Source organism: Chionomys nivalis, chromosome 21 (assembly GCF_950005125.1).
Source record: "Chionomys nivalis chromosome 21, mChiNiv1.1, whole genome shotgun sequence".
In the NCBI taxonomy this organism is placed as follows: Eukaryota; Metazoa; Chordata; class Mammalia; order Rodentia; family Cricetidae; genus Chionomys; species Chionomys nivalis.
In genome coordinates, this window is record NC_080106.1 from 7719145 (window position 1) to 7842764 (window position 123620).

Consider the following 123620-nt stretch of genomic DNA (forward strand, 5'->3'; position numbering starts at 1 on the left):
TTCTCTGCCACCACTTCGTTAGTCTGCCCACAAGGGTGCTACTTTGCTCTTCCCATGTCTGGCACCCTGCTCCTTCTGTCACGGGAGCCCCTGCAGTACAGAGATGTTGGCAAACAGCTTCTGTCCTGTATGTCTGGTAGCACACCAAAAGAGAGTGTGGCACTGCCAGGTGTAGTCTGTGGTGCTCCTCCTACCGGCAATGACTGCAGTTAATACAACAGCGAGGCCATATTGTCTCAGTCCACGCTACACGTGACAATCCAGCTTGTCAGCGACTGCAGGGAGCTACCTGCTCCTCCTCTCTGCCCGAGTCTCCTAGGGCACTGTCATCTCTGTCTGAAGGTGATCAGTCACCGGCTGGGGAAGAGTCATCCCTGTGCCAGCAGAGCTCTGGGCTCTGACCCTGCCCTCCCTAGGAATCACTAGTCCGCCCTCTACGGAGACTGAATAAGCCATCCGGCTTTCCTCCGGCTTTCCGTCTCACCTGGCTACTCAGTGCTAATTAACCCTGCCGTTATGCAGAGTAACCAAGGTTTTGGGCATCTTCATCTGCCACATGGCAAAGCTTTCCAAATCCAAGTTCAGGGGCTATTTGTCACCGGTTTCTTATGGATGCCTTTAATCAGATCAGCTGCAAATTTGCTGAAAGTGTCTGTAACCATTAACAAGTGAATTTTACACAGCATTTTCTGCTTAAAATAACCATATGGTTATATTACCATTGAAACAATGTATCAAGCAGCCATGTGTGAACCCAACTCAATCTGGGGTGGGGTGGCACATCACTTAATGCCACTGTTCATGCTTGTGGGTCGCTCAGACCCTCACAAGCAACACTCTTCTCCTTCCTTCTTCTCTCCTACCTCACCCCAGTCTAGTGCCAAGGTCTTAGATGCCATCCCATCTGTCCTTTCCCAATCCATCGATACAGTTCTGAAACTGCCTCATTTCCCAGTGCTTGTGGACACCCCCAGAGACGACTAGGTCGTTTTTGGCTGATTATACCAGGAGCTTATCAACTGTTTCAACATGTGTACAAATGGAATCCTCTAAGTACAATCTTCCCACAGCACCGAACACAGACTCAATTCTCCACCCCAAGTTTGTCTTTAGATTTTTCTCAGCAGGCCTGATAAATATTCCACATGTTTTGACATCTCAATCTGGCATTCAGTGAAGACTATCTTCACGAGTCCATTGTTATTTACTTGACCTGTGGGATTTTTTTTTCCTTGTTAAAATGTACCTTAGCTCCATTTGGCCAGAGAACACACAACATGGCTCAGAGTCTGTGACAGGTTGAGTTCTTCAGCAACTCCAGAGTACACCTGAGAATACACCTTTCTCAAGCTGCTGGCTGATGTTCTACAAGGTCAAGACCAGAGCTATAAGCCACCCGAGCAGGCTCTCTAGTCTTTACAATTAACTATGCATCAGGCTTCTATGTGGTTTTCAGATACTGGAGGATTACAATTGCAATGCCTCTCGTAGTCTTTCTTCAAGTCAGTAAAGTACTTTTAAATAATTCACTCTCTTCTTGCCTGTCCTCAGTCACATTTGATCTCTTTAATATCAGAGTCAACTGTATACAGATCACTTCAGATCCATTTCTAGTCCATGTGGTTCGGTGCTCTCTCGCTCAGAGAACCCCATCAGTGTCCATTTTTCTAGTCTTGAAAATCCCCTAGAACTGCCTTTCCGGGGGCCATCTCCAGCACATAGCCTCAAATTTTATGTTTTTGCCAAATGTGATCCATTTATCAAAAATAATCTTGAGCTATAAGGAACACCAAACATTTCACTTGAGTGACTAATCCAGTGACCTGGTGTACAGGACAAAACAACTGTCACCCAATGCAGGTCATTTTCACCACCCTGTTAGAGCACACTGTCCTCATGTGGGACTCCCACCAGCCCTCTCTTCAGATCCCGACAATGTGTTTCTATCAATCTGTCCATCCACGTCATCTTCCAGTAAGTACTCTTTTACCTCTGGCTTCTTTCACTCACTAATGTTTTCAAAGTGTGGGCCAGAGTGCCAATCCCGTGGCGGCTGAGAAGCCCACTGTATCCAGAGGTATGCCTTTGCCCATGTGTTCACATACCAGACCTCTAGGCTATTTCCACTTCAGGCTGTCATGAACAGGGCCATCGTGAACGTGCACACATAGGTGTATGTAAACACAGGGTACTATTCCTGGGATTACAATTGTGGGGTCATGTGGAACACTGTCACTAGTTTTCAGAACATGTTTTCTGGCTATCTGACTCTGCTGAAAGCAATTACCTCCCAGCACTCTGGCTTCAAGGATTCAAGTCTGCTGCCATCTTACATTCTGCATGTCTGGGTGTATAGCACGCTTCTCACAGCAGGTGTTTTCCTCTCTGGATCCTTCTGGAGGCATTCTTCTGTTCTCCATTCTTGTCTGGGATCCTGCCCAGATGTGTTACATAGGTGTATAACCTCCAGCCTCCACGCCTTTACCTATATTCCCCACACAGGGCCATCTTCAGCAGTGGCCAGTCTCCTATGAGGATGGTCACAAACCACATCAAATTGTCTATTCCAGAGAGCTGCTCACCTCTGTTACCTCAGCATGATTAACCAGCCCAAGAATTCAGAATGCGGTGGTTTGAGACAGAGGCATGGTCATTTGGGACAGAAATTTTGGAGTCTTCCCAGGAACGGCGCGAGTGTGGCACTGTCAGTCAGTAAGGACAACTCAACTGGCGTTCACAAGCCACTGGTGTGACTCTTTGGAACTGCTTTCTCTGCAGAGGCATGGCCTTTTCCACGGGGCATTCTCCCAGGACCCCTGGGGTTGCACCGTATGGAGCCTAAGCATTCAAAGAGGACAGGCTGGAGTGACCTTGCCTTAGACAGCTCCACCAAGATAAAATGGGAGCCAGCTGCCCCAAGGGGTACCCACAGGTCTTGCTCCCTAGCAGTGAGGCCAGAGCAGGAATTCCCTGGTAGCACGGACCTAGAAATGAGTAAGCTTCCCAGTACCCATCCTGGGAATGGGCAACCTGCAGACATCCTCTCATGGTGCAAGCACACTGAGCCTCTGTGGCCATAAATACACTTTATTTCATTAGAAATGCATAACTACACTGTGGAGCACTCCCCTAGCAGCGGCCCACAGGGCTCCAGCATTGGCAGCTGGCTCCAACACCTACGTCGGGACCCTGGAGGGAGCACACGGTCAAGGCTCCTTCTACTCCACAGTTGTGTTTCTGTTGTGTGTGGTTTGGGTTTTTTTTTTTTCCATTTTCTTTTTTGTTATAAACACCATAGTAAATTAAAAAAAGCTGTTTAAACAAAATATTATAGTTCTTGTTTTTCTGAATGTACTCAACACGTTCTGCACTAGGCTTCTCCTCCAGAGACCAGCAGTGGGACTCAATCCTGAGGCGCCTTCCAGCAGGGGGTGGCCAGGACCCTTCCCCAGGAGGAGGAGCTCTCTTGTGCCCTGCAGGATCCGCAGTTACCCTGCTGTCGCAGGAGAGCAGGGCACAGGGAGGATCCGTGAGCAGCTGTGGGGCGGGGCTCCTACAGCGCCTGGTCTCACTGGATCTGGATGGCTCCATGCTCAAGCTGCACTTCGGGCTGCAGAGTAGGCTGCAACGCTTCAGTCGTCTGCAAGGCGGGGGACAAAAGAAAGCTGTTCTAGAAAAACACAGCAGCACATTGTGAAGCAAGCTACTTGTGTGTTAGCAGCACCACAACTTCACATACAAGCAGAAAACACACGCGTGTCAGAAGCTCCATGTGTGCCAGTTGACCCCTGGCCTGATGGGAAACAAGCAGACCTCACACCTGCCCAGGAGAACGTGGGCTACTGGGGCCAGACTGCTGCCAACTTTCCACCCTTACCTCAAGGTGCCCAGAGAAACAACTCGGATTAGCCATGCCATGTTCCTAACCCAACATATTTGCCTAGAATGTCAGGGTCACGCTGACTTCCTACAGAAACTGCCCCAGTGTTCTAAAGGGGCATCTTGGGACAGCTTAAAGACATGGCACCGGTCAGTGATGTACATTAGAAAAACTATGCAGTCACCCTTTCAAGGCGCGAACTTGAACCCTGGAATGAGTCACTGATCTTCCATCTCAGTCGAACTGCAGGGGCACGGTGCCGAAGGGTAAGTTCCCTGGGCTTTGACGCTAAGTCAGAAACGGGGTCTGCACCACATGAGTCTCACAGCTACATCCCCACAGCACTGGCATCCGACAGCTCTTACTGTACATCTTAAGTCTCTGGTTTGTAAAGACAAAAGACTTAACATACTGTCTCCTTTAAGAAGGGAGGAGAGGAGCTGGGTGCAGTGGCGCACACCTTTAATTCCTGCACTAAGGAGGCAGAGGCAGGCGGATCTCTGTGAGTTGAAGGCCAGCCTGGTCTACATAGTGAGACCTTGTCTCGGAAGGAAAAAAGATGGTTTGTTTCCTCTCCCCAATGGGGACGGCATGGCTGAGACTGTGTTCAGCTCACTTCTTTTAAAAAACTAAATAAATAAACAGAAAAGGGAGGAGAGGAAGAGGATTACAGTCCGAGAGGAAGGCTCTGGACTGCAGGAGCCTTCTATGAAGCTCTGTGCTCAGGAGGCAGAAGAGACCCTGCAGCTTTATCAGAAGTTTGCACAAGTGAGATCAAGTGGGAATCTGTGTATCGGGCTGAAGGGACCAGTCTCTTGAGGCTTGACGGGGATTATGGCTGAGGCCTGCAGACTGGGAGGCCTTCACCTTGGCCCAAGTTCCTTCTCTGAGAACCTGGAAGAGTCATTCCTAGGCTTTCAGAGAAGAAACCCCACAGTGCCCTCTCCTAGGATGCCTGGTCTGGCAGCTCCATAAGCCCTACCAATTCCTGAGGCAGACAGGCCTCAACAGCTCCTGGAAGAAGTAAAATCATGATCGACCTACGACCAAGGCCTGTCTCTCAGGCTTGGGGGACCAGAAACTTCTGTGAAAGACTACACCAGGCCCATAGCACACCAAGGAAGAAGGCCCTGCCAGAGCCAGCTGGAGGTAGACAGAGGAAGGTAGGAGACCTGGGCACATGACGCAGACTCAGACTGTGTGAGTCTTCTGCCCCTACCACTGGCACCTATCCCGGCTGGACTGAGATCCCATGAACTCATAGCTTCTGGCCTGTGGGATGATCTGCCTGGCAGAGGACTGTGACCTTCAACAGAAGGGGCAATGAGCTCACAGGAAACAGAAGCCCTGACTCTCGGAGGAGGCTCTGCAGAAAGGGGGGAGGCCAGGGCAAGGCAGAGCAGGGCTCTGGTCTAGTTTTAGATCTAGATAAACATTTCCAGACAGGTATCTCAGGTAAGGCTCACACTGCAAACTGCCTTCACATCATGATTTCAGGAGTTTAGAGTTAACAGAAGACCCACACCTGAGCTGGACCTGTGTGCCTCCCTTCAAGGAAGGGTTCCTACCTAGAGGAATAACAGACACAGCCAAGGGCAGCTTATGGAACTGTGCCTAGGAGGGACAGAGGACTCACCTGTGCTGCAGTTGTGTGGTCGCTCACAGGTGCCAGCTGGACGTACTGAACCTGAATGTCACTGCCCTGGAGAGGCGACCCATCTACTCCTGTAGCAGCAGGGTCCGAAGAGGCCACGGCTATGAGCTGAGCACCCTGCAATACCTGGGGTGGGGGACAAAGCCAGGCTGGTCAGTACAGCTTGGGTCAGCAGACCCCCATTCTCTTCTGGTCCAGAAGCAGCAGGAGGCCCCAGGCCCACAGCATGGATTTAAGTGCAATGTAGCCTCACTGCCCACTGCAGAGAGACACCTGGTTAAGTGAGTGTTGAGTTTTTGACTGCCATGAAATCTGCCACATCCACATATAGCCTTCTCGAAACATCCTTGTTACACACAGACATTAGTCTTTTAAAGCCTGTGTAAAAACAAAGAAGCTAGAACTTGAAAAGAGCTGCCCAGAAAAAACTGCACAGTCTCTGAAGACAGCAGGAGCACTTAGCAAACCCCCGGGTGGTGCTTTAAATAGAAAACAAAGGGAGAAGGGAGGGCTGCAGACAGGGCTCAATGGTGCACTGCTTGTGTGCAAGCACGAGGACTTGAGTTTGGACCATCAGCATCCACGCACAAGTCATGAATAGCTGCATATGTCTGTAACCCCCAGCAGGAAGACCGCTGGAGCTAACTCATCAGCCAGCCTAGTCAATACAGTGGGCTCCAGGTTCAGTGAGAAACCTCATCTTAGAGAAAAGCTGAATATAGATGAGGACACCAACATCCACCTCTGCACATGCAAGCCCAGGCACACACACCCACGCATGCACGCAAAGAAAAGAAAGAAGATTAGAGCTACACTATGGCAGGGAGACTGGAAGAGTGACCAGGCTCCTAGGGGGGGTGTGTGACCCAAGAGGACAAGACACCCAGGAGCAAGTCACTACAGAACATAACCTTCCATCCTTTTAGCTATATGCTTCCATCATTCTGACCCTGGCTGACCAAGGACCCTGCCTCAGAATGGATCTGGAGGAGGGGACAGGTCTGGGGTGACTCCATTTATGGCTACCCTTCCTACTGGCTTACTTCCCACAAAGTCCACTTGGTGCTCACACAACTGGTCAGGTGGCACTAGTGAGGCAATGCAGAGCCTCTGTCTGGTCATTCATAGTTGCCAGGAACCAAGGAGTCCTTCATCGGGGCTGTGTACTATTCTAGGAGGGAAGGCCAGAAGTCCCAGACATGAAACTCCAACAAGAAACAGAACTGTCTATAGCAGAGACACCTTTGGCAAGATGGCACACCCATTCTGAAGAACAAAGAAGACAGTATGAGACATGGTTCCCTACAACCAGAGACAACAGGACAAACTCTCCCAGTGAACATCTAAGAAGAGCTGTACTTGTAGACAGTGCTGGCTTGTCTGTCAGGTAACATGTGCCTTTTTAAAGGACACGTGCCAGCCACGTAAGACCAGGGTGTTTTATGCTAATGAGGGTCTGCCACACCAAAATCAACTCAGCTGTCCCCTCAGAAACCCATGCTGGGTGCCACAGTGGCAGTGTCAGGAAGTGGGTATTTCATAAGGGCCTGGCACCTAGTACTCCTCTGGGAGGCGGCCCACCTTCTCCTTGGAGAATACAGTGGCTGCTGGGCCCATCTCACTTCCAGTTTGATTCTGTTCACCTACAGAGGCCCTGAATGACTCTGCTCGGGGGAGCCAAGAGACAACGCAAACAGTGACAGCCTACTGGTCTCTGCACAGATCTGGCCCTCAGGACCCACCTCTCTGGACCCGCCTTTATGTCAACATTTGGGGACAGGAGGACAGTTTGCTTGGCCTCACAGGAGCCATACATCCTGGTTAGCCACTCCGTGGGCCATGGTAACAGGCAGCAGGATGTGCAAAATGAGGGAAAAGCAGGCCTTCAGCCCTCTCCAGATGCTCAAGGTCAGGCTAATTAAAAGGAAAAGGAGTGTGCAAACACAAATCTGTATAACTGGTTTCCAGGCAAGTTCAAACTTCAACATAAACACTTGCTTGGTACTTTAACCAAAAATACCTCAGTGCTGGCACATCTCACATGACTGCCCTGGCACAACTCCTGCACAATGCTACTGCACTCCTGCCCTCTTCAGAGCGAAGCAGGGCAACAGGTGCTCAGTGCCCAACAGCGAGCTGACGGTAAACATACCTTCTTTTAGACAAAGCTTGGCCCCTTTCAGGGGGAAGCCTGAATAGAGTAAAATGATCTGGTTTCTCCAGTCACTGACAGAAACCTCGGGCTTCCTCCTTCCACTCCAACTTACGGTCGGGCTCATTATTCCTGCTCAGAACTACGTTTTTCCAGCACTGTGCTTTGCTTCACTGGACCAAGCAGGTGAACTTTAAACAAAAGCAAGAACTTTATATTTAGGGGAAGAGCAGATGGAGCTCAGGTTCTGGGGACAGCCTTTGGTGGTAGACCCCCCACTGTGTGAGCTGTCCTTGACCTCTCATGGGCAGCCAGGGTAGCTCGGGACCTCACTTCCTCTGCATTTACTCACCCACAGTATCTCCTGTCCTCCCCACTCAGCAGCTCTTGTGGATCTCAGTGGGTCCCGCATGCTCCTGTGCCAACCCTGTACCCCAACAAAACCATGCTCTGCAGAGGGGTGGACTATCCCCACGCACATCTGGTCACAGGAGCTTCCTGCTCTGACTGCAGGAGCATGGGGCCAGACAAAGAGGACAATATCTATGGCCCACTTGTGCCTGGCTGTCTCCCCTGCACTGGCCTAGGTCATCCAGTAGGGTACCAGCTAGAGGCAAGGGGTGGCTCCCGATGTGACCCTTGCACAGCAGAAGCACCAGGCCTCAGAAGGAAGAAAGGGACACTGACAACAGAACTGCTGCAACAGCAGCACGACCTGCTCTGTGGGCTGAGGGCTCCGGGCTCATCAGATGGCCTCTTACTGGCCATTAATCAGTCTATAAGCTTTTATGTCCCATCAATAGTTTCAAGTGTACCTCTACACATGTCTTCATACACATGTGGTCATACATGTGTGCACCTGTTCAGACACCTCATCAGCTCTGCTAAACCCCTAACATGCCCCTCCCCTATGGTGTCTCTGGCTACCAAAGCAAGTTCTTATCCTCAGGTCTCTGTAGGCATGGGCAATAACAGTTATGCGGCAGCCTCTGCAAACCCGGGCTCATAGTGTGTGGCACTGTCTAATTTGCTGTAGGTTCTCAAAGGGCCAGATACCTGTGGTAAGCAGGCCCCGCCTGCTCTCCAGGGTTCTAACCTGACCCTTCTTTTCATGGTCCCTGGAAAACATTGGTCAGGCCACCCACATCTCCCAACAAGAAACACTTACAAACCTGGATCATCTCATTTCCAGCAGGCAGATCAAGTGTGTCTCCTCCCAGAGGCCAAAGCTGGGAGGGATTAGCCTGGGCCACTGAGTCACCGCTGACAGGAATGGGATTCTGGCACAGGCCCCACGACTGGAAGAGATCAGAATGGGGGCTATAGGCTTGGCAGTGACTTGTCAAGCCACAGACCCCACCTTGTGGGGAAGAGGTAGGAAAAGGGGAAGGTGCTAGCACACTGTGGCTGCCTGGTTTGCTATCTCCTGGGAACTCACAAGCCAGGCCACCCTTGAAATCCCAAGTCAGGAGTTATAACATAACCAGTTTCCCCGTCATGTTACACTTTTACAAATTCCTCCATAGTGAGTCTAAGGTAACTGTAGCTGCTTTTAATTATGGAACCTGTTTCCAGAAGGCTCTGCCTGTGTTCACTGCAACAAAGCAGCACCTTCCCTGCTCAGCACCCCAACAGTGCTGTCCTGCCAGCACTGCCAATAAAACCACCTTCTATATGAAACAAGAAGCTGGTCAAATCTGAGGTGCTGTACTGTAAGAAAACATGAATTCACAATATTAAGACAAAGGTGTAACTTCATCAATCAACCAATTAACGGAAGCAAGATTCTCATCTGGAAAAAGTTTAGAAAGTTATGGCTTTCAAAGACTAGAGCTACCAGGCCTGACTTGCAAACTGTCTCCCAGTGAGAAGCCGTGGGACTGGACCCTGGCTATGGGAGCTGACCGTGTCTGTTTCAATTGTGGGGAAGAACTGGTGAGCTGTCACCTTGGCTGGCTGCTGTGAAGAAGAAACTTGAAGATCAAGATCATGTCAAGGGTGCCATCACCATGCTCACAGGGAGGGCACTTGCCTGGGAAGGCCTGGTCATAACTGAACTGTCCAGTTCTGGCCATGTTTCTTAGGCCTGCTCCTGTGTGTCTCTGGTTCACACTCAGGACTTATCATTCTAGTGACCAGTTCTCGTTCAGCAACAGGAGCAGACATGCATCTGCCTCCAGCACCAGAAGAGGGAAAGCTCCAAGGCACATTCCGGGCAGTTACCAAAACAAGCACCTTTCAGCATTATTAGCATGATGGCTAATAATCCTAGCACTCAACAGGGAGAAGCAGGAGATCAGGAGTTTAAAGCCAGTCTTGGCTACTTTAAGGGAGTTTGATGTCAGTCAGAGAGCTACGAGACCACAACAACCCAAGTATGGTTTCACTGGAAATGCTACTCCGGGTGAAGGGTGACAGCCACGAGAACTGACAGGGCAGGGAAAACGACATCTGGCATCTCTCCTTACAAAGGAGGCTGAGGAAGGTCCTAACAACAGCAGAACCCTTGCTCTGTGCCCGACACAGTAATGGTGACTCGAGCACCCAGCAGGTACCTACTACAGTGTTGGAAATGCGTGGTGCCATGTGTTCAGCCCTGTTTAGAGCCCCCCCTCCGCCCCATCACAGCGCTGTGCAGAGTAGCACGGGTGTACTGCAGTGAGCACAGGAAGGCCTGCTGCGCCCCTGATCAACAAGCGACCTGGTCTCTGGCATGTCCTGGCAGTGCTTCAAGAGGACAGTGCAGCTGGAGGTTTGGCTTTAAAGTTAAAGGTTAATTTAATGATGAATGAGAACCGTAAGTCAACTCCCAGCTGCAGGATAGCAAAGATGAGCTTTTGTTGGGTGCCCAGGGTACATTTTGGCTGCCCAAGAAGACTGACGACTCAGTCTGTTCTGGGGAATCCTTGCTGGGGTAGGAAAGAGTCTGACAGGCAGCAAGGCAGGCCACCACAGCATGGCACACGGCACGTTTCCACTCTTCTCCCAATAATGAACTTTCAGGTCCTTCACTCTTCCTGCTCACTTTGCTGGACCAGAGCCCTGATCTGCAGGTTCTCCGAACAGGCTCTGGAATGTGGAGGTGTCTGACTGCAACGAAGTCAGAGCTGGCACCCAGGCCAACAGACAGACCCATCACTTCCATGCAGCCAACCTCCAGTGGACTTCCCAAGGGACAGCACAGACAGGCCAGAGACAGGATAGGGAGCAGGCATGTGCTATACTCTCTGCTTCACTGGTAGCGGCTCCCCTAACACATTTTTGAAGCAGTAACTTTTCAGACATATGGAAATGTGGCAGAGAGCACGAGTTCAGAGCAGGGCACTCAGAGCAGGGAGCATTGTCCTTTGGAGCACACAGCATCTGGTTTTCCTCCATCCACTGCCAATACTGAAGTTCTACTTAAAACCCAACTGAGATAATGCTAAAATCATGCAAGAAGCCCCAGGACCTTTCAGCAATATCTACATACGAAACTGAGTCCCACCAAGAATCTACTAGGAGGCAAAACCAAACTAAAACAAAAGGAAACACTTGTGCCAGGGTCAGACACTCACTCGTGTTGATTAGTGTGTGGCCAGCCTGCCCACAACTGCAGAAAAAGCCCAAGAAGCCTCAACTTGTTTCTCTTACTCACTTTCTCCATCCAGACAAGGGTCTTTCCCCACCTCAAAGGGTGGTTTTCTCCAGAAGAACAATGAGGCGCTAAAGGACAACTATCCAATCACTGACTGCCCAGACTGCAACCATCCACAAACTTTCCAGATATATGAGACATTCCTATGACAAAAGTCAACTTATTCTGCATTGCTGCCCGTCTTCCGTGTGTGTGTGTGTGTGTTGTGTGAGCATGTTGTATGTTGTGTGCCCACGCATGTGCATACAAGTGCACACATGCTTGCCTACAGTCGCACACATTTACCAGCCAAAGATCAATGTGACTTATTTTCCACCTTACTATACTGAGGTGAGATCTCTCATTGAGTCTGGGAACTGTTAATTCAGCAAGCCCAACTGGCCAGTAAGCTCCAGTTATCTGCCTCCCCAGGGCTGGAATCACAGATGTACACTGCCACACCAGGCTTTTTTATGTGGGTGCCGAGGATTGGAACCTAGGTCCTCATGTTTGTGTGGCAAGCACTTTATCAAGTGAGCCATCCCCCCAGCTAATAATAATTTTCTGGTCTCTGTTCTAGTTAAGGGTACTATTGCTATGATGAAACACCACAACCAAAAACAAGTTGGGGAGGAAGGGTTTACTTGGCTTACACTTCCACACTGCAGTCCATTACTGAAGGAAATCAGGACAGGAACTCAAACAGGAATGGAACCTGGATGCAGGAGCTGATGCAGAGGCCATGGAGGGGTGCTGCTACTGGTTTGCTTCCTCTGGCTTGCTCAGCCTGATTTCTTATAGAACTCAGGACTACTAGTCCAAGGGCAGCACCACCCACAATGGGCTGGTCCCTCCCCCAAAAATCACTAATTAAGAAAATGCCTTACAGGCTTGTCTACAGTCTGATCTTATGGTGATTCTAGCTAGCATCAAGTTGACATAAACTTAGTAGCACAGTCATGTAGGCCTGCCTGGTCTTGAGACATGGACAAGAGGGTGCTAGGATTAAAGGCATTCGTACATGCTCAGCTACGGATCCTTTAAGTCCTCTAGGGGAATTCTACCAAACACATGTCCTTGAGTTCGTGTGTGTGTGTTTGTGTGTGTGCGTGCGTGTGTACTGCACGCATGTGTTTGCATGGGAGAGGGTGGTGGCACACACGGTGAGGCCAGAGGAAAGCATCACATGTCCTCCTCCATGGCTCTGTCTCGCGTCACTGAGATAGGGTCTCTCATCAGATGTGAATCTTGCTGCCTTCCTCCCTGGATTTGCACACGACAGAAATGACCCATTCCAGAGACAAGAGTTCAAGTTATAGAGTCACCCACTGAGGAAGCCATGTGCACTCTTCCTTCCTGTCCAAGGCTGGCAGATAAAAGTGCCAAAAGAGTGGACGAGAGGAATGGGCGCCTCTGTGAATAGGGGTCTTGGAGCTGGAGGGAGCTGCATGAAAACACACAGGAAGAGCGCCCTGCTGTGGGAGCAAGTCAAAGCCTAAGACAATATATAGTGGCTTTTTCTGAAGTGTATGTGGAGTATCTCAAATGTCAGAGGATCTCACAGCCCTCCCTGTCCTTCAGCCTAACAAAAACAAAAGAATCAAGATGCCTGGGACAGGAAAGACACTAGAACAGGACTGTGTGAGAAGCAGTCGGGGAGCTTGGGGCCCCAGCTCAGTAACACCTGGGGCTACCTAGGTTGGCGCCACCCAGGACTCTGGGTGCTTAGCACAGATGTTGCCTTGTTTGTCATTCCGAGCTGCATTCTGCATGTTAGGAAACACAGCCCTACGCAGACTCATTTGCCCAAGTTCACAGGGCCAATAAAACCAAATGAACAAAGGAGGCCTTTAAGGCAGTGTCCCAGCCTGCTGTGCTCCATGGCTGGAACCACCACTTGCCTGTGACAGATTCATTAGAAAAGAGCAAGGGGAATGATGGCACAGCAGATGGCGGCCACCCCCAAAGTGGGAAACATTCATACCGAATTCCCTCTCTTTCAGCATTTGTTATGAAAGAAAACAGCCTTAGGGCTAGGACACCTACTGATGGCTAGCCTTTCCCCACAGCATGCTCCCCAGCTCTCTGGAGTGGCCCTTTGAGAGCTCAGATTAGGGACCTCTCTGAATCACCCCCAAATGAGATGGTACTGCAAGAACCAGTGTTTGGGAGCTGACCTGCTCCAGCTCACCATATGGCATGCAGGTACCAGGCCAGCCCAGCGGTCCCTGGCTCCACCCCTTGCCCCGTGGGAATTCAGTACTCATTGCTTTTGTGAAACTGCTACCTCTCTTCCCTCTAGAGGACCCCATGCTCTCATTAGGCACATCACTATGACCTCCGTTTTCAACTGGAGATCCATGGATGACCACACTTTCTGGTGCAGGCATACACACACACACACACACACACACACACACACACACACACACACATATAACCCCAACTACTCAAGAGATTGGGCGAGGAAGGTCTTCCTGGACTACATGTTAAATCAAGTCCTGGGCTAGAGAATGAATTCAGGGCCAGCCTATGCAACTTAGTGAGATCCTGTCTCAAAATGAAAAACAAAATTAATCCTAACATTTGAGAGGCAGGGGTAGACGGATCTCTATGAGTTTCAGGCCAACCAGAATTACATATTGAGACCTTGTCTCAAATAAACAAAACAAAACCAAAACTCAAAAAGAGCCAGTTGCATACTTCAAAGTATATAACTCAGTGGTAGAGCACTTTCCTAACAAGGGCAATACTGCAGTGTCCAGTTTCTTCCTCCTTCCCTCCCCCTCTTTCTTTCTTTCTTTCTTTCTTTCTTTCTTTCTTTCTTTCTTTCTTTCTTGTTTTCTTCTTTTTTTTGGTTTTTTGAGACAGGGTTTCACTGTTTAGCTCTGGCTGTCCTGGAACTCACTCTGTAGACCAGGCTGGCCTCCAACTCAGAGATCCACCTACCTTTGCCTCCTGAGTGCTGGGACTAAAGGTGTATGTCACCGCTGCCCGGCCCCAGTTTCTAGATAGATAGATAGATAGATAGATAGATAGATAGATAGATAGATAGATAGATAGATAGATAGATAGATAGATAGATAGATAGAATTCATTTATACAGAGAGGCCCTGGCTTGTGGACTGTCAGCTTTAGGGTGGAATGAAAGCGTGCCCGCATTACCACTGTTTTCCCCTTTGAGGCTGTCACTCTGTGGGTAGGGAGGTACCACGCCCTAGGATCAAACAAGATTTTTTTCTCCTTTTTGGAGATGACCTAAATGTTCTAAATCGGAATTAGAGAAGAAGTGAGCACCTGCGCGTGTGTAAACGCTAACCTGCAACACTAGTGCAGGCCGCACTCCTCACAAGGAAAAGGCTGAAAAGAACGGAGCGGAGCCTGTTTCCAGTGCTACCAACAGCACCACTGCTAACATCCTGAAAGTGTGTTGTCCGGGCGGTGGTGGCGCACAGCTTTAATCCCAGCACTCGGAGGCAGAGGCAGACTGATCTGTCAGTTTGAGGCCAGCCTGGTCTACAAGCGCTAGTTCCAGGACAGCAGGAGCTATATGCACAGAGAAACTCTGTTTTATAAAAAGCCAAAACCTTTTCAAAAACAGAAAAAGCAAGAACTGTACTAAAAATGATAAAAATCAATCAAAAGTGATGCTGTGATTCCAGAGTCTGCCCTTCGCCTTGGCTGACTGGAGTCCCTTAAGAGAATGGAATGTGGGATGGAGGTGGGAACAGGGGCAGCAGCAGTGTGGCCTGCCCTTGGGTATCTTTGGGATTGTTACGAATCCACACCACCTTATACAAATAACATAGCCCCTTGAAAGCCTCGGCTCTGGTGACCAGAGGCTGAGACCATAAATATGAGTGAGCATTCCTCCAAGCTATCTTTTCAAACATGCCACAACATACTTCCCAGCCACAGACTGTGCCCAATTTCTCATGGGACTCTGCCCGACTTCAAAGGCTCTTTGGTGTCACAAGCTGTAGGACACAGTGCCAAGAAAGTTGCCAGGGGCGAAAATAAGAGCCCAAAGTAACATCCGAGCCTGAAACTTCCTTTTCCCTGCCCAGGTATAGCTCAACAACAGGTCTCCGGCACACTTGGCCAAAAGTCTGTCTGTTGTGGGATGTTTCTACTCTGTGTGAGGATGTATTGCTGTGATTGGTGTAATAAAAAGCTGAATGGCCAATAGCTAGGCGGGAGGTAGAGGCGGGGCATCCAACCAGAGAAAGAGAGACAAAGAGAAGAGGGACCTAGGCCCTGGGAGAAGCCAGGAGACATGAAGAGGAAACAGGAGGTGCAAGATGGAAGACAGGTAACGTCACATGATAGAAGGTAGATCGGCATAAATGGGTTAATTTAAGTTATAAGCTCTAGTGGGGCAAACCTAAGCTAAGGTTGAGCTTTCGTAATAACAAGTCTCCATGTCATTATTTGTGAGATGGCGGCCCAAAGAAAACTCTGATTACATCTGTCTGTCCAATTTACACAGCAAGCTTCTGTCTGGAAGCATCCAGCCACCCCCATACTGCTAGGAATGCTCAGCTCCAGAGGACATGGAGTTTGCTCAGCTGGAGGTGGGCACTTCAGAGATGTTCACAAGTTTGAGGATCACCTAGAACGAAGCCACCAGCAGTACTCCTGACTACCTGTAATCAGAGAGGCCTGTGCCACCAGGCCTGGAACACAAGTTTGAGGGGTTTTGTTTTGTTTTTTAAAGATTTATTTTTTAAGAATGCAAGTGGTCTATCTGCATGTATGCCTACACACCAGAAGAGGATCTGATAGATCTCACTAGAGATGGTTGTGAGTCACCATGTGGTTGCTGGGAACTGAACTCAAGACCTCTGGAAGAACAGCTAAGTCCTCTTAACTGCTGAGCCATCTCTCTAGACCCACATATGCAAGTTTTTATAAAGTTCCTTTTTAGTCTTTAAAAATTATGTGTAGGCCTGTGTATGTGTACGTGAGTATAAACATATGAATACAGGTGCCCAGAGGTCAGAAGTGGACATCAGATCCCCTAGTGACGCAATTACTGGTAATTATGAGCCAGCCACATGACACAGAAGCTTGGGAATACTGCAAAGCAGCAAGTGCTCTTAGCCAGCCCCAATAATGTTTAAACAGGGTTCTAATATAATTCAAGAATTATCTTCTGACTTATCAAAATGAAGAAAATATATTGATATTACAGCACAAATGTTATTTGTCTGAAAAACTGGACTATCTTAGACGACTAGGCTAAGCTGACAACAGGAGTCATCTATCACACAGTGGTTCATAGAGTGAGATGTGTCAGGACCAGTATCCAGGAGCCAATGTGGAGAGGGTAGAGAAGAAAGCTATAGTGGAGCCCATGTTGCCTTGAGGAGCTAGTCGGTAGTACAGCCAGGGTTAAAAGAAGAAACCTTGTCTCAACAACAACAACAACAAATTAAATAAATAAATGAAATAAGTAAGTAAATAAAAAGTCATAAAATGTCTTCCAGAGCTTTCACAACTGAGGACAATGTCCTAGCCAACACCCTTCCCACACACCTACAGGCAGCGCATGCAGTCAGGTTTCAGGAAAACATTCCAGCATTCACACCAGGATGAAGGAAAACCTAAGACCAACTTGGAATAAAGGATCCAAGAGCCACAGGCTCAGTCCTCTTGTGGGCCCAGGAAGAGGGCAGGTGACAGAGCTCTGTCCCAAGCACAGGTCTGCTGACCTTAGCTCCACTGAGGGTATCAAGGTGAATGGAGCATTTGTGCCTTCTGAACCATAACTGAAGCCATTCTGAGTAAGGTTACTGAACAAACTCGAGAACCGGCCAGATGATGAAACGAGGACAGAATCTCGGCAAGTGGGAAGCAAAGACCACGCGAATGGGCCTGCAGAAGACAGCTGCTTCATGAGCACAGCTGTGGGTTCCCACCAGAAGGCAAGTTGTCTCCAGGAGAGAGGATGCCAGCAGTGCCCTCTGATGTGTGGTCCCGGATACAGTGACACTGGGAAGCAGGGAACGGGAAGAAAGTATGGGGTTCACACGTGGAAAGAATCAGATGTACAAGTTATTTCTCAGTGTGAGAAGTGATCAACATTGCAGCTTCTTGCTGGGAGGTTGCTTAGAGCAGAGTGGGAAGTGAATCATGGCTGGCAGCAGTGACTGGTTTTTGCGACACTGAGGACGGAGGCAGAACCAGGTGTCTGCCTTGGAAGGTCATGCAGTGGCTCCTTCACAGCCTCACTGCCCCTGACTAGAAGCCTGTGGCTGTGGTCTAAGCTGCCATGCCTGGGGTTAGACACTGGGCTGTCTGCCCTCAGGTTAGATGGAGAGGCCAAGGATCAGGCAGGCACCTCTGCCTACCATCAGGCACAAGCATCATACGCTGTATTTTTTTTCAATTCCAGGTGGAACTTTACTCATGATAGAAACAGTGAGAAACTGAGGTAACAGGCTTTTCTTTCCTTGTCTATGAAAAGGTAAGATCTTCCCATGGGGAACCACCAACAAAACAAACACAAAGCACAACATCATAAAGAGCAGAGAGAGGAACCAACTACAAGGCTGAAAACTCCTCAAGAGGAAGGCTATGAGAACCAGTTTCTGCCATTGCTCCCAACTGCACAAGCTTGGCAGAAATGAACAGGGTTCTCTTTAGCACAGGGAAGACGCATGGGTCTTCCAGCACAGACAATGCTAGTCTTACAAAACAAGGAGCAGAGCCTTGTATGACAAGTGAGTTTTGTGTGTCTCCACAACTTCTTAAGCTGGACTATACAAACAGGAACGTGTCCTGACTATTCATAGGACCCAGAGTGGAAACTAACCTTCCCCAAAACCCCCCAAAAACCCCACAGAAGTACAAATCCCCACTGCCACCACCAGCTTCCCTGTAGCACTTCCTCCCTGGGCACCCACAGCCTGGGACATTTCACTAAGCACAGAAGTCCTTCCAGGTATAGCCAATAAAGAACTGCTTTTCTTATTCTCAAAAGAACCAAGCCTACCTTGTCCTACCTGTGCAAATGTCATCAGACTTTCATGGAAAGTTGCAGAAAGCAATGAACTTGGCGGGAGTTTCTTCTCTGGTGCAAAAGCTAATGTGAGAGCCCACAAAGCACAAGTGCAGGCCAGAGTCCACCTGCACGCACTCCTGGACACTTCACTGCAGCTGCCTCCTGCTGGACGCAACCCTCTCCCACCCTCACACCAGTGTCTCATGCTGAGGAACACAGACTGTGTGCAGGACATGGTGAGAAGGTGTGGATGGGTGGATGGGGACAGGTGAGCACTTACCTGTCCATCCTGGCCAACGTGATGAATCTGCAGATTGCCCTGCAAAGTAAAAAAAGGAGACAGAGTGAGAACTTCCCTTCACTATTTAGAAATAACAAGGAAGCCACTAAGTCTACAAAATCCCAACCCCTTTTAGCAATAAAACCCACGAAAATAAACCAAGTATTATAAGCTGAATCTTTTTTTTTCCTGTATTAAAAGCACAAAAGTTTAAGTCTGTTCCCAACTCTGACTCACAAATAAAAATGTCTTTATTTTTCCTTTTTATTTTAAACAACTGTAGATTCACAAGGCATGTACACAGGAGTGCAGCATGGCCCACAAAAGGCGGGAAGCTATTCCCACCACTCTGGGCCTCCAGAGTCTCTTACAGATCGCATTTCACACCAACATCAATTGTAAAAGACATCCCAGTCACCCCACTGAGGCAGACAGACTCTCTCCTAGAGCGCTCCCCAGGCTCTGCTGGAATGGCACTGGGTCCACACACTGAGCACATGATTGTGTGGCCTTCTGACCTCACAGGGTGACACCTGACTCACCTCACTGTCCTGTGTGATCTGCACCTGCTCTCCTTGAGGCACCTGGGCAATGTGGAGGTGACCCTGTGGGATCCGCAGCAAGAGAAGACACCAAGAAGCATCAGAGAAAAACAAACCAAAGGAAACAACAAGCACCCTCTGCCGACTTCATGCCTATCTGCTCTCAGCCCAAGAGAGGGCAGGGCTGGCCAGCTTGGTGCAATGTGTGCACAGCCTGAACTCATCCCACAGTCTCTTAGGGAAATGTTCATCACATGATTTATGTGATCTGCTGAACTTTAAATGTTACTTAAAAACTAAGAATGTGGGGGGGTCACTGGGGGAAAGCTGGTAAGGATGGCAGGTGGGAGGGGTCACTTGTGGAAACCTTCGTGGAAACAGTAACACATGTTGCCCCAAGTCTAGGGTCTGACTTCTATCAAAATCCTATGTGGAGCTGGAGAGACAGCTGAAGTCAAGAGCACTTGCTCTTGCAGAAAGCCTGAGTTTAGCTCCCAGCACCTGTGGGGTGGCTCACAATACCCCACAACTCCAGCTCCAGGGCATCTGAAGCCCTCTTCTGGCCTCCGTTGACACTCACATGCACAAATCCCCCCCCCACACACACACGCATGCATACACATTAACTAAAACTAACTCTTTTTATTTTTTAAATCCTCTTTTAGCTCAATCAAGGTCTTGCAGCAAAGAACCTGCTGCAGGTATTGAGCTGCTTCTGCTTCACTGTGCACACAGCCCTGTGCCAAAGGGATCTATTCCCAGTGCTCTCCCAGACTTCCCCACTGACCAGATGGCAGTTCCTGTTGATATCTAGTCAGTTACACAGATCAACAAGCCCATGAAACCCACCATTTACAGTCATTACGTTTCCTATAAAATAGCCCCACAGCGAATGGGCAAAAACACCAGAGTGACCCCAAAGCTGCCCCCAGAGCTCCTTGCTCTCCAGCAGTTTCTGAGGTGCACACTTCCTGTTCTGCCGCTTCCTACTGTGTGCTCAGAGTATGCAGAAGACTCTGCCTAGCCTTTGTGCTGCCTATGGCTCAGAACACAGCACCCTGGCTGAGGCCTGCCTCTTCACTGAGATGAACCACAGGAGCTAGCGAATGTCCTGCAGGGATTTCTGTCACTAGATTGCTCCGCAACAGCCAACAGCCACGTGCAAGGTTGTCAGGCTACTTCTCTAAATGAAGCGCTTTCACCTCAAACTATCTGCCTGCTTTCTCCCCGTGCCAACAACACTCCCTTGGCCCCCTCCCGCCACCGCCCCAGACACCTGAGTGAGAAGGTACATACTACTTGCACCTGTCCATCCTCTCCAATCTGGTGGATCTGCACTTGTTGTGCATTGGCCAGCGTGTAGTGTAGAGCCTGGGGCTGGGACTGCTGCAGCTCACTGGCAGGTGGAGGGGTACCCATCATGGTCTCTGTGGAACACAGGATCAGGTGTTAGTTAGGACCCTTAGGTACCACATACAGAGTGACATGCAGTCATCTTGGCTCCCGAATATCTCCCTCCCTCAGTTCCTGAAGAGGGAATGGACCTTGTTCCTAGTCTCAGGTCAGCACATCTCTGCTCTGCAGAGATGTCAACAGCAAGTCAGGGGGAACTGAGGTTTGTAGCCGAGGCAAGCATTGCTAAGATTCAATGACACTGTTGTAACAAACTCTTTTTCCTGCAAACACCTAGACAAACTACTGACCTACTGCAGGTCTGTCCACAGATATGACCACAGGACTATGCTTCAATCAAATTGCATCTACAACACATTTTATTTCTTATGTTTAATTAAAGTAAAACACATTTGGTTTGATATATGGTGTGCTTTTTTAATTGTAATAAAAACTATAATGACTTTTCTTCCAGTACTGGAGACTGAGTGTAAGACGTCCAGCATGCTACACGTGTGTTCAGACACTGAGCACACCTCAGCTCCAACTTACTGTAATGACACCAAAAGCAGAATTTCCTAAAACAGGATATTAGGGCTTAGATTTTTTTTTCAATGTATATTATGCAGTTCCACGGCAGAGGTTTGTGGTAACTGGTCAGAACAAGCCTGTTGGGTAAACAGTGTAATGCCCTGAGCTTTAAGAAAGTGGACTGACATTACAAAGGATGCGAAGAAGACTCTAAAGAAAACCTCAGCGTCCTTTCCACAGCAGCATCAGACCACAATGTGGTTTTAAAAGCACCATGACACCAATTAAACCTGTGGATTCACACACATGTACAGGCAGAAGATGGAAGAGCTGGTCCTCTGCCACTCTAACCTACTGGCTACTACACAGATGCTGCTTTGCGTGTCCAGCACAGTGAAGTTCACACCATGCTGACTTTCAGAAACTTACATGAAACTGACTCTGTGGTTTGTATCCAAACTGACAGGGCCTAACCCATCATCAAATAAACTAGCTTTTAAATTAAATAAACTGGGCATCTGGCATAACCATGACCCCAGCACTCGAGAGGCTGAGGAGGAGGGTCACAAGCTGGAAGTCAACCTGGACTATGCTGCAAGGCCTCGTCTCAAAAATAAATAAATAAATAAATAAATAAATAAATAAATAAATAAATAAATAAGGGATGAAGACACAGCTCAATGGTAGCACACCAGCCTGGCATGCATGAGATCCAGGGGCTCATCCCTAGCACTACCAAACAAACTAGCTAGCTAGCTTGGTTACTTTTCTATTGCTGAAGAGCCACCATAACTAAAGCAACTAGTAAGAGAAAACATTTAATTGGGGGCTTGCTTGCAGTTTCAGAAGATGAGTCTATGACCATCGGGGAGCAAGGCAAGCAGGCAAGCAAGATATTGGAGCAGTAGATAAGAGCTTACATCTGATCCACAAACACAAGGCAGAGAGAAAGAGACTGAGCCTGGCATGAGCTTTAAAAACCTCAAAGCCCACCCCAACTGACCCATCTCCTCCAATAAGGCCACGGACTTTTAATCCTTCCCAAAACAGTAGACCAACTAGGAACCAAGCATTCAAATATAGGCGCCTATGGGGGCCGTTCTCATTCTAACGACCACACTATCCTTGGCACAAAACTCACACAGGGCCAGTGAGATGGCTCAGTAGGCACCTGCCACCAAGACTGCTAACCTGAGTTTGATCCTCAAAATCCAAACAGAAGGAGCAAACCTATTCTGGCAAGATGTTCTCTGCCCTCCGCTCTGTGCTCTCGTTACCATACCTACCCGACACATACACACACACACACACACACACACACACACACACACACACACACGGGGCATGCACGTGAAAATACACATACAAAGTAAACAAAATGAAATAAAAGATGAAAACTTATCTACATAAATATTTTAAGAAAAAAAAAAGAAATTATTTTGCAGTATTGTGTGGTGGTCCCTTGTCTCTCCACTAACAAGTCTAAGGTAACAAGGCAACCCAGCTGGAATCAATACCAATTCCAAATTAACAGGATTCTGGCTTAATTACATTTTACCATCACCAAAATAGCCTTGAAGACCAGAATAGCTTTGCTAAGCCAACAGCAGATGCAGACAGAACAATGACGAAGATTCCAGAAGTCCCTTTCCTAACCACCCACCCTGTTTAATCAGATCTAGCCAAGAATGTGGCGTGTAAGTAAGGACAGACAGATGTCTCATCAGTTTACAAAGCAGGGCACTGTCACAAGACCCCATGGATGTGGAGTGGCCAGAAGAGCCGAAACCCAGGCTCTCTTCTGAAAGCAATGGCCAAACCAGCCATGGCCTGAAACTATATCTACTATATCAGAGGCAGCTCTGAGCTTGCCCCAAAGCCACGGGAAGAAGGTTACAATTAACCATGCCTCACACACCCCCATCCCCATGAACAGCATCCTCCGAGCCACAGGTTCTTTTCTGCTCCAAACACAAAGAGCACAGAACAGGGCTGGCACTGCTCTCACTCTAACGATGTCCACTGGCAGGAGGACAGAGACCACAGGTCAAGCAGAACAAAGAACAGCCACCTGGCAGAGCCTTCTGGGAATGATGCCTTGGTCAGACCAGCACACATACTACAGGGCATGTGCATTCCCCAACAGTCACCCTGGGAGGGGGGCACTGACAGCTGCCAGGGCTTCTCAAACATGACATTCCTGGGGACCTGCCCAGATTTGGGGCACTTAATACACTACACAGTGGCTGGCTGCCCACACAAGAAGCCAGCATTCATAGCATCTTAGAGAAACGCTAATATGTTCATAAACGGAGCAGCAATAAATAGGTAGTAAAATAACTACCAGTGAAAAAGAAAAAAATTAAAAATTAGAAAAAAGGAATATAAATATCATCATGCTAAGCCACTGTCGTGCAGTAGAAAGAAATACAAGTAACCAGAAGAGCTCAACCACTAACAAGTAAGTAAGCCTGACAGTGACTAGGGCAGAAGCCACAGAAACAGGCACATGCACTGAGTCTCAATCTGCAAAGTTGCTGTCTGTCGGCTTAAAGATCGGGGGCCCCACTGCTTGAAGGGTAGGCTTGCCAGGAAAGTGGGTGCCGGTGGCTACGGGTTAGAAATGTGGAGCTTCAGACCACTCCACTCTACCTGAATTAGCATATGATTCCAAAATAGCACACCTCCACCTGACAACCTGAGCACCCGTGGAGGGAAAGGTCTAATGGCTGGGATACGAATGGAGCCCCGACCTGTTTTTTCTATGCCAATCTCTTGGTGCCCACACCTCTGAAGGCAGTCCAAATCACCAATGCCACCACTCCTCAGCTCCTTCATGTACACTATCAAAACGCTGTATGGTTGGAGTGTCTTATCCTTTTGCTCAAGTTCCACTGTCACCACAAACACTGATTCCTGACAGCCCTCACACTGCCCTGTGGCCATGGGTCAGGCCATCACTGTGGTGGCTGAGGCAATGCGGACAGTGCCCTGTACAGGTACCAGGGCTCAGCATGCATCTGAATGCAGCCGTGGGGCCCCCAGCTTTTCTGGACTGCACATGTACCTGGCAGGCTCTCTGAGCGTATGTACTGCCACAGAACTGTCTCTTTCCACCCACCCTGTGCTCGTCGCTACGTAGGCAATACAGGCCATGACATCACACTGTGTCAGATGCGGGGTGAGACCTGGCTCACTGGGAACCTATCTAATAAGCTCTACTTGACTGTAATTCCTTTCAAGTCCTAACTAAACAGCCAGTTTCAACGGCATGAATACCTAGCAACTGCTCCTTCATGTTTCCTCTCTAACTCTGCTTGACAATTTTTTGAAACTCATTTCTTTCCTTGCTGCTACATTTCTATTCCTCTTTGAAGCCCTTGAGCACATCTTTAACAACATTTTAGTGACGTGGGCTGTTAATTCCAGACTGGGCCTCCTTAGACACTAGGTTTTTTGTTGGTTGGTTGGTTTGGTTGGTTGGTTGGTTAGCTGGATCTGGGTTTTGTTTGCTTTCTGTTTTGGTCATAGGTCACATTTTCCTGTTTCTTGGTACCGTATCCGAGATCTTGTAAATGTTACTGGATTAGGTGTCTGGATTTTGTCTTCCTATTAAAGTGCTGATACCTGTGGGCTCAGTGAAATCTTCTCAGGTTGTCTTTAAGTTCTGGCTTTACATGGTTGGAGGGATGGCTCAGCGGCTAAAAGTGCTGGCTGCTCTTTCAGAGGACCTGGGTTCAGTTCCCGCACCCACATGGTAGCTCCTAACCATCCATAATTCCCAGTTCCAGGGGATCTGATGCCATGGGGAAGTGGTCTTGTATTGTTTTAAAAGAATGCTGATTGGCCAGTAGCCAGGCAGAAAGTATAGGTGGGGTAATGAGAACAGGAGAATTCTGGGAAGAGCAAAGAGTCAGCCTGCAGTCATCATCCAGACACAGATAAAGCAAGATGAGAATGCCTTGCTGATAAGAGGTACCAAGCCATGTGGCTAACACAGACAAGAATTATGGGTTAACGTAAGGTGTAAGAGTTAATAAGAAGCCTGGGCTAACAGGCCAACTGGTTTATAATTAATGTAAACCTCTGTGTGTTTCTCTGGGGCTGATGGCTGCAGGACCAGGTGGGGCAGAAACCTCTGGCAACAATCTGATGTGCTCTTCTGACCTCCTCCCTCTAGCACCAGACATGCATATGCTGCATAGACTTATATGCAGGCAAGAGACAATACACACACACACACATACAAATAAACAAACAAACAAATCTTTTTTAAAAAAAAGTTTTGTCTTTACTCTGGGGAGAGCCCAGCCACGGCCCTCTAGCTCTCTCAAAAGTTGGACCTGTATCCACGGCTTTTTGCTCTGGCTGGTGGGCATGTGGACACCTGTTCCACCCAATGGCAGCTTGGGTACATTGGCTAAGATGTCCAGCTGCTATACACGGCAGGCATGGGAAACCAGCAAGAATCCGAGGGGACTCTGTGTGACTTGGAACCTCACTTCTAGTTTCACCAGATTCACTCCTTGGGCTCTCCCAGCACGAGTCTGCCTCCTCAACTCCTAATTCAGCTGTGCACTACCCAAAAGCCCCTTGCTGCTCCACATTCCAAACTGTGCCTTGGGAGGCATGCTGACTGAGGACAGGCATGCCAGCTTCCTGCTCTTGGGGGCACAGACCTCGGCTTTCTTGTCTGCACAGCAACTTTCTATAACAAGGTTCACCCAGTGCCCAATTCTGCAACCTGATGAAAGCAGAGTCTCCTAAACTTTAAACTATCACACGGATGCAGAGCTCATGGACAATAACACGGGAGCCACAGTAAGACAGATAGAACTGATAAGCCACTGCCAGAGCTGCCACCATGAAGGTGCCATTGTTCAAGTAAGAAAGGAGCAAACCACAACCAATGTGGGTTGACAGCAATCAACAGTTAGTCATAAGATGCGTTTGACCCATTCAACAACTGCGTGATACATACACATGCACACGCACACACCCTCAGCCAGCTATAACTTCACCAAGCACATTCCACCCATGCCTAGAGGCTCCCCCAGGTTCCCAGGATAGAACTCAAAACTCCTCATTCTACATGGGAACAATGTGTGTGGCCCACACAGCTGCCACCTTAGGAACCTTGGCAACAGCTAGAGCCGAGTATCTGATAACCACCAAAATAAGGGAGGAAGAGCACTTTCTGGAAGGTGTCCAGGGTTCCAGGTAAGCAGCTTTGTAGCTTCCAAAACAAAGTCCCTGGACAAAGCCTGTACTGAGAGGGAGCCCTGCCAGCCCCTGCCCACTGCTGCTCTGGGTCCTGAGCCAACCCCAACCAGGACTTAGCTTTCAGGAGCACTGCTATCGCCAAGAAAGCTGTGAAAAAGAGGCTAAAAGACTGTTTAGGTGAGGACAGAGCTCAGTGCAAACTACCAGAGCCAAGACTGCCCGAGGCCCTTGGGCACAGCCCTAGCACTAGAGAGAAGAGAGGAGGACAGGCCCATGGGCAGAGCTTGGAGAATCTGTCTCGGGGATCTTGAGGACAAGCCTGAGTCTACAACCTCAGATAAGACTCAAGAGCATAATGTGGGCCTCCACCCTCACCTACAGACACTCGGCAAGCAACAGTAACTACTACTAAGGTTGCAAGACACTCAGGAGATGAGTAGCCAGACAACACAAGGAAGGTCACACACAAATTCTTCCTGCTGGACCTACAGGGGAAAATAAGCAAGCCTCACACTGAGTGGGGCCAGAGCTGTCGAGCTCCTGCGTGAGAACAAAGGCTTCAGGGCAGCCTTCTTCTGAGCATACCTGAGGCACTGTATGAGGATGAGGACGGTGTCCTCCGGGAGAAGCTCTTGACCGCCAGGCTCTGGCCTCGCTGTTTCCGTCGCCATGCTGTACGGCACTTGGAGTCAATGCTCTGCTTGATCCGATACCAGTCAGATTCTGTGATTCCAAATTTATAGAAGAGGTGACCTGAAAGAACATGTCCCAGATAAAAGCTATCAGATGCAGGCTTGACCTGGGCTCCCCTCTTGAAAGCTGAGTGCTGCAAAGAGACCCAGCTGATCTGCTGGTCTACTCCTGGAAGGCTGATTTTCTTCCAGAATTCAAGCCAGAAAATCTAACTGCATCAGGGAAGAGTCACTCAGGTCACTGGGTCTGCAGGGCCAGATGCAAATACTTGTCACTATTCTTATTATGTAACTACGAAATAACCCAACTTCACCCCAACACTAAGGGGACTCCATTTCTCCAGGCTCCAGGCTCCGCGGCCTCCAACTTCTCTTCCCCTAAACTCACAAGACAGCACACACCACCCGACTGCCTAGGGATCAAATGGAGACTTCGCACCGTGCACACACCACCCAACTGCCTAGGGATCAAATGGAGACTTCGCACCGTGCACACACCACTCGACTGCCTAGGGATCAAATGGAGACTTCGCACCGTGCACACACCACCCGACTGCCTAGGGATCAAATGGAGACTTCGCACATTACTCCTGCTGGAGCTATAGTTCCACCCACGCACCTCTGCCCCAGACCAGTCAACAGTACTCTGTCCTCCCTCCTCATCCAAACCTCCCCTCAGCACAGCGTGCCTGCTTTCTAGAATACCCATCACTTCCCTGGATTGTAATACATAAACATGTTGTAACTCCTCCTTCCTTGTAAATGCAGGGAACTTGGTTTTGCTGTCTTGTGCTGTAACTCAGCAAACACTGGTTATCTGTGCAGTGAGCAGCAGTTATCTGGAGCTATTTGGCCAGTGCTCCTTGTCAGATGCTTGCTCCTGTGTTCTTACCAGGCTGTCTCCCAGAACACAAGTTCCTTGAGCACAGCAACTACTTACTCCCTGGAGTACTACCCACAACCCACCATGCACACCCACTGGGACTCAGACTGCTGATCCTTATGTGTACAAAGCACGCCAGGAGCATCACTGAACAGCACGCAGATACTGTCACTCAACAATCAGGAGATCACAGACACAGAAGGCCACCAGAAACAGATGACATAATACAGATGATAGACTATCCTAAGTCTGGCTCCGTATCTCACTAGCCCATGTGACACCCCTCCCTTTTTTCTTTTTAGAACTTTTTTTTTGTATTGCTACTTCTTGGACTTTGCCAATTAAAGAGTGTATGCATATGCATGCATGTGCACAAATGTTCCTGTGCATGTGCACTTGAGTAGAGATGCCCACAGAGAGGTCAGAGTCACTGGCTCTCCTAGAGCTGGAGCTACAGACAGTTGTGAATCACTATTGTGGGAGCTGGGAACCAAGCTCAGGTCTCCTGAAAGAGCAGTAAGAGCTCTTAACCACTGGACCATGTTTCTAGCCCATGGCCCTTTCTTATACCCAATGGCAGCAGTGGTGGTGAATGACACAAGACATTCTCTTCAACAGTGACCTCTGTAGCTGGTTCAAGCAACTTCACTGATTAACAGGAAAAATTTAAAACTATAATAATAATAAAAATTCTAAGTTGGAAAATTTCCTGTTTTGACTATTTTTTTAAATATTTATTTATTTATTATGTATACAATATTCTTTCTGCGTGTATGCCTGAAGGCCAGAAAAGGGCACCAGACCTCATTACAGATGGTTGTGAGCCACCATGTGGTTGCTGGGAATTGAACTCAGGACCTTTGGAAGAGCAGGCAATGCTCTTAACCGCTGAGCCATCTCTCCAGCCCCCTATTTTGACTATTAAAGCCACTGAATTTGGATCATATCTGAGAGCTAAGTTACCACACAAACTCTAAAACTGCTCCTATGGATACAAAATACAAGAGAGAATGAAAATAAAGCCTTTAAATGCTATATTACGTATCAGGCATTAGGAAATGCCTTGACTTTTCTGTGAGCACATGATCAGGAAACAGCGACAGCCAGATCTGTGATCTGGAAGGAGGCTGGACTGCAGAAAACACCACATGGGACCACTTTCCACCCTCCCTCACGAAAGGGAATCTAGGTGTGAGCTGGAGCACTGGTCTCCTAAACAGACATAGAGTTAATATTTGATAAATCACTGAGCAATTACAGGTGCTGCGTGTAGCTTTAAGTATGGGTAAAGGACTAAGGCACACGCTAGTTACCTGGCCCCCAGTCACAGTCACAACAGAACCCACTATTGACCAATTACTTTATTTGATGCACATCTGACAGCTTCATGAAATAAGAATGTCATTGTCCTTGTGACCATTTAGAAGCAAAAACTAGGGACAGGAAAGTAAGACCAGCCTCATAATATAGCTTCTGGCTATCCGCCTATGCATTCACTTCCATCACAACTGAGGTGAAAACCTCAGCTGAAAACAAGGAAAGCCTGCTGCTCCACCCTGCTCAGAAGGCTACCCTGAGGTCTGGCAGTAGAAATGTGGCTCAAAACTAGAAGCCCTTAGCTGAGTCCACACGCCTTTAATCCCAGCACTCAGGAGGCAGAGGCAGGCGGATTTCTCTGAGTTTGAGGTCAGCCTGGTCTACATAGTAAGTTCCAAGACAGGCTCCAAAACTACACAGAGAAACCTTATCTCAAAACAAAACAAACAAACAAACCAAAAAAAAAAAAAGAAAAAGAAAGAAACCAGAAGCCCTGAGAAGAACAGGAACAGAAGCTTCCAGTTGCTGCTGTGTGGGTCACCTGTCGCCCAAGGAGTGAAGCACTTACTTAGTTCACAGGAAGGCTAAGGTCAAGGGCACACCTGCACCAAGCTGTGGAAGGTGCCTCAGAATGCTCACCCACTAGTAGCAGAGCCAGGAAGCTCACATCATTGCTAGTGGCCTTTCCACCCTCCAGAACTCCATTGCTGACTCTGAAAACCATAAAAGCAGCTTCCCAGCTCTCACACAATGAGCCGACAAAAGAGTCTGCTAGGAGCTGTGGGAAAGGCAACAGACTAGAGGGAACAAACGGAGCTGCCCCTCAGTGGGTGGCATATTTCATTGCCAATCACAAAGGAAGAAGGACACTACCACTGCTAAAGTAATCTCAAGTCCAAGGAGAAACCCACGCAGGAAACCGCAAGCCAAGAACTCATTTTTTTCATAATAGATAACAGCAGCTCCCCCAGAAAACAGCAGCCACCACCCCCATGGACAGGAAGGAGCACTGAGCTGGGGAGCACTCTGAACAGGCCCCTCCAAGGTCTCCTGACAGGCTTCCCTGACTCATCCTGACCCATACATACTTCCTGACAGCTCCTCTTAGTTTGCAGTCTTTGACGGCCATTCTAAGCTGGGTCCACAGCACAGTGTCCAATTCCTTCTGAGAAGAGGTCTCCCACTGTGTCTCACACAGCTACCAGCTCACACTGACCAAACTCTTCTCTGGCTCTCTGGTCAAACTAGTGCTCTCAGTATATCTCAAGACCCCTGCCCGAATGGCAGACCACGCCACACCGATGCATGGCCTGTATCCAAAAGACACTCAAAGGCACTCAGTCATACTACTGCCTTTCTGCACACACTTTCACTGATGACTCAAATCCTGGGGAGCTAACAGATCCTTTGCAAACTCAACAGGCTATGAAGATGGTACTTAGAGATAAGACCACAGCTAACAGGACTAGATGAATAAAGCCAGCAGCAGGAATTACCATGAGACTCCGAAGTTTAAGGCAATACTAGACAAGTTGAGGCTTGGAGATCAAAGGTGAACAATCTTTTTTTTAACACTCACTGATTCCATGTGAAGACTAACACTACTGACAGGGCTGGGGAGGAGCTGGGTAGATGTGGCCCCATCAGTAGCCTCTAAAAGTGGGTCTACACCCAAGGGAGGAGTCTGTGTGGTGCATCCAGACCTTGACGAGGGCCCACGCAGATGGAAGAATGCCAGCAATTCACCCAGTTTCTGTTCCTACAAAGCTAAGGCTAGTATGGGGCCCATGGTTCTTATTCACAGCCTACATTCCTTCCCTCACACACGGCCTACAAATTTGGCTGCCAAATGAACACAAGTGCAAATCATGGTTTGGGGAAAGCAAGGCAGACTCTTAGGCAGATGTCTGTAGGCTTAGCATCCTTTTCTCCCTAACTCACCACAAACCTTTGGAGCTAGGCCATGGTGTCTAGTCTAAAATATGGAGCCCACTGGCTCAACACTCTGAAGCCCCAGTGCCAGTCTCTCTGTCTAAGGAAGATTACCTTCTGTGGGATATTTCATAGAGCTATGGTTCCTCTGACCCCAGTACTTCCCCATGTTGCTGACTCCTCAGTAAGGACAAAGCAGCTGCCCCCTCTGGGATGATGGAAAGACCAAAGGTGTGGCCCCAGTGAAACTAAACACAGCCAGCCCAGGAATCATCCTGCACATGAGCAGAGGCCACCACTTGCCAGTTCATTCCAGGTAGCTCTGGAATGAACAGTCTAGGAGGCTGGGTATCAGACTGGTCACTGATGAGGAGCCTGAGCTTCTTACAAGCTTTTCAAGTATCACCAGGATGACACAGACAACCAGATTGAGCAAGTGGTGTTCCTCAAGGAAAACCCACCAAGATCGTGCAGAGTAATAAAACTGGTCCTAGAGTGCTACTGGCTTCCAACACAGCCAGGTCAGCTCATGAGCAAGCACGGGGCCAAGGCCAAGCCGTCCCTGAACAGACTCCACTCATGCCACTGGGCAGCAATGAATCCCACCTCTGTTCTCTCTTCTTCAAGACCAGCCTAAGGATGACTGACACTGGGATCTGTCCCAGTGTATTCCCAAGTGCCACTCTCAGCACAGGGTGCGACACAGTATCTTGCCAAAGCAAAATCCTGGGTCCAGATCCCTACCTCTGTGATAATCACTAGCCTGGCATCACCCCCAGCACTGGAAACATGGTCTAAATTTAGCTCCCTGACCACCTCAGCAACCCCACAAGCCTGGCTGTTATTAGCTGTATAACTTACACCGGATGCCATAGATAGTGAGGGGGTCCAACTGCTTCTTCCCATGCTTGCCCTGGCCCGACAGGTTGGACACAGCCTGCACCTCCCGGTGGAACAGGTAGTCCAGCAGCGTCAGTGCCATCTTCTCAGCCGTGCGGCAGTTAGTGCTGATGTGCAGCATGTCGGAGGGGATGATGGCACAGCGCACCCGCATCTCAGGGTTGTTCTCATCGCCCAGCCAGGTGCCATTGGGATAGTCCTCTGAAAGAAGAGAAAGGTGTCAGTTAGCAAAGCTCAGAAGCAGGTTCAGACAGCACAGCACACAGTTCAAATATAAGCTCCCTGGGACTGCTAAGCCAAGCTCCCAACCTTCATCTGGTTGCCAGGAACACCAGAGCTGAGATGTAGCCAGTGCTGTTAGCCAGTAGCAGGCCAAGCCATCCTGAGTATAGATGATGATGATGATAATACATCAAACAAGATATGGGCTCAAATAACAGGACCCTCTTGGGATAACAGAACTAAAACTGAAATCTTAAATGGGGACAAGGATGCTGGTGATGCAGAGTCCAAGCACTGCCAGGCTCCAGGATCTATAAGCCCAAGTCATCTTTGACCACGCTCCAGTCAGTGTCGTGTGTACCTCTCCCAGCCAGTTTCTGCCAGATCCCTTTATCACAATACTGTCTTAAAACATCAAGGAGACAGCAGGAGCCGGGCGGTGGTGGCGCACGCCTTTAATCACAGCACTCAGGAGGCAGAGGCAGGCGGATCTCTGTGAGTTCGAGACCAGCCTGGTCTACAAGAGCTAGTTCCAGGACAGGCTCCAAAACCACAGAGAAACCCTGTCTCGAAAAACAAAAAAAGAAACCAAACCAAAACAAAACAAAACAAAAAAGGAGATAGCAGGGCAGGGTAGCAGAAGCCTTTAATCCCAGCACTCAGGAGGCAGAGGCAGGCAGATCTCTGTGAGTCTGAGGTCAGCCTGGTCTACAAAGCTAGTTCCAGGACAGCAAGGGCTGTTATCCAGAGAAACCCTGTCTCAAAAAACCCAAAAGGGAAGAGAGGGAGGGAGGAAGGGAGGTCACAGTGAGACATGCTAGCAGGATGGAGAATGGGCATGAACTTTCAGCTATAGCTAAGGATGGAAATAACTGAACTTTGGAATTTGGAACAAGATGAATAAATAATCTCTTTCTCATCGGTATCAATGGTACATAAGTAGAGAGATGGTTCTCAGAGACAGATCCTGTTCTGGAAGTCACTCAGTCACTGCTATATCCAGTATGCATATAAAAAAATCCAGTGGTATAGTGGCACATGCCTGTAATCTCAGAACTTGCAGGGTTGAGAAAGGGAGGTTATAAGATCCAAACCAGCACAGGCTAGCTACATAAGGAGACCCCATCTCAACAATCAACAAAAGTGGAAATGATCTGAAGATACAACACGAAACTAACAACAAACTGTGTGTACAATCCGCTTTTAAGCAGGAAGTTTAAGTGAGCTAAGCAAGAAACACCAGTGGCAGCAAGCGCGGCAGGTAAGCATGAGTGCTACTGTGGAGTGAGGGAAATCATCTCAGGCCAAGAGAGGCCCATGCCTGCTGCCATTCAGTGATACAGGGGACAAGCAGGAGGGGGAACTGCCACCCACCAAGCCATACCGCTCACCACTGCATTAGCGCCCACAAACACGCACATCTGGTGGCCTCTGACCTCAGCCAGACTACAGTAGAGCCAATCCAACTTTAGCATCTGAACAATTCATTTTTTTTCTTCTTTTAGTGTTTTTATTACACATTTTTCTCCACTCCCCTCCCTTCCTTCCCTCTCCCCTCTGCTGTGACCCCACGCTCCCAATTTATTCAGGATATCTTATCTTTTTCTCCTTCCTATTTAGATCCAAGTCCTCTTGGTTGTCTAGGTTCTCTGGGGTTGTAAATTGTAGACTGGTTTTTCTTTGCTTTATGTCTAAAAGCCAGTTAGGTGTGAGTACATATGATAGTTATCTTTCTGGGTCTGGGTTACCTCACTCACTCAATATGATGTTTACTAGTTCCATCCATTTGTCTGCAAATTTCAAGATGTCATTATTTTTTTTAACCACTAAGTAGTACTCCATTGTGTAAATGTACCACATTTTCTTTATCCATTCTTCAGTTAGGGGCATCTAGGTTGTTTCTAGGGTCTGGCTATTACCAACAAAGCTGCTATGAACATAGCTGAGCACACGTCCTTGTGGTACGATTGAGCATCCTTTGGATATATACCCAAAAGTGGTATTGCTGGGTCTTAAGGTAGATCGCTTCTAATTTTCTGAGAAATCACCATACTGATTTCCAAAGTGGCTGTACCAGTTTGCACCCCCACCAGCAACGGAAGAGTGTTCCTTTACCCCACATCCTCTCCAGCATAAGTTGTCATCAGTGTTTTTGATCTTAGTCATTCTGACAGGTGTTAGATGGAATCTCAGAGTTGTTTTGATTTGCATTTCTCTGAAGGCTATAGATGTTGAGTTCCTTAAGTGTCTTTCAGCCATTTTAGATTCCTCTGTTGAGAGTTCTCTGTTTAGGTCTACACCCCATTTTTTATTGGATTATTTGTCCTTTTGATGTCAAGTTTGTTGAGTTCTTTGTATATTTTGGAGATCAGTTCTCTGTCTGATGCAGGATTGGTGAAAATCTTTTCAGATTCTGTAGGTTGCCATTTTGTCTTGTTGACCATGTCTTTACTTTTCAGAAGCTTCTCAGTTTCAGGAGGTCCTATTTATTGTTTCTCTCAGTGTCTGTGCTACTGGGGTTATATTTAGGAAATGGTCTCCTGTGCCAATGCGTTCAAGTGTGTTACTTCCCACTTTCTCTTTTATGCGCTTCAGTAGTATTGGTTTTATGTTAAGGCCATTGATCCATTTGGATTTGAGTTTTGTGCATGGTGATAGATATGGATCTATTTTCACTCTTCTACATGTTGATATCCAGTTATATCAGCACCATTTATTAAATATGCTTTCTTTTTTCCATTTTATATTTTTAGTTTCCTTGTTAAAAAATCATGGAATAATGCATACTTGTAGCTTTACAGTTCAAGCAAAATAAACATGTTTTCTCTTCCAGTCATATAAATCTTAATGACATCATCACTTTTGAAAACTCTGTTACAATAAAGATTCTACCAGCAATCTGGATTTTTTTTTTTTTTTTGCTTTTCTTTAAGGCAGGTCAGAGTACAAGCAGCTGCTCTCAGAGGCTGCCTGAAGTTCCAGAAAAATGAAATGCATGGGGAAACCCCCAGGCGAATATCTCCAGCGCCCACCATACCCACCAAGCAACAGTGCAGAGCCTATGGGGTCTATGCTTATGCTTCCCTCCAGAAGAAGGAAACCAGACCATAAAGTAAGTTCCTCCTGAGCCCAAGCAACAGGGGTACAGATCCTCTATTATCTCCAGGGTCTTGTCCTGGGAACTCTCTGCCTAGGATGGTTAAGGTCATGTGGAGCATAAAAAGACACTCTGTTCCACACCTGCTGTGCAACAACTGCCACTCATAGAAACTCCTCACAGTATGGGCAGCCTCGATATGAATCATCACCTCCCCATTCCACCCCAAACCTCACTTCTGCCATTTCCATCACAATCAAGGCCCAAGGCACCAGCTACATAGAACAAGAGAGGAAGGTCCCTGGTGGCAGCTCAGATGAACAAGAGCAAGGCAGCAGTTCCCACCTCTACATACCTTGCTGGACACACTGGGCTCTGTGACAGTCCTGCCTCACAGATGCCCCTTGTCCCTAATCAAGAGCACCAGTCACACTTGTGGGTTTCCTAAGCCATGCCTGGGGCTCTGCTGGAGGCCAATGACATATGTCATTCTCCAGTAGAAGGATAATTGAAAAAAAAAAAAAAAAACTAGAGAGGGTGTGATCCATGAAGGCTGCAGAGCTGTCCAAATAATCCAAACCTCAGGTCAGTTGACTACCTGGGGTCAGCCTCAGCCTCCTACAGGTAAGTTCTCAGACAACAGTCTTGTAGTCATGAAATAGTGTTAAGTATATTTTCCATCCATATGAAAAATCAGTTCCCATCTTGTATTCGTAAAGCCAACCCAGTCTGCCAAATTAAGGCACATGCTTCATGAGACACTAGTGGTTCCAAAAATGAAGATAACCAGAATGAAGTCCCATGGAACTTACCAGACAAGAAACAAGAGTCAGCATCCACCATCTTCCAGGCCATACTGCCACACAAAGCCCAGAATGTTTTCAGACCCAGCCAAGAACTGATCGTATTTATTTAACCCAGTTCTTCCAGCAAGTGGGCAAGAAGAGCCTCTTTGTAGTCCAGAAAACACCTTCTTGTACATTTATAAGCATCTGCCCCCCCCCCAAAGAAGTCCAGAAGCACCCATGGAATATGGGCGACTTCTGCATTCACACACCCATTCCTGATATCTGCAGCTAGACTCTGAGATGCTCTGACATAATCCCCATCCCCATGTGGGTGGCTCAGTATCTAATAAAGTTCCACATGGGAAAGGGGAGCAGAAAGAACCAAGGGAAGACCAGCCACATGCTAGAGAATAACTATAACAGCCAGAAGCTATTTTCTATGGCAGAGAAGTGAAAAATTTTTGAAATTCATTCCATAAACTACAAATTTCAATTTAAAAATGGCCTACTCCACCATTTTCTTTTCAAAAAGGTTTTTGGTATGTATGGTTTTTCATTTTTTTTAAGTAGGCTATTTTAGATCAACAATTTTATTATATAGTTGTGGTTTCTAACCAGTAATGCACAAATATTTCTTAGCATATGAAAACTAACCACAACCAAGAAGGACTCTGCTACTCTATACCATGTGGTCATTCTACAAGCAAGGTCCACACATCTGCCATCAGCTCATTTCTCTATGACTGGGCATCTCAGAAGTGGGTCACAATAAAGAAAAACAAAGCAAAAATTAAGCTGCAGGCCACTTGGAGCCTGCCCAGGCTGCCATTAGCTTCACAGCACAGGAACCTACAGGGCATTTGTCACAAGAGGTTGTCACTAAGTCCTGACTGATCAGCAGAATGCGGCATGGAACCATACTCACAGAAACCATGAGCTCCAGAGGGACTATTCTGAACCAGTGATAACTGAAACACAGTACTTCCTTATTGTAATTAAGTGTTCAGCATTTTACATGGAAGACTAGCCCATCCTCTAGGAATTACCAAATGCCCACACTGTGGGAATGGAAACCCAACTAAATCCCTTAATTAACAGATCCCGTTTTGATTCATTTAGCTAATTTGTATCTGTCGCACAGCCAACTTAGCCTCTGAGTGACTAAGCCTCTTACATTCACAAGTGTTTAAGAATGGGGTACAGGAGAACCTGACTATCCACAGAAGATATGGGCAAAAATTAGGTTTAACAATTACTGTTCCAAGTTGGGCGGAGGTGACGCACGCCTTTAATCCCAGCACTTGGGTGGCAGAGGCAGGCAGATTTCTATGAGTTCGAGGCCAGCCTGGTCTACAAGAGATAGATCCAGGACAGGCTCCAAAGCTACAGAGAAACCCTGTGGGGGCGGGGGGGAGGGGGAAGGGACACAATTACTGCTTCTGTTCCAACAATTAGGAGATACCTTCTATCTCACCCAAACTAAGTTTATATCACTAACAAATTACCTAAGTAAAAACTAAAATACAATGAAACAGCACAGGCCTGCCATCCCAGCTACTTCAAAGGCTAAGGCAGCAGGACTGAAATTTCAAGACCTATCATTCCTCGGTTGCAGAGCAAATTCGAGGCCAGCATGGACAACCTCACGAATACTGTCTTAAAGTAAAAATGTAAAAAGGACTGGATATATAGCTCAGTGGTAGAGTACTTGCCAGGCATACATAGGTCCTAGGTCCAATTCCCAGTACCCTAAAAACAAAACAAACCAGGAAATGATACCCTTGTAATATAACCAACTGACTTCAAATTTTATATAAAACATTTGGAATTAAGCAATAACTGCTTCAAAGTCTGGTTCTTAAAACCTCAGGCACACAGATTCTCACGTAAGAAGATAAGAAGCATCTGTCAGCTTACAATTCTTGGCTCTTAACAGGGAACAAAAAGACTAAATCCTACAAGCTTATCATCCACAGCACCCCATATCAATAATGCGTCTATGACATGAGCCAGATGGCCTAACACTCCCTGCTGAGCAAGGAGACAAGACCATGACTCTGAGTCCCACAGGTTAGAGGCCAGTACTGTCGGGACTGGTGGGCAAGGAGTCTGAAGAGAGACACTGTCCTGCTCGGCAGTTCTCCTAGCACTTCCGTGTGCAACAATCACTTAACAACGATGCCATCTGTCTCCAGAGACTCTTAAGAAAAAACACTGTGCATGGCTCAGCAGGATCATTCACACTGCTAGTGAAACCATGTGACCTACCTTTCCCAAGGAACAATACAGCCAAACAGTTCTGAACTATGACTCCTTCAAAAGTAAAACCATGAGTTGGGGACTGCCGAGTCCTGGTGCCGTCCCCAGTGCCGTCGCTGTGGACACAGGCAGCTTTCAGTGTGCTGTGACACTGCTCCAAGTCTCTACCAGCAGCACATCTACTCAGACACAAGCCTCTGCTCCTCCTTAGGACACTAAGAACAAAGCAAGTGCCAAGTGTGATTTTTTTTTCCCTGAGTTTTCCCAAATCTATGCCACATTGATCACATCACAAAGTCAGATTCAAAAGGGACAATTCTATTCCTATGATAATCCAGACTCCCTGGATTATCAAGATTATATTCCTTAGCTGCCTACCAGACAAACACCAAAGCCTGCAGGGCTCCCACAGGAAAAGAGGGACATCAGTAAAGTTCCTTGGCTACTACAGGCATGGTCCTTATGCGGCTTCACTGAAGAAGGAATGATTGGCACCTTTCTTCTCAATTAGTGTTAGAACAGCCAGCTACCCAGGCCTAGAGTCCATATGAATGTCAAAACTTACACACAAGTGTTCACACCTCACAACGTACAACTGTCAAAAACAGAAATGATCCAAACGCCTGTCGACCGACAATGTCACACAAGGGCAAGCCTGGAGCCTGGACCATATACTACCTGTCATACAAAGGGAGGGCCAGAGTATACAGCATGCAGTCCTTGTCAAATGTGGGGAGAGCCAGGGCATGGGGGATACAGTCCCTGCCCTAAGAGAGAAGCACTGATAATACAGCCCCTATGTGTATTATCTGTCAAAAGGCCAGAGCACAGGGAATGCAGCCCCTCTTCCTACAGGGGAAGGACAGGAACAGTTATGACCTTGCAACCTGAATGGCATGAGCCAGTCACATTCAGGGCTCACAGAAACTCCCATCCACACAAAAGTAATACAGCTAAAAGAGATGGGAAGGAAGACAAGGAGGACTGCTAGCTGGTTTGAGGTGTCTTTGAGGGGGTGATTAAAAAAAAATCTAGATTCAAAAAGAGGTGACATTGTATAAACATGCAGATACATTAAACCAGACTGTCACTGTTGACAGACACTGTTTCATTGTATAAACATGCAGATACACTAAACCAGACTGTCACTGTTGACAGACACTGTTTCAATTGTATAAACACGGAGATACACTAAACCAGCCTCTGTCACTGTTTCATTCAGTCCATGGCCACTGGGCCTGGGTAGCCAGTTATCATGGTGGAAACAAATGGCAGAAGAGGTTGCTCATCCCATTGAATCTATGACACAAAAAGAAAGGCAACATGGGGCCCAGACCCCAACCTCCCCTTTGGGACATACCCTTGATGGCCCAATTCCTCCCCTGGGTTCACCCCATGAAAGTTCTACTTCTGAGCAAGAGTCATGGTGTCAATCAAGCTCTCAGTACACAGCACTTGAGAAGTCACAACCTAAACTTCGGCAACTGCTAAAATATGTGCTGTAAAACAATCATCACAGAAAGTGCTGCCCTTACTCCCCTACCCTAACACTGCAATTTTAAAGACATTATTTCTAGTATTTCAAATACAGTAACAAAGAATAAATCATTGCTGGTAGAAAAAAAATGCTTATAGGAAAACCCAATAATTCGGATATTGAAGCAAAGCCTCACAAGTCTCATGGGTAAACAAAGTATAAGCTTGGAATTCTCACACAGAGCTAAGTCTGTCGGGTTCTTTCCTTTTTCTCCACATTATGGTCACTTAGAAGCCAAGTGCACACAAGAGCTACGAGTGTCACAAAGCCTTTGAAATGCACACAGGCTGACCGCAGGCCAAGGGATATGCAAGGGGGTACGTCAGATTCATCAGGGAAAAAGACCATGCCCCACCATGGGGACCCCAAAAAATCATGAGGAGTCTGGGGAAGACAGACCCCAGCACTAGCTCCTCTTGACTCTTTACAGATCCCCAGTGCAAGAGGTAGTCAGTCCTGTGCTCCCTAAGCCTGGCAATAGCCATTCTCCAGAAACCTGCAGAGAAATGTCAAGGAAGTGAGTGGCTACTGGTGCATAGTCATGAAAGATATTCCTCTCAGGAAGCAGACCTAAGAAGGCAGCGCCATAAGTGCCACTAAAATCACTCTGGAAACCCAACTGACGTGGAAGAAATCAATTTCTGTACACGCAGGGGAAAGCAAGCACAAAGTCAACAGAACGTGAGACAGGCACGGGTGCTGGAAGACACAGTGGGATTCCCAGTTGCTTTACCTTTCTCCACCACTTCTGCATCACTCCTCCTAATAATAAACTACATGTCCTTCCAAACTAACAGCACAAAGACACAATATGGCTGTGCTGGCAGGCAGAGCAGCCCTGGTAACATACCTTCAGAGTTCAGTGTGATGAGTGTGACGTTGCTTCCAATGTTCTGGCTTCCCGGCTGGCCGCAGTTAGACACGGAGTCACTGGCCTCTGACCCACTCTCCCCATCTTCATTATGACTGTCATCCTGACCTGGCACTTTCACCACGATGGTATTCTGTCGACGCCCAGGAACAGCGCTGGTGGGAAATAAACACAGCAGCCCACGCTGTGAGAGGGACATGAGTGGCACACCGAGACTAACCCTGACTCACTGTGCTGTGTGGACTATCCTAGCGCCTAGCTAAGCATGGACCAATGTACAAGGTGGATCCCCCAACATGCGGTATGTCCCCACACGCTCCCTCCATGGAGATGAGCAGCAACATCACACAGAAACAGTCTAAGGCCGAGAAGACACATAATATAAAGCAACTGCTTAAAAATATGAATAGCACAAAATAAATAAAATCATAACTCACTAAGACTCAGCCTAGAATCCTGCTTTCAGATCTCAGAGGTCATCCTAAGAAGGCTGATTTGCACAATGGTCATCGTGTGTCAGAGAGCCCTCATCCATCATCCATGCTGTCAGACACCCAAGGTGACTCAGCCTCCAAAACACCTCCACATTCCCCATGACTCCCACAAACAAATCCTAGGAGCAGCTTCCAAGGCCATCAAGAATGCCAGTAGTCCCCTGGGAGCCATTCTTGGTACTGGGCCCTGAAGTACAGCAGCAGCCAACAGCTAGCAGCAGAAAGTGCTCAAAAAGATCCAAGGTTGATTTGTCTTCTGCATGACCCTGTCAACATTTTGGACTATGACCTATTACACACTACAGAGGAAACAAAGTTCTATTTCCCACCAGCAAAGTCACAGGGGCTTTAAAACTCTAGTCATCCCCAGAGGCAGGAGCCACACCAGGTCCTTCCTGGACTTGACCCCATACAGCTAACACTCCACACCCATGACCTCAGTGCAAGTCTGGAAACCCATCCTTTCCCCAGCAGCCTGGCTGGCCTCCAGCACCCCCACATCACACCCTAGACCTCCTGTTTCCTAGAGAACTGGACTAGGACAAGAAGCCAGAACAAAACTGGAAAGAGTCACACCCCACAGAGGGGAAAAAGCATGACAGAAATCTGTGAGAACACTGCTGGTAACCAAAAGGTGACAAAGCCTTGCTGAGGCACAGAGCCAGAGCCAATGGGCAGAGGCCCCCATAACAATGGGCAGAGGCCCCCATAACAATGGGCAGAGGCCCCCCACAGGGCATTACCATTGTACACTTTCATTTCTGACTGAAGCTCCATTCAACACATCTAAAAAAGAAAAGGCATATGAAAAAAGCCACAAACTCAACACATCTCAGAAGAGGATCGGCTGCAGGACAGACAGATGGGAGTGGCAAGATGACCATGTGCAATCCTCGGGCATCTTCACACACCAGATCTAGCCCAGAGGTCCTCACAGCTGCCACATCTTGCGCTCTCTCACCCACCATCACTAGGCACCAGGCTGGCCCTCCCTGACTTAAGAACTATGGGGGTCGCTAACAGAATCAACCTTGTGACCACAGACATGGACATGTGCCTGGACTGTGGCCTGGCTCAGGAATGCTCACTTATCCTCATGACAGTGGCAGGGGAAGGTGGGGTGGTGGTGGCTACTGACTTGCTAATGATATTATCCAGGGAATCCGGTGCCCTGTTGCTCAATGGGTCTTCCATCTTGGCTACAATGGCGTTCTGCCGATCATTGTTGAGTATTACTGTAGTCTGGGGGACGACGCTATGAAACAAAAGAATCACAAGAAAAAGAAGACCTTAAAATAACAACATTCATTGTCAGAGCACATAGTCATTCAACAGGGTCAGCTTCCAGGGCCTGCGCCAAAGAGCACGGTCAGGGACAAGTAAACTGGAGATGGGACTCTCCATTTTCCTGCTGCTTAGTATCTTTGGTTGACGCAAATGCTAATGTGGGCAGGTTGGGCTGTGGACGGTTAGCAGAGTGGGAAGGACAGGCTAAGGCACTCTGCTGTCCTGTACACCTGCATGTCATCTCAGCAACAGGTTTCCATGAAAAACCAGCTTCCTTTCTTTTTCCTTCCCTTGTGAGTAGGTGTGTGTGTGTGTGTGTGTGTGTGTGTGTGTGTACACAACTTACATGTGAGTTTCATGCAGGGGCCAGAGTAGGACATCAGGAATCTTCCTCTACTGCTCTCTGCCTTATTCTTTTGAAACAGGGTCTATCACTGAACAGTAAACTAGTCTGTTCAGCCAGGCTGGCAGGTCAGCAAGCAGGGGGATCTGCCTGCCTCCAACCCCCAAGAGCCGGGGTTACAAGACACGTACAGCCATGTCTTGATTTGTCCATGATGTTAGGGATTTAGTCTCAGATCTTCATGCTTGCAGAAGCATGAGCTCTTACCATGAACCAGTCTCCTAGTCTGGTTCAACCTCTTTCAACCGCATCCCTCCCAAACCATGACAAGGCATGAGGGTGTCACAGCTGCCTTCCTCGATGTTATTCTACAGCTACACTCTAGAATGCGGCAGTCAAGCCATGGGCAGCAAAGGGAAATGTGTACATACACCACCCGCAGCCCTCTGCAAAGTGCAGAACCCAAACAAGAGGCCATGAGGCCTAGCTTTGAATATAGATTCTAGTAAACAATGAGACATGGCCCAAGAACCACCGCTCAGCAACACCCTGAAGGCAACACTAGGGTGCAAGTGAGTAGGACCAGCAGCTGGCTCTCAAGAGACTTTTTCACACGCCAGTCACCGTGTCAACTCCTAGCACTCCATGGCATCGGGTTGTCTAAAGTGTGCTCTGCTCTGAAGAGCCAGGACTGGAAAGAACTGCCACTTGATGCAGTCAGTTATGTTACCTGAAAGCCCAGCGTCCTCATCCAGAGGAAAGGGTGCTCCATTCACATGAAAACCAGCCACCTGCCATGGTCACTGGCCTCTCCACATACCCAGGCACAACAGCAGCACCATGTAATGTCTAACACATTCCCAGAAACAAAGCTGATTTTCCGAAATGCAAATGTGAAGTACCTACATGTCAGGCAATTTTGTTTCTCAGTCATTCTATGTATTTTCTGGTAACACCTACAGTTGCTCATCAAACCACGATGGATCCAAAGTGATCCAAAGTAACCCTGGAGAGCTCTGCCTGCTGCTATGGTCCTGTGAGGCCTCCAGCATTCACACTCCTAAAATGACATAAAACCATGTAGGATCTGACACATACACATTTACACACAGAGAAGCCACACACACACATGTTATGAAGCAATTACAGGTTAACAGGGAGCACTCAAGGGCCTGTGAACACTGTCGTCAGCTGTGAAACCTGAGCAGCCTGCATCCAAAGCAACAGAAGCAAATAACCCTTAACACTGTATAAGACTGCAAGTCTCCTTCAAATGTCACCATTTTCCACATGTGTACCTGTATAGCTTGGGGCAGTATGGTCTCCTGCACAGGTCCAAACAATGTCCCTTTCACAGAAACACAACTTGCTCTGCCACCTCCTGGGTCTCTCTAGAGAACCATCTGTGTTTGGGCTTTAAGAACGTTATGTAAATGGACTTGCAGGCTGTCTACAGCAGCTCAAACTTGTTGCTTCTGTGGCTGGGGATTGCTCGACAGCATGTCAATCAGTCTTGTCCACTGAGAAGGAGTGTTTATAGGTTTCCACACGCCAAACTCCTGTGCCTTGGTCACGAGCACAACTGCCAGGCCGTGTAGGAAGGACACCTAGTTTCCAGAGACCTGGCCATGCTGCTGCCCACCTGGGAGCTCCCGTCTCCACATTTCTGCCAGTATCAAGGACTGCCGTCATCGTTTGTTTCATCTAACAGGGCATAAGGCCCCCGACTCTGACTAGTATATCCTAGTGGCCAAGGAGCTGAGGACTTGCAGGTACCCTCAGGCCAGTCTCACACAGTAACACAGTGATTCACTTACTGCTGAGCTTAGAGCATTCCGGCTTTAGAACATCTTCACCTGTCTGTGCTACTCTTTCTCTGCTCTTCTCAGCTTTCCCAGGTCAGCCTGCCTGTCTGCCTTTCCTCTCTCCTCCCTTCAAACTGAAGGATCCTTTGCCTGGTTCTAGACTCCAAAGACCCCCTGTGACCTTAGATCTCACAGTTGGATCTATGATCTACAAGGGGGCTCCAGTTCAGGTCTGCTTCTGCTCCAGGGCCAACTGTAGAAAGGCTAACCGTGCAGAGAATGGCTTCTGCCCTTGTTACTACCTGGGCTGTCCCACAGTAAGACTTTTCTATTCTGCTCCAGGAGTCAGCTGTCTACTCCCCCTTGGTTTGTTCTTTTTAAATTCTCTTTATGACCTCTATCCATTCTTTTAAGATCTTGAATTAACTATATATCTACCCATAGCTGCTATTTCTCTATTTAAAAAAAAAAAAAAAAACTTAGTGAAATAAAGGCTGAAAAGATGGCTTGGCAGTTAAGAGTGCTGGCTGCTCTTGCAAAGTACCTGGCATCAGTTTCCAGTATCCACATTGTGGGTAATAATCACCTATATCTCCAATTCCTGGCAGATTAATGCCCTCTTCTGGCCTCCATGGGTGTTACAGGCATGTAGTACACTTACAAACATGCCAGAAAAACACTCAGTACAAAAATAAATCCTTTTATAAGACTTAATAAAAAAAATAAGAAAAAAGGAAATAATATAACCCATAGACTATTGGGACTTTTGGAGATGGGATCTGGTTTTTGAGACCGCATCTTGCTATGTATCCAAGTCTAGCCTCAAACTCACAACTCCAGCCTCCACCTCCCAAGTGCTAGAATTACAGGCAAGTACTGTCCAGTTCTCCAGTGATGTTAATTTGTAACTGAGATTACACAAGCTGAATATTCTTGCCTTCACATGACACTATTCAGTTGGAAAACATGCTCCACACCGTGGCAAAGTGCAACTGTGGGGCAGGCTGTGAATTAAGTCCCTTTCCTCTGCTGTGGCCAGAGGAGTGTCAGCAATCAGTGTCTGGCATGCCTTATGGGTCTAGAAAAAGGACAAGCATTGACTGCAAAGGCTAAGAGAAGCAGGTGGTTCTTCCTAGTACTGTGAGACAAAACACCATGGACAGCATGAGATGGGGCACTGAGTGAAACAAACACACACAGCATGAGATGGGGCACCATGGTGCCTTACACTTACAAAGTTACACAGGCAAGCATACACACGCACACACACACACACACACACAGCATGAGATGGGGCACCATGGTGCCTTACACTTACAAAGTTACACAGGCAAACACACGCACACACAATGAGAGGGGACACTGTAGTATCTTCCACAGAGGCTACAATCCAAAACAGAGACAGGGAGGGCACCTAGGTGCCTCTGCCATAGACAGCCTCTCAGAAGGACAACTCACCTGCCTGAGACTAGAGTTGGCAAGGCACAAGTTAGACATTAACCCAACATTCTCTTACAACTTCCAAAAACAAAACAAAAGGCCAAGCTTGCACTACTACTCACAACTCAGAACTTTCTGCGGGAAGCCAGAGCTCCCGTAAGAGAGCTGAGGGCTATTTTTACTTTTACAGTTTCCCTGGGTAATTCTCAGAAGACCTCTGGCCTAAAATCCAAACAAGACAAAAACTATTACAACAACCTCCAAGTTACACACACCCAGGACACACTGAGGGGCAGCTCTGCTAGATTACCTCCCTGCACAGCTGCTCCTCCCTGCTAGTGTCCGCTTAGCACCTCTGGTTTATGGTGTGTCCCCTGCACAGGGACCTTCTGTCTCCTTTGTGTAAGAATGCATTGTCAGCACCTGAAGACCTCGAGTCACAATCAAAGCCTGCTCATTTCAGGCCCAAATGAAGTCAAGACTGGGCTCATACTCAGCCAAGTGTCTTGGGGTTCTGGGGTCTTCATGTTGCTGGTCAACACCCCGAAGAAGACAGGAAAATGGAGCATCATAGCCTACATGCAGCACTAAGTACACAAGAAACAGAGGCTGTCTTGAGACGCCTCATCCACCAGTCAGAAGTCAACTTTGGGCATGGAAGATAAGGGAGGTTTGAAGTCCAGTGGGTTTCCTGGGGTGTGACCAGCATGCCAGTGGGCACTTAGTGAATGACAACTAACTTGGGGCCACTGCGGCTTGCAGAACACTGAGCAGGGCCATGAATCACCAGAGCCACAGCACTCCAGCCTTCCACTTAACCCCCTCTCCTGACAGAGATACTGATGTCAGAAAAGTCTCCCCTAAGCCAATACAATGGCGTTTGTCTGCAATCCCGGACTGGCAAGACTGAGGCAGAAGACTGCTGGGATCTGAGGCCTCCTGAATGAGAAATATGGATCCAGATGGCTGCACTGGCAAATTTCTAGACTTAACACTTATTAAAGGCATGGCACTAGTCATATGACATCAGAATAAAGGGTATGCTGGAAGGACAGACCTTCTGAAGATGAACAAAAACTAGCCCTGTGAAGCACCTTCAGAAAACAAGGTTTGGGAGTGGGGCAAACATAGGACAGAACACATCGAAATGAGCTCACGGCAGATGCAGTAAAGGCAGAGAAATCTAAGAGGAGAAGGAAAATTCCAGTTAACAGGGTCTTGTTACCTAGGTCAGGTTGCTTTCAATTCACAGCATCCTCTAGGTTCATCCTCCTAAAGGTTAGGATTAAAACTGTGCACCATGAAAGGGAGCCCATACCTGACACAGCCTGGACGGCCAGAAACCAGAGGCAGGACAGCCCAGAAACCCAGGATAGAACCAAACAAAAAAAGTATACCACATCCCAGGCTCAACTCTTTTCAAATCCTACAGAAAACCCACTGAAACAAAGGTACTTGGGGCTGGAGATGTGCCACAAAGAATGAGTGCCTGCCTCATATGTGCCAGACTTCACGCTAGTGTTTGAGGTGAATTTAGAAACGAGCAAACAATTGGCGGGGATGGAGTCATGGCTCTTTCAGGACATGAGATTAGTTCCTAACACCCACATGGAGTGGCTCCTAACTACCTATAATTCCAGCTCCAGAGGAGCCAACACCCTCTTGTGGCTTTAGAAGGGCACACACATACACACACATACACACACACACACGTAACACAGACCACACACTCATACACAGACTACACACATACATGTAAATATTTTTTTAAGATTTATGGGAGCTGGGGATGCAGTTCAGTCAGTAGAGAGCTTGCCTAGCATGCACACACCCTCGGTTTGAGCCCCAGCACCTCATAAACCTCAACACTCAAGGCAGTCAGAAGCCAGTCTAAAATACCTAAGACCTTGCCTCAGAAAAGGGGTTTGAACTGCATATACAATTGTAAAATACTTATAAATACCAGGACATGTACAAGAGCTGTACTGGGAGAAACTCGTGAAACAACCACAGATGGCCATGATGACAACTCTTCCCGGAGCGACCTGGACCGACCCAATTCCCTTCAAAGAGCATGCATTCTGCAGGTGCTGAAGAAGTCCTCTGAGATGTTAGAACACTCACAATCTAACAGGACAGCTCGCTCTGCTGTGCTGACTTTGGGGGCTGGAGCATGTCTCTGAGTCAGCAGGGTTTGCTAAGGACTCCAAGTTTTGTGTGTGTGAACTGGTACCTCACTGGTTAATGCTCAGCCCTGATGTGTACAGAGGAACGTGTATGGCTGTGCAAGATAGCACAGGCCAGGCACGAAGATCAGGCATGACATTAAACAGAAACATCCAGAACTCAAAATTAGATAAGAAGTAAACAAGCCCATCATGGTCGAGAGACCAGACACTCCACAGTCAAACAGCCCTGTCTTGATCCTAGCACGCTCTGAGCCTCTGATGGCCCTGAAGCAGAAGCACGAAACATGGGTTCCCACAGAACTCCAGAGGGGATGCGCAGCAGGAGACCAGCTAGGAGCCAGAGCAGCTTCACCATGACTTTCCTTCAACGCGAGACAAACGATCCTAGGCACTGAGAGTCGTTGCTTATTGTATAACCATTCTCCATCACACACTTCATCTCTAAAGTCAGTTCAGAGAAAGGGAAAGAATTCTTTAGGAAGTTTTGTGCAAGAGAAGCTTTAAATCACCTTTTTTTTTTATTTTTGAAAACCGCTATTATACAAAAACTTTTCATTCATCACAGCTTTTTTTCATGTGTGTTTTGTTTGGGTTTGCTTGAGGCATAGTCTCATGTTGGCCTTGAGCTCACTGTGTATTCAAGGATAACCTTAAGCTTCTGATCCTTCAGTTTGCACCTCCTGAGTGTGAGGATGACAGGCATATGCTACCACATTGGTTTACACAGTGCTAGCAATTGAACCCTTCCCCACTAAACCACCTCTCTAGTCCTAAGACATTTTTAAACCTTTAAAAGCAAAATATCTATTGCTTTTAAAAAATAAGGAACAAACATTGTCCAAGGTAAGAATCTTAATTAAAAACAAACAGAAATGCCTGATTTGAAAAGTTGTTATCTAGCAATATGGTTCTACAAGACACCTGTGGAGGCAACATGCTGTCACTCTGGGTACTGCCTGCATGGGTCCTGGCCTGCATCTGTACTGTACCAACACTCCCTGCTCAGCTATGCTATACACTACAGCCTTCCTTCACTGGTCTGTGTCTAGCTGCAGAGAAGAGCAGGAAGGTGACTTGTTCACCATCTGTATAAAGACGCCTGTACCAGCCCGAGACCTTCTGGTCAGGGAACACGTTACTGGCTTTATTGGAATACTTCAAGCCTAGCTTTAAAGGATGGCTTATAAAATCACAGGCTTCCACAACAATGGAGATGCTTCAACACCTACTGCTTCTCCAAACATCTTCAGCATTAAAATACCTCGTTGCCATCCCTCCAAGAACAGCTATTCAAAGTCAAATGACATACCTGCAGGAGAGACACAAGCCAGGCGCAACAGAAGCAAAGTCCATTTCCAATTCTGGAAGCCAAATGCCACTGCTGGATGAAACCCCATCCCTGTAACCTCACAAACATTTTTATCATGATTAAGCTTTGGCATCAAAGAAAACAAGCCTTCTTTTATTTATTTTTTTTTCTTGAATTTACTCACTCAGGTGCAGAGTCTGAAAATCTGGACCCAATGCCAGCTGAGGCTGGAGTGTTCCACAGCCTTCTGTCTGCCAAGGAGCACAATTAGATGAGCACTACTCCTTGGAGTTCACAAGAGCCTCAGACTGTCTAGCCAGGTGCCAATGACCAGCAGGGGGCATAGATTTCCAAAGCAGAGAGAAGGCCTTGGGGACCACCTCCTGCTAGATCTAGACCTCTGTAGCCTCTCCAAATGGAAGACAGTGTCCTATGTGCTCTCTGGAGGCCTCCTTAGAGCTGGAAGACTGAGGCCGGCACCATGTTGGTCCTGTGAGTTACAGCCACAGTCAGGTGTTAAGGTAAGAGTATATCATCCGACATAAGACCATTCAGCTTATGTACTTCTCTTACGTGTCCAAGGCCCAGATAAACAGAGCACAATACTTTATCATCCAGTACAAAACTGCCTTTTAGCTGTTTCTAGAAACCAGGCTATGCCCCGCGGCCCAGGTTCTGTGTGAATAATTCTCCTTTCTTCTCTGTGTCTGTCCATCAATGAAGTCATCCACCCTTCACTGAAATCCTGGGATTCAGCTCTCAGCCTCCAGGCAGCTCTCAAGCTTCCTGTTAACAGCCTTCTAGAGAACATGGCCCCTGTCACCACCACACCAAAGTAGAAAAGTGGCCCAGATCTCCATCTTTCTAATGAGGAAACTGGGACTTAGAAATGTGTAGGACCTGGGAATATCTAACCAGGTGAGCCTGACACCAGTGCTTCCAAACACATGGAATTCCAAAGCTTGTGCCCTTGAGGCAAGGCCACAAAAAACCACCCTCTCCTACTCCAGGTCCTCCCATAACCTAGCAGAACTAGAACAGAGAAAAAGATGTTCTCCAGTTCCTGAAGACAGCCTGTTCCAGAATTGATAAGGACTGAGGTGTTATGGCCAAAACAGGCAGTACCTTCTGAGGGAAGAGGACCACTGCCTTTTTAATCTCCTGCTGAAGACATCGGTGCTGTGTGGTGCAGGCCCAGAAGCTCGGGAGTCAGTGTGACAGATGTGGCTACCAGAGTCTAAATGTGGACAGACAGGCTAAGGTGTCCTTCAGTGCCAGAAACAATCTCATCTAACACCTCCCACAAATGCTCCAGTCCTGAGCATTCCCATGAAGACCGTGTCATCCCATGTGGAATTCAGACAAAAGACATCCTTGCGGTTTATATGCAGCTTGAACTTTCTAAGAATTCAACTACTGTGTCAGTCTAGAAAGACCTACACTTTGCATCACTGGAAATGGCACAAAGAATTCGCTATTCTCAACACTCCACTGCCCACTGGTGATGTCTACAACCACAGCCTCAGCCCAGAGGCGCTACTTGAGGCTTGTCTCCCATCCATCGCTGCCGCCACCCACTCTGTCAACTCTTACAGCTGTATTTCTGAACAGTATGTTTGGGACAAAGGGGTATTTCAAAAACAACTGCCTTAAGAGGCAATCAGTCATTTTGCAAGCTTAACAGAGAACCTGCACAGACACTGGCAAGTGTCTGTAGGAAGACACAAGGTGAGCTGTGCAGTCCACTTCAGTCTCAAGAGCAACTCTGCCTCCTCAGAGAAGCTAGACACGCAGTTTCCTCCCAACAGAGCAGGTGAGAGTGAAGCTGGCGTGTTCTGGAGAGCCAGCAATGAGTGGCTCTGCCCCGCGGGCCTCATTAGGAGCCATCTCAGAAAGAGGACGAGGAGGCGCTGGTACTCCTGAGCACCCCAAAACCATCCAAAGTAACCCTTACTCCCCCTTCCCACATACTCCCTTCCAAATCCACAAGGCACCTACTGCTGCTCTAGATACCAGTACCCAGCAAGGCGGCACCCAGCAACCACCCACACTGCAGCAAAGTCACTGGTGTCCCTCTTAGCTTGCTGTGGCTCTCACTGCCACCCCACTGTTCTGTTCTTCGCAGACCCAATAGGCAAGAGGCTGTGGAGCTTGGAGCACAAAGACGACACGTCCCACTATCACAAGCGGATTTCCTCCTATATGCTGTAGGAAAGAATGCACACAGCAGGAGCTCTGAGTGGTGTGCTGCCCGGAGTGATCTCATGCCACACGCCTGTGGACCCAGGGATTGGAAGGACACCTTCTGAGGCACCTTTCCATCCTACTAAGCCAAGCATGAAACATCCAAGCCAGTAGAATACAAACCATACAAAGCTCTCTAGGAGGAGGCTACAAACCTTCTAGTTAAAAATTAGGCACAATGTAAGTCTCAGAACTAGCAGAAAGTTTGCTATGATCAAGTGAAATTTATAAATACCAGCCCTGAAGAAAATATAGGCAATGACCAGCCAGAGGTAGGAAAAGAAAAGAAGCAACATACATGGGCCAAATTCACGGCCAGGTGCAAAGAAAGAAGAGTTCGTCTGCTTAAGCCAAGAAGAATGCTGGAGCAACTCAGGTCGTTCCAGCACAGAGCCTGTGTTTGGTTTTGGTCTAAGTGAAACCAGCACCATGGAACCACCAGGGCAGATATTCGGGGCCAGGGGAGATCAGTAACAGCGGCGCCTGGGTTGGCACAGGAGCACTTTTCCCAGGGTGGCCTGTGGAGCCTTGGCTCTTCAGTACTTACCATCGCACTTTGTTGCAGGTCTGGGTGGCGCCAAGTGGGGAACCAGCCACCATGGGGACCTGGATGGGACTGTGCTGTTTGTTGGTGACCAGGTCTAGCTTTTCTTCCAGAGATTTGCAAGTAGCCTCAAGAGCTTGCAGCTTGGCCTCAATGCTATCCAACCGCAAACATATCGTCTGGTTAATAGAGTACAGGAAAGACTGGAAGTGAAAACAGAAAAGCTTCAGAGAGGGTGTTTTACCCTGGGAGGGGCAAGTCCATGGACCCTAAACAACTGGCTCCTAACTCCACCCAGTCTAGGCCTGGGCAGTGCCTAGGGATTCAGTGAGAAGCCCAGCCCTCTGTACCAAACAAGACCCTTTTGCAATCTCACCTACACTAAGACCATAGAGTAATAAGCTTATCACTGCGTTCACTCGTAGAGTCACACATTAAAACTACAAAATCTTTCTTATGATGACAGATTGTACCTAACATCCAAACAACACCTGGAAAACATGGGCCCTGCACTCACATTGTATCAAAATACACACACATACACAGAAAAAAAAATGGCTTGCCATTCACAGGTATATCCCACAGAAGCCTGGCAATGAGCCCCCCCTCCTTCAAGGACCTTCTAAATAGCAAGCATGCCACCTAGTGGCCCACAAAAGGAGCAGCCTCCAACTACCACGCTGAAATCAGTAGCCAGCCATGTTTAAACTCAGTCAGGAACATGCAGACCAGGGGGAAAGGCTTTGCTCCTTCAACTGCCAGTCCTGTCAGAAGCCACCACACGCATGACACAGGAGTTCTACTGCATTCAGGATGCTGCTTAGCGAGAGGAAATGCAGGAATAAGGCCAGCAACATCTGAAGGAAACAGAATAAGGATTCGACTGGAGGAGAAATGTAGCCTTAGAGACACATCAGAAGGAAGGAACAAGCCTTAGAGAGCAGAGGCTGCAGCTTAGGCTGACCCTGGACCTCAGGGCACAGGCAGTCAGAACAGACTCTGCACTTACTCCAAGCTAGTGGGGGCCGGTCTCTCCCCTAACTTGAAAGGGAATTGCAGAATACAATCAAAACCACAACAGTTACAGCGGCAAATAGCATATCACCAAAGCCTAGCGCAGCAAATCATGAATGCATGGGTCCAGGACACTCGGACCCGCCAACCTTGGCTCTTAAGAGCTCTGAGCATCCTTTACACCCTGCTATGCACAGCAGTCGGGAGCAGCTACAGGAATGCCCTACATACCCAAAGCCCTCACATCTACCCCCGCTCATCACAGCACAGCACAACTAGCAAGGAAAAGGTCAAAGAGGAACTTGACCCTCCCCTGCTAACCGCTCCACAGAAGCAAGCACCGAGGCTGTGTGTAGGAGGAAGCAAGCATGGACTCGGCTCCAAGTGCCCTGGTCGTCAATGGAGGCGATGTCAACAGCGCAGGGAGAGGGATACATCACGAGCACCAAGTGGTGGCCAATTCTTGAGATAAAACCATGGACCACTATTTTTTATAATTGAAGAACATCAACTATTTGCCTTCCAAGTTCTTTTAATAGTTAAACCATTACTTTAACTGAAAGAGAAATGTTCTGCCTAGAGTTTGGAGAAAAATCACGGTTACAGGCTAACTAATGTCTCAAGCAAATCCATAATGAAAGAGAGGAAATAATATTTTCCCTAGCATGGCTCCGCAAGTGAAAATGACCACAGCAGCTCAGACTTGTCTGCTGAGTTACAGCTGCTAATGCGGCATGTGAATGTCTTCTGTCCCCTGCCAACTCACGGCTACATGCGACAGCACGCACACAAAGTGTGCTGTCACCAGAACCCAGGCAGCTCCCTCCCTTCTGCGAGGCCTGTTTCTGTTCACAGATGTGTCCTGTGACACAGTGACAGTCACACTTCACTTTGAAATCTGGTGCTGGCCTTCTGACAAACTGGTCTGAAGTTGTTTTTCACTGAACAGACTGTTTACTGTTTGCTTTTTTCTTTCTTTCTTCCTTTCTTGGAGCCAGGGTCTCTCTATGTAGCCCTAGATGTCCTAGAACTCACTTTGTAAACCAAGACGGTTCTGGAAGTCAGAGACTACCTGCTTCTGCCTCCTGGATGCCAGGATTTAGACTGTGCGTCACCAGCCCTGGTCTGTGTAGACTTTTTAGTCCCTACTGCAGCTGGCACCGCTTTTCCTCGTTACCAGAGTGAACTGAGCACCTCAAGCAGATGCCCCTGACAGAAAGGAAGCATGGGGAGAGGACTGGAGTCATCTGAGTTGCTCCTGCAGACTTCTCCTGTGCTAATACTTACCTCCGGTTCTGCAGACACTGACTCACAAGTAAGCAAATCCAGAAGCAATTCACTCACTGACTGAGAGGACCTGGGGCCATAGCGACCCTCAGCTTCCCTCCCATCTGAGGCAATGTACACACCTATGTGCACACACAGGAAGACATCTCATTTGTCCTCCCAATTAATGTTTCCTGCCAGGAAAACCCGGCCTGCACTTGTTTTTGTTTTTCAAGACAGGGTTTCTCTGTGTAGCTTTGGAGTATGTCCTGGAATCCACTCTGTAGACCAGGCTGGCCTCAAACTCACAGAGATCCGCCTGCCTCTGCCTCCCAAGTGCTGAGATTAAAGGTGTGCGCCACCATCGCCCAGCACTGGCCTGTGCTTTATGCAGCATTTCAGGGGCGTCTCTGTGCCACTTACTGTGGCATCATCTAGGAAGAGGGTCTTCATAGATGCATTTCAATAATTAAGATCATCCAGGCCTAGGTGAGGGTAGGCCTCAGACATAGACTTTAGTGACAAGACTGGGCTACCTGGAGGTCACAGCACAGAAGAGGCAGGAAGAGCCTCCCCTGGGATTCTAGAAGGTATGGCCCCGCCACTCCAGGGCTGTAAGAGGGTCACTTCTGCTGTTCTAAGCCTAAATTGATGGTAGAAAATCGACACAGGCTGGGCAGTGGTGGTGCACGCCTTTAATCCCAGCACTTGGGAGGCAGAGGCAGACGGATCTCTGTGAGTTCGAGGCCAGCCTAGTCTACAGAGTGAATTCCAGGACAGACTCCAAAGCTACACAGAGGCAGGCAGATCTCTGTGTTTCAAGGTCAGCCTGGTCTACAAAGCAAGTTCCAGGACAGTTGCACTGAGAAATCCTGTCTCAGAACAACAAAAAAGAAAGGAAGGGAGGGAGGGAGGGAGGGAGGGAGGGAGGGAGGGAGGGAAGAAAGAAAGAAACAAACAAACAAACAAACAAACTTGACACTGCACACAGGACCACACGGTACCTTTATAGAGGGATCCTGGCAATTGATCTCAAGTCGCTGGCGCTTCAAAGCAGGTTCATCATCATCTGTCACAACATGATTCTCCAAAACAACTGAAATGCAACCATAGAAACAGCAACTGGCATGAACACGGCAAGATCTTCAGGGTTCTTTACAACTACAGCCAAGCACAGAGCTGGCACCTTAATCACTTTGTTAAAATTCTCAGCCAGGAAGAAAAAGGGCCTCCCTCACCCCACAAAAACATCAGAGCACCCAGTCAATACTCGCCAGAGGCAAAACCACACTAAACTCCATTCGTGACATTTATTTAGTGTGTCTGCGGTCAAAAGCACCCTCACCTAGCCTTTGGTCCTAGGCCCACTCCCAACATGGGGCTGACAATCACAACTCTCTCTGCATGTCATATATGTCCCCAAACTAACACAGCAAACACGCTGAGTTAGGTGGAAGCTGCAGCTGCTCAAGGGCTGCCCACCAGCAGCTCCTGCTGCTTTCAGATGAGCAAGGTAACCCCAATTCCAGGCTCTGCAGTACCATCCCAACTTTCTAATCTCATCTAAAACAAAGTACAAAACAAGGTCAAAGAGCAGCAGCACCCTCCGTGACCTTATCTCTGCAAACTGCACTTCTGTTGACCTCAGCCATCTAGTCCTTTTCTCTACACAGGAGCAATCATCTCTTTCCATCTCTCTGTCTCTCTCTCAATACACACACACACACACACACACATTTATTTTTGCTTTTCAAGACAGGGTTTCTCTGTGTATCCTGGCTGTCCTTTGTAGACCAGGCTGGCCTCCAATTCCTAGAGCTCCGCCTGCCTCTGTCCTCCTCCCAAGTGCTGGGATTAAAGGCGTGCGCCACCCCGCCCAGCTAGCAGTCATTTTAAGATTTATTTCTATTTATGTACATACATCTATGTGAATGTATGCCACATGCGTGGGGGTGCCCTCAAAAGCCAGAAAAGGGTATCAGAGTCATTGGAGTTGGAGTTTCAGGTGGTCATAAGCCGTCTAACATGAGAAAAGAACTCATGTACTCTGGCCTGACACAGGTCACCTTCATAGATCTACTAGTTCATAATTGTGGAATTCTGTAGTCAGCATTTGTTACTGACCTTTATGCCATGAATGTTTTCATTCACTAGTTCAGTTTTCTCCCATGTCCTTGCCTACAACAGGTGACACTGCCTGCATGTGCACTTCTCCAGCCTCTGTGCCCTCACTCACCTCGGAGAGAACAAGGTTCTGCCATCTACAGATCTGTGTGAGAAAGCGCACATGCACACGTGTGCATATATCACATGTGTACATGAGCAATGCGTCTGCTATTCTAAAACAGTACAGGCAAAGGTTTCTCACAGATGATGCTCCCCAGAAGTCTTAAATTCAGATTATCACTTCTGTAGAGTCTCCTTAAAATAGACACTCGGCTAAAGTTTCCAAGGGTTATGCATTTACGATCATTAGAAAAAGTCAGGGCGTCTGTTTTCAAGCAGTCAGTATAGGGATTAGGTACCAGGACTTTTCTGGAAAATAGTGTCTTACCAAAATGTTACATGCACACAGCAGCTCTACTCTGGGAACTGGCCCTGCAAAAAATATTTGCCCAGATACATGTGCAAGATCTTCCCTAGCAGAGTCCACAGAGAAGCAGTGCTAAGCACATCACACAGCATCTGGGTGGTCAATAAACTAGCGCAAGCCTGTGAGGAGAATGCCAGTCACTGAAGAACCGTGGTTACCAGCCCTCCAGTGTAAGTCTGCAGGGCCCACTGCAGCAGTGAGCTACACACAGGAGGTGAGGTGAAGTAAGAGCCACAGGTCCCACACATGACAGCAGCAGCAGAAGGCATCATGGAACAGGTAACAAGTACACGACGGTACTCATGCTGGGCATGAGTAGCTGTACTGCTGGAAACAAACCTGGGGGCCAGCTACAAAAGTAAGAAGGTGTTGTGTGTGTACGCGCACGCGTGTACCCAGACACACGCACTCGTGCAGCACTGCTTACATCCACTGAGTTTTTACACAGAGCCGGCACCACTGTGAGTCTGCTCTACTGCGGGAACAAGGACCAGCAGAGAGGCTTTTGATCCTGAGGCGACACGAGAGCAGCAGTTTATCTGCTGTCTCACAGCTCTACCTGGGTGGTCAGGACTCAGGTCTTCCACTGCAATCTGAACCACATCCGCCAGGTCCTGTTCTGACATCATCCAGAATGCGAAAAAAGGGGCACACCAGTAAGCGAGAATCCAGAGGTCACAGGGTTTGGGCTTTCTGTCACCTGCAAGAACCACAAGGGAAGATTAACAGTCATGGTGTGGAATAGATCACTAGCCCTGTGTGGACAAGGAATCTTAGAAGTCTGCAGGTGCTTCACTACAGGGCTCTACTTGTTTTCTGAGCACTCAGAAATGCTCAGATAAATAACTAGCTGCTTTTCTCCTTTAAAATGAAAGAAAAAAAGAGGGAGGGACGGAGGGACGGACGGAGGGTTTGGAGCAGGTTTGGAGCCCTCACATCAAGCCTAGCATCTCCATGGGCCCCAGCTGCCTACAGGAGCACTCTGTCAATCACTACCATCATGCCTCAGCTTCCTCAGTGATTATCACAGCCTAGAGAACCAACCAGTGTCATAGCTGTATAGCCCTCCAGACACCCCGCCCCCCAAGAACCTCCCCTAGCAGATCCATCTGTGACTTTTTTCCAACTGCTGTGATGTTTTGATTAAGCCACTAGAAACCTTAGGCTCCAACATGAAAGTGAGACCAGGTCCATCAATCCAGATCTAAATAAACAGTTGCAAATAAATAGTTAGAGAGACCAAGACAGACAGAACTCAAAAGCAAACAAATACAACAGGTAGAATCATAACAAAAGCAACGGGAAAACAATAGGAACACCAAGAGAGTAGAAAAGATTAAAGGGAATGTTCAAGCCCACACTACAGAAGAAAGGTGAGGAAGGCCCAACGAGTGATCTGGGAAACAAAAGGAGAAAGTCAGGGCAATGGAGTGGGTCTCAGAACCGGGACCCAAGAGCCTCCTAGGGCTGGGGTGCAGGTAAGCAATAACAAGCACAAGGCCCTGGGTTCCAAAGCCAGGACAGAGAAAGAAGGAGGTGGGGCTCCTGAAAGTGCAAGTGGGGCTAGGGGTTGCTTATTGAAAGGGTATGCCAGACACCTAGAGGGAACTTTCCCTTATACATCCAAGCAAAAGACTAAGTGGCTTACAACACAAAGAGAATTCAATTAAACCAGGAAAAAGAAAATGGGTCAAAATATTTGAGATACTAAAGGAGGAACTGGAGAGAGGGCTGAGCAGTTAAAGGTACTGCTCTTCCAGAGAAGCCCAGGTCCAGCTCCAGTACCCATAGAGCAACTCACAACCATCCTTCACTTCAATTCTAGGGGATCTGATGCCCACTTCTGGCCTCTCATGGTACTGCATGCACATTACAGACAGGCATACATACAGACAAAACACTCATACACATACAATACAATAAAATGATACTATCAGAAAGAAATGTGAGCCAAGAATTTTATATCTAAACAAAAATCACTATCAAGTGTAAAGGCAGAAGACTCTGATCCACATACACTGTCTAGGAACAGCACCCCACACACAAACTCGTAAAGAATATGAAAAGCCAGGTGGTGGTTGCACACACCTTTAAGCCCAACACTGGGAAGAAGAGGTAGGGAGATCTCTGAGTTTGAGGTCAGCCTGGTCTACAGAGCTAATTCTAGGACAGTCAGGGCCACACAGAAAAACCCTGTCTCAAAAAGTCCATAAATAAATGGATGGATGGATGGATGGATGGATGGATGGATGGATGAATGGACGGACAGACGGACGGACGGACGAAGAATCTACAAAAAAAGACAAAACAAAAACAAAACTTCAGAAAACCAAAATCAGTAGAAAAGACAGTCTGTAGCACAAATTCTAATTGGTCTTAATAATAAAAACCTGGAGTCAGATATTAGGAGGTGAAAGCTAAAAAGAAAAGAGCAACTAGGGCTGGAGAGATGGCTCAGTGGTTAAGAGCATTGCCTGCTCTTCCAAAGGTCCTGAGTTCAATTCCCAGCAACCACATGGTGGCTCACAACCATCTGTAATGAGGTCTGGTGTCCTCTTCTGGCCTGCAAGCATACACGCAGAAAGACTATTGTATACATAATAAATAAATAAATAAATAAATAAATAAATAAATAAATAAATATTTTTTTAAGAAGAGCAACTAGTCACTAATTCTTACCTCTATGAAATCCTCCGATCGAATGGAGTATCCTGTCTCTACAAGTCCTCAGACTAAATGCTAAGCTCCTGTCTCCTCCTGCCTTATATTCCTCTCTCCACCCAGACTTCCTGTCTCTACCTCCCTAGTGCTGAGATTAAAGGTGTGAGCCAGCCGGGCAGTGGTGGCGCACACCTTTAATCCCAGCACTCGGGAGGCAGAGGCAGGTGGATCTCTGTGAGTTCAAGACCAGCCTGGTCTACAAGAGCTAGTTCCAGGACAGGCTCCAAAACCACAGAGAAACCCTGTCTTGAAAAACCAAAAAAAAAATTTAAAAAAATAAAATAAAATAAAGGTGTGAGCCCAGTACCACTTGGCTCTGTTTCTCTTTTAGACTGGATCAATCCCTATAGCCCGGGGTGGCCTTGGACTCACAGAGATCCTTCTGCCTCTGTCTCCTGAGTTCTGGGATTAAGGGTGTGTGCCACCACTGTCTGGCCTCTATGGCTAACTAGTGTGGCTAGCTCTCTGCACGCTGATCTTCGGACAAGCTTTATTTGTTAAAGCGCAGACAAAATATCACCACAGACAGTCAGCTGAGGGTATGGGCACTGTGAGAGAGACGGGGAAAGGGAAAGCATCCTTGCACCGCCCCCCATAACAACTGTTTCAGTTGAGAGAACACAACTACAAAATCAATTATAACAGTCTTCAGTAACTGTTGCGAGGGGCACTGGGAGTCCCAGCTAAGTAGCTGGGGCTGTCTTGTGCAATACTGACTAGTCACAGCCCCCAACACTGCTGAACACTCCTGAGAGTGGAGAAGCTGACACAGGGGTCTGAGAGTGGTCCCGTTTATGTCTAGGTTAATCTGAGCAGGAAGGGCAATCATGGATGTCAGTATATGGTGGCACACTGTGCTCTGTCCAGTCAAAGGGCAGAGGTGGCAGAGGGCCCTGCAGCAGTGTGTGTCCCTGGAGCCTGACTGTGGCGCTGAAGGTCCAGTCCTCAACAGGAGGAAACCTGACTCCTTGAAGATTTCAGGCAAGAAGCACACAAGGTGGGCTTGGACTTGCCAGACCACATGTAAGACACTGTGAAAACCACAGGGCTCCCATCTGATGGAGGCCATCATCAGACTGCTAGTGAAGACACCACAAACACTTCTAGGCTCAATCTACAGGGCACATGGACCTACTTGAAGGAGCTACTCTGAACAAACACAAAATAGCTAACAGTCACCAAGTCTAACAGTTACAGCGGGGTGAAGAGACCCTTGAAGTGCATGAGCTGTTTTTGTCACCAATACTTTGAGAAAGAGGGTGCCAGAGTCTCACCTTGCAAGAAATGAAATAGATGATACCCCCCCCCCAAAAAAAGTGTTGTCCTCTACCACAGATATCACATCTCATCACCACAGTAATGGGAAATTTCTGCAGGAAATTCAAGCAGACTTTAAAAGCTGACAAAACTGGTCAGGCAGTGGTAGTACACATATTTACTCTTAGCATTTGGGAGGCAGAGGCAGGAAGCAGGCAGATCTCTAAGTTTGAGGCCAGCCTGGTCTACACAGTGAGTGCCAGGACTATTTCACAGAGAAACCCCGTCTCAAAAAACAAAAGCAGGGGGGCTGAAAAGATAGCTCAGAGGTTAAGAGCACTGGCTGCTCTTCCAGAGGACCTGAGTTCAATTCCCAGCAACTACATGGTGGCTCACAACCATCTTTAATGAGATCTGGTACCCTCTTCTAGTATGCAGGTATACATGCAGACAGAACACTGTATACTAAATAAATAAATAATAAATAAATAAATCTAAAAAGAAGACACAATCCCTTTGTTTAACAAAAAAGTAGACAAAATTAAGGAAAGGGCAATACAAGCCAACAACTAAGGCGCAAGTCTGGTCGTGCCACGGCGAGGCGTGTGAGAGACACAAACACAAGCATGTGTCACCACACCCTAACACGCGATTTTGTTTGCATTTTATTTACTCAAAAGGGTTCTTTAAAGGAAAACTGAAACTAGGAAAAATTACTTGCTAAACATAGGCTAATTCTTTTTTTCACAGTAATAGGAAAGGCCAGGAAACCTATGAAACTGAGTATAAGGAATCAATCAGTCCCAAGAAAAAGCTAAAACATGGACAGGTGCTCCACCTGCTGGGTAACTGGAAACACACAAAGCTGACAAGGTACTGAGCCCCAAACAGCTTGCCAGGGCCTTGGAATGACCTCCTTCCAACTTTTACACATATTGTGTGAAGATTCACTCAAAAAAGAACCATAATAGAAGGCAAGGTGGTGTTTTTAGCAGCAGCAGAACAGCTGAGCAGTGGTATACCACGCACTGTGCAAGGAGTGGCTCCAAGCATTGCTCTGGGAGCAGAAAGAGCAGGAGAGGAGAAAGAAAGGAGACAAAATAGAAATGCACAGGACACGCAGACTTTAGAGGCTCAATGGCCTGAGACACGTGGGAGGAAAGGCGCGCACTATTTCTCCTCTTCCTCCCAGCAGATGCACACAGTGACAGGGTCAGGGTGATACCGGGACATCGCCATCCACCATCCCAACTCTGGTCCATTCTGCTGTCTTCACCCTCAATCTAAGTACTGTCCCCTAGATGAGGAAAGACAGACCTAGGTCGAACTGGAAGCACAGAACAGCGACTGCTGAGAGATAATGTCCCTCACGCCATACACAAATTGACAAGCATCAGCTCTGGGCAGAGGCAGCGATCTTCACCTTCCTAAAGCCGCCCAGCCAAATTCAGCACTAGACTGAAAACAGTCCAGGGTCTAGCAAATCCAAAGAGCTGGAAATGCACTACAGACCTTTTTCCAGGAAAATTTAGACAGGCAAATCTGGAATTCTCAAAGCTGTGCAGATACTAGAATCACCAGAATCCCTGCCTCAGTATCTCCGGGCAGATGGTCACCAAACTCACCTTTCCGGTTTCACCTACATCAAATGCAACTACAAGGTCTCTCCAACCCATGGCCCACAAGCCACATCCACCCCAGAAGAACAATAAATGCTGCCCCACAGAAAATCATTAATTTGCTTAACACAGCAAAGTTTTGTTTGGGGGAGGTTTACTTGATTGTGTGGCTTTTGTGCATGAACTTCATAGATGACAATGTCTGTCACAATGTCAAAATATTGGACAGTCCTAGAAGCATACCTAAAGAGACACAGGTACAGAAACCTCTGGGAGGGGGCTGTAGAGATGGCTCAGAGGTTAAGAGCACTGACTGTTCTTCCAAAGGTCCTGAGTTCAATTCCCAGTAACCATATGGTGGCTCACAACCATCTGTAATGGGGTCTGGTGCCCTCTTGTGGTGTGCAGACATACATGGAAAAAATGCTGTATACATAGTAAATAAATAAATATTAAAAAAAAAAAAAAAGATAACCGTCTGGTCTAAAGCTGCCTATTCTGGCTCTGCAGGCTACTCACAGACAGCTCTACCACAGATTCCATGAGCAGCGCCTGCCTCTCCTAAGGAGCCAATGAAAGTGGCTTTCCAATGCCCAACCCCAGCATCTTCTCACTTTTGAAAAGCTCTGCACGTGGTCTAAGAAAACACTCTGAAGTGGCCATAAAACCCCAAACCCTGACCTCCACCAAATGAGGACACCACTGCTCCCCTAGCTGTTTACCCAAATGCTTCTGTTGCCAGGATAAAAAGATTTAAAATTCTGCTAGCAGTGAAGGTTTCAATAGAAAAAACTAGGGCAAGAAGCCCAAGAAAACTGGAACAGAGAGCGGTACGTGCAGTTACCATTTTGGCAAATTAACTTTGCCGTTTCTCAGAAGGCCTGGGGAGAATCCAGTCCTAATGTAATAAAACAGCTGGACTAAGACTAATGTTCAATAAAGACTCGGAATGCAATTACCAGTTAGAGTCCTGGAGCTCCCAGGGTGCACGTGAAAAAAGGCAGTCCACCAAAGGCACAACCCAGGCACTCAGCAGGGGTGCAGGAAGATGAGGGGTGGCCCAGCCATGTGTTAACATAGAAGAACGATTTAATCATGCCCCCCAACGCACCAGTGGAGCAGCAGTGGAGAGGTCAGAGGGTAATAGGACAGCCATTCCTTCCACAGAACTACATGTGTATGTCCTCCTGTGCCTACAAGAGGTGTGCAGCAGTACAGGGTTTGCAGCTGAACATTTCTTCCCCAATGCTGGGTCTTGAACCCAGAGACCCAATCCACTGATCTAATAATCTAGTAAGGTCTTCTTCGATCCATCTCACTCAGACCACTACTTTATAAACCCTATCCCCACCCTCCCCCCCCACCCCACTCCTCAGCGCTCCTCCCTGAACCTTGATTGAACTCCTCAGCGCTCCTGGATTACAAGTCACACTTCCTCCACTCCCAGGGCTCCCTCCAGGGTGCCCAATGCCCTAGGGCACTCAGTGGAGTCACTCTTCCCTCTCCGGGCACTGCTTCTGAGCCTCTCCTCTGAGTTTCACACTTCTCCTTCCCACCAGGCTGGTCCAGCTCTGAGGCTTCTCTCTCTCCCACAGGGCTCTCTACACGCCACACGCCACCCTCCCTGGGCTTCCTGCAGGACTATTCCCGAGCCACTGTTCTTCCATCCCAGTCTGCTCCCTATCAACTCCCTGCCAGGATGCCCAGGGCAGCGCCCTCTCTGCTCAGTGGGCCCTGCCCTGCAGGCCTGCTACTGGGCCAGAAGCTGCACACGCCCAGCTGGCACTGCAGCACTCCCCAGCCCTAACCTCACTAAAGGCCAGCACAGCTGCTGGACATTTATCTCCTTGGACATGAGCTCTAGGCACTGATCACAGTCCTTCCCACCATCTCAACTGTCAGCAGTGGCCAAAGGTACCCATCAGCTTGGGCCAAAGTCTCATGCCTAGGTGGTTCTTCCATGCCCTCCTACAGACTCTGGTTCCAGTTTTTCATCGCCTAACACCTGGACTCGTGCAGTTCCCCAGGGTTCTCCATCTTCTTCTGCTCCAGAGCTCTTAACAGCAGTTCAAGGGCCCCACATCAGACAGACAAGATTTCCTTAACACGTTGCAAAGGCATGAGGACAGCTTCTGTTCCCTCAGCAGATGGCTATCCACCAGCACATTCCTTTTTTTTTTTTTTTTTTTTTTTTTTTTTTGGTTTTTCGAAGATAGGGTTTCTCTGTGGTTTTGGAGCCTGTCCTGGAACTAGTTCTTGTAGACCAGGCTGGTCTCGAACTCACAGAGATCCGCCTGCCTCTGCCTCCCAAGTGCTGGGATTAAAGGCGTGCGCCACCACCGCCCGGCTCCACCAGCACATTCCTGTTGGGAGCTCTTCCTGGCTTATTCACAGGACCTACTCTGTCACCCTGCCTCTTCCCCCAGCTCATAAGGAACAGCCCGGTCTAGGCCCTTCCAGCCAGTGGCCCCTTACCCCTTTCCCACATTCTCACAGGCTCCTCAGTGACACCAATCATACCTGAAGGACACTAGCACCCACCTTTCCAGTCCCCCACCCTGCCTTGTGATGAGCACTTTCTTCTGGCTTACAAATACCTGCTTTGCTGCATCTACCTCCCATGCCCTGCTGAAAGCTGAGCCCCAGTGGAGCATCTGAGCAGCCTGCACAAAGCCTGGTCCATGCTGGCATCCAGTATATATGGCTGAGATGGGCCCAATGGAAGGCACAGTGCACATGTCAGACACAGATGCCATACGACACCAACATTGCCACTGAGAACCCCATCTACCCTGAGCTGGCCAGTGCAGACAGTGCACTGTGTGGAAATGCCATGCTGTGCTTCTTTACTACATACGATCATGTCAGCACAACAGAAACTAACATTATCACATTTCCATAAAAACTAAAGCCAGACATGGTGGCACACAAGTGTAATTCCAGCCCTTGGGAGGCAGAAGTAGGCAGATCTTTCTATGAATTCCAGTTCACCTTGGTCTACAGGACATGTTTCAGTCAAGCCAGGGCTACATTGTGAGGTTATATCTCAAACACACACACATATTAAATTAAATTAAAAATATGAACTAAGGTCTTCAAAGCCTTTGGGCCTATGTCCTGGTCTCCACAGGACTACAGAATGGTTAACTACAAAAACCCAACTACTTAACTATATATGAGTGACAAACTGACTGTCACAGCCAGCAATGAAGCATGGTAACTGAATACTTAACTATAAACATATTTTTAAATTTTCAAGTATGTGCAGCCTCCATAAGAGAAAACTACAAGTATTGATACAGAAATTTTTAAAAGCTATTTTGAGGAATTTGAGATGTTAGAGTAAGTTCAAAGTCCACTGGACTAAAAGCCTCTCTCACTGGGCAGTGATGGTACACACCTTTAATACTAGCACTTGAGAGGCAGAGGCAAGTGAATCTCCAAGTTCAAGACCAGTCTGGTATATATAGTGAGTTGCAGAACAGCCAGAGCTAGAGAGAAACTCTGTCTCAAAAAAAAAAAAAAAAAAAAAGTTAAAAAAAAAATAAGCAACTAATTTTATTGTTTTTTTGTTTTTCAAGACAGGGTTTCTCTGTATCTTTGGAGCCTGTCCTGGAACTAACTCTTGTAGATCAGGCTGGCCTTGAACTCACAGAGATCCACCTGCCTCTGCCTCCACAGTGCTGGGATTAAAGGCGTGCGCCACCGCCACCCCGGGCCTGGCTAGTGACTATTTAAAAAGACTGTCTCAAATACAAAAGTAAACAGAGGATTGTGGGGGAAGCTCAGTGGTGAGGCACAGGTTGGATCGCCAGCACAGGTGGGTGAAGGGACAAACAACACTACTTAGACTATAAAGCCTCACTCTACGGGTAAAGGTTCAAAAGGGGACACCAGAGTGTCAGCTCTGGAGACATGAAGAAACAATGAAGGCAGCACAAAGACAAGGACTGAACAAAGGCTCACTGCACTTCCCCACCGGTCAAGGCATGAACCACATCATATAGGAAGTCCAATGGCTTCTTTCCCGTCAGCCTCAAGGACAGACTTCTCAGAGCTGTTTCTCACATCAAGCCTCTCCAGGAGCTCTCAGGCCACATCTGGCTTGGCGGGGGTATTTCTACAGGAAGCAGGATAAAGCAGCCAGTCAGACACACAGCCCTGGACTGGAATGACACAACGGTCACCTGATGCCTGTCCAGCAGCGAGTCTAACAAGCCTACTGCACATGCCACCAGGGAAAACCCTAGCATGTTCTTGATGTGTCTGGAAGAGGCTGTGGAAAACATCTACACCTTGTCTGATCTCACTTTATAGAAAAATAAAAAAATAAATAAATGCTTGACTGTTGGCAAAAAGCCGTAAGACCAGGAGCAGCCCTTAGTACAAGAGAACAGATGCAGACGGCACACAGTGTGTGTGGGAAAGGCACTCAGAACCAACTGCAGGAAAGGGAAGAATGCATTCTGGGCCCTTGAGTCCCACAGTATTCCCAGTGTACCGCTTTGCCCTAGAAACTCCAGAGTCCATGAGAGCTGGAATGCCAAGTTCACAGTGCCATAAAAATCTGGACAGACAGGCATAGTGATACCCACTTTCCATTCTAGTTCTTAGGATGCAGAGGCAGGGGGATCACTGTGAGTTCGAGGCCAAACTGGTGAACGTACACAGCAAATTCCAGGTTGCCTAGGTTACATAGTGACTGTCTCAAAAACTAAATTAAGTTAAACATAAATAAAAACCAGGACAGTGGTGATACTGCCTGTCCACTTAAAGAAATAGCAAACTGGTACTCAGGCAGCCAAGTCTCCAGGAACATGGGAACTGCTGAAGCATCAAAGATTACCCCAATCCTTTCAAGACACAGGAGCGCTAACCAAAAGAAATAAAAATTCAAATGCCAGGAGGTCAGCAACAAGATGCATTTTATTAACTACAGTATGTGGAAAGGTTCAGCTTGCTTCTTCCCCCAAAAAACATATCTGAGATGGAATTTTAAAAAAAAAGAGAGAGATGGGGGGCTGAAAAGATGGCTCAGCTGGTAAAGCGCTTGCTTAGGTCCTCAGAACCCACAGAAAGGCTCATGGGGCTGGAGAGGCAGAGGCAGATCTCCAGGTTACTTGGCCCACCAGTCTAACCAAAGTGATAAGCTGTAGCACGATTAATAAAAACCCAGAGACAGATATTGGGGTTCAACCTGAAGGTCAGAAAAGCAAAGCAGCCAGTCACTGGCTCTTACCTCTACCTCAGTCCGAAATAGCAATCCTGCCTCCAGGAATCTCAGAATGAGACTGTGTGTGAGAGCTGTCTCCTCCTGTCTTGTAATCCTCTCTAGTGCTGGGATTAAAGGCGTGCACCATTACTGCCTGATTCCTATGGCAAACTAATGTGGCTACTGGGATTAAAGGTGTGTGTCACCACTGCCTGGTCTGTAAGGCTGGTCAGTGGGGCTGCTTTACTCTTTGATCTTCAAGCAATCTTTATTTATTAAAATACAAATGAAATGTCACTACAATATACTCCAGGTTCAGTGACAAACACTGGCTCAGAAAATAAGACAGACTGACAGAAGATACCCAGTATTTATCTCTGACATTCACATGCATGCATACACACCACAGAATGAATGAGTGAAACTGTGTTAGACAATGGCAATCAGACTATAAGTGATGGTCGGTTGTGAGGAAAAGAGAAAAGGCAAGAACTACTTCTTCTAAGGGTCCTGCCTGACCCCTGAGGAAACATAGGCAACACTGTTTTTAAGGCAGAACCTCTAAAAAATGCTTCAAGGTACAACTAGGAAGGAACAAATAGGCCTGGACGTCAGGCCATTTCTCTTAGGTTAATACTGTTCGGTCTATGTGTCACCTTCTCACACTTCCCCATACACAAGCACCTCACCAAACAAGTCCATGGGAGCCAGAGAGACAGCCGGCCATGGGCAGACCCACACCATGATACCTCCCACAGACCTGCCCCGAGCCGGAACACGAGCAGGGCAACAAGCTTCAACCACTCGTTTCTGTCCCAAGGTTTTCCTCCCAGGCAGTGGACAACAGGCCAGATGTGTGATGGTGCCACGCAGCCTTCTGGACACACAGGCACAGCTGAAGATTACCTTTTCATTCTTCAAAGTTTTATTTAACTGATAGTCTTATTGAATTATCAGTACGCCCAGCTAATAAGGACCCACTGGGGCTCCATTCTTTGTAGTTTCTCAAAGGCTTTGTCTAGATTGTCATTTATGGTGATCACATCCAAGTAGTGGCTGTATGCTCTCTGAATTCATGCGCGTTCATTCACTCTTTTCTTCAAATCAGAGCCCATCAAAAGCTTGCTGGTGATTCCTGCATCCTGTGTCCCTGCATGGCACACAGGGTCTGTAGCTCTGGAGCAGCAATAAATACCACATAAGGTATGAACTCAGATGTCCTCAACACTTTCAATGCTTGTGGGTTGACATCTAAAATGCAAGTACATTCAGTTTGTACAACTTCAAGGACAGAGTCTATCTTAGTTCTATAGAAGTTTCCTTCATATTCTCCATACTCCAAATACTTTCCAGTTTTAATATCTACTTCCATCTCTGATTGGGACACAAATTTATATGCCTGTCCATCCTTTTCATCTTTTCTTGGCTTCCGTGAAGTAAATGACACCATTGTTCCAAATCTAGCAGGATTCAGCCCTATGAAACTATTTTCAAGCTTCTTCTTCCCACACCTTGAGCTCCTATCAACACTAATGTTTTTCGCTGGAAGGGTGGCATATTTGCTACTTCCTCATAGATCTGAATTTCATGACAATCAAACTCCTAATTCCTAGATGTGAGGTACATCATCATCTTTTGTTGTTGTTGGTGCTTATAGTTCCACAAAAGGGTCCTGAATTGTCCCAGTCTCTGAGAACAAATGCCTTTCTCCTCTCTTCCAGGAACTGGCTTGGGATCAGACCAGCACTTCCGCCCCGCCCTCTTTCACATGGCTAGCCTGCCACCAATTTGGGGCTTTTCTGTTTACAATCTATAGAATTTCTCTTTTAGAAAACTTCAGTTCTGCTTCTTTGCAGGCTATCAGGCTATCACTGAGTGGATTATAATTGAAATGACACTTGATAAATACCTGTTGAGGAGTAATATCTCTATAACTTGGCAGAATTGTTAGGGTGACACTTCACTAATATTTTTCAGCAGCTCTTGTCATTCCTTCGGATTGTTTCCAACCTCATGTCCATTGACTCCTTATATCTCCCACATGAAGACCTTGTCGATCTATCATTCCTCCATGAAGGATTTGGGAGATTACGAGATCATTATTTTCAACCCTAAATGTTACACCCATGGCTCTCAAGCTCTTTTGTGAATACCAAGAATGCGATGGCACCTACTGGCAATAACTGATTATTGAGAGAATTATTCATTTCTGGGCTTGATGGAGGTGAATCATAACATTTTGATGCCACAATACCAAGGGCCTCCAGGAGCGACTGGAGATGAGGTTGAGTATTCTAACCAGTTCTGCTACATTTTCATCCACACTTATCAAAGGACTGATATCTTCAAGAATTTCATTTGCTAATTCCAAGTTATTATCACTGACAGCTTCTAATTATGAATCTTTTTTTTAAAATATTTATTTATTTATTATGTATACAATATTCTGTCTGTGTGTCTGCCTGCAGGCCAGAAGAGGGCATCAGATCTCATTACAGATGGTTGTGAGCCACCATGTGGTTGCTGGGAATTGAACTCAGGACCTTTGGAAGAGCAGGCAATGCTCTTAACCACTAAGCCATCTCTCCAGCCCCCTAATTATGAATCTTCAAGCCTCTCATGAGCCTTTTTTGGCAAGGCAGTCACATCTTGCTTGCTGTGTCTGGGTCACAACTGTAGACTGAATCCTCTTCCCAGAATTTTCCTATTCTCATTGCCCCGCCTCTACATCGAAAATTATCTTAAGAAAGCCAAATATCAGGGCAGATATGATGGTTCAGCTTTTAATCACAACAATAACAATTGAGCAGCAGAAGCAGGCGGACCTCTGTGAGTTTGAGATCAGCCTGGCCCACATGGCAAGTTCCAGGACAGCCAGAGTTACAAAATGAGACCTTGTCTCAAAATACGTAAGAAAAAAAAAGAGAGAAAAATTCAAGTATCTAGGAGATGGAGGTTCAGCTTAAGTATGTGGCCAGTAAGGTCCTAAACACAACAGTCCCAGGTACAGCTGCCGTGGGAGAGTGAAAAGGCTGCTGTGCTGGGAGACAGCAATTGGGACTTCTGGGCTTAGGATCTCCTGCATACCACATTTGCTATCCTATCAGAGTATGTTTGAAGATTGTGTTATTTCTTTAAAAAAAAAATAATAAGTTACTGAAAGTTTATTTATTTATTGGTTTTTCAGGGTTTCTCTGTGGTTTTGGAGCCTGTCCTGGAACTAGCTCTCGTAGACCCAGGTTGGCCTCGATCTCAGAGATCCGCCTGCCTCTGCCTCCCGAGTGCAGGGATTACAGGCATGTGCCACCACCACCTGGCTTATTTTTCCTTTTTTCAAGACAGTCTCTGTTTAGCCCCAGCTGTCCTGGAACTCGCTCTACAGACCAGGTTCAAACTCTGAGATCCGCCTGCCTGCCTCTTCCAGCTGGAAGTGTTGGAATTAAAATAATTGCACTACCACCACCCAACTGAAATTGTATTTCTTTATGCATATTAACATACAAAATACTTTTTAATGAAAAAGAACTGTGATTTCCAAATAACAAAGACTTAATAAGAAGTGACATTGCTTTGCCCTTTACAGGGTTGCTAACCTCCAGGTTACAGATGCATTCTACAGATTCTACTCAGACCCTGGCAGAGTGGCTGGCTCTGGATGAAGCCCTGACTTCAGCCAGCCTCATAGGGAGATGCAGCTGAGAATGGGAGAGAAATGCAGTAGCTTTTGCACACAGCTGTGGATACACGCCTTTGCAGTGACCCTAAAACTCAGCACTTGTTTTCGTTCTTGAAGTCTAACTGAAGCCAGAGCCTGCCACCACTGGAAACTTGGCACCTGACTTCTTCAAAGCCCACTAATCTGTTCTGCTTGGCAAGCGGATTTCTGAGGCAAATGTAAACTCCCATTTATCATTCAGGAAGTCCTGCTCGCTAAAGTATACGCAACCTATAGATGCTACTCATGATACATAATGATACTAAAAGCATTATGCCAGACAAGGTCAAGCAGGCTCTTCCGAACTATGATGTCGTGAAACCCTACCTCCAAATAAATAAAACCTCGCATCTTCACGTGCATGTGTGTGTTAACATTAGTACTGATTCCTCTTTGAAGAAGTTGTTGGGCTCACAGTAGTAAATACATCCTAAAAAATCCAATCTCACTTGACAGTTTGTATCACTGACAATAGACTCCTTTGGAATGGCAGGCTTTGTACATTTTGTAGGAAGATCCATGTTGGTCAGACTTTCTATTGTGGTGGTCCATGAGAAAGCAGCTAGTTCAGTTCACAGCTTCCTTTCCTACAGAGGGCTGTCCTGGAAACAATCTCAGTACACGAATGCCCTCGCTGTCCAGGTAATCAGAATGGTGATGAAGTTGAGTGCTAACGGCTTCACTGCGACATTGGAACAATCTTTTAAGAACATCTATTTTTATTCCTTTTGATTATGTGTGTGTGCACGTGTGTGTGCACGTGGGAATATACACATGTGTGCAGGTGCCCTCAAAGACCAGAGGCATCAGATCTCCTGGAACTGGAGTTATAAACAGTTGTCAGCCATCTGACATGGGTGACAGGAACTGACCTGGGATCTTTGAACAGCAGCAAGAGCTCTTAATCACTAATCCAGCTCTCCAGCCCATCAAGGACAGCCTTGAGTAAAAATAAGGCATTTGATGCTTCACTGTCTTGCAGAGAGCACAAGACACAGTGTAGTGCCACAAGCCTGACTTGTGTTCAAGCACCAGCAATCTTACCCACCACCACCAGTTCTGAACCATCGGTGCAAGTGTTGATACAGAAAAACATAAACAACCTCTCAGCATTCTTTTGGCCTCACAGGCCCCTAGGAAAGGTCGTCCAGTTGTCAGAGAGACTGTGGGCCACCCTGATAACCACAGTACTTGGAGCTGGCAGGAACAACAGGCATTGAATCAACCTCCATCTCTGCCTCTCTCTTCACCTTGCCCAGGCTGCAGGACTCCGAGAGTCTATTCCAGAGCTGCAAGCCAGGCTTTCCTGAATTAACCAGTTCTCCCCCAACTTATACTGCTCAAAGGGACCACCATCCCACAACTCCTTGGGAAAGAAGTCTGCAGGACCAGGACATCCTGGGCCTGCTCCCTTCAACAATCCTAAGGTACCCTTTTCCTGCTGGTTCCTCTCAGCCTCCCTTCTCTGTTCACACAACACCATACTGCCAAGGACCCTGGGTCCAACACAAGTCACACCTCCCCAGCACACTGGATGGCAGACTGAGAGGAATGCACCTGCCAGCAACTTCTGAGTACTTTGTCCTACCGTGCCCACTCTGGCCCTTCACAGTCACCTTCCACCCCCAGCATTAGCCTTCTACAGCTCTGAAGGGCTCCAGCCCTCCCAGTTGGCCTACCTTTGACCTCTGCCTGCTCCTCACTCACAAACTCCATAGAGGCCACACAGCAGCAAACCAGGGCCCACAGGGCAGGTTCAGCTCCCACCTGTTTCTATGCAACCCATGAGCCAAAAATTGACCTTATATTTTAAAATGGGGGGGGGGGATTAAAGATCGCCTCTTCTTTAGGATATAAAAATTAGATAAATTCAAATTTCAGTCCCCATATAATCACTGGAGCACACAGTACCCATTGTCTACACTATCTGCTGCTTCTGCCATACAGCACATTCAAGAGTGGCTGGGCTGTGCCAGACTACTGGCATCCTGCTCTCCAGCATGTAACCTGCAGCAGCAGGGGTGTTTGCACACTGGGCTCACCAATTGGGGGTCTATTACAAGGTTACTGGTTGCATTTCCAGAGATTGTGAACAACCTGGACTGCAACCGTGAACCATGGCTTTCAGAACCAGTGACCTAGACCAAGGAGATGATACTCGATGGCTATTGTCTGCACCTTCTTAACCAAGGGCAGAGCCACTTCCACACACTTCAAACCGTGGCCTACAAGGCCCGACCTGCACGTTCATGTCCACTACATAAACCAACACTCAGGCATCAATACCAACCCAAACCCCAGCAGTTGTGCTCCTCTGCTGTATGTGCTAATGCTGGCCCACTAAAGTGAGGCCAGACCAAAACAAAGACTCACATATACCTGGCCAGACACAGTGGATCACACCTTTATTCCCAACACTCCTGAGGCAGAGGCAGGTAGATCTCTGGAACTTTGAGACGAGTCGACATTGTGAGTTCCTGGCCAGCTAAGGCTACAAAGTGAGAACAGCCTTTAAAAAAAGTTAAAAGCAATTTATTTTCAATTGAAATTTCCCATTGAAATGTCAGAGTGTTAGAACAAACCCCTTGAGCCCAAATAACAGCATCGGATCTGAGCAGCTCAAATGAGCAAGCAAGATGTATACACAGCACATGTGTAAGAATAAGATACTTTGCTGAGCAGGGGGTGACTCATGCCTTTAATCCCAGGCAGAGGCAGGTGGATCTCTATGAGTTCAAAGCCAACCTGGTCTACAGCGTGAGTTCCAGGACAGCGAGGGCTACACAAAGAAACCCTGCCTCAAAAAACAAGAAAACAGCCAGGCGGTGGTGGCGCACGCCTTTAATCCCAGCACTCGGGAGGCAGAGGCAGGCGGATCTCTGGGAGTTCGAGGCCAGCCTGGTCTACAGAGCTAGTTCCAGGACAGGCACCAAAGCTACAGAGAAACCCTGTCTCGAAAAACCAAAAAAAAAAAAAAAAAAACAAGAAAACAAAAATAAAACAAAAAAGCAAAACAACAACACATAAACAAGGTATTCTAGCTCAGAGAATCCATCTCAATAGTGGTGTCTTCATTAAACCAGACCACGTCCATGCCATAACCTGTGTATAAAATGCCACTGACTGATCACTCCAAACATGTGGTAATGGCCCAAGATGGTAGACCAGGATATGCCCCCTCTTTATTGTAAAGCAGGGTATCCTGGAGCAAGTACACCTCTCCCAGGTTCCCAACTCCAAAAGCTCCCAGGTATCTGGATATGGACTCCAGTTGACCATGAGTAACAGAAGATGACTAGAACGCTTGTCATCAGTTTCAGCTATGGAGCAAGAATCTGTTTGCTTCACAAGAAAAACAAAAAAGAATCACTTAGGGCTAGCAAGACGGCTCAGCAGGTAAAGGTACTTGCCACAGAGCCTGACCTGCCTGAGTTCCATACTTGAAACCCACACAATGGAAGGAAAAAAACAGGCTCCTGAAAGTTGTTCTCTGACCTCCACCCACACATGCACGTGCACACACAGAGTTAAAATTGGAAGCATAAATTACTTAAAGCCATGTATGTGGTGCACACCTTTAATCCCAACACTAGGAGGCTAAAGCAAGAGAGCTGTTCCAAGTTTGAAGCCAACATGGTCTGAGTTCCAGGCCAGGAGGGATACATACAGCAGATTTTCTTTAAAGAAAAACTCAAAAACACCAAATCCATTCATCTTTCTGCCTTTGGGAACGTTTTCTTTTCTTCACCATAATCTTCAGGATGAAAAGACTGCTTAAACCAATGAACAGTTGAGCTCTGAGCTGTAGGGACTCCCAGGAACCACCCTACCCAGCCTAAAAGGAATATGGGTACGAGAGTCCAGGCTCCTTCACCTTTCAAATAACGTAACAGAAGACATGGAAAGGCCATGCTCAGTTCATGAGAGTCACCCTGCATTTGCACTTAACTTCACCCCTGTGGCCTCTGCCACCAGGCTCCCTTCAGTCTTCCTTGGGGGGAAGGAAAAGGAAATGGCTTTTCCAAGTCAGCAATAAATATTATAGATGTTGTATTTTTCTGAGCTTATATTCTGTAGAATGCAGACCCTAGTGTAGAATTATACAAGGTGTAGCAAAAACCCAGGAAAACCACATCCACATCAGGAATCTTTTTGCAATTAAAGACATTACTAGGATAATCAGTCAAATGTAAGATCTAGTGTTTAAGCAGCAGAAATGAAAAGCCCTGGTGTGATAATTATACTGAGATTGGAGAGGAGAATGCCTATGTTTTTAGAAATTGTTACATAAGTACAGAAGGCTTAAGGGACACCAGGGCATAAGTAAACTTGTCTTCTCTGAGAAGTGACACCTGAAACACAGGTGGAAAATACACAACCCGTTCCTGGGATTATTTAAAGCAAATATCCCAAGCCTGTTCCTGTTCAAAAGACCTTGGGCTTTTAAAACTCCAAGGCTGTGATGGAAAGGAGTGGCCTCCAGGTTTTAAGTGGTAGAAAAGGGTGGCCCCTGAATCTGAAGTGATAGGAAAGGGTGGCTTTGGGTCTGAAGATCATAAGCCACATTCTGAAAGGCTATCACTGATGTATTCATCTTTCAGGAATAAACTGTAATTCCATGAGGGTGCCTGAGCCAGTGAGACAATAGCTTCCTCCTTATACTTGCTGCTCAAGTCAGCAGGAAACAGCCTGAACCCAGAAGCACCTCAAGAGCCACTTGCAACGGGCAGCATAGCCAAGACCTGAGTGTAATGCTGAATAGCACATTAGAGGGCACCTATACCCAAATGTCCCCACTGCCAATCCACCCCCACCCTAGCCTGTGTTCAATTCTATCAACACTTACTGGAGGGCACAGGCCTCACAAATCATAACCCCAGACCAAAGGCAACCACTGTCTGCCTCTGGAGTACAGATAGCTTCCTGGGAAACACATATGTCCAACTTCTGATGTGCAAGGTGGACCAGTGAAGACAGACCTCAAAGACAATTTCTTATATGCCCATAACAAAAGGATCCTAGGCTCTGAGTTCGAGCTACACCAGATTTAATGACAATTCAGACAATGAGAGCCTGAGAACTAGTAGGCCGGGTATTGGCACACCTCTAAGGGAATGAACCTCTGAAGAGGCAGGACTCTTCCAGCTCCTCTTCCTATTGGAGGGATCCCTATGGACATGAGAGAAGAAATGACGTATCTCCACGAGGAAAAGCAGTCAAGTAATAGCATGATTCCCGTGACCTGGGGAGCCCAGCAGCAGGTGGAGCTGAATGGGTTATGACATCAGCCTGTGAGCCCATCAGCAGAGGCTTCCATCTTTGATCTCCTTCTTTCTTCCTGCTTCCTCCTTTACATGGCAGATTTGCATTTTAGACAAATCTAAACTATGGAGTTCTGAAATACATTGTAAATATATGTAAATATTAAACCCTTACTTTGCAAAAATGTGAATAATCTGAATCCTACAAATCTTTAAAACCCATGAAATTTCAAACCTGGAAGGGTAATGTCACGTCAATTCTCAAGGACAGGCTCTAGGAGCTACTGCCTGACTTTGCTGGTTTCATAGACATCACAGGGTGTGTTTGCAGAACTTAGATACCCTCAAGTCAGGGGTGAGATCGCCTTGTCATTCGCTGAAATGTGGCACATGACCATGACTTCACACTGAACAACAGTAGCAACGTTCAGCTGATAAACAGGTCACAGAGCCTGAGCTCCATCCTGAGTCCACGAAGGTTGTTATACGATGTCTTCAGAGGAGGTGGTCTGCGGCAATGATCTCCACACCAAGCCATCTCTAGCTCTGGCCAATGCATAAGCTGAGCTCAGAAAGGGCTGTTCCCATCCTGGAGATCTATAGCCCAGTAAGGCTCCTTTGGGGTAAGTCTAGTCTGCTCCACCATAAGCTAATAAATATGGAATCAAATCGGATAGTTCTTGATGAAAGTTGCAGAAGTTAATTCAAGATAGGTATCAAATCCACTGTATTTCAGCAATGTTTCATTCTCCTTAATGGTGGTTGCATGTTCTGGAGGCACCAGCTTCTCCATCAGGTTCCAGAGTCAGTTCCAAGCCCAGCCCTACTCTAAGACTAACTCCATCCATGCAGAACAGTGCCAGTTTCTAGATCTGCCCTTGGGAACTAAGGATATGGGAGCAGAACCTCCCACCAATATTTCAAGGCAGATAACACCAGATCTCAGTGCAAGCTTCTGCCTGGGATGAAATGAGCTCTGAATGAAAAGCTGATACAGCCTAAGGAAGCTGCCATGGTTCAGCTCCCACACTTGCTCTCCTAAAACTCTCCTCCTTGCCAATCAATAGGGCCAGGATAGTTAGGAGTCCCTCTGCTGACCAGATCTCTGGGAGGGATTTTCTGAAGAGAAACTAACATTCTTCAGTCTGACACATTCCTGTTGGGGCCCTCAATGTATCCAACTGTCTAGTCTTTTTTTTTATCCAAGGGAAATGTTTTTTTTTTCTTTTTTCCTAGATAAAAAAATGTGGCATTTTTACAGTCAGCCTTGCATCATGGAATTCAACTGTACCCTTAGGTTTCTAGAGCATAGCTGATCCTGAGGATACAGGCTATAAGCTATATCGCACTGGTGGCATTAGTAAAACCGCTGTTACAAACTCATTTAGTAATCTGTGCCGAGAGCCTCATTTCCCTACAAACCACCTCAAGGAGCAAAGCTGTGGTTTTTCATCCCAAGTGTCAGTGTGCGCACACATGCTGTGACCACATGCAGATTCTGAGTCCCTCCCTTGGAGTAGTACTGGTCAGAGTGCTAGTGAACATTCCTCCCCCCCATATGCATCTAACATTTTCTTGGGAATATATTGCATTTCTGGCAGAGAACTGATATGTCCTTAGTTTTTCTCTTGGGGTACTTGACAGCAGTCTCTTCTGGCCACATTAGCCTCAATCATTTGCTTTGGATGTGCAGTATCTGCTGAACGTTTTCCAGAGACAGTACCTTTTTTCCTGTCAAGACTTACAAACACTGGAGGATACTTAGGGATGAAGGAAATATCAGATTAGAGGAGATATGGCAACAAAACAGAGTATGGGGTTCTGAATTAGATCCTGTAACAAACAAATAAACATGTCAGTAGAATACTAGAACTTGTGAAAGGTCTGTAACCTAGGTAACCTTGCTGGTAGAAACATTTCTGGCTTTCTGTGGCCCTTTCCTTGTACAAACTATCAACACCAGGAGGGGAATTGAAAGGGAGGAGAAAGCTCACCCACAGTTTCACTGAGTCTTAATCGCAGACTGAATCTGCAGGTGGGCCTAAGAGTGCTCATCAGCGTGTGGGTTGCTGTGGACTCTGCTCAAGACTCCAGCAGATGCAGCCCATTCCAATAAGCACAACTTGCAAGTCTGCCAGTCCAATGCATCGCCTTCCTATTCCTGTACTATGGGTACAGCAAATACTGCACTGCGCACTTCTGGGTCTGTGAACCATGGTTTGCTGAGCTGCTTACACTGACACAGCAAAAAAGCAAAAAAAAAAAAAAAAAAGTGGCTACCTTGAGTGCTCACTACAGAACAAGACAAACGAAGCCTAAGCTCAGCGTCTGACCAGTCTCCTGCATCTTGATGCCCTGCCAATATAGCAGAGCCAAAAGAACCATCCACCGACTGGAGGCAGCCACAGAGACCATGCTCTGGCACACAGCCATCATTAAGGCCAAAGGAATGAAGGAGAGAAATGGTCTGAGACAACAGGCTTTGGAATTCTTGTGCATGACTCTACTTATCTACTTATCCCCACTGAAGTATTTTAACATAAAGAGTACAATAAACCCACAAGAAAACAGAACACAGCAAGACTTCGATTTCTGATAGAGGGTCTAATCTAGGTAAGAGAAACAGCAGGCCTGGGGCACGTAGGAATGAGGCTCTAGGCCTCACCAGTCTCCAAAGTCACCTCAGAGACAAGTAGAACATCTTTCCAGCAAAGGGAAACAGCCGAGATAAAAGGTCCTCCAGGTCTTAAGGCAACAAGCTCATCAAGTCACTAGAGGGGAAAACCATTTTTAAAACCCTCTCTACAGGCCTATGTACCTCAGCCAGTTCCTCTTGCCTTAGGGCCTAAAGCTTAGGCAATAATTACCGATATTGTAAGAAGACCTGCCTTGCAAAGCAAAAAGCTGATATTTACCACCAAGCAGTGATACTAAACAAGAACTCAGGTAAGAGAACTGAAGTAAACCCTAGTATAGTCTAATCAGCCTAAGGGAAAATGTACTCATGAAACAATCTACTGGACGAAAGGACAAATACACTCATAGACTACAATTCTGATTGTGGGTCTTTTTTTTTTTTAAATAGTTTTCGAGACAGGGTTTCACTGTATAGTTCTGGCTGTCCTGGAACTCGCTCTGTAGACCGGGCTGTCCTTGAACTCAGAGATTCGCATGCCTCTGCCTCCAGAGTGCTGGCATTAAAGGCCTGGGCCGCCACTGCACGGCCAGACACAGGCTCTTGAGGATGACGTGGGAGCATAGCATGGATTTTTTTTTCCCAAGATAGGATCTCACTCTGTAGCCCAGGTGGGCCTCAAACTCACAAAGATCCACCTGCCTCTGTCTTCTGCACCAAGCAAAATAGAAAGATTAATTGAAGCTCTCTCCTGGAATGAGAAAAGGGATTAGAAAGAAAGATGCAAAGATTCACGTAGCCTACCCAAAATGTGTGTCACACATGACAGGAATCCCTAAAAGAATAAAACCGTGGGAATAAATTCTCTATTAAATTCTCTAATGACTCAAGAGAATTTCCCAGGCTCAAGGACACACCTACTGAGCACACCTGTGAACTGTAAGGATGTCCTTAAAATCGTCCAGGGAGGAAAGAGTTACCAGAAAGGAAGAACTTGGCAGAGTCCCTGCGGACTGAAGAAAGGCAGGACTGAAACACTGTGTCCTGAGCTAACTAGGCGTGCAGGGAAGACATCAGGACCTACCTGAGTGGGCCTTAAGATTGACTGACCCAGATTAGAACAGGACAAAGCGGAGGTGGAAGAAGGCCGAATATTTAACACTATCTTCGAGAGGTTACCGGGAGCAGAAACACAAAGGCCACTACGAACAACAGGAAAAAGGCTGTGCGGGACAGGGACGTGACGCTAGGTGGGGAAGAGAGCTCCGGTATCAGCCCCGATGTAAACAGAGTGCAGAGCAGAGGCGGATGAGCCAACGAGGGCCAAGCCATCCTCCCGGGGCAGGGAGCCAAGAGCTACCGGGAGATGCGGCCGCTGGAGGCGGCAGGGCGGTGCGCAGGGCCCGGGAGCACCGCGCGCAGCTCTGCACGGACCGACTGGGGTGGCCGAGCGCGGGAGAGCGCGTCCGCGCGCCGAAGCCGCGACAGGGCCGCCGGGTGCGGGTCTGGGCGGTGCCGAGGCTCTGGAGCCGAACGCTCCCGGCGCCCCGCACGCCCAGCCCGGAGCCCGGAGCCCGCAGCTCGGGCGGGTGGAGGCGCAGAGGCGGCGCACGGACATCCCGCGGCCCGCTGGCCCCCACCCGGCTAGGCGTGCGGCCCGCGGCCGTTGGCGACGGTTGGCGGCGGGGCGGGGCGGGGGCGGACGGAGATCTCGCTCTCGCTCTCGCTCTCGCCCCGCGGGAAGGGGGAGTGGAGGCGCGACCGGCTGCGGGAGCTGCAATTACCGTGTGGGCTGCGGAATTCTCGTGGTGTTTGTCGGGGAGATGCGATAATGGCGTCCGTCCTCGCGAGAGAAGCAGCCGCTCTGCGCAGGCGCGGCGAGCACCTCCCCGCTCCCTGCGCCCCGCCCTCAGCGCAGGCTCCCTAGGCTCGGGGCTCGAGGGAGGAGCCAGGCAGACAAGGGGCGGAGCCTGCTCTGGGCGCCTCTAGCGCGCGCTTTCACCGACGGACTCCGGTGAACATGCGCAGTTGTCCTCCCGTGGGCCGAGAGTTGACTCCCAAGGCCCTTAATTCCCTTATCGCGCCCGTGATTTTTGCTAAAGCGGTAAATTCTCCCGTGAGAAATCTGAGAAATGTACGTCCTTTCTGAGGGGGAGTGAATAGATGCTAATGCTGTTCGATGACTACAAATCCCAGGATAGGCTTGTGTGGCGCGATGTATTTTGGGACAGGTAGTCTCCGCAGTTATGATTTGCCTGCTGGGATTTGTAGTTCATCCGGATTCTGGCAGCCGCGTCCCTTCCCTGCCCTGAGGGCTGCTGGGACTTGTAGTGACAGCTGCTCAGATAGCCTGTGCGTCTCAAAACCGGTCCTATCTACTCGCGCTGAGGATCGGTCTCAGACGTTCCGGGCTCGTTTAGTGACGTTGTCGCAAAAATGATCCTACTCCGGTGTGGGCAAGCGGGACATTGTCGCGGTGATAGAGATTATATGTGACATGCTTATGTATCCTTTAATAGGAGCTTCTGCGGCATTGATGTGCACTTGCTCCCAGAAATGCCATTACTGGCTGTCTCTGCACTTGGTTTCTCATTCACGTTCCTCTCCGGGCTCGCTCCTTCCGCATGTTCGCAGTGAGCAACCCTCCAAACAAGGATCCGGGAGCTATTTTCACTTGGAAAGAAAAATTTGACCTTAAGTCTCCTGCCCCCTTCCCCTGGTGAAAGTCATGACTCAGTGACTCACTGCAGCCACCAGTTGGGCGACCCTACTGAGTTAACACCCTTCTAGACCACTGCGCTCTGTCCGGGTGCTGGTCCTGGGCTACTTTGCCTCACAAAGTCTTGAAGACCTCGACCAGGAACTGTGCTGTTAAAACGAGACTTGTCATTTACCGAGAAGAGAATGAAGTCCAAAGAGACTGAGAAATAAATTGCTGGAGGTGGCGGCTGGAGCCAGGAGGGCAGGCTTTGGGCGTCTTACCATTTTAAGTTGCTCCGCATCCATGTAGAAAGGAAGTTGGCAGCCTAGACTACATAGCAAATTCCAGGACAGCCACATCTTGCCGCGGCGGTCGGGTGGGGTGTGGGGTTGAGGAATGTGTAGAAAAGTCTTCTGGGAGCAGGCGCCATCACCACGGACAGCGTCTCTGTGCTGTGAGCCTCTTGTAAGACTTCCTTCTGGTGACCTCGGGCCCCTGGGACTGCAGGACGCAGCCTACTTGATGAAGGCCACCCTAGCTAGCACACAAGGCAGATATGTCCCATAGACACCTCACAGTCATATGTAGCCTCCTGCAACAACCTGTTTGCTCAAACTACCTCATGAAATTTGTTTGCACCCAGTCTTAGCCAAAAGGTGAAAGAGCCACAGGAAAGCTGCAAGGCTCACACCCTGGACTCCAATAAAGCCCTTAGCCTGTAGGGTCCTTTCCTTTTCTCCCATCCAACTATCCGACCTCCAGACACAGTGTATCCCCACGACCTATACAAAAGTCTCTTTACACGTGGTATCCCAATCATTTTGCAAAGTGGTCTCCAACTTAAAGATCTGAGATTCCAGCTGACCCAGACTCCAGGGAAACAGTAATTTAGCCCCAAGGAACCAAGAGGAGCTTGGGCTGAGACTCCTGGAGGAACTGCCTACTCCCAACCTACTCCAGCCAGCTTAACCCTTTAACTGCGAGAATTCTGAGCATGAACACTTGACTGCGTGGAAAACATAAAGTAACGGTGACATCGTTCACAGTATGTTCGCCTGGGCACCCTCATTTTCTCCCTTTCACCCATGCCTTTAGCTTTACGTTCTTTGCCATCCCAAGACTTCAAATGCACACAGTGATGAGTGGGCGGTGATGAGCAGGCAGTGGTAACAACTAGCCAGCTACTGGGGTGAATAAGGAGCCTCATGTCTTAAAATTAGGTCACAATCAGAGATTAAGCTAATTAGAGCAAGATTGCGGAACCAATCACACTTGAGTGTGTGAAGTGTGTGTGTGTGTGTGTGTACACACGCATGAGTGTTCATGAGTATTTGTGATATCCATGCCCCTCGGCAATCACCCATCTTGTTTCTTTAAGACTGGGTATATCGATGGAGCTTGCAGGGTAGGCTTGCCTGACTGCCTAGTGAGCCCAGTGGTCCACTTGTCTCCGCCTCCCCAGCTCTGGAATCACAAGCCTACCCACCATGCCTGGCTGTTATACCTGGGTTCTGGGGCTCACGTTTAGCTTCTCATGATTGCAGGGTGTGCTCTTCACCAACTGTGTCATTTCCCCAATTCTCTTTTCTTTCAATGTCCTGGATTTTACATTAAGTTTGTTTATTCTGTGTGTATGCTGAGGGGCTTGTCCGAGTACCATGGCACCTCGTGGAAATGAGAGAGGACAAGTTGGAAGTCAATTCTCTCCTTCTGCCATCTGGGTCCCAGGGATCAAACTCAGGTGGTCAAATAGATAGCCCCTTTTTTAAATATTTATTTATTTATTACATATACAATGGTCTGTCTGTGTGTATGCCTGCAGGGCACAAGAGGATACCAGACCTCATTACAGATGGTTGTGAGCCACCATGTGGTTGCTGGGAATTGAACTCAGGACCTTTGGAAGAGCAGGCAATGCTCTTAACTGCTGAGCCATCTCCCAGCCCAGATAGCTCCTTTTTTTTTTTTTTTTTTTTTTTTTTTTTTTGGTTTTTCGAGACAGGGTTTCTCTGTGGTTTTGGAGCCTGTCCTGGAACTAGCTCTTGTAGACCAGGCTGGTCTCGAACTCACAGAGATCCACCTGCCTCTGCCTCCCAAGTGCTGGGATTAAAGGCGTGCGCCACCACCGCCCGGCCAGATAGCTCCTTTTTTGAGACAAAGTTTTGTTCTGGAACCCAGGCTGTAGCTAGCTGAGAGGTTGGGTGACAGGCCCTTCTGTGTGCCCCAGGCAGCCGCTGCATTCCTCGTGTGTGTCCCAGACCTTCAACAGCAGCCTAGTGACCACATGTACCTGAAGACCTTCTGCTTGGCTGCACTCTTAGCTGTACCTTCTTTTCAGTTCAGTCTCGGTGTTGATGTGGGATGGGCTCAAAATCCTTGGCATCCTGGTCCAGCCTCTTGCCAGCTAGGAGGCACTCCTGACCCAGGTCACTACTCCAAGCAGTTCCCCACATCTACAGAAAAGAAACAGAAATGCCACTGTGTAGAATTCAGCTTAAAATAAAAGGAATTTATTTGTGCCAGCAGGATGGCTCACCTAGTAAAGGTGATTGACACCAAACCTAATGCCCCCAGGATCTGCATGGTGGAAGGAGAGAACTGACTTCCACAAATTATCCTCTGACCTCCACTTGTGTCTGGGTAAGCATATGCATGAAATAAATAAGATTAATTTAAAGTTTCATTCCATTTTGAAAATGAACATATTGATTATATGACTGAATGTAAATAAAATTAATAAAGGCAAAAATTAAAAACAATATAAAATAAAAAGCACAATTCTGTTCCTCTTCTCCTCTCTCTGTCTCTCTGTGTGTCCCTTTATCTTCCTCCTCTCTCTCCTCTCTCCCATTCCTGAGCCCACAGCCCACTCACACTTCATCCCAATCATCCAGGTTTTGTAGATCTAAGACCTGAAGTCTGTGATGTGAGACTTCCCCAGACTCTCCCAGACTCGAAGCCTAACAACAGTAACGATGACATTTCCTCCATGCCTTCCTGTCCCTGTGGCCCCTTTAAGAAAGGCTGCTCCAGGCAGCATGGCCAGGGCCACCAAATACACTGTGTCCCTATGTGAACCCTTCATGCATGAAAGGGACACTGTTGGTGTTGGTGGCAAACCTCTGGGTAGAGTCCAGGGTCTCACCCGCTACACGGCATCCTACTTCAGGAACTATATGTGGATCAGGTGGGGTCTATGCTGTGGGTCCAGGGCATCTCCAGCCGCCTCCGCAATGAGATCACCCACTCGCAGCCCCCACTCAGCCACTGTGGCTCCACCCTCCTTAAGCTCTTGAACCTGCCCTCTTCTTCCACCTATGTGACAGTTCTGTGTCTGAGCAACATGTCCCCAGAACAGGGTCAACACCACAGGGAACGGGGACTTCACCCTTGCCCATCCCTCACATCCTTCCTGGTGCTCTCGGGGAATCCATGTCAAGTTTAACTCTCTGGCAGGCTTGCCCAGCTGTTTATCAGTGACCTGAGTGGCCTGTTCCCAGCCAAGGCCACTGGTCCCCAGCCTTCCACTCCTGACCTGGGACAGGCAAGAGTTGAAATTTAACCACTAGGTTCAGAGGTTTTGATGAGTTTCTAAAATAAAAAAAAAAAAAAAAGAGGTGCACCCCACTCCACATTGGCCCTGATCAAACAAGAGTGGACAGTGGGGAACTGACACACTATGCTCAGAGCCACGAGGCTGGGGAGAGGCCCCCATAAGCCCTTAGCCATCCTCAGGCATATGGGGCCTCTCCATGCCGTGAGGCCACAGCTCCGGTGCTTCCGGCATTCCTGTGCAGAGAAATGCAGCAGCTGTGCCCGTAAGTAGACCCTTAGGCTCTCCCAGGTGTGGGTTAATGTCAGCGCAGTTCTTAGGGTGGCTTTAAGAGGGAACACGGCCCAAAGCTGACTGGCTTCCGTCCTGATTTGTACGGTGTCTCTGGTCTCTGGTGGCCCTGAGTGAGGCACTTCAGTTCGAGGTAAAAGAGAAGGAGAGGCGTGCTCCAAGCCTCCACTGGGCCTAAGGCACCTCCTGTAAAATGTGTGTCCTGACTCAACACTCAGCTGCCTGGCCTAAAGACTTCAGGCTTCTGCGTTTGGAAGGGCCAGGCCCCAGCCCTAGGTGTAGTCAACAGGTGACTTTGAAGAGGTCACAGCTTTACTAAATGCCCTGCCTCCCTAGGCCTCTGTTTCCTCATCCACAGGACAGGCAAGATGGATGCTGTCTCCAGCATCTGGCAAGAAGCCAGTGTGGAAGCCTGGTGCACGCAGGTTCTGCTGTTCATTCTAGGGTACCCGGCACTGCACAGCTCTGTCTGCAAGCCCCAAGGCAACCAAAGAAGCACCTAGGCCTCTAAGCCTGCTCCTGCCAAGCAGGAGCTCAGGCCTGGAAGGATGGCAAAGAGCCTGGGTGATGAACGTCATCCCCCGGTGGTCCCAGCACAGTGTCCAGACTCTGGAGGCAGGAGCTACACAGAGATGCAGGGAGTAAGAAGTCCAAGCCGCCCTCCATAAATCAGCTATTGTGACCCACGTGTCATACCCCCACCCAAGAGGATCTAGGGTGAGAACCCTGTCACCCCCTCTCCTTTCCTATCCTTTCAGGCACTCCTTTTTTAAAAAAATTTTTTTATGGTTTATTTAACTTTAGTTTATGTGCATTGGTGTGAAGGTGTCAGATCCCCTGGAACTGGATTTTCAGACGGTTGTGAGCTGCCATGTGGGTGCTGGGAATTGACCCTGGGTCCTCTGGAAGAGCAGTCCGTGCTCTTAACCGCTGAGCCATCTCTCCAGTCCCACAGGCACTCCTTAAGGGTCCCCAGGTGTGTAGTACCTTCTGAGACCCTGTTGGAGACAGAAAATCCAGCCCTGACGAGACTCCCTGTAAGGCCAGCCACACTGGAGGGGTCCATGCACTTAGATTGCCACACAACCTGCACCAGGGTCGTGGCCTGGACCCTCTTTATAGTCTAGCACCTTCCAAGACCAGGTGCAAATAGGGAAGGATTTCCCATATCCACGGAGCAAGGAGGGTGGGAATGGCTGCGATCTCAGCTAAGGGTCTGTCTCGTGACTCTCTTCCACTCCGACTGTGAGGATATGTTAACGGGAACATATTCTGAGTCTCCTGTGGATGATCACAACCGCTCTAATTCCAAGATGGCTGTAGTCATGTCACACCCAGAGGAACTTACACAGCTGTCACAGAAGGGCGAGAGAAGTTGTTAAAGGGCAGACCATTGTTTCCGGTCAGCAAGCCCAGGTCCTGTTCTACCCGGACACACACTGTGGGCAAAACAAAGTCATTGTTTCCGGTCAGCAAGCCCAGGTCCTGTTCTACCCGGACACACACTGTGGGCAAGCAGCTTTTGTGGTGCTGGAAGCCTGGGCCCTGAGAGTCCAAAGCCTGGGGGTAAGACTGGCGGAGCCAGAGGCTCACAGCTCCACCGTCTGAGAGCCGAGGGCCCACTGCCCTGGGTTTTATAAAGCGGTCTTCTGGCTCCAGGCTCATGGCTCTGAGCTTTAACCCCAGCACTGGGCAGCTGCTGAGGTCCTTGGCTCTAACAGCTGTGAGAAGCAACAGGCAGTTGTTGCTAGTGTTACTATTCCAGAATGTGCCTGGGGGAGGGGGGCGGATCTTCAACCTGGGGCAGAAGTTAGTGATACAGCTGTCATGTCTACAGGGTCTGAAGTTTGGCCCTTAAGGTTTAACAGCTCCCTGGAAGTCATCTGGTGACAGCGGTCGGCAGGTTCTCATCTTCCATCTTCATAAGGTCCAATGTCACCACTGCTGTGCCCCCCACCCTGCCACTCTCTGGAACTCTTCAGCTGTCTTCTCAGTGCTTCTGTGTATGATTGTACGCATGCGTACATATCAATACTGCTGCCCCCAACAACTGCCTCTTCTGTCTCCTCTTCCTGTTACCTGCTCAGCCCAAAGACAAGGTCCTTGAGAGAAGCCTACTCCACCCCACCCTACCCTACTCCACCCCTGAGACAAGGTTTCACTGTGTAGCCCTAGCTGTCCTGATACTCACTCCATAAACCAGCCTGGCCTCTCACTCAGAGATCTGCCTGCCTCTGCTTTTTAAGAGATGGAATTAATAATATAATTAATAATATTTCAGCCAGGATTGTGACTCCCCTGTTAGGGCCTGATTCTGTAGCAGCAGCCTGGACTCAGGCCGTAGTCTCACCATGTTGGCAGGAATTCTGTGCCTGCAGGCACTGGCTCTGTTGCTGCCGCTAAAGGTAGCTTTAACTAAATCTCTACTGTTCTGTTTATAAATAAAACTCAAGACTCAAAGGCTGGGCTGAAAACCTGCTAACTTAGAGAGGCTGAGGAGCAACTAACTAGCCTTCTCTCCTGGCTGGTGTCTCCCAAAAAGCATGTCCTTCTGCTCTGCCAAAATAAATAAATAAAAATTTTAAAAAGCCACTCCAAATCCCTCCCCATTATTTCCAGTGAGTCTCATCTCCTCCAGGTGCTCTCTGAGACTCAGTGGTTACTTTCTGCCAACTAGTTGCTGACTTAGCCTAACCCAAGGTTAATTTTATTTAATTAAAGTAAATGCTAACTCACGGTTCACAGTGTAATTGAATATCCCCAACACTATGTAGACCAGGCCGGCCTCAAACTCACAGAGATCTACCTGCCTCTGCCTCCAAGGGTTGGAATTAAGGTGAGGTCCAGCAGGCCAGAGCATGAGGCCAACTTTACCTAGCACGAGCCTCATCTTGCTCTGAGAGGTGGTCCTATCTATGAGGCTAATGTGAGTATTTGAGACTCATTTCATATTCAGGAGGCATGGACACTTTGGATGCACCAATGAGCAGCTCCCCCCTCACGTCCAATGAGCAGCTCCTCTTCATGTCCAGCAGATGCTCTGCTCAGTACAAATGTTTCCCTCTTGGTGATCTCATTTACACAGCCCAGCAAACGGATCCGAAAATATCCACGCTTCTCACACCTTGAGTTTCTGAGTCAGGGAAGCCTGAGACGCCAGGCTGGAAGAGAGCTCTGCTAGGGCCTTTGGACACGCCTGCATGCGGTTTCAATTGAGCCTTCTGCAACTGTCTTAAACACCCATTGCCCAGTGGGAAAATCAAAGGCATGGTTTGTGACATGTAAATTCTTGAGTCTCTCTTACCCCAGATGTGGTCGAGGTCCCTGCCGCTCCAAGGCCCTCTTAATAGAGCACAGGTATCCCAGGCTTGGGGAACCAGCTGGCCTCATGCTCCCAGAGATCCCCTTGCCTCTGCCTCCTGAGTGCTGGAATAAAAGCTGTGGGTCCCCATGGTTCCCTACTGGGTCTTTTTCTCAGAGCTGGGTCCTGATGCTTCATGCCTGCCCTACTGACTCTCAGTGAAGGTATCCTCTCTGCCTCCAGGGCACCCCCTCCGGACTGGTCCTGTCTCCTCACTGGGAGGCACCCGGCAGTCTCCCATCAACATTCAATGGAGGGACAGTGTGTATGACCCACAGTTGACACCGCTTAGGGTCTCCTATGATGCAACATCCTGCAGGTACCTCTGGAACACCGGTTACTTCTTCCAGGTGGAGTTTGACGATTCCTCTGAGGAGTCAGGTGAGCCTGGGCTGGGATTTAGGGGCTGGGGTCCAAGCAGTCAACCTGTGAACCTGAAATGTTCCCCTAGACGGGTGCACCTGAATACCTGGTCCCCCACTGATGCCTTTGTTCATTGAGGTATAGAACCATTGGGAGATGGGGCCTTTCTGGAGGAAGTAGGTCACTGGGGCAAATCTTAGGGCCATATATTATCCTCAATCCTTCCCTTTTCTCTCCTTACTCGTGTGTGTGTGTGTGTGTGTGTGTGTGTGCATAGAGAGGTCAGAGATCAACCCCAGGTGTCATCCTCAGGAGCTGTCCACCTTGATTTTTGAGACACAGGATCTCTCTCTGGCCTGAGACTCACCCACTAGCCTAGGACAGCTGGCCAGTGAGCCCCAGCTCTGTCTGTCGTCACCTCTCTAGCACTGGGGTTACATACGCAAGCACCAAGCACCGTGACTTGCTGTTTATGTGGGGATTAGGTCCCCAGGCTTGTGTAACTGAGTCGTCTCCCCAGCCCCTGGCTCCTTTCTCCGGTTTCTGCTCCTACCGTCACGGAGCTGCTCTGCCCTCCTTCCCCGACACAATGGACACATTTCCCCTCTGGAAACCGAGAGCCAGCATAAATCTGGACAAATCTTAAGTTGCTTCTGGGAGGTGCTGGGTCTCAGGAATCAACAAGTAACTAACACAGTGGCCATTCTTCTCTTCCATGAAGTCACAGACTCAGCAAAGAAGAACCTGGGCAGGGCTGGGAGGCGGTGCTCACCTAAGGGGGAGAAAGCATGTCGCCAGCAGTCACCTGAGTCTTGATGCCTTGAGAGGACAAAACCAGAAACAGAGTAGGGTCCCTTCCCATGCCAGGCTGAGGAAAAAGCAAACTAGTTAAGGCTGGTGAGGGCTGGGCAGGGGCATAAGAGCTACACTCTGCAGGTTTGCAGCTCTCCTTAGTCTGGCCATTGCACGCTGCACCTTCAAGTTCCAGGGAGCAGCATCTCTAGCGGTGGAGTCAGGAGAGCATCCTCAGTCACTCTGAGGGCCTGTCCCTCTCAGTCTCAGACCCCTGATTTCACCCTGCCCACAACTATACATACTCCCACCCCTCTTTAAGATGAAGGTCTGCAGTGGCTGAGATCAGCCTCACCTCTTGACTTTGACCTCTAGACCTTCCAGCTTCCACCTCCCCCATGCTAGAGTTCTGAGCCTTTCATCTCGGGTCTCTTTCCCAGTGAGCTGTTTGTTGTGTTAGTTCAAACCTCTTTTGGGGGGCTGGAGAGATGGCTCAGAGGTTAGGAGCACTGACTGCTCTTCCAGAGGTCCTGAGTTCAATTCCCAGCAACCACATGGTGGCTCACAGCCATCTAGAATGAGATCTGGTGCCCTCTTCTGGCATGCAAGCATACATGGAAGGAATGTTGTATACATAATAAATAAATCTAAAAAAAAAAAAAAAAACTTAAAAAAAAATACAAGGGCAAACCTCTTTTAGTTGCTCACTGCCTTAAGCAAAGAAGAGGGAACTTAGTTGACTCCAATTCAGAGAAGTCCAACAGGGTCCAGAGTGACAAATGCCTCCCTGGGTGGATTTCTTGGAGGTAACAAAATGAACTGCCTTGGTTCAGCGCCAGTTTCCAACCAAACGGCTGGAGAAGAGGGCTCTCTCAAATTCTGGCCACTGCCCAGTGTCCCACTGCTGGTCACCAAGCAGGGGTGACTCCCACTGGTATGTTGCCAATGTGAGGGTGACCCTGACCTGAAGCAAGATGTGCACAAGAGAAGGGAACATGGCCCCCCACAGGACCTCAGGGCATGGCTCCTGGAAGTGGGAAGGAGTCTAGAAAGCCAGCTCCTGAGAATCCTCACTCTCTTATCCCAGCTAACCTTAGCTCTTCCATGACTTGATTGCTCCAAGCCCCATGACCCTTCCACTTTGACCTCAGCCTGACCCCACCCCTGGCATCATCACCTTCCCCATATAAATCAAAGGGATGCTCCCTACCCTGCTGCAGACGGCAAGAATCATCTGAGTGTCACGCATCGTGTAGACTGGCAGCACATTCTTGGCTGACATCCACCCAGGCCGGTCTGCTCTTACTATGTGCCCCCTGTGGCTTCCCTGGCTGGGCTCAAGTTCCCACGTTCCTCATTCTCTTGTCTTCTTCATTCATCTCCATTGGAAATCAGGAAGAGAGGGTGGGAAACATCGGGAAGGGGGAAAGGGAGGAGGGAAGAGGGGATGGGGATGATCCCACAAAAAAGTTTCCAGTCAGAATCAGGAAATGACTCTTCCATTTAAAACAAAACAAAGCAAAACAAAATAGACAACACACAAAAACTGAGGGAAAAGGAGGGAAGACAGAGGCCTCTCCTGAGCAGACAGTTAAGTTGGGGGTGGGGGAGGCACATGGTCTGGAAGCCATTTTATGTAAAGTGTGATTCTCTGGGTCTCAGTTTCATGGTCAGTGCCAGCGACTGTGGTCACATACCCGCAGGGGGCACAGAACAGTTGCCCAGGGAGTCAAAGAAGGCACCAGGAACTGTTCCGGGAGGTAAGGGATGTGGTCTCTTATAGGTTGTCATTGAATCATGGAAGGTCTATGAATCATGGAAGCAGATAGACCCTGTGAATGGCTGAAGACCCCTGGACTAAAAAGGCCTTGCCAAGGGAGGTAACAGAGAGGCTGTAGGGAGAAAAGTTTGAAGACAGAGGGTGTGGGGGCGGGGTTGTCACACAGGACATAGCAACCAGGGAGCCAGCGCCCCATGGAAGCTTCCCGGTGGAGGGGAGCATGAGTTGGTGTTTAGAGCAGCAAGCTGGGCCTTGGGGAGCAGAAAGGGCAGAGTGTGCCCCCATCTACTTATCAGTCGGGGGTGTGAGAGGCCAATCAGCCCTCTGGTCAACCCTCTGCTGCTCTGTTACTGAAGCTGCACCCTGGCTCCATGGAACTGGAAGGAGGGATTGAAAATGAGGGCACCTGGAACCCCGCCAAAGGATTAAGCATTCAGTACAGGACTTCTTCGCCCGCTGCGGTTGCAGCCAAGTGCTGGCTTCATGCCCTCTGCTAGGCTGTCCAACAGAGGGAATGCCAAGATGCAGGAAGCAGACACTAGCCCTGAGCTCAAGGGGGCTTTCTCTGACCATAGAGAACTTGATCACTAAGACCCATTCAGTCAGTTCAAGCACCTATGTAACAGTGACACCCCAAATTGCTGACATGAACTGAGGTCACTCTGTTACGTCCTGGCCAGAAAGAAAACAACCGAGAGAGACGCTTCGGTTATCAGAATACGGAAACAGTGGACCTGGAAGAATTACATTTCCCCCCAGGAATTCACAGTGGAATGGAAAGGCTGAATCCTGGTGTTGGTCAGAGGACGACCTCACCTCCCTGGATGGTTCTGACAGCTGTGTGAGGCCCCATCTAGAGACTAAACTGAGACAGGAAAAGGTCGCTGATGGGTGGGACCACACCTTGACTAGGTCTGCTTAGTCGTACATACCCTTTACTTTGAATTTAACCCCAAATCTCCTGTTAGGACTCTAGGGATGGACTTGAGGGTAGTTTTGGACCTCTGTATTTCTTCCTCTTTCCAGTATGGCTACATTGAATAAGTCCCCTTTCTCTGCTTGTCACTATTACCTGTCTCTTTAAGAAAGATATTGGGATGAGAGACTGAGTCTAGCTTGTTGGGGCTGCCAGGATCCAAGCTTTGCCTGTAAAAGTTCCCATAACATCTCTATAGTCCACCAAGGCCTCTGATCCTCTAAGTAACAACTGATAGTTGTTGATGGAGACTGTGTGTTCATTTCCTGACTTCCCAGACCCAAATAATCACACAGAAGCTATATTAGTTACAACACTGCTTGGCCTATTAGCTCAGGCTTCTTATTAACTAACTCTTACATCTTAAATTAGCCCATTTCTATTAATCTGTTTATCACCACAAGGCTGTGGCTTATCGAATGAGTTCTTGTGCCCTCCTTCAGCAGTTACATGGCGTCTCTTTGACTTCGCCTACTCTCTCTATATTTATCTGAATTTGGATTTCCCACCTACCTTTACTCTACTAAGCCATTGACCAAAACAGTTTTATTCATCAACCAATAAAAGTAACACATACACAGAAGGACATCCCACATCAGATAGTCATCATTGTAGTTGCTTTTTTTTCCCCCTTTGGGGGCTTGCCACCCAGCTCCCAAATAAATACATGGAGACTTATTTAGTCTGGCTTATAAATGCCCAGCCTTGGCTTGGATTGTTCCTAGTTAGCTTTTCTTTTCTTTTTCTTTTCGTTTTTGTTGTTGTTGTTGTGTGGTTGGTTGGTTTTTGAGACAGGGTTTCTTTGTGTAACAGCCCTAGCTGTCCTGGAACTAGCTCTTATAGACCAGGCTGGCCTCGAATTCACAGAGATCTGCCTTCTGAGTGGATTAAAGGCATGCACTACCACCACCTGACTCTAGTTAGCTTTTCTAGCTGAAATTATCCCATTTCTCTTTAACTACAGTTTGCCTCTAGGCTTTTAACCTTTCTTTGTTCTATATAACTTTCTTTCCTTCTTACTCTGCAGCTGGCTGGGTAGCTGCCCCTGGCATCCTCATCTTCGTATCCTTTTCTCATCCCTCTCTTTCCTAGATTTCTTCTCCTATTTATTCTCTCTGCCCACCAGCCCCACCTAATTCTCTCCTGCCTAACTATCGGCTATTCAGCTCCTTACTCAACTGATCAGGTGTTTTAGCCAGGCAAAACAACACCAGGTTTACAGTGTATTACCAAATACAACATAAAAGAATGTTAACACATCTTTGCATCATTAAACAAATATTCCACAGCCTAAACAAACATAACACATCTTAAACTAATATTTCACTACATGTCACCAAAGCCAAGACACCCTAGGCAGCTTTATTCTTGAGAGCCCATGTCCGAGGGTGCTGCCCTTGGCCACCACAGACCAGGCTCCCGGCCACGTGTCTGGGAGTTTGAAGTTACAGATTTCACTTCTGTCCACCAGGGGTCACCAGTTGCACATCAGAGAAAGAGCCTGCCTGTTAGAATAAACTGAAAGGAAGCATGAAGCACCCAGATAAACCAAGGCTCCTACCTGGACAGGTGACCTGGAGACAGGGCAGTAAGAACAGCAATAAGAACTCCTTACTTATCTCTGTGAGCAGATTGGTGCTTACCCCAATTGTCATCAGAAAGGCTTCATCCAGCAACTGATGGAAACAGATGCAGAACTGTAGACAAACATTAGGTGGGGTTCAGGGAATCCAGACGAAGAGGAGTAGAAAGGATTGTGGGAGCCAGAGGGGTCAAGGACATCACAAGAAAACTCACAGAATCAACTAACCTGGGCTCATAGGGCCTCACAGAGACTGAACTGACAACCAGGGAGCCTGCATGGGACTGACCTAGGCCCTCTGCGGGTTACAGTTAGTTACAGTTACTGTTACAGTTGTGTAGCTTGGTCTGCTGTGGGACTCCTAGCAGTGGGAACAGGGACTGTTTCCCACTCGTTTACTGGCTTTTAGGACCCTACTCACCATACTGGGTCACCTTGCCCAGCCTCGTTACAGGGGAGGTGCTTAGTCTTACTGCAACTCAATATGCCATGTTGTATTGATACTCATAGGAGACCTGTGCTTTCCTAACCTAAACAGAAAGAGAGGAGGAGTGGAGGACGGACTGGTAGGAGAGGAGGGAGGGGAAACTGCAGCCGGAATGTAAAATAGACAAATAAATTTAGAGAGAGAGAGAGAGAGAGAGAGAGAGAGAGAGAGAAATCCTTGCTTGTATCGCTGGTCTCTGCAATGTCTTCTAACAGACCCAGATCCTAGCTAGGTGAGGGGCCTGCTGGGAGCATCTCCAGTAGAGAGCAGACTCCGGGGACCCCTGCGTCTGACCACTGGGGTGTGGATTGGTGAGCTCAAGATGCTACATGAAGTTGAGGAGAGAGAGTGCTTGGGGGGGCTCCCTTCTAATGTATGCTGGCTTCTTCCATCCTTTTTGCTTTGTCTCCTTCCTTGGTGTTTTGACTGGGACTCACTATGTAACCCAGGCCAGGCTCACACTCAAGATATCCCTCCACCTCAGCCTCCTGAGAACTGGGATTGCAGGTGTGTGCCACCATGCCTGGCTCTTAACGCATGTTATTCTGAAGCCATGTCTGCCGAAGTCTGTACAGGAAGGTCCTACCTTGGGAGAAATGGTGTCTCTTTCAGGTTCTGTGTTAATCCCAAAGATGGGAGGAGACAGACTATCAACCCAAATCATCATGGCCAAAGTAATTACAGCAAGTAATTAATTAAAGCGAGCTTTTTGATTCGTTTACACTGGCTGCCACCTCCTAAGGCAAGGTTCAAAAAGACAGCATTAGATATGAGAGAGACAAGGGGTTTTTTCTTTTTTTTTTATTGATTTTTTATTGAGCTCTACATTTTTCTCTGCTCCCTTCCCTGCATCTCCCTTCCCCTTCAACCCTCTCCCAAGGTCCCCATGCTCCCAATTTACTCAGGAAATTGTAGTAGGAGCTGCGGGCTCTGTTCCTGTTGCCCCAGCTCCTGGTAGCCTGGCTAGCTTATGCCCCGAAATAACAACACACAAACTGTATTCTTTTAAACACTGCTTGGCCCATTATATCTAGCCTCTTCTCGGCTAACTCTCACACCTGGACCAGCCCATTTCTAATAATGTGTGTAGCACCCCAAGGTGTGCTTACTGGGAAGATTCTAGCCTACATTCATCCTGGGTTGGAGCTTCATTGCATCTGCCCCAGAGAACAGAGCTATCGAGTCTGAGCTCACTTCCTCTTCCTCCCAGCATTCTGTTCTGTTTACTCCATCCACCTATGTTCTAACCTATGAGGGCCAAGCAGTTTATTTTTTAACCAATGACCTTCCTCCATCAGGAAATCTTGTCTTTTTCTACTTCCCATGTAGATTAGATTTATGTATGTCTCTCTTAGGGTCCTCATTGTTGTCTAGGTTCTCTGGAATTGTGATTTGTAGGATGGTTTTCTTTGCTTTATGTTTAAAAACCACTTATGAGTGAGTACATGTGATAATTGTCTTTCTGCGTCTGGGTTACCTCACTCAAAATGATGTTTTCTAGCTCTATCCATTTGCCTGCAAATTTCAAGATGTCGTTATTTTTTCTGCTGTGTAATACTCCATTGTTTAAATGTACCATATTTTCCTTATCCATTCTTTGGTCAAGGGGCATTTAGGTTGTTTCCAGGTTCTGGCTATGACAAACAAAGCTGCTATGATCATAGTTGAGCACATGTCCTCGTGGCAGGATTGAGCATCCTTTGGATATATACCCAAAAGTGGTATTACTGGGTCTTGAGAAAGGTTGTTTCCTAATTTTCTGAGAAATCAATCGCCACACTGACATCCAAAGGGGTTGTATCAGCTTGCATTCCCACCAGCAATGCAGGAGTGTTCCCTTTTCCCCACAACCTCTCCAGCATAAATTGTCATCAGTGTTTTTGATCTTGGCCATTCTTACAGGTGTAAGATGAAATCTCAGAGTTGTTTTGATTTGTATTTCTCTAATGACTGAACATTTCCTTAAGTGGAAAGACAAGGTTTTCATAGCTCAGGGGTAACAAGTTTCCAAATGGGGAGAAATAGGTGGGAGGAGCAGAACATAACAAGCAATGAGAATAAGGTAATCACAACCTAGGTGGCCATCTAACTTTTTTAAACAAAGTTGCAAGACGGTTACAAACAACTTTTGAAACAAAGACATGATTGCCATTCCTGGAACAGTCTGTTCAGAACCATTTGTAGTTAAGGTTACAGGTGAGGCATTGCTCACTGCTTGAGAAACAGAGGATTAATCATAAACTGGAGTGAACCTAGTTTGTCTTTACTATAAGATACTTTTTTAAAGTTTATTATTTCAAAATTACACACACACAACTCTAAATGTACTTATTTTTTATAGTATATACATTGGTGCTTTGCTTGCACGTCTGGATGAGGGTGTCAGATTCCCTGAACTGGAGTTATAGACAGTTGTGAGCTGCCATGTGGATGCTGGGAATTGAACCTAGTTCCTCTGGAAGAGCAGTCAGTGCTCCTAACCACTGAGCCATACTTTAAGCCTAAAATGGAGGCAGGCTGGTTCTTCAACTGTAACCTTGATTATAACATTATCATTACTGAGTAAGGTTCTTAGTAGTCACAGCAACAGTGAGTGGCTGTGGGGTGCCAAGTCCTTTGAGACACCAGGGACCTTGCCTTTGTTTGCGTTTGTTCTTTCCCCTGTTCCTGTAAGACAGGTCTTCTTCTTCTGCAAATGCCACCTATGAGATACAGAGAAGACACCTCAGTAAAACCACACTCAAGCTGATCTTAGCTTGGCCTGGTGTTCAAGTCTGGGTTCTGTGGGGCTCAGCACTGGCAACAGCGGTTAGCCAGCTGTGGCTTGCCCTCACTAGACAGGATCAGGAGCAGAGAAGCTTTGGCCTTGGTCTTCACAGGTTGGTAACTGGTTAAATTCGGAGGCGACACCAAACGTGCTACCGTGCTACCCTTCACAAGATCCTCTGCTGTTCCTGGTTCTGACTAACAAGAAGTTTCCCAAGCTTCTCTTATGCTAATTTTAAGCCCTAAAGCAGCTGCTGTTCCTGCCAAAAGCCCACTGTGTCCTGGGAAAAGACCTGAATTACAAATAGGTGGCTATTAATTAACAGCGACTGTTGTTACGGAGGCGGAGGCGAGGCGACCAGCCATGGCTGGGCACTCTGAGCCTTGAATGTCACTTGCTATTTTACTTGGAGAGTCTGACTCTGGCTGATGTAATCGCCCAATTTTATCTCTATTATCTCAGAAGTACCTGCTCTCAGAGAACACAGGGTGACAGGTAGTCAGGCCTCAGTGAACAAACGGTGCTACGGGCAGTCTGGGGGCTGAGACTGGCAAAAGGCTCTATTTCTCAAGACTCAGTTTGCCTCTTCTCTTAAATAAGTCACTGTGTTATCAGTATGAAAAGTCAGTTATACATTGGTTTTTTTTTTTTTTTTTGGTTTTTTTTTTTTTTTTTTTGGTTTTTCGAGACGGGGTTTCTCTGTAACTTTGGTGCCTGTCCTGGAACTAGCTCTTGTAGACCAGGCTGGTCTCGAACTCACAGAGATCCTCTGCCTCCCGAGTGCTGGGATTAAAGGCGTGCGCCACCACCGCCCGGCAGTTATACATTGTTTTATCTGATTCTTTAGCCTTCTCTCAAGTTCCTTACCTCCAAGGAAAGTAGCAGTGCTTGACTTTGAACTCTGCAACCAAAGTCAATTGCTGAAGTGTTTAACAGGATCTGGGGTCAAGAGGTCACCTGAAACACATGCTTTAACTCCTAAGTTTCTGGTTAGTTTTGTGTTATCTTGGCATAACCTAGAGTCCTTTTAGCAGAGAGAAACTCAATTGAGAAAACACCTTCACCAGATTGACCTGGTACATTTTCTTGAATGACGATGTGGGAGGGCCCAGCCCATTGTGGGCGTGGCCACACCCTGGACAGCTGGTCCTGGGTTCTATAAGAAAGCAGGTTGAACAAACCATGGAGAGTGAGCCAGTAAACAGCACTCCTCCAAGGCCTCTGCATCAGCTCCTGCCTCCGGGTTCCTCCCCTGTTTGAGTTCCTGTCCTGACTTCCTTCAGCGATAGGCTGTGATGCGGAAGTGGAATAAACCCTTTCCCCCCCTAAATCATTTATCATCGTGCTGTTCATCACAGTCACAGAAGCCTGAGACACCCCGTGTCCTCATCTCAATGGTGGCCTTCTAGCGCCTGTCCTGTAGAGTTGTCCCTTGGGAAATACCCAGTTCCCTACACAGTGTCCAGCCTATAGCTTGTTGTTCAGTCACCTCATGGTGTGGGCTAAGTGTTTACCACTGACAGCTAGAAGAGCTGGAGACCAGAAAACAAAATACCGGGGCATGGAGGTTTGGCCCGTGACACTTGTTCCCAGCTATCTTACCCCAGACACACAAGTGAATGACTACTGTCCTATTTCCTTGAAAGCTTCCTACATGCTGGACAGTATACCTCCCGTGGGACTCAATCCTTACTAGGACTCTACTCTTGAAGAGGGAAACCAAAGCTGGAAGGCACGAAGAGCTAGGCAGGCCAGGATCATCTCTGTAGAAGGGTTCCAGCTAGAGCCCATGTGCCTGCAGACCCAGACAGCAGAAAGAGCCGTGAAGGATGCCTTCCCGGTCCTGAAATAAGCACACTTGCCGCTTGGCTGTCAGGGCTAATTTTAGAAACACCGACGCAGTGAGAGTTTTCTGTTCCAACTTGAAAGACTGCTCCTCCGCGTGTGTGCACTTGTGAATGATGAGGCTGCACCATGGCCGCAGTGTACAGGATTCAAAAACGCTCCAAGCTCAGTCCCAGAGATCCCCAGATTTCTGGCCTCTCTCCCATGACTTTGCTTCCCTGGAGTCTCTCCTGCCCAGTGCAAGTCATGTGGTCATTTTCCTTTGCTAGGAGACATTGAAACCCCACTTGCTTTTTCACTGAGCCTCTTCGGCAGGCCACCAAGTACTCTCTCTTCAAACACCCTTGTCTTTTGTCCAGACAGGCTGTCACTGTGTAGCCCCGGCCAGCCTTGAACTCACCATGTATACCAGGCTGTCTTTGAATTCTTAGAGATCTCCCTGCCTCTGCCTCCAGAGTGCTGAGATTAAATGTGTGCACGACCATGTCTGGCCTTCCCTTATATACTTCAGCCTTTGGGATTGTTTTTCAGTGAGCTTGCTTCATCCCTAGTGCACAGTAGTCCCCATAGAACTAGCAAGGTCCTTGCTCAGATATAAATGATACCTCCTGGTTAGTATGAGAGAAGAGTCACCACTTCCTGTCCCAGAGGGTCCCCAGCACCTTGCTGCCCTTCATCAGGCCTCCCACCTTTGAGGGGCTGCCGTGTTTCACTGAAACAAACAGGACCTCCAATTCATAGGGGCTAATTTGCAAAGGGTCTTCTGATGTTGTCAGGGAGAGTGAGGAGTCAAAGCCTGGCCCCCGTTGGGCTAGGATGATCTTTAGACTTCATCTGTCAAAGGGCCATGATTGGAGTTCAGGTCCCTTCCTATCCTAATGGAGTCTGGGGTGACTTTCTTCTCCTCCAAGTCCAGGTGGGTACTCAAGGATGGTCCTGGAAGACAGGAACCTGGAGCCCCTTCCCTCTGCCTCTGACCGTATCCTGGTCATCCCTGCCCCCAGGAAGGGAGGGTGCGGGTGACTTCGCAACAAGGATTGTTGGTGCAGGCCTGGCAGACATGCAACTGCTCCTTCTTTGGCATAATCATCACCATTCTGGTGGAGACCCTAGCATGTCGTCACCCCTCCAGTGAAAGCTGCCCCTTTTGCATGTACCCCAAGAAAACCAAACAGAATCCTGGAATGTAAAACTCCACTGTAGATTTGCCTTAGCCTGAACCCTTTCATCTGCCGACCAGAACCTCAACACCCAGTGTGTAACTGGCATCCATTGGTCAGACTGTCACTCACTGGGGAGAAGACTGGTTCTGGGTATTAAAATTCCAGATATAATTCAGCAGTGAATGTGTTGTGTACATGTATGCACGTGTAGAAGTCCGAGAATAACTTCTCAAATCAGGTGTTGTTCCTCAGGAGTCATCTACCTTGCTTTCTGGTTTGGTTTGGTTTTTAGAGACAGGGTTTCTCTGTGTAATGGTCCTGGCTGTCTTGGAACTCACTTCGTAGACCGGACTGGCCTTGGACTCACAGAGTTCCACCTGCCTGTGCCTCCCGAGTGCTGGGATTAAAGGCGTGCACCACCACTACACCCTGCCCAGACTCGGATATATTTTTTTTAATATTTATTTATTATGTATACAATATTCTGTCTGTATGCCATTACAGATGGTTGTGAGCCACCATGTGGTTGCTGGGAATTGAACTCAGGACCTTTGGAAGAGCAGGCAGTGCTCTTAACCTCTGAGCCATCTCTCCAGCCCCCAGACTCGGATATTAAAGTGTTTGCAAAGCAAGCACTTTACTGACTGAACCATCTCTTTATTTCTTGGTCCTCATCTGTATATTTTTAAAAACTCTTGTTTTATGTGTATGGGGTTCTTGCCTACATATATGTCTATGCACCTTTTGTGAGCCTGGTGGCCATAGAGGCAGAAGAGGGCATCAGATCCCCCAAATATGGAGTTATGGATGGTTGTGAGCTGCTCTGTGGGTGCTGAGGATCGAACTCCTGGTCCTCTAGAAGAGCAGCCGGCGCTCTTCAGTGCTGAGCATCTCTGGAGTTAGGTGGTAACAGCACGAGCTTTCAAACTGGATGAGACTGATGACACTCTCAAGCGACCGTCTTGTTCTGGGGTAAGGAGATAGTAAGATGGTGCCAGCCCGGGGCCTGTCCAGACGCTGGCAGAAGCACAAGCTACCTCTGTCCTAGTGTGTGGTGTGATGCTACCTGTCGCAAGCTGTTTCCACAGAGAAAAGCAAGCACACTCCATCAGCGGGTGGCAGGCGGGGCTCAACGGCATCTTCCACCCAACTTGGCACTGTCCCTGTTTGCCATTCTGTGTTCTGGTCAGCCTTTGACACAGCCTAGAGCCACCTAGAAGGGATATCACTAGAAGGATCGCTCAGATGAGATTGGCCTGTGGTCCTGGCTGAGGGGGACGTCTTTGACGGCTACCTGATGTGGGGGGGTCCAGTCCATGTGGGTGGTCCCTTTTGCTGGGCAGATGGTCCCTCGCTATCTAAGAAAGCCACCTAAGCATGATCCCGAGAGGAAGCTAGGGGGCAGCGTTGCTCCATGATCTCTGCCCGGCAGCTGAATGGAAATATGTCACCAGCCGGAAGAAAGGTGATTAGACACCTGGAGCTTGTCAATTGGGTTCCCAGCCCTACACTGGACAGCAGTGACTTTGTCTCCGTCCAACCCCAGGACAGCAGAAAAGCAGACGCAATGACAGCCCCCTGTAATCCCAGAACTCAGGAGGTAGAGGTTAGAGGATCAGAAGTTCAAAGTCAGCCTCAGCTACACATGAAGTTCAGCGCCAGCCTGGGCTACATGAGCCCCTGCCTCAGAAGAAAAGAAGCTCTTGGAAATCATTGTAGGATTAGCACATCTCAGAAACCCCACCTGTGTCTATATGCGGCACAACCTGCAGGGACTCAAGATGCTTACTCTGCCATCCAGTGGCTGTGCTCAGACGCGGTCTTTGCTTATCCTAGAGTTTACTAGGCCCCTGCTGTGGTAGGCACCCTCTAGGGCCTAGGTAGCCAAACCCAGGCCAGGCCTCCTGTCTCGGTGGCCAATTCCGGGGTGTGTGTGTGTGGGGGGGGTTAAAATGTTTCTGTCGCCCTCCACCCTCTCCACGCCCCATTGCACTTGTGCGCGCAATGTTGAGCCCACACAAAGCCCAGGCACGAATGTCCCTTCTCTTGTTTCCAGGGATCAGCGGTGGGCCCCTGGGAAACCACTACAGGCTGAAGCAGTTTCACTTCCACTGGGGAGCAGCGAACGCGTGGGGCTCGGAGCACGTGGTGGATGGCCACGCCTACCCAGCTGAGGTTTGTAAATGCCAACCGCACACGCATAGGTGCTCTCTCTGTCAGGCCTACTACAGCGATCAGCACTCCCCCCTCCCACCCCACTCCACCACACACACACACACACACACACACACACACACACACACACACACACACACACACACAGTTCCAAGACCTAGAGGATTTCCAGAGACCTAAGGCTGCCTATGTGCCAATTAGAACAATAGAAGCAGCTGGAGCAGCTGAATCATGGCCGCCTTGTCCTGGGGTGGAGGGCAGGTGCGGCAGGTGTGGACAGAAGAGACGGGTTCTGAGAAGTCATGTAGCTCATTGAAACTCGGTGCTCAGCTGTGGGCTCGCTCCATTGAAAGACTAGTGGCCTCATGTTCACCTAGAACGAAAACCTCCACAGTAGGATCTCCTCTCTCCTGCCTCGACTCCCCTTTCTCTTCCTTCCCATCCTCTCCTTTCTCTCCCTTCTCTCCTCCCTCCTCCTCCCTTTCTCCTCTTCCCCTTACCCCTCCACCTCCTTCTTCTGCTCCTGCTCCTCCTCTGCAGAGCTGGGAATGCCACCCATCCTTGAGCCACACCCCCAGCCAGAGATCATCTTCGCAAAGGCCATATTTTCAGCATCCCAAAGCGGGGTCACCAGAGAAAGTTAAGGAAAAGAGCATTAGGCATTGGTTCTGAAGTTGTGGCAGCCAACAGGCAGTGCCTGGAAACCGCCCAACATGAAAAATTCCCAACACAGAGAGAAATGGAGAAACCACGGGGTTTCCATCTCAGCTCTGGAAGGGCCAACTTGCCATATTCACATTGTCAATCCTCCTCTCTAGGTGTTGCCTCTGCTGCCCCTCTCATCTCTGTCGCCGTCGTCGTCCCCCCCACCCCGCCTTCCTCCGCTCACCTTTTCAACATAATTGACTTTCCATTTCATCAGCTTCTGGTCGTAGAAGTGAACCAGAGTCAAAGCCGCCGAAGACAGACGCCCAGTTCTTGTTCATTCCGAACTGGCAAACACTGCCACTAGAGGGCGTACAGTGTCTCCCCCTCACCCATTAGTAATCCTTCCTCACAGTTCTCTAGCTGCGACCTTGTTTTTGTGCAGACTTGTCTACTGAAGGGCCCTGTGGTTGAAACATTGTTGATTAAAATGAGAGGTCCTGGGCCCTCTCCAGCCTTCCTGGTTCACACCCAGACCCTCCCTGTGACCTCATGCAGGTGAGAAGGGAGGAAGGAAGGCAGGCCCGGTACAAATGGAGGCCAGAGGTCTGCAGACCAAGACCCTCAGCCGAGATATCTGATGGAAATGAGGGCTCTGTCTAGGAAATCTCGAGTAGACAGGGCAAGTCCACCCTGCTGGTCCTAGACTCCAGATCCCATGCCAGGAGCATCCATGCTTCCTGGGAATGAGGACCCGAGTTTCCAGCAGAGTCCTGGATGGCATGACTGAGGACTCATGGTTGGACACAGTTAAAAATGCCTCTACCACAGCCTTGGGCTTAGGGGACACATGTGTCCTTGCTGTATCCAGGGGGCTCTGGAATGCCTTCTGATAACGCTATCATATTCGCATGGAACCCACACACATCCTGAGTCTACCATCCTCACCTCTAGGTCACGAACACACTGTGAGTACCACATGCTGTTGCTATTTGTTTCATTTCGAGGAAATCAAGGAAAACACAGACACAGCATTTTTATTCCAAACAGTTTGTCTGTTATTAGTTCAACAGATGTAGACTCTGTGGGTGAGAAGGAACAACTGGATACATACTCAGACTCCCCTAGGTGAAACACAGTTTTAACAGTACAATTTCCAGTCAAGGCCCGTGGTTCCCAGAAGTCAAGGCTACCTCCCTCTTCCCTCCCCTCCCTCCATCCATTGCCATCCTCTTGCAAAAAAAGTCACCCTGTGAAGTCCATAATCCCACATTCAGGAAATGGGAGAATTACAAAATAAAGACAAGGCAGAGGTCACAAGGCAGAGAATTACAAAATAAAGACAGGTTCAGGTGCCAGTAGCATACTGAGGATTTGCTCACTGAGAAACCATTCAAAGCTGACAGTCCTATGTCTTATCTGGTGATCCTTGTTCCAAGTGACTCACAGATACAGGGAATAAAATAATCTCATTTCTGTCTTTCCAACTCAAAAGACTTGAGGTGGCTACTGGTGACTGTTAAGTTGGCAGGGGATTCTTCTGATTATGCTCACTTTATGAGAAGACCTCTGTCTTCTTTAGTTTTCTATTCCTGCAATAAAACACCATGACCACCACCTTTGGTGGCACACATCTTTAATACCAGTATCCAGAGGCAGAGGCTTGTGGATCTCTGAGTTCGAGGTCAACCTGGTCTACAGAGCTAGTTCTAAGACAGTAAAATCTACACAGTGAAATCCTGTCTCAAAAAAAACAAAACAAAACCAAAACCCACCATGACCAAGTCAATTATAAAAGGAAGGGCTTATTTGGGGGGGGGGGGGCTATGGTTACACAAAGGTCATGTTAGCAAGTGGCAGGCATAACCACAGGACCAGAAGCTGAGAATTCACATCTTTTTTTATATACATTTTATTGATATTTATTGAGCTCTACATTTTTCTCTGCTCCCCTCCCTGCCTCTCCCCTCCCCCCCTTCAGTCCTCCCCCTAGGTCCCCATGCTTCCAATTTACTCAGGAGATCTTGTCTTTTTCTACTTTCTACTTCCCATGTAGATTATGTCTATGTAAGTCTCTCTTAGTGTCCTCATTGTTGTCTAAGTTCTCTGGGATTATGATTTGTAGGCTGCCTTTCTTTGCTTTATGTTTAAAAACCACGTATGAGTGAGTACATGTGATAATTGTCTTTCTGCGTCTGGGTTACCTCACTCAAAATAATGCTTTCTAGCTCCATCCATTTACCTACAAAATTCAAGCTGTCGTTATTTTTTCTGCTGTATAGTACTCCATTGTGTAACTGTACCATATTTTCCTTATCCATTCTTCGGTCGAGGGGCATTTAAGTTGTTTCCAGGTTCTGGCTATGACAAAAAAAGCTGCTATGAACATAGTTGAGCACATGTCCTTGTGGCACGATTGAGCATCCTTTGAATATATACCCAAAAGTGGTATTGCTGGGTCTTGAGAAAGGTTGTTTCCTAATTTTCTGAGAAATCGCCACTGACATCCAACGGAGTGTACCAGCTTGCATTCCCACCAGCAATGCAGAAGTGTTCCCTTTTCCCCACAACCTCTCCAGCATAAATTGTCATCAGTGTTTTTGATCTTGGCCATTCTTACAGGTATATGATGGAATCTCAGAGTTGTTTTGATTTGCATTTCTCTGATGACTAAGGATGTTGAACATTTCCTTAAGTGTCTTTCAGCCATTTTAGATTCCTCTGTTGAGAGTTCTCTGTTTAGGTCTGTACTCCATTCTTTTTTATTGGATTATGTGATCCTTTAGTGTCCAATTTCTTGAGTTCTTTGTCTATTTTGGAGATCAGACCTTCGTCTAATATGGGGTTAGTGAAGATCTTTTCTCATTCTGTAGGCTGTCGTTTTGTCTTGTTGACTGTGTCCTTTGCTTTACAGAAGCTTTTCAGTTTCAGGAGGTCCCATTTATTAATTGTTTCTCTCAGTGTCTGTGCTGCTGGGGTTATATTTAGGAAGTGGTTCCCTGTGCCAATGCATTCAAGTGTACTTCCCACTTTCTCTTCTATAAGGTTCAGTGTGGCTGGATTTATGTTGAGGTCTTTGATCGATTTGGACTTGAATTTTGTGCATGGTGATAGATATGGGTCTATTTTCATTCTTCTACATGTTGATATCCAGTTATGCCAGCACCACTTGTTAAATATGGAGAGCTTACAACTTTAAACACAAGCATGAAGGAGCAATAGCAAATTGGAAAGGGTCTTTAAACTCTCCTCCAATGACACACTCCCCACTTCTAACAAGGACACCCTCTTAAACCTCCCCAAGCAGCACCACCCACTAGGGACCAAGTGTCCAAATGCCTGAGCCCGTGGGGGACATTCTCCTGCAAACCATCACAAGTCTTCTGGACTGTGGGTGGGAACACGCCCTGGGGCGAGGTCCAGGCTGTGAGAGTGGGAAGAGGTGATAAAACGAGAGAAATGCACGCACTGATCCCCTCTTCTGATTGTGGGCGTGCTGTGACCTGCTGTCGCAGGCATGATGTGACCAGTGTCGCAAGCTCCTGCCGCCTTGACTTCCCCACAGCAGGGGACAGTAACCTTGAACATGAACTGAAATAAACCCTTTCTCTTTTCAGTTGCTTCTGTTAGGGTGTTGTCTCTCAGCCGCAGGAAGAGAAACTAAAGCAAGTCTTCTCCCTCGCTGTGAAGCTCTTGGCACCTGTGGCCACCAGCACCTTATGTAGTGACATGACATTGTCGTGACCCAAGGGTGTGCTGCACAAAGTGGCGTGACTGCTGTTTCTGCCGTTTTACGACACATTAACATTCTTTGTTTCAGCTCCATTTGGTTCACTGGAATCCCGTAAAATATGAAAATTACAAGGAAGCCGCCGTGGGGGAGGATGGGCTGGCGGTGATCGGCGTGTTTCTGAAGGTAATATCCGCTGGGTATGACTCTTCCACTGAGAATGCCTGCATTTGGTCATCAAGAATGGCCTTTTGCCGGGCAGTGGTGGCGCACGCTTTTAATCCCAGCACTCGGGAGGCAGAGGCAGGCGGATCTCTGTGAGTTCGAGACCAGCCTGGTCTACAAGAGCTAGTTCCAGGACAGGCTCCAAAGCCACAGAGAAACCCTGTCTCGAAAAAACCAAAAAAAAAAAAAAAAAAACCAAACAAACAAACAAAAAAACAAAAAAGAAGAATGGTCTTTTGCAGAGGGGGGGACATGGAAGGCTTCTGTGACAACCCCACCCCCACACCCCAAAGTAACAGTCTAGATAGTAAGCCACTGAAGAGTAGGCTTCAGAAGTATGAAAGATGCTGAAGAGTAGCTCTCCACAATTGATGGCTTCTGGAGGAGCGGTGGGAGAGAAAGGCCACTGAGAATCTGACCATGCTCCGATGAATATACAGATAACACAAAGAAAACTTGCATCATCATCATCATCATCATTATTATTTTGGGGAGGGAGATCATAAGTGGGAGTGGACATGGAAGGACCAGGAAAGGATTGTGATTGGGGTGCATGGTGTGAAACTCCCAGAGAATCAATCAATAAAAATGCTATGTGGAAAAACGACAAAGCAAACAAACACAACAGAATAGTCTTTTTCACACCGTCCCCTGGAAGCAAGGTGTGTTTCCACTGTCTGCTGCCTCCCAGGCTAACGCTTGTGTGTCTGTGCTGTGCAGCTCGGGGCCCGGCATGAGACTCTGCAGAGGCTGGTGGACCTCTTGCCAGACGTGAAACACAAGGTAAGAAACACGAAACCAGCAAAGCGGGCACCGAAGTTGCCAGAGCAACGACTCACTCAGGAAAATTCAAAGAGTTTGGCAGAGGAGTAAGACTCAAGTCCTAGGAAGAGAAGTGCAGGGCCGGTCCTGGGCTCTTGTCACAGACTGAATTGGGAAGCTTTCCCGCCAAGCCCGAGAGTGGTGTCAGATGCCTATAATTCCAGCACTTGAAAAGGCTGAGACAAGAGGATTGCCAAAAGTTCAAAGCCAATCTGGACTACACAATGAGTTCCAGGCTAGCCTGGGTTACAGAATGAGAGCCTTCAAAAACAAACAAGAAAGAGGACTCAGATGTAGCTCAGTCGGTAGAGAGGCCGCTGAGCATGTGTGAAGCCCTGGGTTCAACTCCCAGCGCCGACTTAAACTGGGTGTAGCAGGAGGCAACTGCAATACTGGGAAGTGGAAGCAGGAAGATCAGAAGTTCAAGGTCATTCCTGGGATACTTGAAGCCCTGTCTGTCTTGGGAGGAGGAGTGACTTATGTTCCGCCTATTACTGCCAGTTTCCCCCTCGGTGAGACAAGGGTGCTGGATTCCTTGGGACTCCCCCAAGTCCAGCCACCCAGGGAATCCTAATTATTCTTGCTTTGCTCAGACACGATGTCCAGTAGTGATAATGTGTGAGAAGTGTCTACCTGCTGCATGTGCAAACACAGGCCAGCGCTCCACCAGCACACCCTGGAGAAAGAGTTTAACAGAGACCCAGGGCAGAGCAGACCTGGGGAGGGGAAGGGACAGCCTGGGCGATGCACAGGCTGGTGGCAGGGCCCCAGTTCACTCTGAAGGTGGCTGGGAATTATTTGTATGCCTTGGTATGTTAGGCTGTCTTAAGAAAATGACAGAGTAATAGTGTCCCTTTTCTTTAGGACAAACTCCAGAAGGGACTTTGATGGGAAAATGGAAATTCCAAAGGAATAGGTTTATTTATTCAGTACCACAACAAAGAATTCTGAGGCAAAGGGAAGCAAGGTGGCCATTGGACATAGGGACATGGGGACAGAGGAGGCTTCCACCTGTCTTAACAATGGTCAGAGCTGCCCTGCAGGAAAGCGTGGCCGCCCCTTCCTCAAAGCTCACAGGAATGTTTGATCCGCCTCTTGCCTCCTCTTGATGTTGAAGTTCAGATGCCCCCTGGGATGGAGACAGATCCCCTACCCCCACTGTTCTGTCCACCGGTTCAGGAACACCTCAAGGCCAAGGTAGCGGTCGCCCAGCTCCTCGCCTCTTCCTTGCTGGCCCACAGCCAGAGCAAAGCTAGCTGGAAGGCGGGATGTTTTCCCAGCTGGCCTCTGTCTCCCATGAGGCTGGGAAAGAAAGGAGCTGGCTGGGGAGTGTTGTTTACTCAGGGGTCTGTTTTCCTTCCTTGGAAGGTTCTGGAGCTACTTTTCCCTATAGGCTGACCACAGGCGAGACGTGGGGTTTGGGACGTAGTTCTAGCCCAAATCATGCTAAGTCCCCTGAAAATAACCCACTGACTCTAGGACATAAAAGGACTTTAAGACATGAAAGGCCCAGTCTTGGAGGGCTCCTCAAGCTAACAAGTGGAAGACACTCAAGAACCTCTTGTTCGTGGCTCTCCATCTGCAAGTTTAGGACTTCTAGGAGATTGGGGTGTGTGGCAGAGAGCTTCAGTCAAGATATTCTGGGTCCAAGGCCCTGGATCTGCCAGGAAACTGTGTGGCTTTGAGCAAAGTCACTTAACCTCTCAGAGGCCCAGTTTCCCTATTTATGAGATTTGGATATTGAGAGTAGATATATGAGGACCTTGTTACCCAGATGGACGTGAGAGAGGCACAGTGTTGGTCTTAAAATGGGTTGGGTCCGGCCCCAGCTATGGCATGGCTGAAGAGTCCAGATGGCTCACACCGATCTACTGGTGTCATGGGGTGGGTGGGGGTGGGGGTGGGGGGTGGGGCTGTGGCCCAGGACAGGATGTCTCCAGCAGCATGGCTAAACTCAGAGCTGTCTAAGATGGACTCGAAGAGTGTTCCTACCTTGGGGAGCTTGTCAGACTTCAAAAGGCTTGAAGCATGGTGGCTCTAGGGAGGATGGGAGAAGGAGGGAGGAGGTGGGGATCAGGTGGCCTTGGGCTCCAATCCCAGCTCTGTGGCTCATCTGTTCAGTAAGCCCGTCCGTCCGTGAGGATGGTTCGCTGCAGCTCTGGACTACTCCCTTGGAGTTCCCCAGCCGAGAATACAGTGTCCTTGCTCAGGCAGGATGGGCTAGCTGGGGTCTGGGACCTAGACCTTGGACCCTAGAGCTAGGGACTCAATCAGCAGGATCCCTGACACCTTGCATAGTACTCAGTATTGCAGTCTAAAGGCTCTTGACTGGGTTCATTTTCTGTCTCTCACCCTCACCAATGTGGAGGTCGCTGTCCCGGGTCTGCTTGCTTGAGGACCCTAGGGAACACTGGACCATGGAGGCTCATGGGGAGGAGGGACCTCAGTCTCTGGACCCTTGAGTGGTGATATCTTCATAGGACGAGCAAATCCAGGTGGTGAGCAGCTGGCACTCCTGCTACCAAGGTGGATTTTCATAGGGACCGCCAGTCCCCGGCTGAGGCATGGAGTTCCTCTCTGCAGGCTTTCCTCCTCTGTCACCTCTTCTGATATTGACTGTGTGTATCCGTGTATATGTGGAGGCCTTGGTGCTGTTCCTTGGGTGCCATCCACTGCCCACCTTAGTTTTGGAGGAAGAGTCTCTGGGTGTTCTAGAGCTCACACAGCAGGTGAGGCAGGCTGGCTGGCCGGACAGCGAGTCCTGGGGAGATGCCTGTCTCCACTTCCCCAGTGCTGGCTGGGATTGCGTGAGCATACGCCATCCTGCCCAGCTTTTTCACGTGTGTTCTGAGGGTAGAGCTCAGGGCCTCCTGCTTGCCAGGCAAGCTCTGTCCCGACTGAGCCACCCCTCCAGCGCTCTTTGCTTTTGTGCTTCAGTCACTAATTGTGACCACACCACATTCTTGGCATTCCTCAGGTCCCTCAGACTGCTTCTGCCTCAGGACATTTGCAACCAATAGAAACACATCACAGACTGTTCCTTGGTGCCTTTCCTGTGTCTTTCCTCAGATGTCACCCCACTAGGCCTCTGGGACCATGCCTGTCAAAATACCCACTGCCTCCCATCTCACCCTGCTCCCCTAATTTGCTAATTTTCTCCATCACAAAGTCCCCAGTACCAAGTGCTGTGTGAGCTCCACAGAAGGGAGTAATCCTGTTCATTTTTCTGCATCTGTACCCTTGACACCCAAGGCAAAGCTAGGCTCACAGGGGCTCAGGCAAACACTAGTGAATGCATGTGCACATGCATGAATGAGCAAACAGACGGTGACGTCCCATGAGAGCTCAGAAAGGCTTTATGAAACCCAGGAAGCAAGCAAACATCAACTGTGAACACGAGGAGGCCAGGCTGACTCCAACTGTCTTAAGAGGAGGGCAACGAGCGTGAGCAGCTGTGGGGACAACCACCTGCTCCCTATGAGAGAAAAGAACACGAGGCTGGGTGGGGAAGGGTCCCACAGCACGTACAGTTTTAGAATCAGGCTGCTTGAGGGAGACAAGCAGTTGTTTTAAAACTAAGAGATTGGTCAGTGCAGCCACTGTTGAAAACACATGGTTTTGGGTCCTTAAATTAAAAACAAAAATGTCCATCTGATCCAGCAATCTCGGATATGGATATAGACCCTGATAACTGAAAGTAGCCATGAAACAAACAGCTCCCGCCCCATCCCATTCCAGAAGTATTCTTTAAGATAACCAAAAGGGGGGGGGCAGGCCAAGTGTCCAGCGTGGGTAAATGCAAATGAAACATGGGCCAGCTACATGGTGGAGGTTCTTCATCAGGCCATAACACAGAAGGACACACAGAACATCCTGGCTCACATCGGTCAACTTAGCACTCAGGAGGTGGAGGCAGGAGGATCAGGAGTTCAAAATTATCCTTGCCTAACATAGAGATTTTGAAGACACCCTGGGCTCCATAAGACCCTGTCTCAGCCCGGTGTTGTGCCTGTGTCTTTAATCCCAGCACTCAGACTGGAGGCAGAGGCAAGCAAATCTCTGAGTTCAAGGTCAGTCTGGTCCATGGAGTGAGTTACAGGACAGCCAGGGCTACGTAGAGAAACCCTATCTCCAAAAACAAAAACAAAAAACCCATAACAAACAAGCAAAAGTGGGGAGAGAAAGAAAGTCAGGAAGAATGGTTGTTCTAAGACTTGCTGTGCCTCGGGTAGACCCTAAGGACACAATGTCCATTGAAATAAGTCAGGCACGAAGACAACTGAAAAGCCATTTATGGATGCACAGGTCTTTAATCCCAGATCTCTTTGAGTTCGAGGCCAGTCAGGGCCACGTGAAGGAGACACACTGATGCCCATGGGTCTCCAGGTTTAGAGTCAGAAAGTAGACCGTGGTTTCCAGAGGTCAGGGAAAAATGGGAGTCAGTGTTTAGTGAGGCAGAGAAAGTTCTGGAGATAAATGTGGGTAATGGCTACATGATGTGAATGTCTTTAATATCCCAAAATTGCACACTTGAAAAATGGCAAAAAGGGCCATACACACATACATACATATATTCCCAGCCAAGATATATATAAAGGCATAATTTTAAAGAGAAATATAACTATTTGGCAGGAGTCCCTTTCTTGTAAAGAAGAATCATCTTTTCTTTCTGTTTCCACGTACAACAATGGTGGCCATGTAGCCATTCTTCGGCACGCTTGTTTGGCCATCAGAGCCGTACGAAGATGGAGAGGCACTTGACCTCTTCCTGGCCTTCTTATGCAGAACCCCTGACAGGGCTGTGATTCTTGTTCTTAGGATACACAGGTGGCCGTGGGCCCCTTTGACCCATCAGAACTGCTGCCTGCCTGCCAGGATTACTGGACCTACCCTGGCTCCCTCACCACCCCGCCCCTAGCTGAGTCAGTCACATGGATTATCCAGAAGATGCCCATTGAGGTGGCACCAAGCCAGGTGAGCGCTGCAGCCGAGTCACAGTTCTGAAGGAGGTCATTTTTACCTCCATCTTCATCAGGGTGTCGTGGCAGGGCATCACCAGACTCCATCCTCCGGCACATCTCTGGCATGTGCAGTGGAGGTCTGAAGTCACACCTCGGGTACCACGCACCTTGTGTTTGGAGACAGGCTGTCTCATTGGCCTGAAACTCAGGCATTAGGCTGGGCTGGCTGACTAGCCTTGGGATCTGTCTTCCCAGCCCTGAGAGCTGAGACTGCATGAGCACACCATCCATGCCAGCCTTTTTCACATGCTTCCCGAGGCTGGAACTCAAGGCGAGCGCTTTACTGACTGAACCACCTCCCCAGCCGCACTAGCACATTGCAGATGTTTCTGAACGGCTAAAAGAATTTTCCGTTTGCGTGAGAGTCCTTGAGTACAGGGCCCTGTGATCACACTCAGGGTGTCGATGGGGCTAGCAAACATCATCTTCCTTGAGGTCCAGGTGTGGCCATTATCCTAATGACACGTAGCTAGTGTGTCTGGGAAAGTCCATGTAAGAACAAGTGATACCAACTTGGACCTGAGTTCTTACCCATCTCAACACAGGAGTTCAGTGGGGGGTGGGGGTGTATATCATGGCACATGGCCCACAAAGGACTCCTTCCCTACCTGTGTGGCTCACTCCGTGGCTGACAAGTTGGTGCTTGTGGCTGGGCCTCAGTACCCTTCTGTGGCCTTTCTATGGGGCTGCTGGGGTTCTGTCATGACTGTGGGCTCTCCAGTCCCAACAAAATGGCAGCTACAATGCCGCTAACAGACCTTCTGGGGTCACTGGCCCATTATACTGTGTTATGTTGGTCACGTAGGGACACCTCTGATTCAGTGTGGGAGGGGACATCTGGCACCTGTCTGCCCCCAGGCTGGCCTCAGCTCACTCTGGCTGCCTTCTTTTCCAGCTGGCAGCATTCCGCACGCTCCTGTTTTCCGGACGTGGCGAGGAAGAAGAGGCCATGGTGGACAACTACCGCCCACTCCAGCCCCTCCTGGACCGGGAAGTCCGTGCATCATTCCAGGCCACTAGGGTGGGAACGAGGTCCTAATCACAGGACGTCATGTGACGTGACACCTGGATTAAAAGAAGACGAAATCATTACTCCAGTCAACCCACGTTTTCCTGTTGCAAGTAAGGGAAATACTTGAAAGAAACTGAAGGAACAGGGCTGGAGGGACAGCTCAGCCTACAAAGAGCTTACCTGAGGCCATAAGGACCTGAGCTCAGATCCCCAGTATCAGCCCAGAAAGGGTGTGCATGTAAATCTCAGTGGTGGCGATATGGAAAGTGGAGGCAGTGGATCCCTGGGAGTCTGCAGGCAGCCAGCCAGGACTATGTCATAAAATTCCAGAGAAGTCTTGTCTCAAACAAAATGTGGAATGTATCTGAGGACTGATGTGACGCCCTCTGACCTGCACATGCAAAAAGTGCATATTTGCATCTGTACACACATGTACACCAAAATACCCAAATCATTCACATGTGTATGCACGCACACACACAAAGAAACTTAAGCTCATAGGGTAGAACCTTGTGGCCATCTCAGGAGACCCAAGACAGGTACAAGATGGCCTTCAAGACGAGCAAGTTGCCAGAGGTGGTGGCTCATTCCTTTAATTCCAGCACCAGAGAGGCAGGGGGCGGGGAATGGATCTTTGTGAGTTTGAGGCCAATCTGGTTTACATAATGAGTTCTAGGACAGTCAGGGCTACATAGTAAGATCCTGACTTGAAAACAAAACAAAATAAGAAAACAAAAACAGCTGGGCGGTGGTGGCGCACGCCTTTAATCCCAGCACTTGGGAGGCAGAGGCAGGTGGATCTCTGTGAGTTCGAGACCAGCCTGGTCTACAAGAGCTAGTTCCAGGACAAGCTCCAAAACCACAGAGAAACCCTGTCTCGAAAAACTAAAAAAAAAAAAAAAAAAAAAAAAAAAAAAAAAAAAAAAAAAAAAACCCTAAACAAATTAAAAAAGACTGAGCGAATCACCTACACTCGAATTGTTTTGTCTGCCTTCTCAGCTCTGTTCTCTCCTCTTTGTGCATGGATGCCTTCTGTGCATCATGGCTAGGGCATCCAGAGTCCTCAACAACACAGACGGTGAGACCAATATCTTCTTCTTCATTGTCAAACCCAGGGCCCCTCTAACACATTATGGCAGGCTTGAAGAACCCCAAGTCCATTCAGAGTTCAGGAAGACCAAGGCTGTAGTCAGGGTGTGAGCAAGGCCTGTTCTTTCTAGAGGCCCTGGAGAGAATCAATATATAGCACCAGGCTGGTAAGGAATTAATCCTCCTCCTCCTCCTGTGATCTAGCCCTACCGCCTCCCTCCGGAAAGAGCCCTCATGATTATCTGGCGTCCACACACAACCCAGGATGAGTTCTTCATAACAATGTCTTTCATCCCATCGCAGAGTCCCTGAGGCCAAATCACACACCCTTAGGGTGAAGATTAAGACATGGGTATCTCTGAGGAGCGTGGTAGTCCTCCCCTCAGACTCCTTGAGTCCCTTGACATTCAGGAAGGGATACGGTATAAAGTAAGAGGACCTTGAAAAGGAATACCTGCCTTTGCCACCAGTTTGCCCCTAGATACCCCTCTGTTGTATGCCCTTCGTGTATGTTGTCTGGTCTACTTTACCGGAAAAAAAAACAGATGGCATGTTCACCTGCCAGGGCCTGGACTGTGTTTCCGGATGCCTCACCTGGTTGTGGGGCCAAGGAGAAAGAAGTGCCTTTAGCAGGGTACACGGCCTCACTCCACTCCACTAGCCAAGTGACCGTGGTGACCTGGGGCCTCTGTGATGACCTCCCTAAAAACATCACCCCACATGGCCCTGCTCCACCAGGCTGAGCCTCCAGCTTCCTGCCTCTTCCTAGGATTCTCCACCCTCAGATGGCCCTGCAGCTCATCACTTCCTGGGTCTCTGGCAATGGCTCACCCTTTGTCACAGTCTGGGCCTTATCCCTGCTGTTTCTTCTTGTGACCTCTCAGCCCAATGGACCCAGGGTCTCCTGGGATCCATCTCTCTCTGTTAGCCTTCATGATCAGCCTCCGAGGAATCCAAACTCCAGTGGAGAAAAGACAGTTCTGCTGAGTCTCTAGAAGAGCCCTCGGCATATCACAAGACCCTCAGTGTTTATTTCACAGAAGAATGGGAGCTGCCGCCTGTGCCTGCACCTGCTCTTTCTACCACAGAGGTGAGCCTGAGCACATCATACAACATCAGGAAGCCAAGAGGATTGCCAGGCTTGGGGGCATCACCTGCACTCTGGATCAGACTACCTGAGGCTCCACCACCTCTTCCAGGGGCCAACAGGGCTTTTTTTTTTTTTTTTTAACTGTTTGCTTGCTTGGAAGAAAGAAAATCCCTATCCATATGGTAGTTATTAATTTCATGACATTAATTTTTTTTTCCCTCAGGTAGAAACACAGTTCAACAAACAACCTCCTCGTGCTAGCTTCAAACATCCCTTTACTGCCAGGTACGCAATGAAAAACAGCACGGAAAAACAAGCAAGCACTAATCTGCTTCCCAAGGCACACTGTGTTTCACTGGGGAAAATAAAGAATAAATATGTATTCTGGTCCACAAATAGCATGCCGAATCAAAGAGAGCTTGCGTAGCCCCTGGGTTTACTTTGGCAGTGGCTCATTCCTCTCCCACCCCAGCGCTTCCTATGGTATCAACAACGTACAGCCAGGCAGTGTCCTGGAGTAACTACAGAGAAGAAGCAGCCTGGGTTTCCTGACACGCTTCCCCGTGGAAGAGCAGTGTAGAGGTCAGTGCACATCTGTGACCAGGGCAGTAGTAGCTGGCCCAGGTGCAGCAAACACCTGAAGGCCACCCTTGACTTCAAGGGAATTTGAGTGTCTTGGTGTCGTGGCTAACAGCAGAATACTAGAGGGCCAAGTGACTCTGTCAGCTCAGATGCGACACAAGAGGGGAAGTGATCTTCGTGTCTTCAGCTGGCACCCAATATCCATTCTTTTTTTTTTTTTTTTTTTTTTTTTTTGATTTTCGAGACAGGGTTTCTCCGTAGCTTTTGGTTTCTGTCCTGGAACTAGCTCTTGTAGACCAGGCTGGCCTCAAACTCACAGAGATCCACCTGCCTCTGCCTCCTGAGTGCTGGGATTAAAGGCGTACGCCACCACCGCCCGGCCCAATATCCATTCTTGAAACTTAAGGAAAGCCAATCATTCTCAAGTCCCTAGTAAGGATCTTCAACCCACATGAACAAGTGGCTCCAACGAGAAAAGACCACACATAGACATTTCTGACATCCTGGGCGTGCGTGAGAGTGAACACCCATACCTGTAGCACATGGGGTGCTGGGGCGGGGGGTCTCATGTATAAGATCACCTGTCTGCTCTCTGTCTCCCCAGGGCTGAGGTTACAGGTGAGCATCACCATGCTCAGCTCTTCGTAAAGATGAAACCCAGGTCCTCAAGCTTGCATGTCCTGCCCTCTGTGCATCATACAAGGGAAAAGGCAGCATCAGTGAGAGAGAAAGTCCTGAAGTCTAAATGCGGGCATAAAACTGCTTCCACTGGACCAGACCTTTTGGGAAACTCTGTCAGAAAGGTGCTTGGACCTCAGGTTCTGCGAGCAAGAGGCCTCTTTTGTGGTGTGCCAGGAAATGTGATTGGGACCCAGCTCTCAAGATTTGAGCTTGGAATAAGCCAGAGAGAGGAGCCATGTGTTAATTGTCCATAGGCAACCATTGTCATGGGGTCTCTGAGGCAGAGAAGGCAAGATGGGGGCACCAACGGAGAGGGAGGGGCTTAGCTCCACTGTGGCCACCGTGTCACATCCAGCAAGAACTCAGGCAGGATCCTGCAGCGACTCTTTTCTCTGAAGGTACGGATGCCTTGTCTCCGAAAAACATTCCCCTTTGTTAGCTATTTTTAAAAAGCCATGTTAGCCTGGGGACACTGTTACACTCCCAGGAAGAGGACTGAGCCTGGACACATTGCTACAAAACTACAAAGAAAATGAGAGGAAAAGGCTTTGATATCAGTCCTCAAAGGCGACTCAAAGGGCAAAGACAAAGGAGACTCCCTCACAGGCCCGAGCGCTCCGTCCAGAGCCCCCACACACCATTGTCTCCAGACTATCTGGCTCAGCTTTGAACGTTCAAGGCTCTCTCCTTGGCTCTTGTGTTATTTTCTCTAATTGTAAGGAGGCAAATGTGTGAGAACTCTGGCGGGGTCCACGTGAGGAGGCCACACTAGACCAGTCTCCCAATACCATCTCCTAGGAACAATAGACAGTCTCCTCAGCGTGCCCATCCCTGTGCCAACTCTGCAGCCCATCGTGTGACCTGGGTCATCACCCTCTCCCAGCCCCAGAGCAAGTATGGCCATCTGAAGGGACCCAAGAGTAACTTCTCCCCTTGCTGGATACCCATTCTTTCTTCCCCTGAAGTGGTGTCCTTGGGGAAGCCCCCAAGGTCTAGGCTGTGTCTACATCCAGCAATGGTCTGTGGTCAGTGGGTACTGCACAACTCAAGACATGTCCCTCTGTGGACAGCTGGGCTGTTATGCCTGCCATCATAGCCCAGTTTGACACTCGGAGGCCCCTCCACACCAATGACTCCTACATCCACCCAGTGCCACAGACAGACTTAGGGATGCCTGCCCTCGTCAGCTCCTACTCACTGTGTCTAAGGAATCAGTGAGGGCCTGGCAGGGGGACACCGAGATCATCAACCCTTCCAGATCCCTGCAGTTTCACGCAATGTGTCATGCCCTGACCAGTCTCCCCGACTTTCGACTTAGCCTCTGTCCTTCCTCTCCCTGATCTCACCAAATCAGGGGAAGTGTCAGTGTGTGTGGTTGTGAAGCAAACACAATCCTTTAGCTTCCCTGTTCCAGATGCTTCTTGTGGTACTGAGGGCTAAGCACCTGTTTCTCCCTCTGGGAGCCGGGACCCCTCCCTCTCTTACAGAGACTGACAGCTGTATATATGGCTCCCTGACTGCAGGGGCCTCTTCTTCCTACCCTTAACTTCCTCCTCAGCCATCTTTCCTGTGGGGCCTCCTCGGTTCTCCGTGAGCACTGACATCAGTGTGGGGAGGGGACATGCAGGGCTGGGGCTCTCTGAGGAATAAAGCACAGCGAACTGGGGCAGAGGAACCAGTAAGGCCTGGGAGATGAGAGGGAGCAATGCAGAAGCCTGAGGGGCCTAAGGAGCTGCCCAAGAGCAGGGCAAGGTGCTTCACTCCTGGCATTTTGTTTTCTGAGACAGGGCTTTATGTAGTCCAGGCTGGCCTGGAACACATGATTCTGCCTTAGCTTTCAGTATGTTCAGTTGGTTTATAGGCGTTTGCTGCCCAATACTTGAGGACAAGGGGATCAAATTTCTTCTTTCCCAGGGCCAAAATGATCCCAGTTTGTTCCTCCACTGGCTTTATAGTACAAGATCCTGTTCTCTGCAAGAGTCGTTAAGAACCGGGGCTGAGTGTGCTCAGGGCGTTGCGGTTCTTTGGGAAAAAGGCTCGTCCTATGCACCTGCTCTGTGGTTTCTATGCAGGTCTGAGCACCTGCAGTTGGGGTTTCAAAAATCACTAGAGAGGCCAAACAGAAACAGGCTCACAGAGCCCAGAGACCCAAGAGGGTCCAGCTATCTTCTATGCAAGGCACACTAGGTTCCAGACACTCCACACACCGACCATCTCCACTGCGGGAGACAGAGATGCTGGAAGGTGTGTGCTGTCTCAGCTCATGTGTACCAGTATCCACTTCCACTGCACAGAGACAAACGAAAGGCCTGCTGAAAGGACAAGCAGAGGCTGCATTCACAGAGGCCGTGGATGCTCACATTCACCTCAAGCGTGTGGCTAGCATTGCTCCGGAAAAACCCCTTCTCACCAGCTTTTTTGCCATCAAGAATCTGGAGAGGAAAAAAAAAGAAAGGAAAGAAAGGTGGCTGGGGTGATGATAGTTCAGTTGGTAAAGCGTTTGCCTTGCGGGCAGGAAGACCTGAGTTTAATCTCTCAGAGCCCATGTTAAAAAAGAAAGGGAAGGAAGGGAGGGAGGGAGGGAGGGAGGGAGGGAGGGAGGGAGGGAGAAAGGAAGGAAGGAAGGAAGGAAGGAAGGAAGGAAGGAAGGAAGGAAGGAAGGAAGGAAGGAGAAAAGCCAGGTGTGGTGACACAGGCTTCTAATCCCAGTGCTGGGGAGGCAAAGCCAGACAACCCAGAGGGCTCACTGCCAAGGCAGCCTAGCCCACTCAGCAAGCTCCAGGCCTATGAGAGATTCTCTTTCAAAACATAAAGATTTAGGGGGAAGCACAGAGGTTAAGAGCACTTTTTGCTCTTGCAGAGAACTTAGGTTCAGTTCCCAGTACCCATATGGTAGGTTGCAACCATTTATACCTCTAGTTCAGGGAACCCAATGCCCACTTCTGTCCTCTGAGGGCGCCACACACACAGTGCACAAATTCAGGCAAAACACCCATCCACATAAAAAAGAAATCTTAAAAAAATGTAAAAAACGAAACAAGGAGAGGGTTACAAAATGGCTCAGCAGGTAAAGGTGCTTGCAGCCAAGCCTCATGACCCAAGATGCCACGTACGACTCGGGTAGGAGAGGGCAGCCAGGCAGCACAGATAGGAGGGAGTAGCTGGAACCTGACTCTCCCCACCCCTTCTTCTATGAAGGACATTAAGGGGTCTTGAGAGAGTCTGACCAATGCAGAACTACATCCTGTCAGCTCTGTAAGAATATTCAACACCCTTTCAAATCCATTACCGACCAGTTGAAGAGCTAGCCACTTAGGTATGCGCTGTTCCTGAATCCACCAATAGATGGCACTCCTGGAAAAAGATTTCAGAATCTTAGCGAGTGGAAAAGGAGTTACAGGGCAGAGAGAGAAAGATAATTGATGAACACCAAAGCTGCCCTGCAGGAAGAAGGCCCTACATAACACCATGAAAAGCAGCAGGGAAGGAGACACAGCCATGGGTCTTGGGAACATTCACTGGACCTGGTTACCCTTCCTAGAAAGGACCACAGCAGCTTCCCAGGACCTCAATTCCCAGGCACCAACCCTCCCAACTGTATCAGGGCACAGGTTTCCTCTGCCTTCCCTGTTGGTGCTAATTCTTTCTTGGAATTCCAGACCCAGAAAAGCCATTTGAACCTGCCTGCTTGCCCCCATGACCACCCTCCTTGGCCTCTTGTAGTGTCCTTGGCTTAATTATTGCTGTGATTTTACACGTCCAGGGACTACTGCTACTTCTCGCTCACACCAAAGCTCCCTCACGGCTGTTGTGCAGAACCTAGCTACTGTGACCAGGAACGGGCTCCAAAAGATGCAAGGGTTAGCCACCCACAGGTGAAAAGTGGGCAGCTTGCTGGCCTTGAGGTCGGAGGCCACGAGGGTGCGCTTCTGGGGCAGGCAAGCTAACACACCTGCAAAGCCAGTTTCCTCATTTACAAAGCGGCTCTGAGAGTTGCCACATGTCCTGTTAAATTAGGAGCTGCACCTTAGCAATGCCTCAGTGAGCCGGTGGTATGCTTCTGACTTTCTGAAAGGACCATGTAAGGAACGAGGGAGCAGGGAGTGAGGGTGCACGCCTTTAATCCCAGCACTCAGGACACTGAGGCTATGAGTTGAGGCTAGCCTGGTCTACAGAGAGAGTTCCAAGACAGTCAGAGCTGTTACACCGAGAAAGCCTGTCTTGAGGAAAAAACAAAAACAGAAGAAAAAAAAAAAGAAAACAAAGAAAAGAATGGGAGGAGCAAGTTTCTCAACCTTCCCAAAGCCACCAACTTGGGCGGTCTGTAGTATGGCATGTTAATGTTAGTGCGACCTTTTAGCACCTTGGCTGCTCAGGCTACAGAGATTCCAGTTTGTCATTGATGTGTATGCCGGACATACTGGAATGGGGTGTGGTGGGCACTCCAGAGACCTGCCTTGGAGTCCTTTACTAAACACCCCCTGGACGTGGGCTTCGGAGAAGAGCTTCCTGGTTGCGGCTATAGATGCAGAGATGGCCAGAAGTTTGACCGTCTTCATTAGTCAGGTCTCTGGAGTGGGGAAGCCAGAGGTATCTGCTTGGCAGATTAGACTGGAAAGTGCGCCTGGCTTTCACAGGTCTGAAGACTCTCCTTGAAGTAAGGCCCCTCCCTCACCCTGGCTTCTGCTTGTTTGTGAGTTTTCCTGAGGACCCCTTGGAACAGAGAAGAGAATCCTAGGTGAAAAGGTAGTCACGGGGCTTCCTGGTCTGACCTTGACCAGTGACTGGAATTTTCCCAGGACACCGGTCAGCTCAAATCACCATGCCCTGCAACTGGGCCAGCGGTGGTGACATTCTTCTCTGACCACTTTGCCCCCAAAGCCCTCTTACTTAAGATTTCCTAAGAATGACAAGCTAAAAGCCCTCTCACCCTACAGCCTGCCTTTAAAATTCCTACAAAGATTTGGGGGTTTCTCTTACTAGGGGGTACCGTCTTCCAAAGCTTGCTTCTCCAGGTTGGGTGTACCACTAGGCACGCTTCTGACTAGGGACCAGAAGGATATCTAAGCCGGGGAATGGGCTGTTCCCATCCTGGCCTGCTCTTCCCTGCTTCCAGAGCTGAAGGGTCACTCCACCCTGCCTCGTTTCCTCAGGCTGGACCATAT

The 123620-nt window shown here is 48.3% G+C and overlaps 2 protein-coding genes and 1 pseudogene across 9 annotated transcripts; 1 reads left to right on the forward strand and 2 right to left on the reverse strand.

The window, feature by feature from the left end:
* Positions 1-3078: 3078 nt before the first annotated feature.
* On the reverse strand, positions 3079-81605 carry Banp (BTG3 associated nuclear protein). 8 transcript variants are annotated; one of them, XM_057753590.1, is made up of 14 exons: positions 81507-81605; positions 57862-58002; positions 55714-55805; positions 52433-52632; positions 42407-42523; positions 40754-40929; positions 31962-32201; positions 26862-27029; positions 20427-20557; positions 19131-19193; positions 18589-18627; positions 8859-8984; positions 5517-5660; positions 3079-3640 (listed from the first exon to the last, which is right to left on the reverse strand). In XM_057753590.1, exons 2-14 carry the CDS (start codon positions 57929-57931, stop codon positions 3569-3571), a joined length of 1638 nt encoding a protein of 545 aa, XP_057609573.1. In that variant the 5' UTR covers positions 57932-58002; positions 81507-81605; the 3' UTR covers positions 3079-3568. The 8 variants fall into 8 exon arrangements, with proteins under 8 accessions (XP_057609573.1, XP_057609572.1, XP_057609575.1 ...); XM_057753589.1 differs by having other exon boundaries at positions 19131-19202; XM_057753592.1 differs by lacking the exon at positions 42407-42523.
* LOC130863929 (protein PALS2-like) lies at positions 69065-70239 on the reverse strand (annotated as a pseudogene).
* A 4497-nt stretch (positions 81606-86102) lies between the features above and the next one.
* On the forward strand, positions 86103-115040 carry Ca5a (carbonic anhydrase 5A). The gene is made up of 7 exons (XM_057754186.1): positions 86103-86241; positions 89812-90009; positions 103440-103558; positions 108024-108119; positions 108879-108941; positions 113799-113954; positions 114897-115040. The coding sequence occupies exons 1-7, from the start codon at positions 86103-86105 to the stop codon at positions 115038-115040; spliced, it is 915 nt and encodes a 304-aa protein (XP_057610169.1).
* The last annotated feature ends 8580 nt before the right edge of the window (positions 115041-123620 follow it).

Excerpts from the sequence above, each read along its gene's own strand:
- Banp (XM_057753589.1), bottom strand. The coding sequence starts at position 57,931 with ATGATGTCAGAACAGGACCTGGCGGATGTGGTTCAGATTGCAGTGGAA. Across the intron at positions 52,633-55,713 it reads GCCAGGATCCCTCTATAAAG|TCTTTCCTGTACTCTATTAA; the intron begins GTACCGTGTGGT and ends TTTCACTTCCAG. Across the intron at positions 5,661-8,858 it reads CTGGAAATGAGATGATCCAG|GTATTGCAGGGTGCTCAGCT; the intron begins GTTTGTAAGTGT and ends CCCCCACCCCAG.
- Ca5a (XM_057754186.1), top strand. The coding sequence starts at position 86,103 with ATGCTCAGAGCCACGAGGCTGGGGAGAGGCCCCCATAAGCCCTTAGCC. Across the intron at positions 90,010-103,439 it reads CGATTCCTCTGAGGAGTCAG|GGATCAGCGGTGGGCCCCTG; the intron begins GTGAGCCTGGGC and ends TCTTGTTTCCAG. Across the intron at positions 108,120-108,878 it reads TGATCGGCGTGTTTCTGAAG|CTCGGGGCCCGGCATGAGAC; the intron begins GTAATATCCGCT and ends TGTGCTGTGCAG.